The sequence below is a fragment of the Malania oleifera genome, chromosome 7, assembly GCF_029873635.1.
Source record: "Malania oleifera isolate guangnan ecotype guangnan chromosome 7, ASM2987363v1, whole genome shotgun sequence".
Classification (NCBI taxonomy): Eukaryota; Viridiplantae; Streptophyta; class Magnoliopsida; order Santalales; family Ximeniaceae; genus Malania; species Malania oleifera.
In genome coordinates, this window is record NC_080423.1 from 19,445,121 (window position 1) to 19,577,140 (window position 132,020).

The following is a 132,020-nucleotide window of genomic DNA, read 5'->3' on the forward strand; positions in this document are numbered from 1 at the left end:
TATTTTTTTTTTTTTGAAAATTTGTACATAAATCTACAACTCATTTGATTTAGCAAAATAATTATTTCCTTGGAGTTAGATATAATATAGCGTAATATTGAAAAATTAAGGGAATAATTTTTTCCTTATATATTTCTAATTATTTCATTCAATATATAATAAGAAAGTAATAGATATTTCTGTGATGAAATTTAGAAATAATTATTTTTTGCATAAAATCTAGTAATGACCCTTCACTTTTTAGAAAATGACATTCCATCTCCTGTGTTTTTTGATAAATATCGCAAACCCCCCCCCCCCTCCAGAGATTTAATTTTATAGATAAAATGAACCTTGCATTAGTTGACCGTTACTCAACCATTAAGTTAAGTGAAAAAAAAATTAAATTTTATCCTTAATAAAATGACATTTTTACCCTTTTAAATAATTTTGATAAGAAAAATTAAGAAAATGACGTTAATTTAATAAATTAAGTTGGAAAAGTTGATCAGATAATTACAACATATTTGAAAATTAAATTTATAAGTAAATTGAACACCTAACGACCAAACCAAATCAATCAGTCGACATAAGCATGATAATATAATTAAATTATTATTTAAAAATAAAAAATTATGAAAAATAAATTAGTAATTCAAATAGTACAACAAAAGTACTTAAATAATTATACTGTTATAAAATATTTGTTAAATGCATTTCATGAAAATTAAATGACCAAATATATCTTTAATAAATAAAATATAATTAAAAAATTAATTTCAATCAAATGGTTGGATGAATTGTGGCTTGATGTTTTGGGTTTAATTGAATACCAAATTTAATAACTTAATAACTTAAATAAAATCAAGAAAACTCACGCGAATTGTCTCGAACAATTGTCAACCAATTAATATAAATTTGAGTTTTATTTATCCATTTAGCATTCATATTTTCCACAAAGAAGAACTAACGTTTCATTTTATAATTTTAATTTATAAAAAATAAATTTTTAAAATTTTAATTTATCTTTTTCTAACACTATTTTTGATAAATATTTTAATTTAAAAATATTAAACTATATATATATTTTTCATGATGTGCTTAGCCATTAAATTTTTATGAAATTTACATCTAATAATTATTTTGTAGTATTATAACTACTTGGTATTTTTATGACTTATTGGTAATTTTTATTTTTCATATATTTTTTTAAAAAATAAAAAATATTATTTTTTGGTTATTTTGATGTCAATTGGTTGATTTAAAGTAATTGAACCAGATAAATCAATTAATTTGAGAATCAATTAGGTTTTTGAGTTATTTAGTTTTCAAAACATTATATGGGCCAATTTTTTCTATTTAATTTATTAAATATGTATCATTTTAAAAATATCATTTTATTATGACTAAAATTAATTTTTTTTTTAACATATAAATAACAATTGACTAATGGTCAACTAATGAAATGTTCATTCTATTCATAAAATTAATCTTGAGGGGGTTCTTTAGTAACTTTTGAAAACACAGGAGGCGGAGTATCATTTTCAGAAAACTTATGGGGTGTTGCTGGATTTTACCATTATTTTTTTATATATTCCTTTTTATGGACTCATAAAAAGTTCACATTGTTATTTGCTTTATAATAATACCTTAATTTTCTATATAAGTAATTATAACTAACCTATTATAATTAATCTCTATTCCTAAGAATAGACATTTCGTGAACCAAACATAACCTAATTAATATTATTTTAATATTTTGAGCCCAATAAGAGAAATTATGTTCCAATTGGTTTTGCATGTTTAATTCATAAAGTTTGTCATTATATGTTCTTTTCTTTATGTATGCACATTGCTATATTAGTCATTAGGTGTTAGAAAACTAATAATATAAAATGATACAAACTTAGATACAAATAAAAAATACGAATGTTTAACAAGGTTCATAAACAGGCTGAGAAACAGATATCTCATTCTCTTTAAAGAGATTCAAGCCCTCTGTCTAATTTTGCACAAACTGAGGAGTCCAAAACTCTACTAAAAACACATTTCTTTGCTTGCTAAACTCTCTTGACTCAAGATGAGAATGAAGAGAAGAAATTGGTGTATTGTGCTAAAACTTCAAGAGTCTATTTATAGGCACAAAATAACCCTTCTTTCTCCATGTCCTTAATAAATATTGTCACGCCCCGAACCCGGTAATGGGACCCAAGGGTGAATTAGTAACCTAACATATCCCTGTACCATTCCAAACATCAATGACACAACAATGAATAAGGGTCTGACCCCGTAGGATTCCCGTACACCTTATACACATTCACGTACATGACATATACACAGCGAAAAATGTTCTTTCTATACATAGTACCATACCAGAGTCTATACAAAAGGAGTCTAGCTCTATAATACAAAATATAAACTCGGGTGCCAGCCAAAACCTAAAATGCCTACTCGATATAGTCCTAGTACATACACAAGTACGTCACGTAGTACACCGACTACTACGTTCCCAACACAAGGACACTAGTTTCGGTTACTCGAAGGATCTGAAAAACATGTACGTATGATAGGGGTGAGACACCTCTCAATAAGGCAGATCCAGGTCATATCGGTGTGTGGCATATGAGTGTTATCATGACATAAAACATACACAGTTCAATACAATTCCAATATTTTCACAAAACAGTTCCAGTATAGTGCTCATCACACACACACACATGATCAAGTAACCTAGTGTCATCACACCCTTCAACTCGAAGCTGGCCCATATTACACGGCATCCCTGACACATGGCGTAGCCCCAGGCTCCCATGGGATCGTACCGGTATAACTGGTGGATCCATACCCTTTGGTGATCAGCCGGTAAGGCTCACGCCTTCGAATATAAAGCCGGACACTCTTGCCACTGGCAGGAGGTATTTTAGACCCTCGAATATAGAGCCAGACATTCTTTCACAACCTGGAGCAATTTAGAACCCCGTTCCTATTTCTCATTTAAGAAAATTATAACTCATGCATGTTCATATAACAAAACAACCCACACCCATTTGGTAATCTAAAAATCATGATTTTCCCAAAAATACAGTTTAAACAAGTCAAGACACGACCATCCCCATAACATAATATATATCACAGTATATTCACGGTTTTCCAACGAAACCAGAGATGCAACCCAATGCCCCCTTTTTCCCAAAACTCTAACATAAAAACCCCGTAATTTCCACCTGTTAGATTTCCCTAAATGAGTAGTCAAAACACACACAAGACCGTGAACCACAGTTCTACCGAATCCGATTTAGTAAATAACCGATATAAACAGAATCCCCTTACCTTTCCCCAAAAATCCAAACCTGAACTCTACAGCTCCTAACAACGAACCAAGTTCCCAAAACCTATAAACCACAGTACAAAACATACTTACAATTTCATTCTCTACAGAACTACCATAACAAAATTGAAAATCGAGCCTTACCTCGATTTTGAGTTAAAACCCAAAAACGCTCAAAATGAAGATCCGTTCCACAAATTTTGAAGAGAATCCTTCCCTGATCCTCGTAGTAACGTTGGATTGTCGATTCTAGCAATGTACGATGAAGAAATCTAGAGAGAGAGAGAGAGAGAGAGAGAGGATTTTGATTACTTAGCTAAGAAGCAATGGAAAAAGATATTTATGGCACATTTGACTCAGCCAACCTCGTCGACGAGGTGGTGTCTTCGTCGATGAGTCAACGAAGGGAGTTCGTCGATGAAGCGGTGGCCTCGTTGACGGGCCTGAGATTTTCGGATTTCTCGAAACCCCTCGGCTTCTCCTCGTTGATGAACACCTACATTTTGTCATTGAACAACATAAGAGACCTTGTCGACAAATTCCAACTTCGTCGATGAAGCTTGCTTAATTACCATTTTACCCTTCTTTTATTTATTTATTCCATATATCACGGTTCAGGTTCTTACAACCTCCCCTCCTTACAAAAATTTCATCCTCGAAATTTGTAATCTCTCATTCACAAACTCATTCACACAACCAAACACACACTCGACTCTAAAAAGAACCGACGACCATTTACATCGAAGCCCCATCACAATACATACACACCCTCACTTATGGCGGAGGAATATCGTGGTTACATACATAAACCATCTTAGGAGTTCACATAATACACACTCCCAACGACTAACCACCTATCCCAGTACAAAAGTAGGGTAATACATACATACTCACCGATTCTACTGTCAAAACCACAACTCAAAACAATTGTGGATACTTCCGACATATCTGCGCTTCCAATTCCCAAGAAGCTTCCTCAATCTCATGATTCCGGCACAATACCTTTACTAATGGTATATCCTTGGTACGTAGCTTTTGAACTTTACGGTCCAGAATCTTAATAGGTACTTCCTCGTAGGATAAAGTATCCTCAATTCCTAAGTTCTCATAACTAATAACATGCGAAAGATCCGACACGTACCTTCTCAACATGGATATGTGAAACAAACCATGGATCCTTTAGAGCGCTGGGGGTAGTGCAATCGTGTAGGCTACCGAACCCACTCGTTCTAGAACCTCGAATGGTCCGATATATCTTGGGCTCAACCTGCCTTTTTTTCTGAATCTCATCACCTCTTTCATCGGAGCGATCCTTAGAAATACCTTACCCCCTACCTCGAATTCCAACTCACGGCGGTGAACATCCGTGTAACTCTTCTGTTCACTTTGAGCCGATTTAATCCTATCCCGGATCAAACCCACCTTCTCAGACGCCTGCTGCACGAGTTCAGGTCCTAAAACCCGACATTCACGAACCTCATCCCAATACAGAGGAGACCGACACCTACGACCATACATAGCCCCGAATGGTGCAATCCCGATACTAGGTTGGAAGCTATTATTATAGGCAAACTCTACAAGTGGCATAAACTGCATCTAACCACCATTGAAGTCTAACACGCAAGCCCGTAACATGTCCTCCAAGATCTATATTGTTTTCTCTGACTGTCCATTAGTCTGGGGGTGGAACACTGTACTGAAAGTAAGCTTCGTCCCTAGTGCTTCCTGCAAGCTCTTCTAGAAATGAGAGGTAAACCTCGGGTCTTGATCTGACACAATGGACACCGGTACCCCGTGCATTCTAACTATTTCATGCACGTACAAGTTTGCTAGCCTACTCAAAGGGTAGCTAGCCTTCATCGATAAAAAGTGAGCAGATTTTGTCAACCTGTCCATGATCACTCAAATGGCATTCTGCCCGTGAAACGTTGGCGACAATCCGATCACAAAGTCCATGGAGATATGCTCCCATTTCCACTCCGGAATAGCTAAGGGCTGTAACGGCCTTGCCGGCCTCTGATGTTTAGCTTTCACTTGCTGACACGTCATACATTACTCCACGAACTGAGCAATCTCCTTTTTCATACCACTCCACCAGAAGGTCTCGCGCAAATCCCGATACATCTTCGTGCTACCTGGATGTACCGTATATAACAAACGATGCGCTTCCTCCAGAATCATCCTTCTGATCTTGTTGTCGTTTGGAACACACAGCCTGGTTCCAAACCTCAACACCCCTCCTTTAGAGATGTTATAATCTGCAACCAATCCCTGCTGCACTTTCTCCATAATCTCAGTCAACTTCACATCACTAGCCTGCACTGCTTTAATATGCTTAAACAAAGTTGGCTGGATCACCAAACTAGCAATGACAGCCTGATGATCACTGGACACCAACTCTATACCAAGGCTTTTCAGATCCCGTCTGATATGATGCTGAGCTACCACTGTTGATACTGCCACATGCTCCGACTTCCGACTCAACGCATCAGCTACCACGTTAGCTTTCCTCGGATGATAACTAATGGTGCAATAATAGTCTTTGATCAGTTCAAGCCACCTCTGCTGCCTCATGTTCAACTCCTTCTATGTGAAAAAGTACCTGAGATTTTTGTGATCAGTGAAAATCTCGCATTGAACACTGTTAGCTTTACCGTGATTCCAAAAGGGGGGGTGAATTGGTATTTTTAAAATCTATCCCCTAGGTATTCCTCCTAATAGCAGTATGTTCACAATCTTATGGTCAATCTAGTGCAAGTAATATCAGAAATTAAATAAAGCAGTTTAATCAATTACACGAGCACCAGAAAGCAGTAAAGATAAGGATGACACACAGATATGTTATCGAGGTTCGGCCAACTGCCTACGTCCCCGCCTTGGCTAACCAGCACAAGGATCATCACAATAACTTGCTCACTTAAACGGGTGGAGTGGCACCTATACAAACCAGGTCAAATTATCACAGGGCTGACCTCAACCTTTACACCAATCCTTATCGGGCTGGATTACCACCCCCTCAGGCCACGCCTGGAATCTCTCAAATATACTAACAAAAGGTACAGTATAAAGGTGCTTTCACGTAAAGTAGATTTGTACCACAAATGTGCACAATCACAAACACCACAGATGATTTAATAATGTAAGTTCAGTGTGGTCTAAGTAGTTCAACTCTTAAATATATTTTCTATCAGAGTTATATGTATGTGAGAGTGTCAACCAGCAATCTTTGTATTTCTAGATGTTCTCAATCAAGAAGCTCAAACAAAGATATCATGCAATGTTCAAATATCTCAAATAGCAGGATATGTCAATCACGTGAATAGTGTATACGCTTGGATTGCAAGATATATGTAATCTTTGTATTTCAGCAAATGATGTAGACTTGAATGGATATTGCCACAAAGATTAATATAACACACAAAAATATCTTTTCACAAATATATCGATATGAATACCACAAGATATTTGAGTACATTTGAAAATATTTTTGCAAGTCAAAAAACAAATACAAACTTCCTAAGATATTGCAATGAGAATGCAACACTTAGAAGTTCAGCAAAGTGTTCTTAGGATAGGCTTATGAGAAAAGCCCCCTAAGAATACTTAGGTAATGCTCTCAAGAAAATCGATTCAAGCAATCAAGGAATGAGAGAGCAAAACCTCAAACCAATAATACTCAAATACACTTACAAATGATACTGAGATGAAGTAGGTAAGTTTGAGTGAATTTGGAGATAGTATGAGCAATATGAAGTATTTAGCTTGAGAGAGAAATTTGATTTTTGGTTTTTGCTAATGAATACTTAATTCTCCCAAATGAAGGAGTATATGTAGACATACTGAAAATTTTGACCGTTGGGGACCTATTAGGGATTGTTGAAAAAGTTTAATGACATTTTAACCAATTTAACCCTGTTTAAAAAAATATTAACTACGATAAAAAATCAGGGCAACCCAAGAAATCCAGTGGACTAGAAATGTTTTAGTCGACCAAGTTTCATATGGTTTGATCGACCAGGGGAGTTTTGAACTAAAGGCTCGGTCGACCAGGAGAGGGTGATTTTCCAATTTTTCGAGGTTCGATCGACTATGCCATTTTGAACTGGCTGGTTCGGTCGACCAGACCGCTGGGAATTCTCCCGAGGACCCTCCGGTCGACCAGGTAGTTGGAGAACAAAAGTGTTCGGTCGACCAAATGGTCAAATGTTGACCAAGGAGGGTTTCGGTCGACCAGGTCTCTTTGAACAATCTGGTTCGATCGACCAAGTGGTCAAACTTTTGACCTAGGGAGGTTTCGATCGACCAGGGCTTTTTGAACTACCTAGTTTAGTCGACCAGATGGTCAAACTTTGACCCAGGGAAGTTTCGGTCGACCAAGCCAAAATGAACTTACTTGGCTGGTCGACCGAAAGTGCACCATGTGTGCATTTCGGTCCCGTTTCGAAACATACAAGCCCTATTCAAGTGCCTAACAAACATATGTGTAAATATGTGTGTCTTAGGGTCACTTGAGGTCCAATTTGAAGACACCGAAAAAGTCCGATGTCGGTCGACCGAAGGGAATACCCTAAGGTCTTTCTATGGTTATTTTTGGTTTGTATTTGGTTTGATCTTACAAAAACCATGCATGTGATGTGTGTGCTTATTACAAACCGAATACCCTAATTACTATTACAGACAAATTTTATTACAAAAATATTACAATCAAGAGCATGAATTTGTCTTCAAACTTTGAGCTTTCACGTGCCATTAATGATATGCTAATATGAACCTGCACATGAACTAGATATTTATTAAATACAGGAGTATTTGTCATTATCAAAACCGGGCATGACCTATAAGGTCAACAAACACCATACAAGTAGTGTCGCCATATCTTTAGTGCATAAACTACGACAACCAATTCCAGATCATGCATAGGGTAATTCTTCTCGTATTCCTTGAGTTGCCAAGAAGCATAAGCTATTACCTTACCCTATTGCATAAGCATACATCCCAAACCCTTCAGAGATACGTCGCTATAGATAACAAAATCGCCATCTCCCGAAGGAATGGCCAAAACCGGAGCAGTAACCAATCTCCGTTTCAGCTCCTGGAAACACTGCTCACAATCCTCGGTCTAATTAAACTTCACTCCTTTCCTAGTCAATCATGTCAAAGGTCCAGAAAATTTAGAGAATCCTTCCACGAACCGACGATAATACCCCTCCAGTCCTAGAAAACTCCAAACCTCCTACACACTCTTCGATCTCACACAGTCGACCACAACTTCGATTTTGCTAGGATCAACTGAGATACCACCTTTAGACACCACATGGCCAAAAAATGTGACCTGATTCAACCAGAACTCACACTTCTTCAACTTGGCATATAACTCCCTCTCCCGTAGAATCTGTAGCACCAACCTTCGATGGTTTTCATGCTATTCCAAACTCCTCGAGTATACTAGAATGTCATCGATAAATACCACTACAAATTGATCCATGTACTAATGGAAAACCCTGTTCATCAGATCCATGAACATTGCTGCAACATTCGTCAACCCAAAAGGCATGACTAAAAACTCATAGTGGTCGTATCTGGTTCGGAAAGTAGTCTTCGCAACATCCTCAGATCAAACCCTTACCTGATGATACCTTGACCATAGGTTAATCTTCGAAAAGACCTGAGTCCCCTAAAGCTAATAAAAGAGATCATCGATACGAGGCAACGGGTAACGATTCTTCACAGTCACCTTGTTGATCTCACGATAATCAATGCACATACGCATCGACCCATCCTCCTTCTTCACAAACAAAACTGGAGCTCCTTAGGGCAAAACACTCGGTCAGATAAAGCCCTTGTATAGTAATTCCTGCAACTGCTCCTTCAATTCCTGAAGTTCTGCTGGAGCCATTCGGTATGGAGCTTTAGAGATCGGTGTTTTGCCAGGCAGCAACTCTATCACAAACTCCACCTCATGATCCAGAGGTAAACTGGGTAAATCTTCGAGAAACACATCCGAGAACTCGTTAACCACTTGAAGATCCTCAACCTTCAACTCATCCTGCGGTGGTTCCCTCACGCAAGCTAGGTACCCCTGACATCCATCCAAGAGTAACCTCCGATAGGACCTGAGGCATCGAACGCACACACGATCCTACAAACTCGTACTCCTATTCCCCAGGAGGTCTGAACACCACCACCTTTCCACGACAGTCGATCACAGCATAATTGGAGGATAACCAATCCATCGCTAGTACCTAGACATGTCGTATACCACAAGATTCGCGATTGTAGTCTTCCCTGAATTACCACTGGGAAGTCTTCTAACATCCTCCTGCAGAACAATACACACCCAGATGGTGTACCTACAGACATATCTTGATTCATGACTTGAGTCTCAACCCCACACAGTTTTACAAAATTAGCAAATATAAAGGAATGGGTCGCACCTGAATCAAATAAAACCACAGCTCTATTTAAAAACAACATCATAGTACCTGTCACCACATTCCCCGTATGCTCAGCATTCGTTGGAGTAAGCGAGTATACCCTTGTCGGAGTTGTGTTTGTCTGATAAGTTCCCCGGAATACATGATTACTTCCCCAATTCTGACTCGAAGCAAGCGTACCCCTCTTTGGTGCGTGACAATCCCGAGCCATGTGACTTGACTGGCCACAGTTGTGTAACAGTTACCCCCAAACGACTGGCATTCACCGCTATGCCATCGGTGGCACTTGATATAATGGTCACTCGAATGATTCACTTGAGAACTCTGACACTCAGTATTTTGACGGTAACCCGAGCTCTTGTTCTTCTTCTTCCCTGACCCCTGGTGAGATCCAGACTGAGAACTAAAAGATACTACCCTCTTCCTCAGTTCCTGATCCACCTCATCCTCTTGGATGCCGGTCTCGATCATAGTGGCCTTAACCACCAAAATCGAAAACTTACAGATTTAAAGTTTACCCACTAATCTGGGGATGTCCTTCCTTAATCCCTTCTCGAACCTCCGAGTCTTCTCATACTCGTTTGAGATCAAACACGACGTGAAACGGGATAGCTCTATATACCGAGCAGCATACCCCCGTACCGTCATATCTCCTTGTGTCAGAGCAGAAAACTCATCCGCTTTTGCATCACGTGTGTAGGTTGGGAAGTATCTCCCAAAGAAAACTTCCTTGAAATGATTCCATGTCATCTCTGTAGGACCAGCTCTCTACTTCTCCAGCAGACTTACCGCAGTCCACCTTCGCCCCGCCTCCCTAGACAGTTAAAAGGTAGCGTAAAGGACTCTTTGCTTATTTGTGCAGTGTAAAACCTCTAGAATCCTCTTGGTCTTCTCAACCCAGTCCTCCGCTATCATCGGATCAGGTCCTCCTGAGAACGTCAGAGGGTGCATACGTGTGAACCTCTCGATGGTACACCCCGCAGTAGTAGGAGAGCGTTCGCGTCTCCTAACACTCAGCCCAATCTCCCATATAACCTGCCTCGTCAACCCTCGAGGCACAGAAGGAGACTCATCACTCGCAGTCTCCTCGGAGCCACTTTCCAAGTTGTTATCCTTGGGCTCCATTCTGAAAATACATTAGGAATCTATTAACATTCCTATGTCACGCACAGTTGGTCTAGCTATGTTCTATCATACCGACATGAAAATCATCAATGGTTTACCGTGATTTTACTGAAATCGCCATTCTAGGAAAAATACAGGACACTGGCAACGAGTTCCTGTCTAGCAACACAACAACCCTCGACCTACTCTACCCATTTCCTACATCTGATACTCTCGTATGCACACATAACTATACCTAACTAAGTCTACAAGACCTAACAACTTGGTTAGCTTTGATACCAAGCTGTTACACCCTGAACCCGGTAATGGGACCCAGAGGTGAATTAGTAACCTAACCTGTCCCTGTACCATGCCAAACATCAATGATACAACAATGAATGAGGGTCCGACCCCGTAGGGTTCCCGTACACCCTATACACATTCACGTACATGACATATACACAATGGAAAATGTTCTTTCTACACATAAATAGTACCATACCAAAGTCCATAAAAAAGGAGTCTAGCTCCATAATACAAAACAAAAACGTGGGTGCCAGCCAAAACCCAAGATGATAGCCCGATATAGTCCTAGTACTTACACAAGTACTTCACGCAGTACACCGACCATTACGCTCCCAACACAAGGACGCTAGTTTTAGTTACTCGAAGGACTTGAAAAACATGTACGTATGATAGGGGTGAAACACCTCTCAGTAAGGCTGATCCATGTTATATCGGTGTGTAGCATATGAGTGTTATCATGACACAAAACATACACAGTTCAATACAATTCCGGTATTTTCACAAAACAGTTCCAATATAGTGCTCATCACACACAAACACATGATCAAGTAATCCGGTGTCGTCACACCCTTAAGCCCGAAGCCGACCCGCATTACACGGCGTCCCTAGAACATGGCGTAGCCTCAGGCTCCTATGGCATCGTATTGGTGCAACTGGTGGATCCACACCCTTTAGTGATCAACCGGTAAGGCTCACGCCCTTGGATATAGAGCCAGACACTCTTGCCACTGGTAGGTGGTATTTCACACTCTCGGATATAGAGTCGGACACTCTTTCACAACCTGAAACAATTCGGAACCCCGTTCCTATTTCTCATCTCAGAAAATCATAACTTATACATGTTCATATAACAAAACAATTCACACCCATTTGGTAATCTAAAAATCATGATTTTCCCTAAAATACAATTTAAACAAGTCAAGGCACGACCATCCCTATAACATAATATATATCACAATATATTCACGGTTTTCCAACGAAACTAGAGATGCAACCCAATGCCCCCTTTTTCCCAAAATTGTAACATGAAAACCCCGTAATTTCCACCTGTTAGATTCCCCCAAATGAGTATTCAAAACACACACAGGATCGTGAACCACAGTTATACCGAATCCGATTTAGAAAATAATTGATATAAACAGAATCTTCTTACCTTTCCCCAAAAATCCAAACCCAAACTCTACGGGTCCTAACAACGAACCGAGTTCCCAAAACCTATAAACCACAGTACAAAACATACTTACAATTCCATTCTCTACAGAACTACCAAAACAAAATTGAAAACCGAGCCTTACCTCGATTTTGAGTCAAAACTCAAAAACGCTCAAAACGAAGATCCGTTCGACAAATCTCAGACAGAATCCTTCCCTGATCCTCGTAGTAACTTCGGATCATCGATTCTAGTAACGTACGATGAAGAAATCTAGAGAGAGAGAAAGAGGAGTTCGAGTTCTTAGAGAGAGAGAGAGAGAGAGAATTTTGATTACTTAGCTAAGAAGCAATGGAAAAAGATATTTATAACACCTTTGACTCGGCCAACCTCGTCGACGAGGCGGCGTCTTCGTCAACGAGTCAACAAAGGCAGTTCGTTGACGAAGCGGTGGCCTCGTAGACGAGCCTGAGATTTTCAGATTTCCCGAAACCCCTCGACTTCTCCTCGTTGACGAACACCTGCATTTCATTGCCGAACAACAGAAGAGACCTCGTCGACGAATTCCAGCTTCGTCGACGAAGCCTACTCAATTACCGTTTTACCCTTCTTTTATTTATTTATTCCATATATCACGGTTTGAGTTCTTACAAATATAATATGTATATATTAAGTAAATACATACTTAGATCCAAAGTAAATTCATAAAATTAATTATGCATTTATCAAATACATGAATGAATGACTATAATTAAATGTTGACGTATCACCCAATCCAAGGTACATGATTCTTTTCTAAGATAACAATAAAATAATATAATAATATTAACATACACCAACAATTCCCCCTCATTTTAATATTATGTATGTACCATGCATGTAGAGAGGTTAACAATCAAAGATGAACAATTATGCATAATGTAGGAGTTATGTTGTGCAATACTCAGCCCAAGGGCTAGATCGTCTTCTAAGGGAATGCGTTTTAATTTCAAATTTTACGTTCTTCCAATCGAAAATAAAAAGTTACTGAACTCAGTTCAGATTTGGGGTTTCCAAGATTGTGGAGACTTATTTTGACAATTTAAATAAACACACGAATTAAAACCCTAAACCTAGCATGCACTGAATTAAAGAACAAAAATGGAAACCCTACGTCTAATAAGGTAGGAATCGGAACACGCAAATTAAAGATGGTAACTTTGAACATGGAATTAAAACACGCAATGGCAAAACCCATTTAATGCAAACAATAAAGATCAACCCTTTTAACACGAATCAAGAACTCGAACCAAAATTTAGTGCTTTAAAAAAACTAAACAATACCCAAGCACTATAAAAATACGAACTTTAACAAAAAGGAACCTAACTAAATCAAGCTTCAATTAAAAATTAAATTTTAAAAGAGGAAGACAACTAATTTAATAAAAATAATTTTTTTCTTTTTGTATTTATTCTTTTTCTTTACTTTTTTTAGAACTACCAGACTTATGGAAGTAAATCAATCTACCAATAAATTATGTGAAAAAAAATAAATAAATAAATAACTACTGCAATAATAATAAAACATTAAAATTCAAAATTTTCAACTACATTAATAAATAAAAAAACAATAATATCCATCTTACTAATAAAAGAAAGGAAAGAAAAGAAGAAAGAAAAGAGAGAGAGAGAGAGAGAAAACAGAGGAGCTCATGCTGCTGGTGTTATGTAGGGTGGCCGGAGGCTGAGTTGGTGTTGTGTCTGCAATAAAGGTGGAGGCTTTAGGTGGAGCAACCAACAGGCAACCGCTGGTCTGGTGGCTGAGGGCTGCTGGTGTGGTTGCAGCAAGGAGGAGAAGGTCGTGCTCTGTTCTAGTTTGTGGGAGCTGGGTGCCTGTGCTGTGCTGTGGAGGGCTGTGTGCAACTGGGATGGAGGCCGCTGGAGAAGGTGAGAGAATGGAAGAGAGAGAGAGCAGAGGGGCAAGGGAAGGAAGAGAAAAAATAGAAGGAGATTGAGAGAGTTGAGGGAAGAGATTAGGGAGGAGGAGAAGGAAGGTGAGAGAGTGAGGCTAAGGAAGAAGAGAGGGAGAGGGGAGAGTGAGGGAAGGAGGAGAAAGTGGTGCGGGGGCACACTTAAATAGGGGACGAAAAAGGGATTAAATAGAGAGAGGGGGGGGGGTTGCTGCCCTATGTAAGACCCGTGACCCAGCAGCTGGAGGACCCGGATGCACGAGCCGATCCGGCCTGCATGGCTGGGTCACATCAAAGTACTTCATTTTATTATTTTTTATTTTTTTTTGAAATCATTTTTCTCTCTGCGAACACGGCCCGTTTTGGCTCTCCTAGAGCCCATTTTTCTCGAAACTTAAAATACGGAAGTTGTAGATAATCTTCTCATCTTTCTTAGAAATTTGAATCGTATCGATTGGAGTTCGAACGGGAAAGTTATGCATAATTTATGAACTGATGCCGGTTTTGGTTCTCGGGAATTTTCTTGCGATAAAAATTGCCAAAAATTCATAAATTGTTCAATAAAATTCAGAAATTATAAATAGGACACTTTGTTAAAATATTGAGAGTAATTAGGTATATACTTAAAAATATAAACCCTAAGACCGGATTAAGATGCCTAATTATGCAGTTTAAACGCGTAATCACACCTCTCAACTAATGTTTTGCTAATCTCTAACAAATAACGTGAATGAATTTCAGGGTGGTGCCCACAACTACGAACTCCAGTGAACATAAAATTAATGCACATACGACACAACCATACCGTTTCACATATAAGAGCATAACTAAATTTCACACTAACTCATTCATATTCAATGCACACAACTCCAAAGCATGTCACTCATGCAAGTTTCATCGTTTATATAGCAATTAAAAATAGTATACTCACATGAAGTTAATCAGCGGCACAATTCAGAGTTAATGCAGTCATAGAAGTTTGAGTATAAACAGGTAAAGTCTCGAGGTGTGTGTAATGTGTGTGACTCAGTACACCTAGGGTACCAATGGACACCTACAAAATGGGCACTTTGACTCGGCCTAACTGGTATACCCTCAAGAACACTAAAAAGGAATGGGTTCACTCATCATATGTGGGGAGGAGTGTTGCGATCAAACATCTCACATATTAAAAGGAACAAATGCTAAGTATATGGAGTGGACTAGTCAGAGAAGGGTCTAGCATATCTAGAGGTGTCGGGTCCTTCACGCTAGCATCTTCTCACCTACTCGCCATATCCAACCGAAACCACCCTAGATCAACTTATTCACAAATTTGTTGTGAATACATTTGAGACATTAAACGGTTGAAGAATCTTCGTACGTGGAGAACATGTGTCGTGTCCTTGAATTTTTGTGGTACTTCTGTGGAGCAGGCATTAGTATTTCATTTCATGCGCATTTCTACTTCTTATTTTTTTTCTTCTGCTCATTCTTCATTTTCTGTCTTTTCTTGATCAATTGGGACAATCATTACACTTCTTTTGTTATCTTCATACCATCATTGGGAATTGAGCCCGAATAGTGGTCCATGAACTAAATCTATCTCTAGGGGTAGCTTAGCCTTCACATCTTGAGCAGGCTACAAGACCTAGGTTTCTATCTCCCCACTAGATGTCACCTTTAGGCTAGCAAATAAAAAACAGAGACTAGTGTACAAAGAATTATTCAGAAAAAAGGGAATTGAGTTCCATGAACTCTGATTTGATGTTAATATTCAAAAGGACAATAAATAGCTCGAGGGTATTTCACAAGGTGTTATAATCACCACGGGTGTTCTCTCAGTGCTCACAAGAAACCCTGAGTGCAATAAATCACGTGAATGTGTTTATTCAGTCTCGTGAGATACCGTGTAAATAAAAGAAATTATATAGCCAGATTAACACGAGTGTACTACCAATCAATTCTTCATGGAGTTACAAAATCTTATCAAGAGAGACTACGCATAAATGACTAAAGTGTGTAATTCTTAAGTTATACGCAAGTATGTGAAGGGTATAAGTCAGTGTTAATCATGACATAATTAAGTGCAATTCTTCAGTGCTCTTTCTTTCTTTATCTCTTTCTTTTTGACTTTTTTTTTTTGATTTTTTTATAATATAAAACTCAGTACGTATACATGCACAGTGTCACATGCGAATGCTCACCCTCCTAACTAAAGTGGAACATTGTCTTCAATGTGAAAGCATAGGGGAAATAGAAAAACTGTGCTCGGAAAAAGTAGGGCGTACTTGGGTGGTGAAGTAATGGAAAAGAAAAACTGAACTATAAGAAAATGTACCTGAAAATTAACTAAAAATAAAATAAGGTAAAATAAAAGGAAAAGAAGGGAAAGAAAAATATCACAGTTGCCTAGCGGAGGCTCTAGAGGAATTTCGTTTGGTGGGTGCAGGTTTATAAATTGCACTAGTGGGTCTCTAAATTTGAGCTGTCACAATGGATCAGTCTTCATATCTGCATGAAAATCAGCCTCAAATAAATTAATACGCATCAGAATACCAGACAATACGTGTGTAGATCGACCTTCTTGTTTTAACAAGAACGGGTCTTTATTTATCATATTTTTTGAGAAATTTACTTGTTTACGAACTAACGTTTGAGGAAAAGCTATTGGAACAATTACCTTTAGTTCTTCAGAAGCATTAACATTACAAGTTTTACCTGGTTCCTTGAAAGTTAGACTCTCACCAGTTTGCTTACCCTCTTTAACAGGTGTACCAATTATTTTACCATTGCAGGGATTTGCTTTAGCATTGTGCTCTTTGATATTTAATTCAGTTGGGAGTGACGGTTCAACGGTTGCCAAGCTCTAAGGATGATATACCACAGGTTGGTACTCCTTATTAGTATTAGCTTCCTCATTAACTGATTGCTTCACTTCTAGTCCCATTTCCTTTGATTTTTCTTTGATTTCATCTATTTCAGTTGCAACTTTCGATTCCGGGAGTACTAGCTGTCCGGCGATGAGTATCTCAGGTTGGGGAACTTCTTTCTCGCTTTTGGAAGTAATGACGGTCTCTTCTATCTCAAGAGAAATATCGTGTATTTGTTGTTGTGGCTACTGGTATTCTTAAGGACTAGGCTGAGGTTCTACGGGCAATTCCTCTTTTTCTAAAATGTCCAACTGCGTGCTCATCACATTAATGGTGTCCCGCAATTCATTTAAGTCCTGAGTATGCTGAGTATATTGATTGATCTGAATTTGCATGAACTGCTGGAGCATATTTGCCATCTGTGTCATGCTATCATCAAGAAGTCCTGACGGCGCACAGCTCTGAGGTATCTGTTGTGGCTGATACTGAGGCGGAAGATTGTCTGGGTAGTATGTTGGTTCATATGCCTCTCCACCACTGAATGTGCTGACAGGGTGTACAATCATGGGTTCCTGATCGTATCGTGTATTCCACTATGAGACACATTCAGTTAGGTAATCAAAGAAAGATAGTACCTGATCTGGATCCTCGCTGAAGGGCTCTCCATTACACATGGTCTGGACAAAGTACTTGCAATTAGAAGTAAGAGCAGTATAAAAGCAATCAGCTAACCTCCATGAGTCAAACCCGTGATGTGGACAAGTATTTAGCAGATCCTTGAATCGCTCCTAGCAAGCTTGAAATGTCTTGTCACCTTACTGCACAAACTGAACAATATGTTCCTGCAAAAATTGAGTTTTCTGTAAAGGAAAAAATGTATGCAAAAATTCGTGCTTCATATCAGTCCAATTAGTAATAGAGTGAGGTCTCAAAGAATGAAACTGTAATGACCCGACCCTTTATATGGACCCAGGTGTCACTCACTCATATATAATACCTGTACCTGTTCCAGATATATAGACAACCCGACTTGAACAGGGACGTACGAGTGTAACTCATACATAATAGTAATGTAAACGTTGCGGAAAAACATAAACATTCATTGGGATTTCTACTAGACTTATACCAGAGCTTACTAATACATCTACAAATACATAAATCCTGTTATTACAATCCTCCTGAAAGAACCTTTATCTTAGTTTAATACATGATTTGAATGCTTACGTAAGCTAAACCAAAAGTCCGATCTCCCCAGTCCCTTTAGTTACTAGGATCGACGTACTGTTGGACCTAAAAACAAAGGTTGTATGATAGGGTGAGACACCTCTCAGTAAGGAAGAAAGTGTTACAACAGTGTGTGACTGCATATATACACATTTTCATACAAATTCATACATTTGAAACATTTTTTTATAATACTGTATCATATAACATTTATCCGTACATCAAGTATTTAAATCATGCATATGATTATTAGAACACCCCCAACTTGATATGACAATTTTCCTGTTTACCCCATGGCACGGGTTGTGCACTGATTGCCTCTGACAGTGTCCTGTTTGCAGACAAAGCCGAGCATCTTTATAGTTCGACCGCCCCTTAGTTTATTTTTACCAGCAGCTTACTAACTCCTTGCAGATCGACCATCTAATGTACCCATACTGATTTTCTCATGTATGGTTGCACTGCCAGCATCGGTACCCAGCCCTAGGAGTTTATTTCAACCCCCGAACTAGAGTATCTTTCAAACCCTTTTACTAAAGTTTCTTTCAACTTCTTTTGGTCACAAGCTGTGGTTCAAACTAGTGCCTTTCCACTCAGTTTACCACTTTTTGTTTACTGAATTAGCTCGATGTATCACTGGCCTCCGTTTTCCACATTCTTAGTATAACAAATTGAAACTCCGTTCCCATAATTTATATCAGTAGTATAGAAAATTCATACTTTTCCATTTCAACATACTAAAGATAACAAATTGGAACTCCGTTCCCATAATCTATATCAATAGTATAGAAAATTCATACATTTCCATCATAACATATATCACACAAGTTTAATCCAAAAATCCGTTAAATGATATAAATCTAGTAAACATCATTTAAATGGTTAAGTAAAGGATTCAAGCATCTCCTACTACAGTATAAATGCAAATAACTGATTTTCGTAAAATTTGGAGATCATACGCCAAAATCCTCGTTTTTACCAAAAATCGTAAAATCATAAAACCGACATTTCTACTCAGTAGAATTTAGCAAATAAGCAGTTAAATCATACATATAAATATAAACTAACTTTTTAGCGGTTTAGTTTTCCAAAAATGCTGTTGTAATCAAATTTTCCTTACCTTAAATTCGAAACGAAACTTCGTACGAAAACGATCCAAATTGACAACTCGAGATCTTGGAAACCTAAAACCACAGAACATAACCTTATTATATTTTCGACTACTATCCAAATATCCAATAAAAATTGAAATTAGATCCTTACCTACGAAACTATGATCCGATCCGCTAAAATTGTAGTGTTTCCTCTTCCGATTCACACAGTATCCTCCATTTTTGGAAACGGACGACGAACAACGAAGAATCTTAGAGAGAGATAGAAAGAGAGAGATTTCGTTGGTAGAGAGAGAGAGAGAGAGAGAGAGAGAGAGAGAGAGAGAGAGAGAGAGAGTTGGGAAGTAAACTTAGCTCCTAAGCAACTAGAATGAATATTTATAGGGCCTTTGACCAAGTCCAACTCATCGACGAGGTGGTGTCTTCGTCGACGAGTCCGCCACACAGCTCGTCGACGAGGCCATACCTTCGTCGCCGAGCCTAGTCCGGATATTTTTACTGACCCGCTCGGTATTTCCTCGTTGACAAGGCTCTAAATTTTGCCGACGAGGATCTGAAGGAATTCGTCGACGAACGTGACTCTTTGTCGACGAACCCAGCTTATTACAATTTGGGTCTCTACAGAAACCACATCTATGCCCTATCCTACAAAGAAGCAATAAATAAATGCAGTCTAGTAGATTCATCAGTTCTAGTATGAGAGAAAAACATATTGCAGGTAAACTTGAACTCTGATAAGTGCTAATAAGGGCACTCAGATTCCGTCCCGTAGAACTGGGGTAGCAATGATGTCCTCACACACTGCATCATGAAATTAAACTCTTCATTAGGCAAAATAGTGGAAGAGGATGCAGTGGCCGTATTCAAGCTGCAAAGAGTCCATTATTGTGCGCGGTGTAGGTGCAGCCATATTTATGTGTTTATTTTTTTTCAAAACTCTTTTTTTTTTCTTTCTTTTTTCTTTTTCTTTTTTCATAAGACTAATTAAGATGACGGGAAAAACGCTAATTTGAGACTAAGACCAACATTCCCCCGCAATGACACCAAAAACTTGACTCACTCGAAAAAATAAGCAACTCGGAAGCTATCCCAAGTATAGGAGTTATGTCGTGTAATAATCAGCCGAAGGGCTAGATCGTCTCTTCAGGGAATGGGTTTTAATCTCAAGTTTTACGTTCTTCCAATCGAAAATAAAAAGTTACTGAACTCAGTTCAGATTCGAGGTTTTCAAGATTGTGGAGACTTATTTTGACAATTTAATTGAACACACGAATTAAAACCCTAAACCTAGCATACACTGAATTAAAGAACGAAAATGAAAACCCTACGTCTAATCAGGCAGAAATCGGAACACGTGAATTAAAGACGGTAACTTTGAACATGGAATTAAAATACGCAATGGAAAAACTCATTCAAACACATACACAAACAATAAAGATCGAACCTTTTAACATGAATCAAAAACTCGAACCAAAATTTAGTGCTTTAAAAAAACTAAACAATACCCACGCTCTATAAAAATATGAACTTTAACAAAAAGGAACCTAACTAAATCAAGCTTCAATTAAAAATTAAATTTTAGAAGAGGAAGACAACTAATTTAATAAAAATAATTTTTTTATTTTTCTATTTTATTTTTTTTATTTTCTTTTAGAACTACCGAACTTATGGAAGTAAATCAATCTACCACTAAATTATGTGAAAAAAAAAATTAAATTACTACTGCAATAATAATAAAACATTAAAATTCAAAATTTTCAACTACATTAATAAATAAATAAAACAATAATATTCATCTTACTAATAAAAAGAAAGGAAAGAAAAGAAGAAAGAAGAGAGAGAGAGAGAGAGAGAGAGAGAGAGAGAGAGAGAGAGAGAGAGAGAGAATAGAGGAGCTTCTGCTGCTGGTGTTGTGCAGGGTGGCCGAAGGTTGAGCTGGTGCTGTGTCTACAATAAAGGTGGAGGCTTCGGGTAGAGCTACCAGCAGGCAGCCGCTAGTCTGGTGGCTGAGGGCTGCTGGTGTGGTTGCAGCAAGGAGGAGAAGGTCGTGCTTTGTTTTAGTCTGTGGGAGCTGGCTGCTTGTGCTGTGCTGCGGAAAGCTGTGTGCAGCTGGGATGGAGGCCGTTGGAGAAGGTGAGAGAATGAAAGAGAGAGAGAGAGAGAGCAGAGGGGCAAGGGAAGGAAGAGAAAAAACAGAGGGAGACCAAGAGAGTTGAGAGAAGAGAGGAGGGAGGAGGAGAGGGAAAGGAGAGGGAAGCTGAGAGAGTGAGGCTAGGGAAGAAGAGAGGGAGAGGGGAGAGTCAGGGAAGGAGGAGAGAGTGGTGCGGGGGCACACCTAAACAAGGGAAGAAAAAGGGATTAAATAGAGAAGGGGGGGGGGTTGCTGCCCTATGTGAGACCCGTGACCCAGCAGCTAGAGGACCCGGATGCACGACCCGACCCTGCTTGCATGGCCGGGTCACATTAAAGTACTTCATTTTATTTTATTTTTATTTTTTTAAAAATCATTTTTCTCTTCGTGAACACGACCCATTTTGGCTCTACTGGAGCCCGTTTTTCTCAAAACTCAAAACATGGAAGTTGTAGATAATCTTCTCTTATTTCTATAGAAACTTGAATCGTCTCAATCAGAGCTCGGACGAGAAAGTTATGCACATTTTACTAATTGATGCTGATTTTGGTTCCTAGGAATTTTCCTGCGATAAAAATTGCCAAAAATTCATAAATTGTTCAATAAAACTCAAAAATTATAAATAGGGCAGGTATTTAATTAAAAATATAAGCCCTAATAACCAAATTAAGATGCCCAATTACATATTTTAAGCGCGTAATCACATTTCTTACAACCACCACATGATTCGTTCTTCTCATTGAACCCAATTACAGGATCTCTGGTCCTTGGGGTTGGGTATCCTCATACGTGGTTCATGATTTTATGGGCTTTAATCCCATCCCCCTCGATGTATTCCAGACCATTTCTCTTGCTAAGGCCTTAGTTAATGGATTCGTAAGATTTTCAGAAGATTTTATATAACTCATATTAATTATACCACTACTCAAATATGATCTCACAGTATTGTGTTTTCTTCTTATGGGTCTAGATTTTCCGTTATAATAACGTTCACTCTACCAATTGTAGCAGTACTATCACAATTAATTAGGATAGGTGGTATTGGTTTTTTCCCAAAATGGGATTTCATACAACATATCTTTTAACCAACTTGCTTCTTCACTATCTGATGCTAAAGCAATAAGCTCAACTTCCATAGTTGAGTTAGCAATTATTGTTTGTTCTTTAGATTTCTAGCAAATAGCACCACCACCTAAAGTAAAACTATAACCTGTGGTAGAGAGAGAATCACCTGACAAAGTATTCCAATCAGCATCACAAAAACCTTCAAGTACAGCAGGATACTTAGTAAAAAATAAACCATAATTTTTTGTATCAACTAAATATTTCATTACATGTTCAAGAGCATTCCAATGTTTTTTACCCGACTTGCTCGAAAATCTACTAAGTATACCTACTGCATATGCAATGGCAGGTCTAGTTAAATCAATTACATATCTCAGGCTACCAATAATGCTATTATATTTCTCTTGATTAACCACTTCATTTCCATTCTTAACAGGAAATAAGTGATTACTTGAATCAAAAGGAGTAGTAATATGCTTGCAATTATTATAGCCATATTTATTCAAATTTTTTTAATGTAATGCAACTGATCAAGAAATATACCATCAGATGATCTTGTAATTTTCATTCTTAATATAATATTCGCCTCATTTAAATATCTTGTCTCAAAATGTTTTTTGAGCATTGTTTTTGTTTTATTTATGACATGCAAATTTGAACCAAAAATGAGCAAGTCATCCACATAGAGGCTAATAATAACATGTGAATCTTCCCAAGATTTATAGTAGATACACTTGTCCGACTCATTTGATTTATATCCATTCTCAATCATGCAGGAATCAAATTTTTCATGCCACTGTTTTGGTGCTTGTTTTAAGCCATAAAGTGACTTAACTAACTTGCATACTTTGTTTTCTTGGCTAGGCTCTATAAAGCCTTCGAGTTGATCCATATAAATTTCTTCATCTAGGTCCCCATGTAAAAAAGCAGTTTTCACATCCATTTGACGAATTTATAGATTATAAATTTCTGCAATCGCAATTAACAATCTAATGGACGTACTTTTAGAAACCGGAGAAAAAGTATCAAAAACATCAAGATATTTTTTTTGTTTATAGCCTTTGGCTACAAGACGAGCCTTATACTTGTCTATCGACCCATACGATTTGAGTTTCTTTTTAAGGACCCATTTGCACCCAATGGTTTTACAACCCAATGGTAATTCTACTAATTTCCAAGTTTTATTGGAAATTAGAGATTTCATCTCATCATTCACAACCTCTCTCCAAAAAACCACATCGGGCGATGTCAATGCATCATGTAAGGTAATTTGATTTTCCTCTAAAATATTGACATAATAATCAGGACCAAAATCCTTCTTGACTCTAGATCTTTTACTCCTTCTTGGTTCAAACTCAGAATTTGTTTTATTCTTTAAGTTAGGAGTAGATGAGCTAGACTCTGAAACAACATTATTACTAACACTTCTACTCCCACTATCTCTAGTTTTAAGTGGAAACTTTTCTTCATGAAAGATTGCATCCCCTGATTCAAAGATAACATTATTCTCAATGTCTAAAAATCTATAGGTTGTACTATGAATAGAATATCCAAGAAAAACACAAGTAGAAGCTTTAACACCTAATTTAGGTCTTTTAGGGTCTATAAGCCTTACAAAAGCTAAACAACCCCAAACTCTGAGATAACTTAAAATAGGCTTATGCCCTTTCCAAAGTTCAAACGGAGTAACTTTGGTCTTTTTATGTGGCACTTTATTGAATACATGACAAGCAGTTAAAACTGCTTCTTCCTAAAGATTAGGAGGTGCAACTGATTCTATTAGCATGACATTAGTCAAACCTATTAAAGTTCTATTCTTTCTCTGAGCTATGCCATTTGATTCAGGTGAATAAGGTGGAGTAACTTCATGGATAATTCCCAAGGATTCTACAAATGAGTTGAATTCAAAAGATTCATACTCACAACCTCTATCACTTCTAATTCTCTTAATTTTCCTATCAAACTGATTTTCAACTTCGAGGAGGAAATTCTCAAATTTTACAAAAGCATCACTTTTTTTAAACAAATACACAAATTTTACAAAAGCGTCACTTTTTTTAAACAAATACACATGCGCAAACTTTGAAAAGTCATCAATAAAAGTAATAAAATATCTATTTCCTCCATGAGTTAAAATTCCTTCCAATTCACACAAATATGTGTGAATTAAGTCTAATAATTTGGTATTTATTTCAACGCTTTTGTGAAGCCCTCTTATTATTTTAGCTTTACTATATGATTCACATTTATCAAAATACTTATCTACATTTGGAATTAATCCCAAACCACTCGTGATTCCTACATATCTACTATTAATATGAGATAAATGTGCATGCCAAAAACTTAACGAAGAGAGCATATAAATAGAACTTGACGATGCTATATTGTTATTTTCAATGCTGAATTTAAACATCCCATCACAAGCATAACCTTTGCCCACAAATATCCCATTTTTAGTAATTACATATTGGTCAGATTCCATGGTTTGTTTAAACCTAGCCTTGTTAAGGAGAAAACCTGACACCAAATTCTTTCTCATGGAAGGAGTAAAGTATACATATTTTAATACTAATACTCTTCCAAAAGTAGACTTCAATTCAACCTCACCACTTCCAAGTACTTGAATGGTATGTGAATCACCAAGTATAATAGTTTTGGGTTCCTTAAAAGGAGTATACACCTTAAACTAAGATTTATCATAATAGTCATGCTTATTAGCACCTGAGTCTGCCCACCACCCCTCAATACTATAGACTATATTTATATAAGTAAGCATTGCCACAAAAGGTTCATCAACTATATTAGATTGAGGAAAAAGCCCACGTTTTCGAAATTTGCAAATTCGAGCAATATGCCCACTTTTGTCACAAACATAACAAACATTGTTGTTTTGCTTGTAAGGGGATCCTTGGTTTAAATTCTTTTGATTATGGTTGCCCCTATTCATTTTTTGAGGTCTAATGTTATTTTTCATATTTCTTCTCTTAGGCTTTAATCGAGGGTTTTTAGGAAAAAGATCTTTGGGCAAAGTATTATGTTCGGAAGCAATTAAATTTACCTTTGTGGTATTACCGTTATTGGTATTACCACTTTCTTGCATAGTTGCATCTTGCCCTCTTGCCTCCTGCTCTATGCGAATTTGAGTGATCAAGGCTTCAAGAGACATATCTTTCTGTTTGTGGCGCATGCTCTTCTGGAATTCTCTCCAAGATGGGGTAACTTGTCAATAATTCCAGCCACAACAAGATTGTCTCCAATCTTGATCCCTTCCAATGTAACCTATGCCATTATCATTTGGAAGCCTTGTTCTTGCTCCACAACTAATTTTTCGTCCACCATTTGATAACGGAAAAATTGACTAGCTGCATATTTTTTTGCTCCTGCCTCCTCAGTATCATACGTATTCTGCAAAGCTTTCCAGATTTTTCTTTGTGAAAGAGTAAGTAGTATCATAATAATCATGAAAATGATCAGCTAAACAACTTAAAATGTAGTATCGATATTTATACTTATCTTTTTTCGTATTGTTCCAATTTCGTGTGGTGATCGACCAACTCATCTTCATTCATTTTTTTAGTGTTGATTTTTTTGGATCCTTCTCGGTGAGAACATAAGCAACTTTGAGGAGACTAATGTAGAGACCTGAAGAATTATAGTGATTAAATAATAAAAGAAAGGAGAGAAAAGGAAAATTTCAAGAAGGACTCAGCAGGGTCTTGTCGATGAGCGCAGAGTGTTCATCGACGAGCAGCCTTTTTGGGTTCGTCGACGTGGACACATGTCTCGTCGATGAGAACTTACCGAGGGGGGGTTATATCAGGGCTTGAAGTTTGTTGATGAGGGTTACGAGTTCATCAATGAACTCCCTTCTTGGACTCGTTGAGGATGTGACGTGTCTCATTGACGAGACTGCACTTTATAAATATACTAACCTCAGAATTTCAGCAAGAATTTTTCATGCAACCCCTCTCTCTCTTTAGAAATTCGTCTCCCCTTCTTTCTCTCTAGATTTCTGGCTTCGTTCTTCGCCGGTTCAACGATTGGAAGCCGCCACACTACTCTTGGGAAGATTCTCTACAAGTTTGCTGGAGCAGATTGTTGATTAGGTCAACTTGGGTACCATCCCAAAGTTTGGGTAAGTTGCTTATTTAAAATTTTATAAGGTATTTGGTATTTCTGGACTGAGCAAAATGTATTAGGTGAGATAATACTAGAGTTTTGTGGGGAAAATGTGAATTTTAGGGTGTTGAGTTAGGAACACCACAGGAGTAGGTTTGGTTAATTTTGTGGGCTTCTCAGTAAGTCAGGTAAGGGGATAAATTAAGTCAGCATTTTTCATGAAATTATTTATTGTTATATATCATTTATCTTCAAAAAAATGCGTATGTTATAGAACTATGTTTGGGAATACTACTATTGAACAGGAAAATGGTTTTAACACATTTTATAAGAAAATGTGATTTCAGAACAAATTATAAGTTTAGAAGGCTACTTACATTTTTGTGACATGAGTTAATATTTCCATGAAAATTATGTTATACTAAAATATTATGATGTTTCCAAGATAAGCATAATATAATGATTTTCAAGGAAACCATAAAAACAGTACAAGATCTTTGGTTTTAATAATATTATGTTTAACGGTACAAGAATTTCATGTTTAATATGTTATGATATGCCGGCGCCGGTGCCATGATTTATATGTTGTAATATGATGGCGCAAATGCCGTAATTATGCATGTTATGTCAATATTCAATAAAATATTATCATGTTATGTTTTATTCTGAAATATGAAACTGCTATGTTTTAATATCATGAAATGTATATATGTTATCAGAACCAGGATGACTTAGTTTAGTTCCACGAAGCACGGTACCTTAACTATATGTTCACAATTATGTTTATGTTAGTGCTACCACACATCTCAAATAAAGTGAGGGAGATGGCAATCGATGTGGTTTTATAGGAGTGTTGTAGTTCCCCTAGTAGCGGGAACAGGTGGAATAGGCCTATCGTACTTACACACCTATGTTTGACGTAGCATGGTCGGCCAGCCATTGCTAGGTCCCTCCTACGGGCCGCACAACCTTGTCATGGGGGGGAGGGGGGGTAAGGCATAACAACTAGCTATCTATCTTGGGTAATATTTCAATATATAGTTATAAAAGATGAATTTTTCTATACAGAAATGTAGTATGTTAAACTATGTTATGGCAAATCATGTTTTATTCAGATATAATACAAACCGTTTTTACCAGATATGAATTATGTACTGTTTAAATATATAACACGAAAATACTCATGTTGCCACACACTGATATTAGTTAATCTCCCTTACTGAGAGGTGTCTTACCCTAGCATTATAATATTTCAGGAAATCCAGGTAATAGGACGGATAGAGTCCTGCAGCAGTAGAGGTTGATTGAGTTGCCCTGTTAGAAGGGTAAGTTGTTGAGCTAGGGCCGAATGGGTTTTTGGGATTATAACCCTAGGATATTTTGGTCTTTTGTAAATGATTGTATATATATATGACAGATTCAGTAGAACTTTGGTATTGTGTTTTGTATGGTATGTATGTAATTTTATGTTTTTCGCTGCTTAGGTATCAGAGATGTATGACAATTATATCCCTAGTACCCATGGGTCCAGGTTGATCATGAATTTGAAAGTTTAGTAGGTTATTAAAATTATTATAAATGTTATTATGTGGGAAAAAAAATAAATAGCAAAAATAAGCAAGTCGTTACAACTAAGGTAAAAGAGTACCTTGCCTTTCCACCTCTTGAAGGGGGCTCCTTTAAATCGGAAAGGTTTGTTGAGATCTCCAACATTTTCACTTGGTTTCTCAACAGTAGGCTCCATATTGAATCTCCTTAAAATTGATAGAAAACTAATAATATAAAATGATACAAACTTAGATACAAATAAAAAATACGAATGTTTAACAAGATTCATAAATAGGTTGAGACACGGATATATCGTTCTCTTTAAGGAGATTTTAACCCTCTTCGGTTATTTGGTTTAGCCCACGAATCAGTGCAACAGAACTCCTCAAGACTTGTCTCCTCCAGGATACAACAACCCGATTTGAATCGTACGACTCACTCTAATTTTGTACAAATTGAGGAGTTCAAAACTCCACTAAAAACACATTTCTTTGCTTGCCAAACTCTCTAGACTCAAGATGAGAATTATATGATGAGAATGAAGAGAAGAAATTGGTGTATTGTGCTAATACTTCAAGGGTCTATTTATAGGCACAAAATGACCCTTTATTCTCCATGTACTTAATAAATATGATATGTATATATTAAATAAATACATACCTAGATCCAAGGTAAATTCTTAAAATTAATTATGCATTTATCAAATACATGAATGAATGACCATAATTAAATGTGGATGTATCACCCAATCCAAGGTACATGATTCTTTTCTAAGATAACAATAAAATAATATAATAATATTAAAATACACCAATATTAGGCACATGCGGTGCATGCATTGTTTGGACTCATTCAAAATTTATAGATTATGATTTATTTATATCTGTCCATTTTTGTTATACTTTAATTAAATTATTTTTCTATCTGTGACATTTACTCTATAAGCTATTATGATTAAATGTAAATTGCTAAATAAGTATATCCATAATAGTAATTTCCATAAAGTATGATTTTAAATAAAAAAACTTAATATTTTTTAAAAATAGTATAAAATACTGGATTCAAAGAAGATACATATCAAAATAAAATTAAAAAAAAAAAAGATTTAAAAGTAACACTATCATACTTTATTCCAAAAGAGAAGGTTAAAGAACACTATTATGTGTGTGATACCCTTTATTAACATTAATTGAGTTTAATATTTTTGATGAAAATATAAAAAAACTATTAGAAGGAATCCAATTTGCATGAAAATGCAAAATTAAATTAGAAGCTCAATGCATGAACAAGGGTTATATCAGTAATAACAGTATGCAAAAAATAAAAATAAAAATAGACACTACAATAGTGGAATTATCTGTTGTAACACGATATGCGTATGTAATATATCTTCATTTATTTTTTTAGCGAATGTATTTTAAAGTAAATTTTCCAATTAAAACTTAGAATCTATGCTCAATAATTTTCAAAAGACATAAAAAATAGTCATAAATGTTTATGGGTTAGTTATATGCAATTGTATGGTTTAATTATCAAGCCTCAAAATATTTTGATACTATTATTGTAGGAATCAGATAGGACAAAATGCTATAGAACATAAAAATGTTTCAAGACACGTTATAATGTCGTTTTCCTTAAAACGTTATTTGCCCCCACCAGATCGGTGTGTATTGAGTTAGCAAATACGTTTTCAAGATACAATGAAACCCAGAATATGATCTGATATAAGTTTGCGTTATATATGTTGACTTTTTGAATTCTATCTCGTTTTTTATAATGACAAATACAAAATATTTAATATTTACCGAGTTTGTGTGCAAGATCAAATTGGCAAAATAATATGGCGGCACACAGTGGCTTGAATAAAAAGAAGACTCAAAGTGTCAAATTTCTTTGTATTTTATATTCATTCATTCGGGGTCTGTAATATTAATTATCTATCGGTCTGTAATAATTAATGTATGTCATGCATTGTAGTGACCTAGAGAATTTATAATATTTAAATAATAAAAGGAAGGGAGAAAATAAATTAAAAAGGGGACAAGCAGGTCTTCGTCGACGAACACTTCGACGCAACATATTGGGCTCGTCAACGAAGGCGTGGTTCATCAACGAGAAAATACCGAGAGAGGATTTGGATGATTCTGAATTTCGTCAACGAGGAGAGAATTCGTCGACAAACTGTCTTCTTAACCTCATCGACGAGGTGATGTGGCTTGTCGACAAAGGCCACTGTATAAGTATGCTAAAATCAGATTTTTCAGCAAAATTTACGCGAGGAACTCCTTCTCTCTCTAGATTTTCATCCCTCCTTCCTTCTCTCTAAGATCTCGAGCCGGATTCTCGTCGGTTCGACGATCTGAAGCCACCACAACACTCCTGGGGAAGTTCTTTGCATATCTGCCAAAGTAGATCGTTGGTGGGGCTAGTTTGGAATCCATCCCAAATCTAAGGTAAGACTTTCTACTCAGTTTTTGACTTTACGACAGTTGTAAAAAGCGTAGTACGCATAGAAATATTGAAGTTTAGTTTTGGGAAATATTATTTTCAGGGTGTTGACCAAGGAACCCAGTGGGTGTTGAGTTGATTGTTTTAAAGGCTTTTTCAGGAATCAGGTAAGAGGACAAACTAAATTAGTTATTTTATAAAAATGTATGTATGTTATTACAGCATCTGATTTCAAGAAAATAAATATATTTATATATGTTTTATGTTTGGGAAATACTGTTGTAAAAGATGATATGTTTAAATATGTATAAAACCTATTTTGGGTGGCATGAGTAGAATTATAATGAAATACAATTTTCTGAGAATATGATAAAGATATGAATTTTTATAATGAAAAACTGGCGTACAGGTCGAGAATTTTGTATGATTTTCCGGCGTATGGGGCAAGCTATGGTAAAATATGAAATACCGACGTACGGGCCGATGATTTTCATAATATACGTATATATGCAAAATGATATGATGATATTGATTTGGTAATTAATGGTATGAAATATTCATGTATCACAGTTTCATTATATGCTATATGTTATCAGAACATGGTTGGCTTGGTTTAGGCTAGCACTTACACGGTACTGATGCTATGCGTTCGTGATCATCACGATATTGTGTTAACGCTGCTGTACGGAGTAGTGTGAGGTTGGATGGTCGATGTGGTTTTAAGAAGTGTGAGCGCCCCTGGTGTACGGATCAGGTCTTGTAGACCTATCAGACTTACTGCCTGTACTTTTGACTTGACAGTGGTCGGCCAACTATTGTCAGGTCCCGCCTTCGAGCCACACAACCCAGTCATGTGGGGGTAATACATGACAATAGCCAGCTAACCTACTAGAGTTGTTTTCGTATTATATTATATGAGATGAATTATGTTTATGAAAATCATGTATGTTCTACCATGATATGAGAATGTATGTTTTCCAGATATGATACAGACAGTTATACTGATATGTTTATGTATGATTTTATATAGAACACGAAAATACTCATGTTGTCACACACTAGTATTAGTTTATTTCCGTTACTGATAGGTGTCTCGCCTCGAATTATATGAACTTTTTAGGAGTACCCAATAGAAGAGCAGGTAAAGCTCCGCTGTGATAGTTACGGCTGATTTGCCTTTTCTAAAGGGTATGTATTTTGTGATAGGGTCAGTTGGATTTTGTGGGAATGACCCTAGGACTCTTTTGGGTGGTTTATATATGTATATACGATGGATGTAGTAATTTCAGTATTGAGATGGATGGTATTATGTGTATGATATTATGAGATGTTTATGATTTTATGTTTCCTGCTGCTTAGGCTTCCGTTTTGTGTGTCTGTTATATCCCTGTTATCCACGGGTTCAGGTTGATCATGATCTGCTGGATATGTTATATTGGATTTATTGTATTATAAAAAAAAATGTGGGAATTAAGCAGGTCGTTATATGCATGCTAGGAACTATAAGCTCAAGACCATAGATGGACCTTAGGGATCACTTGATTGATCAACGCCAGATTTTTGGGACTAATTAAAAAGTTCAAAGACCATAGACTGACTTTAGGTTCCAAATTACCACATGAAAAGTTCCCTATAACTTAGAAATAAAAATTATGTGAAAAAGGGTAACTTTAAATAGAAATATGAACTTAATTGCACAAGTTAGTGCGTTCGGTCGACTGAACCCTAACATATAGAACAAATTTGGTCGATTGAAACTCCCCAAGTCAACAGTTGAACATTTGGTCAACCCGAACCAAAACATACTAAGACCTTTGGTAAACCAAACCTCCCCAGTGTCAATGGATTGACCAGTTGGTCGACCGTCCTTAAAATGAGTGTCAACGCCCTGGTCGACCGAACTAGCACATGAGAAATCCCAACGTCCTAGTCGACCGAACTCCCAATTGTAAAATGGCCCAGTCGATCGAACGTTCAACTTTGGTCAACCAAAGTTAGCCCGGTCGACCGAACCTCGAAGGTTCCGAAATCGCCTCAAGTTTGGTCAACCAACACTTGAGTACAAAAACACCCTAGTCGACCAAATTGAGTAACCTGGTTGACCAAACCCTAAAAATGGTTGACCGAACCTCTTGGGTTGCTCAATATTTACCGAGGTTAAACTGAGTTATTTTTAATTAAACTCAATTAATCTTTTTCCAAAATACCTAGCGTATCCCCAACGACTATAATTTTTCTCATCTCTATATATAGGTCCTCATTTGCAAAAATTAAGACAAGATTAGGGATTTAATTAGAAAATATTTTCTCTGAATTTTTTAAGAGTCCTTCTTCATACTCCAAGACAAAATACTCCTCCTTTATTTATTCCTTTGTAAAATCTTGTTAAGTGAGATTATCTTGAGTGTACCTACAATCCCTTACACAAGTTATACTCTCTTTGTTTTGATTGAGTGTTGATTTTCTTGTGAGAGTAAGCTATAAATTTTTCCCATTGATTTTAATTCATAAATTCATTTGTGGGGAAAATTTTGAGAGCTTGTGAGTCTTTGCACTATTATTGCAAGACTCTTGAGCTTGTATTGTGTTCTTGTAGAAAATACTTTTGCAAAGCTTGGATTGCTAATATCTCTTGTGCTTATATTTTGAAAATATCATTTTGAGATATTTAATCACATTATTCAAAAACTTTGAAACCCTATCTTTGGTTGATATATATTGGTATATTGTTTCAAAGATATGTATACAATACACTCTTGCACTTGATTGCTTAGTGACATTATATTGAGTGGTATTGCACATATTTGCATTGAGCTTGTAGTTCTTATTTTATTGATGTGCGTTGATTATTGTTTGTGCGTATTGGTACATAATCTGCTTGTATTAGAAGCACATATCTTTGTACACAAAATTTGTATTGAATATCGGCTGTATTCCAGGCGTGGCCTGAGGGGGTGTTGATCTAACCCGTAAGGATCAGTAGGGCAATCTCCGCCCCGCAAGGAGAGTGTATAAAGGTTGAGGTCAGCCCTGTGAATTTGACCTGCTTGTAATCGGTGCCGCTCTACACGTTAAGTGAGTCGTAGTGGAATCCTCGGGCTTGCGAGCTAAAGGTGGGGACGTATGCAATATTGGCCGAACCTCGATAACATATCTAGTGTTAGATTTATCTTCCGCAATTTACTTTTTGCACATGTATGTTTATGTTTATTGTTTTAATATTTGATTGGGTTTGCGATTACATAAAAAGACCCCAGATTTGTGTAATACTGCTACTAGAATTCAGTTGAACCTAGGCATAAATTTTTAAATACCCAATTCACTCCCTCCTCTTGGAATTACACCAATTCCAACAATATACAAATGAAAACTGATCACAAACACCTTTAGAATAATCTGAACAAATTTTGTAGAATTCTATTCTTGCAGAAAACAGAACCCAGATTTGAAAATGATATAATTTGTGGAAACTTTATGTAAGAAGGAGGAGAGAATAATGAATTTTTGGTATATTTTGTGGAGTTAATTCTATCATTAAATATACAGAATTATGCATTTTCCGAAAAGTTGCATCTGTTCAAATCGCGAGCAGTTTCGACCTAGTCGCACCATGCGTCAACCTAGTTGCACCTTATGTCAACCTGGTCGCGCCCTGGTTGAGCCTTGGTCACGCCCTGGTCAAGCCTCTATGAAAACTCAATTATTCATTGATGTTTAGTCGATGGTACCTTGGTCACGATCTCGCAACGATGCAAGTGTGCAAAGTGTTAAGTGCTTATGCACCAACTAAATGCGCCCTAATGCGCGCGCGCGCATGTGACGCACCATCCTAAGGTGCACTAGAGTACAAACTACCACTATCTCTTAACCAACTTTAAGAGATTATTCCACCTTATCATTTATTAATGATCTCTCCTTTTTCACTTTTTCCAATGTGAACAAACCCACATAACATTAAATACTCATGAATGTTTTAGAAAATTCATAAATGAAAGAATTTGAAAACCCATAAAATCGTATATTTTAGAAAATATTTCAACATTCCCCCACCATTATCAAAATATAGATAAAAAATAATTTATTCATATAAAAGATAATTTATGCACAAATGAAGGTGTTTTTAGAACTTGAACCTTCGCTTAGTGAATACATATATAAATTAATCAAGATTATATAGTAGACGAACTTTGAACTAACAATCGTCTTTTGATTAATTGGATACATATCACACACAAATTATCATATTTTTGGGCGTTACCAAAAGTCGACGAATGGATTGGCCTTGCGTCTATGTCCCAGTTCGATAAGTGCTCTAGGGATAAATCCATTTCTCATAGGAAGCGGCAGCACTTCCAACACTCATATAGGTAGGTTTATCAAAAGTACGCCTGTAATTAAAGTACCTCACATAAGCTGTTATAATCCTATTAAAAGCTTAAGCTCAACCTTCTTTTTCACCTTACAAGTACAAAGTATTATTTTCCTTGGAATGAATTATGTCACACATATACATTTTAGTACTTCCAGTCACTACATATGATGTACTTTGCTCATTGAACTCAAGAGCTTGATAATTTCAAGTGTTGAGTCGAGTTTCCATCATTGGTGATTATGATTTATGGATTTAAGTCCCACCTCCTTTGATGTTTTTTAGATCATATCTCTTGCGAGTCCTTTTGTTAATGGATCAACCAAATTATAAGATTAATTTTAAGTCGAGTTTCCATCATTGGTGATTATGGTTTATGGATTTAAGTCTCATCCCCTTTGATATTTTCCGGACCATGTCTTTTGCAAGTCCTTTTGTTAATGGATTAGCCAAATTATAAGATTAAATTTCAAGTCGAGTTTCCATCATTGGTGACTATGGTTTATAGATTTAAGTATCATCCCCTTTGATGTTTTCCAGACCATCTCTCTTGCAAGTCCTTTTGTGAATGGATCAGTCAAATTATAAGATTAATTTTTAAGTCATTCGATCATGATCAAAGGTCACGATCTCGCAACGATGCAAGCATGCTAAGTGTGCTAACAAAATGCGCCATTAGCGCCCTACAGCCCACATGCGAGTGGGTTTGCGTGTGCGGATGGTGCGAAACACCGTCCTAAGATGCACTAGAGTACACACTAGCAACTATCTCTTAACTAACTTTAAGAGACTGTCTTTACATTTAGTATACAAAAAAGGAATGGATTAAATTTTTCACTTCATTTTTTCATCACCATTCCATTCTGCAAAATGAAGGCGAACTACATGCCATGTCAAAATTTAAAGGAGTTAAATCCTTCCAAGTTCATGAGAAAGTTGCATATTCATTCACATGATCATCGTTATGCTCACCCATTTTGTCAGCTAGGTCACCGCCAGTTTCTGATTTCTTTATTGCGCTCACCAATCTCTTGCTTTTGTAGCGAACACCTGCCAAAGGCATGGATCTTTTCTACATCATCCAAAAGGCCTTTATATGCAAACACTTGCCTCCTGAACCTCTTCAATTCACAGCTTCCAGAGTTCAGTGCAAGTAGTTCATTTTTATTTTTTGAATGTTGAACCACAAATTGATGATGAGTACTCCGGCTGTCATTTTTGTGACGTTGGTTGCCCTTTTGGCGCTGGCACATTCAAGCTCATTGGAGCACAAAAATGGCAAAAATTATGTCCGGGAAGCATGCAGCGTCACTCGATACCGAGACATCTGCATCCACTCATTGTCATCATATTCGAGCACAGCTAGGAGAAACTCTAGCAGGTGGGCACGTGCTGGGGTTTCAGTGACGTTGCGTGAGGCTAATAGCATAGCTCAGTACTTGATGACATCGAGGCAGCATAGGTCCATGAGAGGAAGGAGCCAAGTTGCCCTTCAGGACTGCATTGAGTGCTTCCAGGACGCAATAGACAATCTTCACAAGTCACTGGGCATACTAAGAAGCCTAAACAGAAGGGCATTTGAAAGGGAAATAGATGACCTGAAAACATGGACAAGTGCTGCACTGACTGATGTGGACACTTGCTTGGATGGCTTTGCTGGCCAAAACAGAAATCAAGTCAAACTGCTTCGAAACCGGGTTTTACGAGCCACTTACATTACCAGCAATGCACTTGCTCTTATTGCCCGACTTGCAGCCACGGGATGATATGTAGCAAGGTGTGATCGAGATGCCCATCTGGGCCTCCACGAACGTTGCAGCTTGCTTCTGCCTTATTTAAAATGGTTTTGAATAAACTTGGCTTCACCGTTAAGCAGCCAGTAAGGGGATCTTTTTTCTTTTGATTGTAACCAAGTGCTGTTATCTCTATGAGTTGGCGTCCCAATAACATTTCCCTCTCTGGGTGTGTTGACATCAACAATGCTCTTCCCAGGGACTAAGAACATATATGGCGAATTTGAGCAATTCCACCTATATATCTAAATTCTACTTTTAAGAGATAGCAATTTGATTGATAAGTAATAAAATTATAAATAGACCCAAAAAAAAAAAAAAAGCTATAGTTCATAGATTAGTTTTATTGTAACCATGACGCAATGTGTCCTGATTAAAGCGCTAGGGTGCTTCTGAAGTGCTGGATTAACCATGTACACAAAGACCCACACACTGCAAAACAAAAGAGAAAAACATTCTGCCAATGCCTAGCTCTTCACAGAAGATGCAAAGATTAAGTCCTCATCCCCCTCAAATATATGTGTGAGGGCGCGTGTTCTCAATTTCATCTAATTTCTCATTTCCAATCAACAAGTAAATAATGTCATTTGCTCGGCCAGGATGTGTACAACAAACATGACATCTTCATTGAGGCCATAGGGAAAACCACTAGAATAGATTTGATTGGCCATTGCTGCAAATAATGACATATTAAATATAAATTAACCAGATCATCGGGATGCAAAGAAATATAAGTGTTGCTGCACAAATCCATTGAGTTTGACTATAACCTTGATTTCTTAAAAAAAAAAAAAAAGGGCAAAAAGAACTTAGAGAATCCGGAGTATACTCCAAAGGATCTTTCCAATGCTTACGTTAGGAATTGAAGGAGTAAAGAGAGTGTAACAATAGTACAAAGATTGTAATTGTGGGATATTTTACCTCCTCCCTAAAGTCCATTTTGTAGAATCTTTTTGGTATTAAATACTAGACACCCTTAGTGTAAATGGAGTTACAAGAGCGACACTCCTTTATTCTCACCCTTTACTCATGGATTTCGAACCCTTTACTGTCCTCATTCTTATCATCTCAAGGATCTTCTTGGATCTTCTCATTGTAGATATTTTATGCACAATCAATTGCCGCCCACTTCAAAGACCGAAGACCATCTTTTAGGCTTAAATAGTATATGAGAAACAAGCATTACAATCACAATAACCAGAAATGGCTGCGTAGACCAAGATCTGGCTAAGCCTACCAAGATCCAGCCGAGCTGACCTCTTGCCATTGCAACACCAAGCCAAGTAGTCTCTCTCTCTCTCTCTCTCTCTATATATATATATATATATATATATTGCCAAATAAAAATGCTTTTTATCTTTAACTGAGCCAAGCATATCTCCTTTGACATGAATTTTCCCTTCTAAAAGAAAAACTGGGCAGAACTGCTTCATTGCCTCAAGCCCTCCTTTGACTGAGCAGAATGGGCCTTTTGCCAAGCCGAGCAAGCCTCCTTCAGAGAAGAAGGGATGGAAGGGCAAGCAAAGTTCAGCTTTAAAAAAGTCTTCGAGGCATGTTTTTCTTCCATCCTACGCTAGGGAACATGCCCTTCAGCTTTGGGTAAGTGAAGATTAATGGAAGGGGGGCTGTGGAAGGTGAAGTGAAGGTAATCTAGGTTCTCTTGAGTACGGGAGTGCACCTTATCAACTAAACTGGCTAAGGAGGATGTTTGGGACTCTAAGGGGTCCTTAAGTGTTAAAAGTGGTGAAACAACTTGAACATCAAAAGCAGATCAATGAGTGAAGGTTGTACATAAAGATGTGAAGAGTTTGAAGAATGTTTCAAAACACTTGAATTTTCAAAGAACATTCGCAAGTTAATCGAGTATTCAAAGAGCATTCATCTAAATAATCAAGAATTATTCAAAGGAATTCAAGAAAATTTGCAAGTATTCAAAAGAAATTCAAGAACAAACATACAGTACAATAAAAGGAAGAGAGAAAGGGAGAACATACCTTCAGATGGCTTGCTGTCACTTGGAGGTAAAGTGGGGAGAATGAGGCTTTGAGGACATTTTATTGAAGGGTAAACCCTTGGAAAGGAAACTTTGATTTGAAATGAAGATCCTCGTTGACTCTAAATGAGTTTTGGAAAGAGGAGTCCTTTAAAATAATGGGGAGAAAGACTATCTATCTTGGGAAGGTAAGGAATCTAGCTTGTCTTGGAATGTAGAGTTGTGAGCTCCAAGAGAGTTCGATAGATAACTTCCACTCACAAGTCATACTTTTGACAGATGAGCTCTGCTCATACTTTTGATAGATGAGTTCTACTCATGATTTAGACAAATCGCCTCAACTCATATTTGACAGATGACCTCTTCTCATGACCTTAATAGATGAGCTATACTCATGACTTTGACAGATGAGCTCTTCTCATACACTTCTACTCATAACAAATGACCTCTGCTCATATTCATCACACATGACTCTTGTTCATATTATAAATGTAGGAACTCCGCTCATGCTCTTGTAACATGGATTACTGGTGGTATGAAAAAAAAAAACTTGGGTTGATTTGGCAAATTGCTAGTTCAATTCAGTCAAAAGAGGAACTTGAGGCAACAAGACAGACAATACAGCTAGTTTAAAAAAAAAACAAATGGAAAGGAAAATTTCTAATTGGAGTAGATCTGCTTGGTTTGATTAAAGCTAAAGAGCATTTTTTCCTAAGGAAAAAAAAAGGAAAAAAAAAAAGGAAAAAAGGAAAAGAGACATGAAGAACCTACTCAGCTCTGTGTTGCAATGGCAAAAGGTTGGCTTGACTAGATCTTGGTTGGCTTGGCTGGATCCTAGTCTGCTCTGTTGGGTCCTTAGTTGCCTCGGCCAGGTCCTGGTCAGCTCAGCTTGACCATTTCTCGTCAGTTGCCTTTGATTAGTGTGATTGGCATGCACATTTCTCATATACTCCTAAGCATAAAAAATGATCTTCAGGCTTTGGAGTAGAAGACAATTGATGGTACATAAAGTGTCTATATAAGAGGACACGGGGGTTTCTTGAGGTGTAACTTAAGATGATTAAGGATAAGGGCAACAAAGGATTTGTAGCCCTTGAGTAAAGAGGAAGAATAAAGGAGGTAAGACATCTCATAACAACACACTCTTTGTACCATTGTCATTTTCTCTTTACTCCTTTAGTTCCTAACTTAAACATTGGAGAGATCTCCTAGAGTACACCCTAGGTCTTTCTCAAGAAATTAAGGTTATGATAAAGTTCAATAAATTTTGCAGCAACAAGAAGATTTAAACAAGGTCTTAAATTTCGATTTTGACTAAAATTTCAAAGCTTCAATAGAAATTTCTATTTCAGTATTAATTTCGATTCAATTTTAAAAAATGGTGAAATTTTGTAGTAAATCATGGAATTCTTTTGTGAAACTTCGGAAATGGTTATTAGATATAATAATACAAGTTTTAGAACTAATATATTATAAATTAAATATATCAATGACATGTATGTTGTATATAAGGACCAATAAGGTGCAGCAGCTATATCATAATATTCGTATTAAGCATACTCAGATAATATAATTAAAGTTCATAAATAGTTCACATATAACATATTATAGTTTATTATATAAACAAAGATAATTTAGACATAAATGACTACATAAAATGTTGTTGCTAATATCAAAATTTAATTTTTCATATAACCTCAAAGCTCTTGTAATAAACCTTTGATTTCAAATTTTTTTTTAAAAGATTTCAGACAAAGATTTCGCTTTTAAGTTCTAGGAAAATTTCATTCTAGAGTTAAAACATTTTTACAAATTTTACCAAAATTTTGAGATATTGATAAATTTTGGATGATTAGTTGAAATTTTAATGGAAATTTTTTTAAGACAAAAGTTGACAACCATTTCGATTTTGAGGCAGAAATTTTAAATGAAATTTTGACAATTTCGTGAATATTTACAACCATGATAGTAAATACCAGTACAATAAATCCACAACCTAGCAGCAGAAAAAACAGCAGGTCATATATGCTTCATAACCACAAAACAAACTCATATGTGTGTAACAATATCTTTAGATATGCGTGCGCAATACCAATTTCAGAATTTCAGGCAATCCATCTATGCATTTAACACCCCCCCTTTTTTTTCTTTTTCTGGTGTGTGGGCACTAGGCAATCTAAGTTTCTAACCTTGACCAATGCCTAAAATTAGCTCATCACACCCAGTCAATTTGTCATTTTATCTTGCAATAACATTTTTACCGACACCAGTTTTTCCCATGGGATGGATTCATTTGAACAGAAGGGATCTAACACCATATATATAACTCAACCTATCATTGAAACATGAACTGAATTCAATGTGTAACAGAGAGCTCCTGAATAAAATTTGACGGGAACTAGAAAAGAAGTGTAGCAAAGCCGTGGATGAGTTGATTCTCCATCAAAACCAAGTTAGCACCCCAAGCATTCTCCATCTCCTATTTTGCAGTAGGGGCACACCATCTCCAATTTAGTAACTAATTTGACAAATGAACCTGAGTGTCTGAAAGGCTTATTCAAACCTAGCATCTTAAAACCATCTTCCCTTTTCTATTAAAACAAATTTCATTATCCTTCAAACACGCATTAGTGATTAGAATTGTCATCTAAAATTGATGTAATTATTGATTTCAGTTCTGTTACCACAGATTCTACAATTACTGAAAGCGCAAGACAACCAGAAGACACTAGTAACTGGTTGAAAAAATAATAATAAAAAAATGGCATGAAACAAACGGAAGTGAGCTGCACAAACCCAGAAGATCAAATAAGCAAGAGCAAAACAAAAATCCAGCTACAAATGCAAGGGCAAACCAGAAATCTAGTCACAAATGTAAATATGCAAACAACAATCAGATCAAGAATTTGAAAGCGTCAATCAGAGTAGACTGAGCATAGGTGGTGATATATTCCAATTTATTTACGCCCAACGGCCCCCCCAGCCCCCCCCAAAAAAAAAATTCAAAATTTCTACATTTTCTTTTATGATGAACCATCTGGCTGGTCTCGGAAGTAAATATCAGACCTCTGAACTATGTCTTGCATGTTTTGGGAATTGTCTGGATTTGAAAGTATCGCATCATATCATAAAAATAGAACAGCATAAAAAAAATATTTGAATATGAAGGAGAAAAAAAAAAGGAAAAAGGTAAAGAAATAGTCCCAATCAAGGTCACTGGGTTCCCCTCCTTTCTTTACCAGCCAACTCTCAATCATAAAACCAATCCTAATGGAAAGAACTTGCAAAACATGCCAATTTGAATATGCATTCCAACATAGCAAGACTGAGGCAAGAGTCAAAAAAGAAAAAGGCGGGCAGAAAAAAATAAAAAACTTATGATTGTATGAACAACTACCACCAGTCGGTAGCAGCCAGCAGCCTGTATAAATTATAAACCTATCCACGCTACTCAAAACACAAAGTAACCTATTTAAGAACATTATAAAAAAAATTCTACTAATTTAGAAAATAGAAACTGAGAAACAATGCTTCAAACTTTCAACAGTGGAGCCATGGAGCTGCACTTTTCTGAAAAAATATAGATCATTCCTGAATTCAAACTCAGTTTAGTAGATCTGTCTATTTTGATTTTATGGGTACCCTACAGCTCCCTAAAAGTACACATCAATCATAACCTATGATGCTATTGCCCAGGCTTGGAATTCAGATCACCATGCCTGTTTACAGCTAACAAATTAAGAATCACAATGTCTTGTCTAAAGGAAAAGCATTTTCTTCAGCATATGCAAGAGAGCTCAAGGAAATATTATGTTCTGGGATGCTGCACTACGTCCACCAGTAGTTAAATTGTTACATGAGAACATGGTAGTGTATTTCACAGAAATATAACATTTGCTTATTAGTCTATTCTATTGTCCATTCTACAAATAATTAACTCACTAACTAATACAACAACCAGTGCACACAGCTTTCATGCCATATTACAGACCTAGAGGAAGGCATGATTTTTACAACCTTAACTCAGCAATTGGGATATTGTTTCCAGAAGAACCATAACTTGAACCCGTGACCTAATTTGAGTATAATACCCTAGCTTGTGTCAAGGCTCATCCTAAATAATAATAATAATAATAATAATAATAATAATAATAATAATAATAATAAATTACTTGCCAGCAACAGTCGGAAAGATTGAATTCTTCAACTGAATGTCGTAATAAATTTTATCTCGACATGAGAATAGTTGGATTGAAACCTTAAAAAATCCTATGAATACAGTTACATACCTATCCATGACAGGATACGGTGGGGAGAAGAATTGTGTGTATGTGTAGGGTCAAGTCAAAAAAGTTTAATTACTGTTCTCAAGTCTTCCAAACTCGAATGGAACCATCAACTGAGGCAGTAATCATACAGTTGTCCTTTGGGTGATAACTCACACTGGTTACCTGCCAAGGATATCCAAAAGTTATTGCGCTATTCTTCTTTTTTAAAAATAATAATAATAATAATGAAAAATAATGCAAAAATAAAATGATAGAACAAGCGGCCAAATGGCATTATCAACACAACATTATAGAGAATCAAAAAGGCATTATTAAAAACTAAAATATAGCCACATAAGGATTATCACATCACAGAAAAATGAGGATTATTGTTAATTCCACATTTAATATCGTTCTTATAGAATTAATTTTCAAGTTATAGACTGAGTAAGGTTCAAATTAGTAAACGTTTTCAACACCTGAACTTTCTTTGCACTTATTTGGTAATTACATTATTTGACATCTGAATAAATGTAATTTTTCATTTAACCCTGCTAACAATAAGTAAATAGCTACCATCTTAAAACCATGGTTGTCCTTGCCATGGACTCAACCCATTCCATCACCACCACCACCATAGCACCATGGTTCTATCACTGTTCCAAAACTCCCTTACAGCAATGAGTTTCACCAGACAAAATTAAATAAAATAAAATAAAGCAAAACAAAACAATGTAGCCCCTTCCATGGCAAAATCACTGAATGCTTAAATTGAAGACACAAAATAAGTCCAATATAAACACCCAAATAATTACAAAATCACAAAACCCCAATTAATATTTATTTGAACAGAGAAGCCAGACAAGGAAAGGTGTTGATGGAAAGTTCTGAGATAGGGAAGAAATAAGAATCAATGAAAAGAGAGAGCTTAAATAAAGGAGATTCCTTAACATAATCCACAAGCTGGAAAGCACTAAACAATTGTACCAATTGCCGAGCATTTATGGAGAATGAACTTTTTTTTTTGTCATTGATGACTGTCCCTGAGGTCATTCTCTACTGACCATCTCTAAGATCAGTATCAGACGAATGACTAACAGTCTGCTAGATGGATAAGAGGGGCACGTCTAACTGAATAAAGCATAGTTCAATATTATTCAATGGCAAGTACTTATTTTGAAAAAGTACTAAAATTTTCCAGTGCTGATAATAAGTACTAGATAAATACTGAAAGTGAAGTACTCTTTGGCTGTGTCAAAAAATTACTGATTTTAAGTACTGCAAAATAAAAAGTGTTTGGCTACTCATAACTATAATAAATACTAATTCTAAAAACACATGCAATAAATAAATCAAAATGGAACTAGCAACACTGAGCAGATAACAAAAAAAAGAAAAAAAAAAAAAAAGCTCACTCTGAACGGAGAATATTAGCTCAAATACGACATTAGAAGACTAACCAAGAAATCAACCACAAGCTGGGGGCCTGTTTAGCTGGGAAAAGTTTTTTTCATTTTTTTTAGAAGAATGAAGTGATACCATATCTTCTAGCTTCAAACATATATATGAAGTCTGAAAACAATACAAAGATGCTTTCCATTGTAAAAAATGTTGACATTTTTATATTCTTTGTTAAACTGAAAATGAAAAATAAAAAATGGTTTTGAGAGCTAAACAGGCCCTAAATATCAAATTATATATGAAAAGATTAGGTAACCTAAATATTTTTCAAAAGAAAATGGCAAGACAGGTATATTAGGGGGATTTGGGTGAGAAAGTTAGTTTAGCTAGTTTCAGCTAACCAGCACCGATCTTCAGTCTTGATTGGTTTTGTCAGTAGACATACTGCTTGTTGATTGTTCTTAAATCCTTACGAGTAATTAGAAGACTAGAACTGAATTCTTCATTGAACTGTGATATTCCCATATGCCCCAAACCTACTTTGGAAGCTAAGGCTCCATTTGGCACAACTTGTTGATAAGTACTGAATCAAACAAATATATTTGACAAGAGCAGCCAAATATTCTTTTAACAATAAGTTCTTTGAGATAAATGTGGTGCTTGGTAATGTTAAAAAAATAAGTATTGATTTGACAAATAATATTATCAAAACAACAACAATAATAATAAAAAATACCCTTCAATAATTAAATATATGATATTAAAAAATAAGTATTGAATTGATGAATAATATTATCAAAACAACAACAATAATAATAAAAAATACCCTTCAATAATAAAATATATGATATTAGTATGAAAGTTTTTTAAGATTAGTATATATTAATCTATATGTACATAATAGTAATAATGCATTTTTATATTATTATTTTTTGAAAGAAAAAAGAAGATATATTCATAAAAGAGGAAAGAATAAACAAATGGGAGAGATCCTCCTATAGAAAGAAGAAACCAAATAGACTAGAAAACAATCAAAATTAAACCGCCTTTCAATCTCCTTGAAGATCCAAGAGAGGCACACCATTAAAACCACCATCTGCAAAAGAGACCAAAGAGAAGCCAAGTACTGAATCCTATCCAAAGAAAAATACCAAAATGAATCCAATCCCAAAGTAAAGTACCCAAATTCCTCTTTCAAGAAAAGATACAAGCATCCCTTTCCATCCAAATTCCCCATAGAACTACAAAGACATCCACAAGACTAAACCATCACTGCTAGTGTCACGAGCTAAGCTCATTCAGGGCATTATGCTTGCCTATGACCACTTATCTCGTGTGCTTGGGATGGGTTTCCATCATGTAAATACTAGTGTAGGGTTATTTTCTGCTAGTAGAGTCTTTGTAAGCCAAATAAGACAGTACGACTCCTCGGTCACTTTGATGTTTCCTAGTATTAGGATGATAATTACATAAAAACCTCTTTAGGGCAGGGTGAGTGTTCATCAGTCATTGTAAAACTCACTAGCAATTGTCAACGTGCTTAGCCTACTTGCCTCCCTCGCGCTAAGTACAACATGTCAACGGAGGATTTGTTAATGAATTACGTTTGCTTCAATGTTTACTGCTTGCTTGCCACGGCTTTCATGAATTGATTACTATTTCCGCTGCTATTTGAATGAATGTTAATGAAAGTGCTTCGTGGATGAATGTTGGTAAATGATAGGCTGGCTAGTTAAGCAATAGTGCTTTAGCTAGCGCCGCACGGCCCTTCACAACGGTGTGAAAATAGTCGGACTGTGACACTTGGTATCAAAGCCAAGTTGGTGACACTTGGTGAGAGCCTAAGGTTGAGTTGCTATGTGAATTCGATTGCCTTCGTTGTTGGATTTGGAAAAGCTTTGGTAAGTGACCATGGCACCAAACACTACTGAGAGGATCAGCGTGCTAGAAGCACAGGTTGAGACAACAACCAACACTATGGCCGTAGAGGTGGCCCAGATGAGAGAACTTGTTGATGAGGTGATGGGATCACAAAAACATAAAGCAAGTTTGATAGGCGACATGTCAGAGGACTTTCGCCACACAATTGAAACTTTGCAGTCGCGGATGGCTGATCTGGATGCAAAGGTGAATCTAATGGTTCTTGCTATGGGGAACTCCAACACTCCGGGAGTTAGCAAGACCAAAGTACCAGAACCCAGGATGTATGGGGGTGCCCAAGATGCCAAGGAGTTAGAGAACTTCTTGTTTGATGTGGAGTAGTACTTTCGCGCTGTGAGGATGGCCTCAGAACAGGCAAATGTTGATACTACGACCATGTACTTGGTTGGTGATGCCAAACTATGATGGCGTACCAAGTACCAAGAGATTGATACTGGACGCTGTGTAATCGATAATTGGGCAAATTTGAAGAGAGAGCTCAAGACCCAATTCTTTCCTGAAAATGTTGAGTATAATGCAAGGAGAAAACTGAGAGATCTCAAGCATACGGGGTCAATCAGGGAATATGTGAAACAATTTTCTGCTTTGATATTGGATATTCGGGATATGTTGGAGAAGGACAAGTTGTTCTATTTTCTTGAGGGGATGAAACCAAGGGCAAGAACTGAACTTCATAGGCAAAGGGTTCAGGACTTGTCAACTGCACAAGCGGTTGCAGAACGCTTGACTGACTACGTTGGTGATGATACCGCTTCGTCCAAACGGTTTGACGGAGAGGGAAACAGTGGAAAGTCTTTCAAGAATGGCAAACCCAAGAGTGGGGGAGCTGACTCTAAATCATCAACCTTAAAGGAAGCTTCGTCGTCTCAAGGGTTCAACACACCCAATGGAAAGGGGGAGAGTAAAATTTCATGCTACTTGTGTGGTGGATCTCACAAAATGAGTGAGTGTCAACACAAGAGATTACTCAATGCCTTACAAGCTTCTACTTCGGGAAAAGGGGTGGAAAGCGAGGAGGAAGAGGATGATGCCCCGAGGGTGGGCTCAATGCGGCTGGTGAGTGCATTGGAAAAGCAAAAAAAACCACCAAAAGTTACACGAGCAAAAAGGTTAATGTTTGTGGACTTGAGGATAAATGGGAAGAGTACTCGCGCTATGGTGGATACGGGGGCTACTCACAATTTTGTTTCGCAGTTGGAAGCATGTAGACTTAACTTATCCTTAGAGAAGGATACAGGACGCATGAAAGCAGTTAACTCTGTAGCCCAGCCTACTATGGGAGTAGCCAAGCAAGTTACTGTGAAGCTTGGACAGTGGGAAGGTCATGCGAATTTCACAGCGGTGCCATTGGATGACTTTCCAGTCATTTTAGGAATGGAGTTCTTAAGGGGGACGAGGGCAGTGCTGATGCCTTCGGCTGGTTCCCTGTGTCTGATGGGAGATCACTCGTGCATGGTGCAAGTCGTTGCAACGAAAGGAGATGATGGGAAGTCCCTTTCAGCCATACAACTCAATGAGGGATTGGGTCAGGGTGAGCAGACACGTCTAGCCACAGTGGTGGTAGACAAAGAAGTAGGCCAAGAGCTGAAGCCTACGACCATCTAAGCGGTGTTGGATGAGTATAAGGAGGTGTTGCCGGATAAGCTGCCTCACAATTTGCCTTCACGGCGGACTGTGGAGGATGAGATCGAGTTGTTATCAGGAGTGAAACCACCTGCTAAAGGGCCATGTCGGATTGCGCCTCGAGAGATAGTAGAGTTGGGGAAGCAACTTGATGAAATGGAAGCGGGATGTGTTCGCCCTTCCAAAACACTGTTGGGAGCATCGGTGTTGTTTCAAAGGAAACATGAAGAGCATCTACGGAAGGTGTTCAACAGGCTGAGAGGAAACAATCTGGATGTAAAGAAGGAGAATTTCTCTTTCGCTCGACGGAGCAACAAATTCCTTGATCAAGTGGTTGAACAAAGTCGTATTCGGAGGGGTATGGAGAAGGTAAGGATGATTCAAGAACAAAACATCCCCACGACAATGAAGGAGTTGCGTTCCTTTCTTGGCCTTACTAAATACTGCAGGATGTTCGTTGAGGGGTATTCGCGGAGAATGACTCCAATGACAGGACTACTGGGAAGGTATTATTGGCCGCACACGCGGGATGATGTGGTTGATTATACCAAAACTTGTCTAACTTGCCAACAAGACGAGGGAGAGCGAAAGAAGTATGGTACTTTCATGGCCGCACCAAAGTACTGTTCGGCAGAGGAGATGACACAATTGTTCCTTGTGACTATTGTGAAACATTGGGGTGTTCCCCAAGTTATTATTTGTGACCAAGACTTAATGTTCACTGACAACTTTTTGACAGAATTTTTTAGGATATTCAAGTCACATATTGACATCTCTTCGAGTTCTCACCTACAGACAGACGAACAAATGAAGAGATTCAGAGAACTACTAGATGAGTACTTGTGTCATTATGTCAACAACAACAAAAAGAATGGCGTGCAACTACTTGATGTGGCTCGATTCTGTGGCAACGCCCAAAAGCGCTCAACAACCAACAAGATTCCTTTTGAGCTTGTTATAGGCCAGCTGCCGCTGTTACCTCACACAGTGGGCGAGCCATATAGACAAAAGAGTCCCAGGGTGTGCATCTTCACCAGAGAATGGAGACAGAATGCAGAGTTTGCCCGAGCCTATCTGGAGAAAGCTTCTAAGCAGATGAAGAAGTAGGCATATCAGGGGAGAAGACCGCAGTTTCATGTCAACTGCCTCAAGCCGTTCAACACCAACACCAATGACTTGAGCAGAAGTTAGTTCAACAGAGCAGAGTTGAAGATAGTGCAACCTGACAGACATGACGTTGAAGATATCCTTGTAGACAGAAAGTTCATATCCTCAAGAAAGAAGTGGCAAAAGTTCCTAGTGAAGTGGAAATGCCTTGATGACAAAGAAATCAGCTGGATTTCTGCGGAAGATATTCAATTGTTCGTGGACAAATTTGAAGTGTACCTACCGCCAAAAGTCTACGAGGACGTCGACCACATAAGTGGGGGAGAATGTCACGAGCTAAGCTCGTTCAAGGCATAATGCTTGCCTGTGACAGCTTATCTCGTGTGCTTGGGATGGGTTTCCATCATGTAAATACTAGTGTAGGGTTATTTTCTGCTAGTAGAGTCTTTGTAAGCCAAATAAGGCAGTATGACTCCTCGGTCACTTTGATGTTTCCTAGTGCCAGGATGATAATTACATAAAAACCTCTTTAGGAGAGGGTGAGTGTTCATCAGTCATTGTAAAACTCACTAGCAATTGTCAACGTGCTTAACCTACTTGCCTCCCTCACTAAGTACAACATGTCAACGGAGGATCTGTTAATGAATTACATTTGCTTCAATGTTTACTGCTTGCTTGCCACGGCTTTCATGAATTGATTATTATTTCCGCTGCTATCTGAATGAATGTTAATGAAAGTACTTCGTGGATGAATGTTGGTAAACGATAGGCTGGCTAGTTAAGCAAGAGTGCTTTAGCTAGCGCCGCACGGCCCTTCACAACGGTGTGAAAATAGTCGGATCATGACATGTAGGGGCAGCATCAATGATCTGCAGCCATCAGAGACAGAAGAGAGAAAAGGGGAAGAAGGAAGAGGAAAGAGAGGGGATACAAGGGGGGGATCAGACGTTCACTAGAAGTTCAAATTCAGCCACCACATTCTACATGGCTTTCACAAACTATTTATAAGAAAGCCTCTAACACATGAAATCACACATATACCCCTAAAAACTACATTTTAGTTACAAACGCATCTCTAAATACACAAATATTATGAACAAGCCCCCAAAATACACATAATCCTATACTAATTAATACAAAAAACACATAATAAAGCTAATTAATTAAATGCATCAATCCTTGTCATATTTTTCTCCATTAAACCCATGGTTTGGCTTCTTCTCCTACATCAAACCTCCCCCAATTAGAAAAAAGTTAGCCTCAGAATTTTGAAATGTTGGAGGATCAAAAGTAATTAAATGCATCAATCCTTGTCATATTTTTCTCCATTAAACCCATGGTTAGGCTTCTTGTCCTACATCAAACCTCCCCCAGTAAGAAAAAAGTTAGCCTCAGAATTTTGAAATGTTGGAGGATCAAAAGTAAGAAGAAAACTTGGATTCTTCAACAGCCCACGCTTGAGTGATACAAGAAACCATGGTCCTTTGGCAGCATCATAGACTTGAATTAAGAGCTGGCATTATAAACACATTGAGAATAACAAACTCATGCTTGTAGAGTCTTCGAGTTGAGTACTCTATTATTTGTTGTGTTGGTTGGTAGTGTGCACTTCAAGATGATTTTCTTACCATTATAGTGGAAGAAGTATGTGTTCTCATGTCCTTGAGTCATACGCAAATCATTCCAACCTAGAAGAACAAAGGAGTACATGGTCAATATTCATAGGAATGATATTGCACCAAACAAGAATGAAGCAGCATATATGTTTTGAACCTGGAAGGGGTATGGATGTCTTTCGCTAAGCAGTTTGGGAGGTCCAGCGGGAAAGTATGAGGATCTTGCACTATGGCTCTGAAACTGGGAGGAATCTCGAGTTCCAAAAACACCTCTCTTTTTTTCTTGTTCAGTTTTGTATAAAGGGACCTACTCATTGAAACAAAACACAGTTTTTGTTGCAGGAGTGTTGCGGATGTGTGGGCGCTGTATCATGACACGTCCAGGAGTGTCCAAGGTGTGTCTGAGGATAAGAAGTTTAAAATCTATTTCTGACATGTATCAGGCCACGTTGAGTGCGTGTCCATGTCCGATATGTGTCGGATATTGACACTTTGGCCTCTTAAGAGCATCCGTGTTTCCCAGACCACAACATATTTCATTTAAGGTGTAATAGAAGGATAAGGACTTTCCATAGAACATCTTAAACCCCAATAGTGCCCCACCCGTTAGAATGTAAGGCTTATTTACTTTTTATAACTTTATGCAAAGAGAATTCTCCGCTAAAGGAAAATGCCATAGCCATTTGCCTGATAAGGAAGTGTCTTCAAACACCAAATTTCCAAGACCAAATAACCATCCATCTTAGATCCACACACGTCCTCCCAATTAACCAAATGATCTATCTTTCTCCCCTACCCTTGATCAAAGGAAATCACTCATTACTTTCTCAATTTCCTTGCTACCCCAACTGGAATTTTAAAAATGGACAAATAATAAAAAGGGATACTAGAGAGACAAACCTAGATAAGAGCGATACAACCACCTAGAAAAATAAAGCACCTTTCCACCCATCCGAATGCTTAGACCCCCTGTCACTGCCAGATCCCAACCCAACCTAGGATTACCTCCAAAAGGAACTCCTAAATAAAACAAGGGCCACTAAAAAATGTCACACTCAAATAAGAAAACTAATTCCAAAGACCTGGCACTGCTAAGATTAATAGTAGCAATCGCACTCTTACCCAAATTTATTTTTTAAAGCCAAAACCTTCTGAAAAAATCCATAGAATTGTGAGAACATTCAAAGAAGGCTCTTCAATCATCTAAGAGAAAAAAAAAAAATAGTATCATCTGCAAACTCAAGATGAAACACAACGAGCCCCTCTCTACCCAACCCAACCCCCATCACATTACCTCTATCAACAGCCCTATCAATCAACCCACTCAAATTATCAACAACTAGAGAGAAAAAGGAATAAAGAAAAAAGGGCAGCCCAGTGCACAAAGTTCCTGCGTATGCAGGGTCCGAGGAAGGATCCCTTGCCTAAGCCCTCTCAAAGCTTTAAACCAGTCCTTAGGCTCCCCATTGATAATAACTGAGTAGAAAGCATAATACAAAACACCCCATATCCAACCCTACCACCTCTACGAAAACCACTTCTCAACTAAGATTTTATCCATGAAATTCCAAATGACCCTATCATAAGCCTTTTCAAAATCCAACGTAAATATAACCCCCTTCTTATTCCTCCTATGAATATCCTCCACTACTTCATCAGCCATCGAAATAGAATCCATAATCTGTCCTCCCCCAAGAGAAGCACTTGGGCTTTAGAAATAATATCTCCTATCACTTTGGCCAACCTATGGTAGCACTTTTGTGACAATTTTGAAAGCCTTTGCGACTAGAAAGATAGGTTGAAAAACAGCAACTTTTGAAGCCTGATGCCTTTTCAGGCATTGAAGTAATGAAAGTATGATTAATACTTTTGCGTAAGATTACATTAAAATAGAATTCATTAAAGACCTCAACTGATCAGCCTTGACTACATCCCAACAATCTTGAAAGAAGGCCATAGTAAAGCCATCTGGCCCAGAGTCTCATCCCTATCCATTCCAAACACTACATTCCTCATTTCCATATCCTCCAAAGGCCTTTCCAACCATGTCATATGATCGTTAGAAATAGGACTCCACTCCAACTCCTCAATCATTGGTCTACACTCAACCTTCTCCATATATAAATAGGGAAAAAGTTTTCAGTCATCTCATTTGCAATCGATCTAGAATCAGAAGAGACTGCTTCTTCTTTCAACTCCAATCCCCTTACTAAATTTTTCCTCATCTTACCGTCTGCCAATCTATGGGAACTAAATATTACAGTCACCCTCTCTTTAACACATTTAAATTTAGTCTTTTACCTCCAATTCCTCATCTCCCTAAAAATCACCCCCTCCAGCTCATTTTTCAATGAAACCCAACTTGCCTCCTCCATCTCCGTTAAAATTCCATAATCCTCTTTTCTATCCACAAAATCAATCTCAGCAAAACAGTTAGATTTCCTAACCCTATTATCTCCAAAAACTTGCACATAGCACTTCTTCAAAATCATTTTAAATGTTGTGTTTTTTCATAATCTTAAAACCCTCCCAACCTCTAATAGACACCTCATTCCAAGAACTTTTAATCAAAAAAGAATGAAAAAACTTATGATCGAACTACATATTTCAAACCTAAAGTGAGTAAGATCCCCAACATACCTTGCTACAGTCTAACAAAATGAGGAAGTAGTGTCACTGGTCTAGATAAAGAGGTTTGGGAAAGATTAGGAAAATCAACCCCACACCCACTACTAAACAAGAATCTATCTAGATGACTAGCCACTGATCTACCTCCACCCATAGACCAAGAGAAAACAGCATTTATTACATATTATAATAATATAATTATATAAAAACATATTTATTTAATATTACAGAAATACGATATAATGATATTGCACTATAATATTATAAAATACTATATTATTATAATTATTAAAACATATTTTAATGATATTAGGTCAATTATATTATAATGCAAACATTTTTTAATATTATCATAATATAACATTTCCATAATATTATTATAATCATGTTCTTTTATATTATTATTTATTTTGATATTTTAATACTATGCTAGTATGCTATTATGTAGTCTTATATATAATAATATGTTAACATTATGGCATATAACATTATTATATATATTTTAATATTCTAATTGTCGTAATAGCACGTGACAGAGACAAAAATACCATACAACACTGCACTGCACTGGACCATACTTATGTATTATATCAGTGTATAACAGTATAATATATCACTCAGCAGCTTCACCCTGTTATAAGTCACCATAAGCACCTCCCAACTATTTCTAAGTTTTCTTGTTATTTAAGAAATTTGTTAAGCACTTAATGTTAAAATACTTTTCTTATAACAAACCACACACTCCTTATTTTCTACAAGTACTTTAAACCATTCAGAGCTAAGCCTCCATTAGGAGGAGGCTAACATAATGCGCCTTACTCTTTTACTCAGACAAGCCTTCTTTTTAACTGTTTTTGTGTTATTCATTAATTACTTTGCCATGTCCCTGTTCCAATTGTCTATGGGCAACCATAATAATAATCATATTTCAACATTTAACTCAGAAAACATAGGTGTTATTCATTTTGTGGGAATAGACTGCCCCAAACATCTTGTTACAAATCTCATACAATGCAAATCAAATATCTCGATTTAGGAACAATAATGCTTCAATCAATGGCACCAAGTTTCAAAGACGTGCACAGATCATGAAGATAAAATACATCAATTGAGAGAAGACGTGATCATCCTCCCACTAGTTTTTTTTTCTCCCACAAAAAGTCAACATCTCCATTAAAGATGAAAGAAAGATTATACTTCCGGGTTACTATGCTGTCTAAAATTTAACTTAAAAAAAAAAGGCAGAATTTGCAGGAATATTGAGATATGTTCTCATAACAAATATGTTGAAATTTTCAAAATTTTCACAAATAATTTGAAACTGTTGTGATGCCTGTGAAAAATGATAGTTATTTACATCCAATGTTATTTTTTTTTTTAATTTTTTTATACATAGAGAAAGAAGAGATTTCATTGATAAGAGGAGAATTTACAAAAAAGAAGACAAAGACTTCTCCCATCAAAATTCTAGAAAAATCCAGAAAAAATAAATTAATAAGACAAAAACTGGAAAAATACACTCCAACGTTATGTCAGATATCACCATGAAGACAAGTATTTAATAATTTTTTTCACAAGTGACAAATACTTTATACGACTGCCCATTCTTGAATTAGACTATTTTAATTCTGAAACTTGTGAAAATTTTGATTTGTTTATTAGGGAGTGCAGTTTGAGAGACCTCCCATTGGGGAACGCTTCTTTTACCTGGTTTTGGGTGGGGGGAGGTTCGCTGAAGGCTGTGGCTAGCAGGCTGAATAGATTCTTGTTCTGTAGTGAGTGGGAGGATGAAATCTAATCTCTCCCAGAATGTTCTTCCGAAGACTGCTTCTGATCATTTCCTTATTCTGCAGGAACCAAGTAGGGTACCTTGGGGTCCTACCCCTTCTAGGGTTGAGAATACGTGCTTGGATCATGTGACTTTTAGGCCCTTGGAAAGGGGTTAGGAAGGGTTTAGATTTACAAGGAAATTGAAGCGTCTGAAGGAGAAACTGAAAGTTTAGAATAAAAAGGTGTTTGGCAACGTCAGAATTAGAAAGTCTAGCCTCTTAGGTCAGGTGAGTTGGCCTCCTTGGATAGAAAGGAAGGGGAGATAAACCTATTAGAAAGCGAGGAGGCAAAAAGAATCTATTTAAAGAATGTACTGGAAGAGGTGAATTTTAAAGAAATATGGGGATGGAGGTGAAAGACCAAATTTTAATGGGTCAAAGATAGTGACTGTAACTCTTCTTTCTTTCATAGGCTAGTTAATGGGAAAATGAGAAAGAATTTAACTAGGGGGCTCGATGTGGGGGGTGAAAGAGTTATCATTAACCCTAGTCGAATTGCTTCTATGATTACTAATTTCTATGATAACTTGTTTCCTGAGGTGGACGATGATTGAGGGATTAAAGTGGAGTCCCATTTCCAAAGACCAGATGCGGTGGTTAGAGGCCTTTTGATGAGGAGGAAGTGAGGGGGTAGTTTTGAGATGGAAAGGATAAGGTTAATATTGCTGTCTTCCAAGATTTTTGGGGTGTCACTAAGGGTGATTTGTTGGGTCTGGATGGATTTAATATTGCTGTCTTCCAAGATTTTTGGGGTGTCACTAAGGGTGATTTGTTTAAAGTCTTTATCAAGTTTTATGGGAATGGGATTTTGATCAAGAGTATTAATTCCTCCTTCATAGCTTTGGTGCAAAACAAGTATAGATCTATAAGGTAGAGGATCAAACCTATTAGTCTTGACTCTAGTGTTTATAAGATCATCACTATAGCATTAGCTAATAGGCTGAGAGTGGTACTTGATAATACTATCTCTAGAGCTCAAAGTGCATTTGTGAGGGGAGGCAAATAGTGGATGCTATTTTGGTGGCTAATGAGGTGGTGGAGGCTGTTTGTAGGAATAAAAAGACGAGGTTCATTTCCAAATTGGATTTTGAGTAAGCATATGATAGAGTTAGCTAGAGTTTCTTGGATAAACTCTTTGTGAGAAAGGATTTTGGTGAGTGATGGAGCTGGTGGATTAGGGATTGTTTTTTGAATGGTTGGTTCTCCGTGGTTGTAAATGGTGAATCCAAGTCCGGGTTCAGTGCCTCAAGAGGTATTCAACAAGGAGACCCTTCGTCCCCCTTTTCGTTTGTCCTAGTAGCTAATGTTTTAAGTAGGATAGTGGATAGGGGTATGGAGAGGGGGTTGATGAGGAGGCTAGCAGTGAGGAGAGAGGGAGTGGTGGGTTTTCATCTTTAGTGTGCTGCCATTTTCTTCTTTTAGGAGAATTTCGGGTATTATTCGAGTTTTTGAGGGGGTGTATGGGCTTTAAAATTAATATGGGGAAGAGTAGTTTAGCAGCTATTAATGTGCCCATTGAGTGTGCATAGTGAGTGGGCATCAGATGCGGGGTGTGGTTTACTGGATTGGCCTCTATGACTTATTTCGGGGTCTCTTTGGGGATTAATCCTAGATCTGTGGATTTTTGGAATTCAATAGTGGAAAGGGTGACAAAACTTTTAGTTGGTCGGAAGGGGGCTCTTTTCTCTCTTGGGGGTAGAATCACTCTTACTCAGGCAGGTTTGTCTAATATTTCATTGTATTCTTGCCTGTTTTTAAGATTCTTGTCGAGATCGCTAGCAAGCTTGAGAGAAGTATAAGAGATTCTTTTGGTCTGGCGTAAGGGGTCATAGGGACCACTTATTGAGCTGGGAAGAGGTCTGCAGGTCTAAAAAGGAAGAGGGGGGGTGGAGGGAGGGTCTAGGCAGTGGTAAGTTGATGTCTAAAAATACCGCTTTTTTAGCTAAATGGCCATGGTGTTTTTCGCTATAAGATTCTCTTTCATTTGGCATAGAGTTATTAGAAGTAAGTTTGGGTTGAGTGAGAATGATTGGGATACCAATGCTAGTTTAAGAGGTTCTTTGGAGAGTCTATAAACGTCTCTATCTTAGATATATCCCTTTTATTCACTCCTCACACTAAATTTGAGGTGAGGCGGGGTTCTTGATTCATTTTGGGAAAGACCCATAGTTGGTGAACGAAGTCCTATCCACTTCTTTCCCTCATCTCTTCCAGTTAAGCTCAAGGCAGAATATTGTTATTTCTTTCTTTGTTGCCGATTTGAGTAGTTCTTTGGCTTCTTTTCAAGAGATTTCTTAATGACATTGGTGGAGCTGTCTTCCTTGTTCTCCTTATTGAATAATTGCCATCTTTTTTCGAGGAGGGATGATTGTTCTTGGTCTTTGGATCATTCGGGATTGTATTCTTGTAATCATTCTTTGAATTCCCCTCTCCATTCTATTATCTGGATTCTGGAAGGCCAAAGCACTCGCAAAATTTGAGGCTTTTATTCGGTTGGTTGTGCTTAATAAAAGTCAATGTCAATAACTTGTTGCATATTAGGAGACCTTTGACGGCTCTTTCTCCAGACATTTGAATGCTTCATTATAAGAACTTCAAGACAGCTTCCCATCTTTTTTTTCTTATTGAGATTTTTGGAACAAATTATTTGGTGTTTCGGGTGAGAGTTGGATTTGTCCAATTTCGGTGGAGGAATTGTTAGCAACTTCATTTGCAGGTTTTAGAAGGAGGAAGGATCAGGCAACATTGTCAAAATGTGGTATCTTTGCAGTTTTGTGGGGGTTATGTTTGGAGCATAATGCATAAATCTTTTTGGGGAAGAAGTTGAATTGGCTGCTGGTTTGAGAAAAGATTCATTACATGGCCCGTTTGCGGTATGTTGGTTATGGATTTTTAGAGGAGTTAGCTTTCATTTCCAGCAGGGTTGGAGGAATGTGCTAGCTTGATGTTCATCTTTTCCTTTGTTGTTTTTAGCTTCCCCCTGGTTTGTTCCAGAACTTTCTTGGGAGATGCCTTATTCTCCTTTTTTCAAAATTTTTTTCCTACTAATGAATTCGTTTTCCATCAAAAAAATAAATAAATAAAATAAAACTCAAGAGTTACGTATCAGCGCCATAAACATGTCAAAGATGCATACAAATTCCAAATGATCTCAACTGGATTATTAGATTATCCCCAAATAAAACACGAAGAAGCTATGGGCATCAAATCAGATTTGAAATATATTAATCAGGATGGGACATGTTACGACCATTCAGCACCATGTTAATAAATGCAGTAGGGCTGTAAAAAATAACTTTACCACTGCAGCATGAGCTTGGAAGCTAGACAGCACCGATGCATCTACCAAATCCCAGAAGTAAATTAAGCCATCCTCAGATCCACCAATAATGTAGGCATCATTGTTGGTAAGGCAGCAATCCATTTTGTAATTCTGACACATATAGTAAACCCAATAGAAAAACATGAAAATATAAATTCCAAAGTTCATTGCACAATCAATATAACCGTGGCCCAAGGCACACATGCAGATTTATCTCCATGTATAAAAAGAAAAAATGAAAAAGGAAAATGAATGATGAATATGGTTTTTTTTTTTTTAACAAAAGAAGATAAAAATTCAATAGATAAGAAAGAATATATAAAAAGGAGTAAAAGAAATCATCCTAAAAAAATAATAATAAAATAAAATAAAAATATGAAACTGCGATCAGACGAACAAAAGGTAGCCATATCCCATTGGATATCAGAAAACCTCACTCCTTTAAAGCAATCAGCAGCAGCATAACAAAGCGAGCTAAATAATGAATCTTCTACAATAACAAAGTGGAATTCGTATTTTTCCCTGTAAATATACGAGCATTATATTCCACGCATAAACCCCCACAGAACTGTGAAAACCGCACAACTCCACAAAGCACGAGTGTCCTTCTACCAAACCAGAAAAAGAAATAACCAACAAATCCTCCACCGACTATGCGCCCAGCTTTCTCCCAAAAGACCAAAACACTTATTCCAAATATTCCAAGCAAAACTACAATGCAAAAACAGATGAGAAGTTATTTCTGAACTATCAAAACGTAAATAACACAGATCAGGAGAAAACGCCTTTGAAGAGCTCCTACTCTGCAGCAGACTATTCATATAAACTCTATTTAGAACATCCAACCAAATAAAGCCTTGATTTACTAAGGAACTTTGGCCTTTCAAATAATTTTGTGGAGCCAAAAGGATATATTAGCACAAGTCCAAAAATAAAAGAAGGATTTGCAAGAATAGACCCCCAAATAACCTAAATACTGAACGACTATCCACCCTAAAAGAAGGAGAACAATTCCCCAACAACATCAACAAGGAAGACAGCTCCTCCACCTCCCTATCATTTAGAGAACTATGGAAGTGGAAGTCTCAAGAAGGCAAATGGCTATTAGAAATCAAGGAGGATAAAAAAACCTCATTATACCTGATGTCAAAGAGAAAATAATTGGGCAAATCAGTATTATCCACCCGGATATCTTCCCAAAAATGAATAGGAGGACCATTACCCAAAACTAAATTAGTGTGAGGAATGATGAAGGGGTGAAACTAAGAAATACACCTCCACAAGCTTTCTGAAGAACACCTAATTCCTAAATTAGCATCCTTCCCCATCCACATGCGAGCCAAATTTACTTTTAATGATGACGCCAAAGAGAGAGGACTGCTAAGGTAAACCACCATAACTATTTAGCCATAAGAGTGGTGTTTTTAGACACCAACTTACCAAAACCCAACCCCCACCAAACTTAGACCAACATAAAATATCCTAGTTAACTAAATGATCCCTCTTATCCACAAACCCAGACCAAAGGAAAGTTCTCGAGCTTACTAGCTATCCCCAACGGAACCCTAAAAAATAGACAAGTAATAAAAAGGAATGCTAGCAAGACAAGCCTAAATAAGAGTAATGGCACCCATAGGGAAAATAATGCATTTTTTACTTATCGAAACATTTAGACACTCTCCACCACTAGATCCCGAAAACCCACTTGACCTAGGACTACCACCCAATAGGACTACTAAATAAGACAAGGGCCAATCCAGAAAACCACAACCTTTTATAGGAGTCAACTCCCTAGACCTACTGGAACTTAGATTAATAGTTGCAACACCATTCTTTCCCAAGTTAATTTTAAGCCCAAAACCATCTCAAACCTTCAAAAGAAAATCTCAGTGTCATTGACAAACCAAAAAAACAAACTTCCAAAAAAGGAAAAAAAAAAAACAAGCAAAAGAAAGAATCTCAGTGTCATTGGCAAACAGGAAATGGGACACACAAACCCCATCTCTACCGACTTCCAGCCCTTTCACTAGAACCCAATCAACTGCCCTCTTTACCATTCTACTCAAAGCATCAACCACAAACACAAACAAGAAAGGAGACCATGGATCCCCTTGTCTAACACCCCTCTTCAATTCAAACCACCACTTCAGTTATCCATTCACGATAACCGAAAAGAAATCATTAGACGAGCAACCACTTGTCAAGGACCACCGCCTCTCCCCCCAACCCCTTCCTAGGAAAAAATTTATCCAAGAAATTCAAAGTAACCCCATCATAAGCCTTTTCAAAATCCAATTTAAAAATAACGCCCTTCTCGCTCCTTCTACAATTCTCCTCCACTACCTCATTAGCAATCAAAATAGTATCCACTATCTGCCTACCCCCACACATGCACTTTAAGCCTTAGAAATAGTCTCACTAACACCCCCACGCAATCTTTAGCTAGCACTTTAGCAAGATCCTATGCACACTAATCACTAAACAAATAGGTATAAAATCAGCAATCTTAAGACATCAATTTCTGTTGTGCACCAAAGACGGAATTAACACTCTTCCTCAGGATCCCATTCCATTAAAATTCATTAAAACTTTCAACAAACCCACCCTTACCACATCCCAACAATATTGATAAAAAGAAAAAGCCCCATTAAAACCATCCGAACCCATAGCCTTATCCCTCTCCATCCCAACCATAGTTGCCTTCATTTCCTCCTCCTCTAAATGTCTTTTCAACCAACTCACCTGATTTCTAGAAATGAGATTCCAACTTAAGCCCCCAATCATAGGCCTACAAACATCCTCCTCCATGTAAAGAATTGAAAAAAAAAATGCAGTGATCTCACTCACAATCAAAAGAGGATTAGAAATAACCTCTCCCCCTCCCAACAACTCTAGATCTCTGTTTTAGAAGAACTCCCTCAGCCATCATAAGTCCCTTATATTTTTTGAGAGCTTGGTTCACCATTGAGACACTTCGTCTATTTGAATTGTGCATAATGTCAGTATGAACTTTGTCCAATTCGGATTTGGCCAACTTAATCCTCTCATCTATCTTTGAGAAATGGACTTTAGGAAAATCGCGAAGCATTGTTTTAATAGCTTTAAGCGTTTGGCACAAGACAAACATAGGGAGCCCACAAAAAAGCAGGAATTCCAAGTGTTTTTTTATAGATTCCATGAAAGCAGGGTGAGTGGTCCAACGGTTAAGAAATTTGAATGGAAAATTATTGCCTTGGTTAGAACTTTGAGCATCAAACCTTATGATAGCAGGGCAGTAATCTGATATATCAGGAGAGATAGAATCAACCATAAGATTTGGAAGGACTTGATTCAGGGCTGAATATGTGAGAACCCTGTTTGGTTTTCTAGAGATGAGCCCTTCTTGTTATTTGACCAGGTAAAATCAGAACCACTAAATGTAAAGTCATCTAATCCTGCTTGGAGAAGAAAATGTTTTAGATCCTCTGAACCACTTAAATCAATAGCTGAAATAGGGCCATTACTTTCAGAAACATCTTTCACAGAATTAAAATCACCCAGAACAATCCATGGGAAATTCTCATGATCATTTGCAAATCTAATCAGGTCATTCCATAAAAGTTTCCTTTCTTGCACACAATTTGGTGCATAGACAAAAGTGATCCAACAACAGATATTATCAGATTTAATCTTCACACTAACAAATTGAAGCTTTGTTATGACTTCCAGAATATTAATTCTTTGAGGATCATTTCCCAACCAAAATCTGCCAAAGGAGGAACCAGCACCGCAATTGTGCAAAAAAACCCAGTTCTTCCTAATCTTAGAGGTAACAGTAGCAAAATTCTGAGGCTTTATTTTAGTTTCACATAAGCCAGTCATACTTAGGGCCTCAGTCATTTACTTCTTTTTGTTTTAGAGCGTCATTCAACCCTCTTACATTTTCCAATGTTAATTGTATTCATGATGTACCATTTGGATTTTTACTGTCCCCAGTCTTTGGATGAACTTGAGAGGCCTGCCTTTTCTCTTTGCTTTTTTATCTCCAGAAGCATGAGAATTCTGCTCCCAACAATAGCAATAATATCACCTTCAGCAACAGGAGTATCAGAGCTTTTTTCAATTGCAATATTGCTTTGTCTTCATAGCAGAATTAGCAGCAACATGTTTACTGGAGGTGCTTACTTTAGAAACTGGTAATGTTCCAGAGTTAGTAGAGAAAGGCTTTTCTAAAATGACAATATCTTTTCTTTTTGATAGGAATTTCAGATTCAACAGGATTGGTATCAATACTGTGAATTGCTCCAGAAGAAGAAGAGGTTATATTAGTCTCCAAGCCCTATGAACTGGGGAGATCAACATTCATATCAGAAGATGAAAGACTGCGATTTTAATTTAATCATCTGACAATTCAGGTCCTGCTCACCATCACTTACATTCATCTCATCATTTTCCACTCTGCCAGTGCAGTAAAAGAGTTTGAGATAGTAAAATCAGACAATTCTTCTTTTCCACCTTAATTTCCACGCCTTTTACATTGATTTCCGTTGTGGCCAAACATAGAGCATTTAGTGCATTTTACTGGCTTCCACGTTTTCTCTAGAACCTACAGTATCACCTTTTGATGTTAACAACTCAGTAGAGCCAGGAAGCTGCTACTTAATATCAATTTCAATACAGACTCTGGCACAAGAAAAATTTCTCATTTGCTTAGTAACGAGTTCAGGTATAGAGGCACACCAACAGAACTGGCTACATGGCTTAGCCCTATGGCAGTCAAATATACTGATGGAATATTGTAGAATTTAACCCAAACAGCCACCCTGTCTTTGAATAATTGTTCTTTTTTGACCAGAGGATACCATTTTCCAAGAAGATTGCTGTATTACCAATAAACCAAGGTTTATTGTCAAGAATCCATTCCTTATCCTTACTGTTCTTGATTTTGAACAGAAAAGCTTCACTTACGAGTGAGTTAATTTCAACTTCTAGCTCTTTATCAGATTTTTTTTCCTCCAATATTCTTAATATACGCATAAACTGGTGATTTCCAGTCCCCATTCTGAAAATTTTGTTTTGATGGACAAACATAAATCCTACCATCAGATTTAATAGTTTGAATGTATTGAAGTTCAGACGCACTCTGAGGAAGTTGATGAATTAGGATCCACAATCTTGTGGTGCCTTCCTTGCAAGTTCTGCACTTCACGAGGTTGCATCCTAGAGACTTTTTGACCACTTCTAGTTCCTGGCCAAAGATTTGGTCCATCACCAAGGAAAAACAGCACCATCAAAGGTTAAGTGATCAGAAGAATCAAATAAAACAAGAAACCACCAAGAATCAAAGATCGATTCAGAATTGAAATGAGATGGATCAGGAGTTGGCACAGGTTATCCTATGAAAGGTTAATGTGTGGTTATAAATCATTGATTTGTACAACATAGTTGCATATGACATTTGATCGTATGTTCTATTTTATCTTGAGTGAGCTATTGAAAATAACTTATTGAACAATTGATGTAATATAATTTCAATGTTGTATGAAATTTTTTTAAGATTTGCACCATTTATTAAATATTTTTCCTTTTGGTAGAATTCCTTGATGCCTATTGACTGTAGTTGATTCTGAGAATTGGAATAATGATTGTGCTTATTTTTTATTGTCTGAAATATTTAGCATAGATTTATGCATTTATGTGGTATAATCTTTTGGGGAAAAAGAAGACATTTTCATTAATACCCAAAAAGCAGGGTACATGATTTGGAGGACGAGTCATCCACCCCAGATATCCAGAGAACAGAAAAAAAAGAAAAAAAAATACACAAAAAGCTTAACAACAAGAGAATTTAATTACAAACGGGCAAAGGGTGGGCCTTGGATCAATGATGAGGTTGTTCCCTTGTGATTGGTTGTCTGTGGGTTCAACTCCAAGTAAACAGCCTCTCTGCATAAAAGCAGGGGTAAGGCTGCACATACTGTAATGACCCTTCACCTTATTAATATCCAAAAAGCAGGGTACACGAGTTGGAGGACGAGAAGTCCAGCCCGGAGATCCAGAGAACAGAAAAAAGAAAAAAAATACACAAAAAGCTAATAACAAGAAGAGAATTTTATTACAAAAGGGCAAAGGGTGGGCCTTGGATCAATGATGAGGTTGTTCCTTTGTGATTGGTTGTCTGTGGGTTCAAGTCGAAGGAGACAGCCTCTCTGCATAAAAGCAGGGGTAGGGCAGCACACACTGTAATGATCCTCCCCCTACCCTTGCAAAGTGAGGAGCCTTGTGGCCCACAGAAGCCCTTTTTAAAAAAAAAAAATTTATAAAAGTGCTACCTTCCAATATCTTTTGTGGTCAGACAGCAATGATCCCCAAAAAGTACCAAGAGAGTGCACCCAAAAGGAGACGAGGAATACCATTCTATTCCATAATAGCCGTGAGCAGGTTGAGCGACCTCTAAAAATCCTGACTCCAATGTTCCTCTCAATCCACGAGATCCAAACAATGGTGAAAACTGCTGCACTCTAGTGCTTTACTATTTCTATTTTTACTAAACCCCCTGAATTTTACCAATATCAGCTCTACCACCTTTCTTGAGCTACCCACTCCTCCCTCGCATTAGATAAGAGGGTGTTCCAAAGCTGCGATGCCACCCCGTAATGCACAAAGAGATGAGCATTTGTCTCATTGCATTCACAACACACAATTCACATGTTAGGATTGAAAGCCTTGTAAGGCCTTATTCTCCAAAGCAGATCATGCATGTTAATTCTTTCCAGAATCAAGGTTCAGAAAAAGGTCCGCATCTTCTCAAGCACCTTAGTCCTCCAAAAAGTGTGGTTTGAAGGGAAGAGGTTAGGGATGAGGATTTCAAAACGTGTGAGGTAAAGGATTTAGAAGCGAACATGCCCAATAAATCCCCCTCCCACACTCTCTCATCCTTTGACGGAAGGAAGGAATATTTTGGTCCAACAAAGAAAGTAGGATAGTGAGCACTGACCAATCCTTCGTTGAGATACCTAAAAAATAAGTACCCCACGAAAAAGAATCTCCCTCAAAAGAAAAGGAAAAAAAAATGGAGGAGCTGATGGGAGCATCATGTAACAATGAAAACTTAAATAGATGTGGAACCTTTAGCTCCAATGAGGACTCTCTGTCCACCTTTCCTCCCAGAACCAAACTTTCAACCATTACCCACTTTCAACTAGATGTGAGGAAATGCTAGCTTATTGGGGCACAATTTTCAAGGGGTATCCATGAATAATGATACCATTGTATCTCACTTGTTCTGTTGGATCCCAAACTCACTCTTCCTGTGCTATAATTTGTTACCAGGATTTGGAGAACGGTTGGGAAGTGTTTAGGATCATGAGGAAGCTTAAGCATGTTAATGAGATTGAAGAATTTGAACAGGGAGGCTTTTGAGGATATTAGACTCAAGAAGACTAGCACTTTGGGTGAATTGGATTAGATTGAAAAGAGGAAGGTGATAGTCTTTCGGAGGGTGAGGAGACCGAACAGGCATCAATTAAAAAAATGAGAGGATTTGATTCTTAAGGAGACAAGTAATTGGGCAAAAGATTAAATTTAAATGGGTGGAGGAGGGCGATTGTAATTCAAAATGTTTTGACAGGTTGGCTAATGGAAAAATAAATCTTGGTGATCAAAATAATTTTTTTTTTTCTCTAAATTTGTTAATGCAAGAACTACTCATTCCCAGGTTAGATTGTTGATTGGCAATAATTAGCAGATAAAACTGACTCTTTTGATAGTGTTAAGGAGAAACTGTTGTCTTTCTATTCAAACCTACTGGGAACAAATAGGTCTTGGAGGATATACTTGGTTTTAAATGGTCTGAAGAACAAATGAGTTCTTGGAAGCCAGTTTACAATGATGAAATTAAGAGACCTGTATTCTCCTTCTCAGATGACAAGGCACCTGGACCTGATGGCTTTAATGCAAAATTTTACAAGTCCTGCTGGATTGTTATTGAAAGGACCTCACAGTTGCCATACGCTTCTTCGGTGATTCCATGTAAACTTCTCCATAAATTCATTTCCAAATTCTGGCAAATAGACTCCAAAGTAGTCTGCTTTGTTTTGTCAGTAACAATCTAGTTGCTTTTTCATTAAAGGTAGATCTATTCAGGATAATATCCTCCTTCCCCAGGATCTCCTCTATAACTATCATTTAAATTCTGATGCTCCCAAATTGGCTTTCGAGGAGGATCTCAAAAAAAATTTTGACTCAATTGATTGGGACGTTATCTCCATGATTCTATAAGCAATTGGTGCACCTGCAAATTTTGTAACTTGGATCAGGGAATGTATCTCCACTAATAGTTTTCTCTTTGCATTGATGGTTCCATTGAGGGGCTTTTGAAAGGCAAGAAAGGGATCAGATGAGGAGACCCTATATCTTCTTATCTGTTTGTCATGGCAAATGGAAGAACAAGAATTCTTCAAAAGGCTGCTTCTAAGGGTGAGTTTAACACCACAGAAAATGCCAAAGGGCCAATCTCACAAATCTATGCTTTGCGGATGACAATAATTTTCTCTCATGGTAATGCCAAATCTGCAACTAGCATAAAGATTAAAGAATGCTCTTATCCTTTTTCACTCTCTTTCTCGTCTACAAACAAATCATTCAAAATCTGAGTTGATTCACTTCAGCCATCAAAAATTTGGAAAAGAAGGAAATTCATCAAATCCTGGAAATTCAAGAAGGTAATTTTCTTGTCAAATACCATTCCTTCCTTTGGTAACCAAAAGGGTGAATAAACTTGACTGCATGGTCTGTCTTGAAAAAATCTCTACCAAAATAAACAGTTGGATATGCAAATACTTGTCACATGCAAGACGATTACAGCTCATTAAATTAGTTTACTAAGTACCAGGCTTATTGGGGTTCTGTCTTTTGTTTTCCTTAACCTGTCATTAAGGAACTAAACCAAAAGTTAAAGGCCTTTCTTTGGCAAAGGAATGATTGGAGAACTACTGGTTGTAAGGTTCAATTGTCAAATCTCTACAAGCCTTATTCAGAAGGGGCCTTAAATGTATGTTCTATTTCAGAATGGAGTGATGCAAATGCTCTGAAGCTGCTGCAGTCAATCTTAACCAGGAAAAAGTCATTACGGGTCTCATGGATTTTTGCCTATAAGCTGCAAAACATATGCATTTGTGCTATTAAACCGCCACCAATGTGCCCTTCAACTTGAAAATCAGTCTTGACGGTTAAAGATGCAATTTATCCTTGTGTCAAGCATTAAATAGGGAATGGGTAATAACTTATCGCCTCTCTGACCATTGGCATGAAAAGAGCCCACTGATTCAGAACTATGGACTTCACCTATCTTCTGACCTTGGTCTCACCTCCAATACAGCAGTTAGCGATATTATTAGAAATGGGAGCCGGAAATGGCTGAGGAGAACTTCAAGCAGAGTGGAGAGTTTCAAGAACTTAATTGCCCTCCCCCCACCCCCAAAACTTGATAGGGGAGATGCGATGAATGCATACTTCTACAGGAAGGTTTTCTCTAAAGTCTACATGGAATTATGTAAGAGAGAAGAATCCTAAAGCAAGCTAGTTTAACACATCTGGTTCAGTTCAAACATTCCCAAACATCTTTTATAAGCTGGCTTGCAACTCTCAATAGGCGTAACACCTTGGAAAGCTTCAATCTTGGGGTAAAGTTCAATCTGCTGCTTGCCCACTTTGTAAAAATTTTCTGGAAGATAGAAATTATTTGTTTTCCAGCTGTGAGATATCCGAAGCAATCTACTTGAAAGTTTTTTTCTTCATGAATATGCCTGAAAGTTTTACAAATTGAATTGAAGAATTAGCTTTTATTTCCTCATTAAGTGCAAAGAGTAAGGACATCAAGCTTCAATGGATGCTGTCATCTATAACATTTGGAAGGCTTGAAATGCTCGTCTTTGAAAATACTACCATCAGTATAAACATATATGCAAATTCTATCCTTGTGGATGTAAACTGCAAACTCCATAGAAACTATTTCCCATAGAGTTTAATTGAGTTTTCCCTTGCATTGTTGTTCTTTTCTTTTCTCTATATTCACACCTTGTATACCCTTTCTTGTGCTATTATATATGCTTACCTTTTTCAGAAAAAAAAAAAAATCAACAACAAAAACAATGACTTATATGTTCAATCAAATAATTACCAAATAATGGAACAACAAAAACTCTTAACTTTTAATATAGAACCTTAGATTCTTTTTTAAATAGATTAATTTCATAAAATTTTCTCATTTTGAAATGAATGAATATCATAAAACTGTGAAATTCATTTACAGGTAACAATTTTTCTTTGTTTGGAAGCATGCAAACCAAGGAATTGAAATGTTAACTAACAAATCAAAAAATTGAGTCCTCTTATTACAAAACCAAGCAAAATTGATACAAAGGAATTTTTGTTGAAATCATGTTTCAAATGTCAGAATTGATTTGAATCCACAATTTAACAAATAATACCCCGAACATGAATTCATCAAATGAATTCACTTAATGGTTCATTTACGAATGAAGTGGATCCTATTTTCATTTGCATTCCCAACATAGTTATAATCAATTAAACTTCACAAGTATTTCTTAAACACTTGTTGCATCCATTAGTATTTGTTTTGGGTAATTTTTTTATGCATCAAAAAGCAATGAAAAGTCTAAGGATGAATGTTTTGTTAGACAACAACAACAACAACCAAGGCATAAGTCCCACAAGAAAGAAATAAAAATAAAATAACATATTTCTTAAGCATAGTGGTTTAAAAAATGCAGAAGAGAGAAAAGAATTAGTTGAAATTTAAAGTGTGACCGTGCGGATGTGCATCAATGTTCAAACAATAGTACATAATCACACTCACATGTTCGGACAAATAAACACTTTAATTTCATATAGAAAGATAGCTGTACTAGAAAGGTGAAAGAATAGGAAGCATCATAAACAGTCAAACTTTTTTTTCCTGAGATTATAAATTGTCAAACTTGGCAAATGCATAATGCATACTAACCTTGCAACTGTGGCCTTTATATTCTTGCAACAACTCTCCAGTAGATCTATCATAAGAAAGAAACAGCAAATGATGAAGGAAAGACCAGCTAAACTTCATCAATGATGAAGGAAATACCAGCTAAACTTCATCTATACAAATTCACCAATGTATAAGAAAGTAACCTGTCAAGAAGACGAAGGGTAGAATCAAGACAACTGGCTAATATGCAGTTTCCATCATTTGACATTGAAATACAGTTGACTGGTTCCCCCAAGATATCAGATGTTTCTCTATGTAATTCAGCACAAGACATCAGATAAAGTGTCACCATTGGTTGAAGACAATTTCTCTGAAGTAAGAAGCGTAATTTTTGTAACTGGTCTCTAAAAAACAAGAACATTGATGCTAGACATCAACGAGTTCATACCTTCCAATGCGAATGTCAAATGTTCGAACAGTTCCATCAACACTTCCAGCAATAATTTCACTTTTTGTTAGACAAACAGACATTACACTATCTGAAAATGTGTTAATTATCTGCACATTAATGAGAACAATAGGGATATACGGCATCATAAGTCACAATACATTGGAATGCTTCAAGTGAAAAAGAAATTTCAACCTGAATTGGCTCAGTACTGTGAGATCTACAGTCCCAAGCTCGCAATGAACGGTCATATCCTGCCGATACTACCACTGATGCATAGTCATTAAACTTCACTGCATTTACCTGCAAAAAATGACTTGAAATTTGTTAATAACAAACATATAATAAGTAGACGAACTTACTACTTGAAATAAATTTTACAATAAATATGACTTGAAGTTTGAACTTTTCCGAAAGAGGCCATGTAGAAGTAGTCATTTGAAAGAATATTTAAAATTATAAACAATTAACAAAAATGATACAAAACAATGGTAGCTTTCAACTCTAAAGTGCTTTGCTGGTTTCTACAAATATAAAGGTAAAAATGAGCAATTTCTAAAACTTTCACATGACTTTTCATGAGTTGCTGGTCCTCATGGAAGCATGTATAACATATAGGTGGAAATTAATCTATCTGAACTAAAATGGGGGCCTCTATACTAAAATGGGGGCAACAAGGTTGTTGATTGCCAACAACATCAATATCATAGAGAATAACTTCAACAACTAAGCTGTAGCCAACTATTAGGGGGTTGTCACCATGAATCCCTTATGTCCATGTCAACATCCTAGATCCTATGCAGTTACTAAACTCCAAACCTTGATAAAACCGTTTGACAAACTTCTGATAATTAATTCACCCTTATCAGAGCAACCAACCTCACTATCGTGGCCTCGGAATTTTCGAATTACAATACCGCGTAAGACATCCCAGTAAAAGATCTGTCGGTCACCACCACAAGAACATATCTTGGAATTGTCCCTAAAATACAGTAATCAATATTGATCTCTCAGTAGGAATAGGACTTAGAAAACACTCCCAAAAAAATAGAAGCTAAAAAAATCTTATGATTTTTCCTACAAACTTGAAGAATTTGAATGGCGTGATGCTCATGCCTTCAGTTTTAGGGATTATCAGAAACTTTCATCAAATTTGTCAGCCAAATAATTGATTTTTGTACATAAAGACACGGAAACGGAGAGAGAGAGGTACGGAGCAGAGTCGACGTCGCGGACTTCGCGACCATGGGACTTGTAGGTTTTGACGTGCTTGGCTGTGTGGGGATTCCAGAGTTGGACGGTGCGGTCTTTGCCGGCGCTGAGGCAGTAATTACCGTCGCGGTTGAACCGAGCGGCGAGCACAGGACCCTGGTGCTTGCGTAGAACGCTCGTCTCCTTCCGAGGAATATCTGCTACACCCATCTCTTCCTATCTCCCTCTTTTCCTGACCCTGTGTTTGTCCTGGTTCAGGCTCCGTCCAGTTCAAAGGGTCGCATTCCCGCTCGTTGGTCTCCGTCGCCGGCAAACCTCAACTCTGGTACAGAAACAGCCACCACGCATATACAAATCAAACAAGCAAACCCAAACGCAAAAACATTCCATGGCTAATAAAAGTATATAATTGGCTTAAAAAGAGCTACAAATGCACCACCTGATTTGGAGACTTCACAAAAGAAATATAATTTGAATAGTTGATAGCTAAACTACTACTTGCTTGTCAAGAACAGAACTTTCAACACAGAAGAAATCAAATCGATCAATGAAACAAACAAGCAGAGACCCTAAAATCAAAATTTACTAACCTTCAGAACGCTAGAAAACGAACATCAGCTGGTGTCTGTCCGTGAGAGAGAGAGAGAGAGAGAGAGAGAGGTGACACTGGCCAAAGTCACAGAGCCGTCGAATGAACAGTAGAGAGGGACTGGGACCCTGGGAGCTGGGGACATGAGAACAAGTGAGCGTAGCCAGGGTGGAGTCCAGCCGGTTCAATTCGAAGATGGGTTAATTAGAAGAATACATAGCTCTTCCTATAGAAGAAAGGCTCGTAGTCATCTCTCTTTATTCAACTACCCTACAAATTAGAGCGTTTAAAAATATAAATTTCACAAAAGCCTGTCAACTATGCTCTCATATGGAACTCAAACCCCATTTCCACAAAAAGAGGCTAAAGAGATAAATCGCCAAAGACTTGATTCATTTCTAAACTTGTCACCTAAATTTGATTTAGTTAATCAAGTCATTTAAATTCTAGAATAGTACAATTTCCTCTAAAATTCAACATCCATTAAGGATATTAGATGAAATGTAACGTTGTCATCTCTATCAGCAACCCACTCAATTTCAGAGAGAGAGAGAGAGACCCAAAATAATGTAGAAGATTAGTGACAATGGTAGGAAATATCAATCTGCTAGCTAAAAACGTCTAAAAGGCAATTGAGAAGATGATGGTGATAACATAGGGAACACCAAGGTAGTGCATGTGTCTACCTACCTGCATGTCCACCAAAGAGATCATGCATGCTATGCACAATTCGTGGCAAAAAAATGGGAGTATTGTTCTATGATGACAGCTAAGAACGAAATGAATGAAAGAGATACTGACGGGTACCCTAGGGGGGAACATATAGAGATGGGAGACCTTAAGAAGCATATATTCTTTGTAGTGACTCCAGACATGGGTATATTAGTATAGACGTCGAGGGAGACAAGGTTAAGCAATTTTTTCTATAGGAAATAACACACTAGTTTGGACGGTGGTGAATTTTTAGCAACACTATGCTTATTTTAGAAAAATAAAGAGAAGGAGAAGTTGAAGATGGTGCATCGTTAGGGTTCGGGGAGGTTGGCAAGAAAGAGAATTTCCAAATCTAAAGAAGAGGTTGAAGCATCAGAATCCGCTGAAACAAAGGTTGAGAAAACCAATAGTAGGCTATTTATGACACATCACGCTTTTCAAGGACTGATCAAAAGCCGTTTGTTTTTCGTTAAGAGACTTTTTTCTCTGATTCAAACTAAAATCTTGGAGCAAGGGCTTAATTCTATGGGTAAGGTAAAGTTGCTAAGCTACTTAATTAAGTTAGGGAGGAACCTAGCAATAAGGAGAAAGAAGAGTGGGCAAGAGGGCTTCTTTCACTCACTCACTTTAGTTTTGGAGAGAGCATTGTGGAGTAGCAAAAGGCATAAGGAGAGTTGGAATGGAATAAATAAAGTAGTCTCTCCCGCCTTTGTCCGATTTGATAAAGGGTATGGGGCACGAACAGTATAAAAAAAATAAAATAAAATAAAATAAAAAAAGGCAGGCTTAGTTCGACGTGGTCAATAGTCCTATCTTCTAGAAGGATTGCTTTTGCTTTTGTTGAACTCATGGGCAGTTGTGAAAAAGAAAGAGGTAGCCATAATTGCCTGGTCTCTCTCTTTCCTTAACATATATATAGCAACGAAAGGAGCATGTGTAGCCAAAAGGCATGACTTTTGCTAGAATCTTTTATTTTGGTTTGTTTATGCCTATGACCAAAAAAAAAATGTTATTCGATCATGATGACGTCGAATACGACTACTTCTTGGTCCCTGTAAAAGAAGGCAACAATTTATTTATGATTGCATTACCTCTCTTTCCTTCAATTTTTTTACCCATCCCACCCATACACACACCAGACATTAGATGTATCTTTCTCAGCCTTTTTTCTTTCCTTTTTTTTCCACTTTGGTTCCATCTTATTTTCAATAAAAGAAGAAATTGTATCAAGCAATGACTTGGCTATTGGTGACTTATCTCTGCATGCGTAGGTATATTTTTTTTATAGTGTTTGATAATAAATCAAGCACCTTTTAAGGATTGTGTGGATTTAGATATGTAGATTATGGATTGGTTGTGAATGAACTCATTATGTCAACCCTAATCAAAAGTGTGCAAATAGTAATCGTAAAAGAAGAATCACAAAAATTGTAGGAGAGAGAAAAAGGGTGATGAAAAGACTTAGATTAGAAGAGGTAAGGAGAGATAGAGAGAGAAGAAACTAAGGGAAGAAGAAAGAAAGAAAGAAAGAGATAAAGAGATAAGAAGGATCAAAGGCACTGGGGGCTATTTAATGTTTGGCTATTGCATGATGTCTATTAAGTTGAGTTGGGCATCCCTTAATAATAATCATTACATATACTTTTACCCTTATCGGGTCAAACCTAGATTAATTCTATGGTTATAAGCATAAATTTAAAACAATAAATCCTAAAAAAGGAGTAATTTATAAAACATTTAAAATATAATCATAAATTAGGCTTGTTTAATAACATTAAAGGTCCAATGTATTATAATTGACATGCTTGCCCAATGCTTATTCGCTATGTCGTCTAATGATGGGTGACCTTTGCCTGATGACTTAAGCAACCATCGTCACCAAAGATAATGGGTGAACTTCACCTAGTGACTTATGTGACCATCATCATCTAATGACTTATGTTATCATCGTTGTTTGATGATTGTGTGTTTTCTGTTGCTCAAGTGACTATTTACAACTTCTGTGTCACTTAAGTGATGAGCAGTTCCATCTGTAATGACCCCAAAAATTATATGCATGGAAGTGTTAAAAAAAATTAATTAAATTAAATTAAATTAATAATTAATTAATTAATAAGAATTATTAATTTAATAATATAATATATTAATATATAATATAATATATATATATATATAACCTCTTGAAGCTTCGATTTCAAATTGAAATCCAGAGACCCCCCACGGAATGCTCTCTCTCTCTCTCTCTCTCTCTCTCTCTCCAATTTCTCTTCGTCTGTAAGTCAAATCAAAAAACAAACATCATATCTGGGTCCTAACTCCGCTCCTCAACACTTTAATCGGAGTGGATTCGTCGTTTGGACGTCGTAGGCACCACTCTAGGGTTAAAGAAAGGGGAATAGATTATGTCAAGTTTATTTTAAAAATATTCCCAATTAAATTTGAGTATGTGAATTTAATTAAACTTACTTTAATTAAAATATGCCCAATTTAAATTGAATATGTGAAATTAATTATATCTATGTTCAGATTTTATTCTAAAAATATGTCTGAGTTAAATTAAATTGCAGGGATTTGATTATATCATATTTTTGGGGGATATTTTGGAATTAAATTAACCTGCGGGGATTTGATTATATCAAATTATTGGGAATAATTTGGAATTAAATTAAATGGTAGGGATTAGAGTATATCAGGTTTTCTTGGAATATAATGAAATTAAATTAAATAGGTGAAATTAATCATACCCTTGTTTTTAGAAAAATATATTTTTCCTGGACTGTTAGTATATTATGATTTATTAGTTAAATCACGAGGCATGAGAATAATTATTATTGTATGATTAAATATGATGGTTTTCATATATTAATGAAATGACAGTTCAGACGACTTTATGCCGAGTTCAGACGGCTTATGCCGAGTTATGAAATGACAATTTTATACAGAGATATGATATGACAAATTTTATATAAAATTGTGAACATGTCAGATTTTATACAGACTTATGAAAATGAGATCATGTTACAGTTTTATTATATGAATTGTATTATATGGTAGCAGACCCCTCATGGACTAGTTATGATTCAAAGTATGGTACCGTAACTAGTATTACATGCAATGCAACCACACTATCAGGAAAGTGTAGGCGGATGGCAGTTGATTAGCCCTTGAAGTGATGAATTGCAGGAGCAGATTACCCACTGGGTTCGGACCAAGTTGGGTGTGTAATCGTACTATAGACATAACAATTTTGACTTAGCCTGGTAGGCCAGCCATGGCTATATCCAGCCTTCGGGCCGCACAATTCGATCACGGGGGATTATACATGATGTTATATGATAGTTCCATCAGGGAAATTCTTTTATGTATATATCTATGTAGATTTATGAAAACATGGTTATTTATTAAGTTAAAGTATGTTTGAGTAGAAAATATGTATTTAAAATTATATAAGTATGAGGTATGGTATATAAATGCCTTTTCCAGTTAAAGTTAAATAAATTGTTTTGTTTTGCTTATGTAAAAACTCATCTGTCACACACTGATAAAAATCTATTCCGCCTTACTGAGAAGTGTCTCACCCCAATAATTTAAACATTTCAAGAAGTACCAGGAACCAAGCCCAAAGAGCTCAGGGGCGGGATTAGTTAGTGTTGTGTAGGTAAGTTCTAGTGAGACACTGATATGTGTATGTAGATATGCCTTTGACTATTTGGGATATAAATAATTAGGATTTTGGAGGTATATGTATAATAATGGTGGTATTAGAACTCTGGCATAGTTATTGTGGTATTTATGTTTTCCGCTGCATGTTTGATAAGGAGTTGTGGACAAGTATACCTGGTACCCCACTTCGAGTTTGGGTCATTATATATATATGATATCAAAAACATATGTAATGAGGAATAGCACTCTTGGTCCCACCGGGTTCGGGGCGTTATAGTTGTGGTATCAGAGCAGTAGAATTTTGGGTCTTTACAGTTGTGGTATCAGAGCCTAAGTTGCTAGGTTTTGTAGACTTTAGTGGATAACAATACCAGATTATAGGAATAAATTTTGATGAGGGTAGGAAATGTGTAATGACTCGAAGAATAATGGTATTTAAATAATAAAAGAGAGGAAAATGGAAATATATATATATAAAAGCGGCAGCAGGCTTCGTTGATGACGTTGCACTATGGGCTCGTCGACGAAGGTGTGCCTCGTCGACGAGAAAATACCAAGAGGATGTTTTGGGCGACTCTGAATTTCATCGACGAAGAGGAGAGTTCGTCGACAAATTGTCTCTTGACCTCATCGACGAGGTGACGTGGCTTGTCAACAAATCCCATAGTATAAATAGCCTAAAACCCAGATTTTTACGTAGAATAATCAGAAAATCTTCACTCTCTCTCCTCCCTACGGTTTCTCCCTCCTCTCTCTTCGATTTCGATTTCGTCGTTCGCCGGATCGACGATTTGAAGCCACCACGATGCTCCTAGGAAAGTTCTCTCCAAGTTTGCCAGAGCAGATCGTTGGTGGGGCTGAGTTAGAATTCATCCATGGTTTAAGGTCAGACTTTTTATGTAAAATTTGGTCTTTCCGTATTTATAGGAAATGTTATTCATGGAAAAATACCGAAGTTTAGTTTTGGGAATTGTTGGATTCAGGGTGTTGAATGGGGAACCTTGCGGGTGTGGGACGAGTAGATTTTTAGGAGGTTTCTTCTCAGTGGTAGGTAAGGGAATAAACTAAAATAGTTATTTTTCATGCAAACTATATTATTATTATTATTATTATTATTATTATTATTATTATTATTATTATTATTTATCAACAAATTTATTTTCAGGAAGCATGTATAATATATATGAAGAGATTGGTAATAATGCATGTTTGGGAAAATACTGTTATTATGTTGAAATATATATATATATATATATATATATATTAGTATGATATGCCTGGAAATATGATTTTAAGAATGGAATGTATGATTTTTTCAGCATTGTGTGGCATGAATATTATTCTACCTAAAAAGTATGTTATATAAATTTTATGAATAAAGCATGTTTTTACAGATTATGAGATAGTGCAGTACATTATAGTTTCAAATACATGATAAATGAATTATTTATTCAGAACGATATTTATGAAATGTTCAGTGCAAGGCCGTGATGTAATAACCCGAATAATAATAATGTAATATAAATAAAGAGAAAGAGAAATGGAAATAATAACAAAAGGAGGAAGTCGGCTTCATCGACGACATTGCACTTTCGAAGGAATAACCGATAGGGCCTCGTCGACGAACACAGGAGATTCGTCGACGAGGGTATAAGAGGGCCTCGTCGACGAAGCCAAGTTTCGTTTACGAGGAAATACCGAGAGAGGTTTTGGGTAGTCTGAATTTCATCGACGAGGAGTGGGTTTCGTCGACGAAATTATTAAAGGACTCGTCGACGAGATGACGTGGCTCGTCAACGAATCCAGCCCTATAAATAGTGAAAAACTCGGATTTTTGATGAAATTCAGCGCAGAAACTCCCTCTCTCTCTCCTCCATTCGGATCCTTCTCTCTTCGATTTCAGGCTGAATTTCTGCTGATTCGACGATCCGAAGTCACTACGATGCTCCTGGAGAAGTTCTCTCCATATCTGCCGGAGCGGATCGTTAGTGAAGCTGAGTTGAAATTCGTCCCTAAGTTGAGGTAAGACTTTTTATGCTAAATTTAGTCTTACCATAGTTGTAGGAAATAATATTTACAAAGAAATACTGATTTTTAATTCTGGGGGTTGTCATTTTTTTGGCATTGATCAGGAAACCCTACGGGTGTTAGACCGAGATTTTTAGGGGCTTTCTCAGTAGCCAGGTAAGGGAATAAACTAAAGCAATTATTTTTAACACAAATTACTATTATTTATGAGCAAATTGATTTTCTGAAAAATATGTACAATATTTGAATATTATGGAATAAATGCATATTTGGGAAAATACTGTTATTGTACGGGAATTATGATTTTAGAATGAAATGTATGATTTACCCAACTTTGTGTGGCATGAATGTTATTTTTCATGAAAAGTATTATAATATGGAAGATTTTATGAGTAAAGCATGTTTTCAAGAATTATTAAATAATGCAGTACATTATAGTTTTGAAAATATATGATAATTGATTTATTTTCAAAATGATATGTATGAGCTATTCGGCACGAGGCCATATTTATGAAATGTTCGGCGCGAGGCCATATTTATGAAATGTTCAGCACGAGACCGTATTTATGAAATGTTCGACGCGAGGCCGTATTTATGAAATGATTTTGGCGTGAGGCCATATTTATAAAATTACGAAAGATGCTATATTATTGTGTATTATATATTATCAGAATCAGGATGTTAGTTTAGTTTAGTTTAGGAGCTCGGTACCGTAGCATTTAGATCAGATATCTATGATCAGATTGGTGCTAACCACCCCACGAGGGGGTGGGAGATGGATAGTCGATGTGGCTTTCAATAGAGTGTGGATGTCCACCTGGCAGTTTGGACCATGGTGTGGCGGGTCCATCGTACTTACAGACATTTTTGACTCGGCAGTGGTCGGCCAGCCATTGTCGGGTCCAGCCTTCGGGCTGCACAATCCGTCATGGGGGGTAATACATGACATCAGTAAACTATTCATCCTGGGTATGTTTTCAATATTATCAGATATAACAGACAATTTATGAATGATATGAGTTACTAGAAAAATATGAAAGTATATGATGCTTTAGTATGTTATGACGAATGTTTATAGATATATGAAATGTATTGTATATGTATAACTGCATTATATATATTCATGTTGCCATACAATTGTATTTAGTTTATTTTCCCTTACTGAGATGTGTATCACCCCCGAACTTAATTAATTTTTCAGGAGACCCTGAGAGACCGACAGGTCGTGGCTGCCATTGAGTGAGTTGAGCTTCCCTACTAGAAGGGTAAGCTTTGATCTACGATCAGGAGATTTTTGTTGTAAGATCCTAGGTCTAGTTTGATATTTTGGAGATTGTATTCAAATACTGTAATTTTGGAATGTAGTAGACTCTAGTATTATGTAATTAATGGTTTGATGGATATAATTTTTTTTTAACTACTGCTTAGGTTTCTGCTATGGTTGACAGGTGTCCCCGTTACCCACGGGTTCGGGTTGACTTTTCTATTTATTATGTTTCATTTTATATTAAGATTTTTGAGGTCGTTACAGTTTGGTATCAGAGCTTAGGATACTAGGTTCTGTAGACTCTAGAGTGCAGCAGTAATAATACCAGAGTATAGGATAAGGAGATTTGTGGTCTGATTTTGTAGTCTAGATGCAGGACTTCCGTGACGGTTTGTGTGATTTTCCTAGTGTGACGATTTCAGGAAAGTCATGGTAAAGTATCGTCAGGTTGGGTATCTAGGTTGCAGGATTGAACCATGAATTAAGATCAGGAGAGATGAATTAACTAGGAGAATATATTATATGAGGTGGATGATAAGTATAGAGAAGAGGTTTCTGAGTTAAGTTACTTGTTTTTCAGGATGGACCGTGGTGGCAATAGTGCCCACGCTAGTGGGAGTAAGGGTGCTGAACCCTCAGGCGCCACAGGTAGTGATTCAGACACCATCTTATGCAGCGTGACACAGCAGGTTATGGTAGAAATTACCAGGAGTTCGAAGGAATAGGGTGGTCCATCAGCAGGCCACCGTAGCTCGATAGAGAAATTTATAAAGATGAATCCCTCGGCCTTCTCAGGAGGAATAGATCCTGCAGTCGTTGAAAATTGGGTGTAGGAGATAAAGAAAATAATTGCAGTGTTCGGAGGAGCAGAGGGTACTATTTGCCACATATAAACTGACTAGAGAGGCCGAGAGATGGTGGTCGGCGGTGAGAATATTAGAGCAGTAGAGGAATGTACCTGTGGAGATGATGTGGGAGCGGTTTAAAGAAATATTCTTCGACAGGTATTTTCTAGTCTTGTCCAGGGAGGCTAAGATTGAGGTGTTCTTGAATCTGAAGCAAGGATAGCTGTCAGTGCAGCAGTACGTGGCGAGGTTCATCAAGCTATCTCGCTTCACCCCTTACATCATTCTAGATGAGGTGAAGAAGGTACGACAGTTTGAAAGAGTCCTGAGGAGAGATATATGCAAGTAGGTATCAATACTGAAGTTGTAGGACTTCACCGAGCTGGTTGACCGAGCCACTATAGCAGAAATTGGTGATTGGTTAGAGGCTGAGGAGCAGAGGCAGAAGAAGAGATCCACACCTTTCAATTCCCAACAAGGAGTCAGCCGTGATTCGTGGAAGAGAGGTGTCTATTATAGAGATCGGAGATAGAAGACTGGGAATCGCGGTTTCCAAGATATGCAACCATCTCCAACTTGCCCATCTTGTGGGAAGAGACACCTGGGGGAGTGTCGTGCTAGGCGAGGTGTTTGTTATAGGTGTGGGGAGCCAGCACATATGATGAGAGAGTGTCTAACACAGATTGGTGTTGTTCCTGCTCCTAGACCTGCTTGAAGAGGCTACCAGGTGCCACATGGAGGCCAACAGAGGAATATGGCCCCAGCTAGGGTTTTTTCTTTGACACCAGGTGATGCTGAGGCGACTAGCGACGTGGTGACAGGTACGGTTAATATGTTTTCATTTAAAGTTATTGCTTTTTTTGATTCTGGTGCCACATACTTGTTTGTGTCCTTGGGATGTGCTAAATTGTGTGGGGTTGAAATGCAATCACTAGATGTCAGGTTATTAGTGGTTACACTGACCGGGTCAGTGGTGAGATGTAGTAGGGTACTCTGTGGTTGTCCAGTTGATGTTCAGGGGAAGATTCTATCTGTTGATTTGGTGGTACTAAATATGCACATGTTTGATATCATCTTCAGCATGGATTGGCTAGCAACTAATTCTGCTATTATAGATTGTTCTGCTAGAGAAGTGATATTCAGACCTCTAGGGAAACCAGAATTCAGATTTACAGGGTCACGAGTGCAATCTTTACCTCAGATGGTCTCAGCTATTCAGGCGAGGCGACTACTCTTGAGTGGTTGTCAGGGGTTCGTGGCCTTCGTAAAGGAAGCAACAGGGAATAAAGTGAAGCTCACTAGTATGCCAGTGGTAAAGGAGTTTGTAGATGTGTTTCCAGATGAATTACCAGGTTTGCCACCTGATCGAGAGGTAGATTTTCCCATTGATCTACTTTCAGGTACAGCGTCGATCTCTAAAGCACTGTACCGAATGGCGCCAGCAGAGTTGGTAGAACTGAAAGATCAGTTGCAGGATTTGCTTGATAAGGGCTTCATATGACCTAGTTTATCTCCGTGGGGAGCTCCAGTACTGTTCGTGGAAAAGAAGAACGAGCCTATGAGGATGTGCATAGACTACAGGGAGATTAATAAAGTGACTATCAAGAACAAGTATCTTTTACCCCGTATCAATGACTTATTCGATTAGCTCTAGGGTACACGGGTATATTCTAAAATTGGCCTCAGATCAGGTTACCATCGGGTAAAGGTGAGAGCAGAGGATGTATCGAAGACAACTTTCAGTACTAGATATGAGCATTTTGAGTTTCTTGTTATGCCATTTGGTCTGACGAGTGCTCTTGTGATATTTATGGATTTGATGAATAGGATTTTTCATCTAAATTTAGATCAGTTTGTGGTTGTTTTTATTGATGATGTACTGGTCTATTCGAGGAGCTATGAGGAGCATGAGATACATTTGAGGCAAGTTTTGTAGATGCTTAGGGAGAAGAACCTGTATACAAAATTCAGTAAATATGAATTCTGACTCGAGAAAGTTGTGTTTTTGGGCCATGTTATCTCAGGAGATGGAATTTCTATAGATCCCAGTAAGATTGAGGCGGTAGTGAATTGGGCTAGATCGAGGAATGTCCAGGAGATCAGGAGTTTCTTGGAGTTAGCTGGTTATTACCGTCATTTCATAGAGGGGTTCTCAGCATTATCAGGGCCTCTAACACGACTGACTAGGAAGAATGCCATATTTGAATGGGACGACAGCTGTGAGTAGAGTTTTCAGGAACTGAAGTAGAGGTTAGTCACAGCGCCTGTATTGATCATCCCATCTGGGGGTGAGGGTTATACTATTTACAATGATGCGTCCTTGAAGGGACTTGGCTGTGTACTGATGCAGCATGGTAGGGTGGTGGCATATGCGTCCAGACAGTTGAAAGACTATGAAAAGAACTACTCTACCCATGATCTTGAGTTGGTTGTAGTGGTACACGCATTGAAAATTTGGAAGCATTATCTGTACGGTGAGCAGTGCGAGATTTTCTCCGTCCATAAGAGTTTAAAGTATTTCTTTACCCAGAAGGAGTTGAACATGAGGCAAAGAAGGTAGTTAGAATTGATTAAGGATTTTGACTATACTATCAGTTACCACCCAAGGAAAGCAAATGCAGTAGCTGATGCACTGAGCAGGAAATCTGGGGAATCAGTGTTGGCAGCTATGGAGATCTAGCATCCGATCATGATGGATTAGGAGAGACTCAGCATCGAGTTGGTTGAGAGTGACCCACAGGTATATATTGCTAGTCTAGTGGTACAGCCTACTCTGTAGGAAAGAATTAAAGTCACTCAGAAAGAAGACCCATAATTAGTTGAGGTGATGGACAGAGTGCAGAGTGGTTAGGGGGAGGAATTCTACATTTCAGATGACGGAGCTTTGTGGTTCCGTTCCAGATTATGTGTTCCTGCAGATGCTGACATCAGGAAGACCATTTTAGATGAGGCTCACAGATCTTTGTATATGGTTCATCCAGGCAGTACGAAAATGTATAGGGATCTGCGAGAGTTTTACTGGTGGAGTGGTATGAAGAAAGAGATTGTTGAGTATGTAGCTTAGTGCTTGATGTGTTAGAAGGTAAAAGCCGAGCATCAAAGGCCGGTGGGTCAATTACAATCGTTATTTATCCCAGAGTGGAAGTGGGATCATATATCCATGGACTTCATTTTAGGGCTGCCATCGACATTGCATGGCCAGAATGCGATTTGGGTGATAGTAGACCGGTTGACTAAGTCCGCCCATTTCCTCCCTATCAAGATCAGCTATCCCCTCAACTGATTGGCAGAGATTTACATCCATGAGATAGTTCGTTCTCATGGGGTGCCAGTATCCATGGATAGTTCGTTCTCATGGGGTGCCAGTATCCATAGTGTCAGATCGAGACCCGCGTTTCACGTCACGGTTCTGGAGAAGCCTGTAGGAAGCTTTAGGGTCTCAGCTATCTTTCAGAACGACATTCCATCCTTAGTCAAACGGGCAGACTAAGAAGATGATACAGATACTATAAAATATGCTCCGAGCGTGTGTATTAGACTTTAGGGGTAGTTGGACTCAGTTCATGCCGTTGGTAGAGTTCGCGTATAATAACAGTTACCAGTCCAGTATTGGCATGACACCGTTTGAGACTTTGTACTATAGGAGATGTCGATCTCCTTTATATTGGGATAAGATGGGTGAGCAGCGAGTTGTGGGCCCAGAGCTGGTACAACAGGCATATGATAAAGTTCAGCTTATCAGGGAGAGAATCTGTGCAGCTCAGAGCCGAAAGAAGAGTTATGCCGACAATCGCTGCAGGAATTTGGAGTTCGATGTGGGTGACCACATAATTTTAAAGATAGCTCTATTAAAAGGAGTTATGAGGTTTGGTAGGAAGGGTAAACTTAGCCCTAGGTTTATTGGTCCGTTTGAGAATTTAGAGAAAGTGGGGTCGGTGGCCTACAGGCTAGCTTTGCCACCTACACTATCCAGGATGCACGACGTATTTCACGTATCTATGTTGAGAAAATAGGTTTCAGATCCTTCTCATATTATCAGCTATGGGGAGTTAGAACTTAGTGATTCACTAGTCTATGAGGAGATACCAGTGCAAATTCTAGATAGAAAGGAACAGGAACTACGTAATAAGAAGATTCCTCTGATAAAAGTTCTATGGAGGAATCACATAGTAGAAGAGGCTTCTTGGGAACTCGAGGAACAGATCAGATAGAAGTATCCACAATTATTCCAAGAAGTCCATATGTAATTAAGAAATGTGAGTAAATATGTAATGTTTCTTTTGCAGGTATATGTAATGTTTTAGGTAGTATGTGGTAGTTTAGTTTTGGGGAAAATTTTCTTTTGGTATATGTAATCTCCCAAGACTTGAAATGTAACCACGGTATTCCTCCTACATAAGTGAGAGTAAGTAATAATATAAGTAGACCATTTTGCGTTTATGGGATGATAGAAGAAATACAGATAGTAAATTTTGAGGATGAAATTTTATAAGGAAGGGAGAATGTAATAACGTGAATAATAATAATTTAATTTAAATAAAGAGGAAGGGAAATGGAAATAGTAACAGAAGGAGGAAGTTGACTTCGTCGACGAACGCTTCGCATTCGTCAACGACATTGCACTTTGGAAGGAATAACCGAGAGAAATTTTCAAGGCCTCATTGACAAACACAGGGGATTTGTCGACGTGGGTATAAGAGGGCCTCGTCAACGAAGCCAAGTTTCGTTGATGAGGAAATACCAAGAGAGATTTTGGGCAATCTCAATTTCATTGACGAGGAGTGGGTTTCGTCGATGAAATTATTAAAGGACTCATCGAAGAGATGATGTGGCTCGTCGACGAATCCAACCCTATAAATAGTGAAAAACTCAGATTTTTGATGAAATTCAGTGCAGAAACTCCATCTCTCTCTCTCTCTCTCTCTCTCTCTCTCTCTCTCTCTCTCTCTCTCTCTCTCTCTCTCTCCTCCCTTTGGCTCCCTCTCCTTCTTTCTTTGATTTCAGGCCAAATTTTAGCCGGTTCAACGATCTGAAGTCACTACGACGCTCTTAGAGAACTTCTTTCCATATCTGCCAGAGCGAATCGTTAGTGGAGCTGAGTTAAAATTCATCCCTAAGTTGAGGTAAGACTTTTTATGCTAAATTTGGTCTTACCATAGATGTAGGAAATGATATTTACGAAGAAATACTGATGTTTAATTCTGGGGGTTGTCGTTTTTAGGGCATTGTTCAGGAAACCCTACAGGTGTTAGACCGAGATTTTTGGGGGCTTTCTCAGTAGTCAGGTAAGGGAATAAACTAAAGCAGTTATTTTTCACACAAATTACTATTATTTATGAGCAAATTAAGTTTCTGAAAAATATGTACGATATTTGAATATTATGGAATAAATGCATATTTGGGAAAATACTGCTGTTGTACATGATTTTAGAATGAAATGTATGATTTACCCAGCTTTGTGTTGCAAGAATGTTACTTTTCAATAAAAGTATTATGATATGGAATATTTTAGGAGTAAAACATGTTTTCAGGAATTATGAAATAATGCAGCAGCACATTATAGTTTTGAAAATACATGATAATTGATTTATTTTCAAAATGATATGTATGAGCTATTCGGCACGAGGCCGTATTTATGAAATGTTCGGCGCAAGGCCATATTTATGAAATGTTTGGTGCGAGACCTTATTTATGAAATGTTTGGCGCGAGGCCGTATTTATGAAATGTTCAGTGCGATGCCGTATTTATGAAATGTTCGGCGCGAGGCCATATTTATGAAATGATTTTGGCGTGAGGCCGTATTTATGAAATTACGAAAGATGCTATATTATCATGTATTATATATTATCAGAACCAAGATGTTAGTTTAGTTTAGTTCAGGAGCTCGGTACTGTAGCATTTAGATCAGATATCTATGATCAGATTGGTGCTAACCACCCCACGAGGGGATGGGAGATGGATAGTCGATGTGGCTTTTAGTAGAGTGTGGGCGTCCACCTAGAATTTCGGGCCAGGGTGTGGCGGGCCCATCGTACTTACAGACATTTTTGACCCAGCAGTGGTCGGCCAGCCATTGTCGGGTCCCGCCTTCGGCCTGCACAACTCGTCATGGGGGGTAATACATGACATCAGTTAGCTATTCATCATGGGTATGTTTTCAGTATTATCAGATATAACAGACAATTTATGAATGATATGAGTTAAAAGAAAAATATGAAAGTATATGATGCTTTAGTATGTTATGACGAATGTTTATAGATATATGAAATGTATTGTATATGTATAACTGCATTATATATATTCATGTTGTCACATAACTGTATTTAATTTATTTTCCCTTACTGAGATGTATCTCACCCCCAAACTTAATTAATTTTTTAGGAGACCCTAAGAGACCAACAGGTCATGGCCGCTGTTGAGTGAGTTGAGCTTCCCTGCTAGAAGGGTAAGTTTTGATCTAGGATCAGGATATTTTTGTTGTAAGATCCTAGGTCTATTTTGATATTTTGGAGATTGTATTCAAATACTGTATTTTGGGAATGTAGTAGACTCTGGTATTATGTAATTAATGGTTTGATGGATGTAAATTATTATTATTATTTTTTACTGCTGCTTAGGTTTCCGCTGTGATTGACAGGTGTCTTCGTTACCCATAGGTTCAGGTTGACTTTTCTATTTATTATGTTTTATTTTATATTAAGATTTTTGAGGTCATTACACGTGATTGATAGTTGGCGCAAGGCCGTGTATGATATATGAATTCGGCGCAAGGTCGTATGTATGATTTTGGCGCAAGACCACAGATATGAAAGTAAACAGCGCAAGGCCATATGTTTTTATGTTATTACAGAACATGCTATTAATCTATTTACGTTAAAATGTATATTATCATGTATTATGTATTATCAGAACCCAGATGATAGTTCAATTCAGTTACAGGGGCACGGTATCATTGCTATACAGATCAGATACTATGTTCAAACTTGTGCTAACCGCCCCACAAGGGGGGTGGGAGATGGATAGTCGATGTGGCTTTCAATGTAGAGTTATAGACGTCCACCTAGAAGTCCGGACCAGGGTGTGGCAGGCCCATAGCCATTGTCGAGTCCCGCCTTCGGGCTGCACAACCCGTCATAGGGGGTAATACATGACATCAACTAGCTATACATCCTTGGTGAATTTTCAATATTATCAGTTATATCAGACCTTCCATGATCAGTATGAATTATTAGAAATTATGAAAGTAAAAGATTATTCCAATATGATATGATGAATGTTTTCCAGCATACGAAATGTACTGTACATGTATTATAGCATTAAATATTTATGTTGTCACACAACTGTATTTAGTTTATTTTCCCGTACTGAGAAGTGTCTCACCCCTAAACTTAATTAATTTTTAAGAAACCCAGAAAGACCGGCGGATCATGGCTGCCGTTGAGTCGGCTGTACTACCCCACTAGGAGGGTAAGTTTGAACTAGGATTAGGAGATTGTGATACTAGAGTTATTTTTGTATTTTTGGGAGATTGTATATAAACACAATGTTTTGGGATTATAGTTGACTCTGGTATTGTCTATTGTGTATTGTGTGGTTGAAAATGTGATTTATATTTACTATTACTTAGGTTTCCGCTATGAATGTCAAATGAGTCCCCGTTACCCATGGGTTCAAGTTAACCTTATTATTAAATATGTTTTATTATATGTTTAGATTAGCAGGTCGTTACAAAATAGGTAAATTAGGAATCTAGTAAGTCATTATTGGATGTTAAAGTTGAATTTTGGGTTCGTCTTGCAACCTAGAGGCAGAAATTTAGTGACGGTCTTCTGTGATTTTCCTGAGACGAGAGTTTCAGGAAAGCCATGGCAAATTATCGACGATTTTTGTTTTTGAGCAGTGAGATTGAGACTTGAAATGGGAAATTTGAATGCTAAGTTGATTGTTTGTATAAGTTAGGAAGTTCCTAGGATAGCCCGAGTATTTTAATATGAGGATAGAGTGTATTTTATAGTATCTTAGTTAAACGATTGTACTGGTTGTGTTATGATATAGGATTCTAAGATTATTTTCTATCCTATTTTCAGGATGGACACTGGGATTAACAGCATAAATGTTGGAAGTAGTGGCAACGTCGGGGCTTCCAGCATGGGTGGCAGTGATTCTGATCAAGTACTGCGTAGTGTAGCTCAGTAGGTCATAGCGGAGATTGCACGAAACTCTAGGGAATAGGATTGCCCACCAGCTAATGAGGGTTGCACCATAGAGTAGTTTTACCTGGATGAATCCCCCAGCTTTCTCAATAGGATCCGACCAAGCTATTGCAAAGAATTGGATACAGGAGATTGAGAAGATACTGGCAGTGCTGTGCTACATTGTTGAGCACAAAGTCCTTTATTCCACATTTAAGATGATGGGAGAGGTTGAGCGGTGGTGGTTAGTTGTGAAGCTACTTGAGGAGCAGAGGCCAGTACCTGCAGCACTGACTTGGAACTGCTTCAAAGAGATATTATTTGATTGGTACTTCCCCGCCTCCACTAGGGATGCTAAGGTGGAGAAGTTTCTAAACCTAACCCAGGGCACTTGATTGTGCAGTAGTATGCAACCAAGTTCATTGAAATGTCTCGCTTCGCCCCATATATGATTCTAGATGAGTCCAAAAAGGTGCAGAGGTTCAAGAAGGGCATGAGACATAAGATTTATGAGCAGGTGGCGGTTTTATAGGTGTAGGATTTCTCAGAGCTGGTGGATAAAGTCACCGTAGTATAGACGAGTCGGCAGAGAAGCGTAGGGTTATAGAGCCAAGGGAAGAGGCCCATGCCTCTTGGTTCTCACGTAGGTGCAAGTCAGGGGCCTTGGAGAAGGCATGGTAGCAATGGAGGCTAGAGATGGGAGATGGGAAATTAGGAATTTCAAGGTAACCCATCATACCCTATTTGCCCTAGATGTAACAAAAGGCATCCGGGGGAATGTAAGAGTGGATCAAGTACTTGTTTTCAGTGTGGTAGACTTGGCCACATTTTACGAGACTGTCGCGTACCATTGAACAATGCACCCCTACTTAATCAATACCGGGGAGGTAATCAAGCGCCCTGAGGCTACTACCAGAGGAACATTGCCCAAGCTTGGGTCTATAGTCTTACATCGAGGGACATAGAGAATACAGGTGACGGGATGACAGGTATTGTTTCCATGTTTTCAAATAAAGTTGTTGTGTTATTTGATTCAAAAGCAACACATTATTTCATATCCTTGGGGAATATTAAATTGTGTGGGGTAGAAACTCGGCTATTAGATGTCGAATTATTTGTGGCCACACCGACAAAAATAGTAGTGGTATATAGAAAAGTGCTTAAAGACTATCCAATCAAGGGAAAATGCTACTCGCCAATCTAGTAGTATTTGACATGCATGAGTTTGATGTGATTTTGGGAATGGACTGGCTAGCTTCCAATCACGCCAATATTGACTGTTATAAGAAAGAGGTAGTGTTCAGACCTCCTAGGGAGTAGTTGCAGGAATTACTAAACAATGGATTCATCAGACCTAGTGTATCACCCTGGGAAGCACCAGTGCTTTTAGTGAAAAAGAAAGATGGGTCAATGAGGATGTGTATTGACTACTGAAAAATAAATAAAGTGACGATTAAGAATAAATACCCACTACCTCGAATTAATGATCTGTTTGACCAACTCTAGGGAACACATGTCTATTCTAAGATCGATCTTCGATCCGGGTATTATCAGGTGAAAGTCAAATTAGAGGATGTTCCGAAGACAGCTTTCCAAACTAGGTATGGTACTGACAAATGCTCCTACTACATCTATGGACCTGATGAACAGGGTCTTCCATGAATATTTAGATTAGTTTTTGGTGGTATTTATCGATGATATTTTGATCTATTCAAGGAGTCCCGAGGAGCATGAGACTCATTTGAGGTTGGTACTCCAGGTGCTACGGGAAAAGAAATTTTATGCTAAATTCAGAAAATGTGAATTTTAGCTGGAGAAAGTTGCATTCCTTGGACATGTGATATCCGGGGATGGTGTTTCTGTAGACCCAAGTAAGATAGAGGTGATAGAGGAGTGGGCGAGATCGAAGATTGCTCAAGAGGTTAGGAGTTTCTTGGGTTTGGTAGGGTACTATCGCTGGTTCGTGGAAGGATTTTCTAAACTATCAGGTCCTATGAAACTGTTGATGAGGACAAATGTAAAGTATGAGTGGAATGATAATTGTGAGTAGAGTTTTCAAGAATTGAAGCAACGACTCGTCACTACTCCGGTTTTAACTATCCCATTAGGAGATGATGTGTTTGTGATTTACAATGATGTGTCTCAAAAAGGGCATGGGTGTGTTTTGGTGCAACATGGGAAGGATGTGGCATACGTATGACAACCTGCTTAATTTCCACATTTTTTTTAATAAAATCAATATCACAAATCCCAGATCAGCAGATCATAATCCACCTAGACTTGTGGGTACCAGGGATACATCAGAACACATAACGGAAGCCTAAGCAGCAGGAAACATATTATCACAATTACCTCATTATACCATACATCACAATACCAGAGTAACTACAATCATTGTACACATATATACACAACACTCAACCCAAAAAGATGTCTTAGGGCCATTTCAACAAAATATATCCGACCCTATCAAAATACTTACCCTTCAAAAAGGGCAGACAACAGCTCTAGATCAGTGGAGCTTTTCCCGCTCTCTCCTATCTGGGGCTCCTGAAAAGTTTATAAAATTTTGGGGTGAGACACCTCTCAGTAAGGGAAATAAACTAATACCAGTGTGTGGCAACATGAGTATTCTGTGTTATACATATACCATACAGAACATATTTAGTAACTGTTTTATCAAATCTGGGAAAACATATATATATATATATATATATCATCAAAACATGGCAGAACATACTGCATTTTCATAAACATATTTCATCTTATATAATAATAATACAAAAACATTCCTGATAGGTTAGCTGGCTGTTGTCATGTATTACCCCCATATGACTGGGTTGTGTGGCCCGAAGGCGGGACCTAGCAATGGTTGGCCGACCATTGTCAAGTCAAAAGTATAGTCTGTAAGTTTGATGGGTCTGCCAGACCTAGTCCGTACACCAGGGGCGCTCACACACTTCTTAAAAACCACATCGACCATCCAATCTCACACCACTCCGTACAGCGGCGTTAACACAAATATCATGATCACGAAGACCATGGACACATAGCAATGGTACCGTGCAAGTGCTAGCCTAGACCAAGCCAATTAGGTTCTGATATCATATAACATATACTGAAACTGTGATACATGGATATTTCATATCATTAATTATCAATTCAATCATATCATTTTGCATATATATGTATATCATGAAAATCATCGGTCCGTACGCTGGCATTACACATTTTACCATAGCTCGGCCCGTACGCTGGCAAGTCATAGCATAGCCCGTACGTTGGCAAATCATTCACATAGCTCAGCCCGTATGCTGGAAACCATATCCATAACTCAGCCTGTACGTTGGCAAATCATACACATAGCTCGGCCCGTACGCCGACAAATCATACACATAGCTTGCCTTATACGCCGAAAAATATATCAAAATCTCGGCCCGTACGCTGGTTTTTCATTATAAAAATCCGTATCATAATCACATTTCCAGATAACAGTATTTTATAACAATTTCTACTCATGCCACACTGAACAAGTTTTTCGTATATTCAACATACCATCATTTTCAACAGTGTTTTCTTAAATATAAATCATATATATGAAAATATTTACTTTTCCGAAATCAAATGCTATATAAATACATACATTTTCTAAAAAAGAACTAACTTAGTTTATCTCTTTACCTGATTCTTCAAATGCCCCTACGGAAATCTGTCCCGCACTTGCAGGGTTCCCCGTTCAACACCCAAAAAATGAAAACTCCCAGTACTAAACTTTAGTATTTCTACGCATATATCACTTTCTACAACTGTCAAAAATCCAAATATTGAGTAGAAAGCCTTACCCTGGATTTGGGATGGTTTCCAACTTAGTCCCACTGACGATTCGCTCGGGTAGACTTATAGAGAACTTTCCCAGGAGCATCGTGGTGGCTTCTGATTGTCAAACCGGTGGAAATTCGGCCCGGAATCGAAGAGAAAAGGAGGAGGAACTGTAGGGAGAGAGAAAGGAAAGTTCTGTGCAAGAAAAATGACTGAAAATTACGTTTAATTACTATTTATACTGCAGGATTCGTCGACGAGCGACGTCACCTCATTGACGAGTCCTGTATAAAATTCATCGACGAAACCCACTCCTCGTCAACGAAATTCAAACTGCCCAAAACCTCTCTCGGTATCTTCTCGTCGACGAAATCCTAGCCTTGTCGACGAGCTCCTGTTGTACCCTCGTCGACGAGAAGCTGAAAAATTCTTGGGATTATCCTTTCCAAATTGCAATGTCGTCGACTGCCTCATTTTGTTTCCGGTTTCCATTTCCCTTTCTTTTATTATTTAAATACCATTATTCTTCGGGTCGTTACAATACACTTCTGGGCAACTCAAGGTGTAGGGACCTGAAAATTATATTAATTAAATAATAGAGAGAAAAGAAAATTTTAAAAGGGCAAAGCTGGGTTTGTCGATGAACGCCCTGGCTTCGTCGACGAACTCCCTTATACAATTTATCGACGAGTCTCAGTGTCTCATCGATGAAGAGATACCAAGATGGGGTAATTCAGACCTATTGGTTTGTCGATGAGCTCTTCACCTTCATCGACAAACTCCCTTCTTCGGTTCATCGATGAGGCCACGTATCTTGTCGACAAGGCCACGTGGCTAACCACCTATAAATATGCAAAAATCACATTTCCAGTGAGAAATTTCATCTCTTTTTGTTTCTCTCTCTAGAAAACGACTGCTCTGCCTTCTCTCTAAGATTTCGACTCTATTTCTCACCGTTTCGACGACCAGAAGCTATCACATTGATCTTAGGGAGAGTCTCTACAACTTAGCTAGAGCAGAATTTTGGTTTGAGAAGTTTGGGCACCATCCTAAAACTAGGGTAAGTGGGTTATTTATGGTTTATTTGGTTAGTAGGCTTTTTTGAGCCTAGATTTTGTATTAAATATTGATATACTAGTGTTTGGGATGATTAAACTAGGGTATTATGATTTCAAGGTTTGGGCTTCCAAACACCGCAGGCATGGGTTAAGGATCCCAGCGAGTGTTATCTCAAGAACCCAGGTATGATTTTGGAATTATGAACGCTGTGGGTGTGAGTTAGAAATTAGCAGACGAGCTTAGTTTGCTAGATAAGGGAAATATGTTATGCTAGTAATTTTAGAAGTTGTTAACAGTAAAGTTTATTTATTTTGGAATATGGTTTACAAATTTTTAAAGGTAATAAATTATATGTTTTCCAGATCAATATACCGTTCATAAATTATTTTATTACAAGAAAATACAGATTTCAGAATATGGGATATTTATTTATTTAGTTGTGTGGCATGAGTTAATATCAGATCAGTACAAATTTAAAACAGCTCTCAATATAACATGATTTACAGTATATGCTTAGAAATATATTTTATAGCATTTATAGAATACCGTGATATACAGATTTCAAAACCATAACATTCAGATACTCAGTTATTTAGATATTCAACCATTCAAATATTTAGTTATTCAATTATTTAGACCAGTTTGTAAAATGTTGTGGTTATTACAGAATCATGGTAAAACAGTAAGATACATATATAGGATAGTATTATATAGTATCAGGCCCTGATGGATCAAATTAGTCAGTAAAGTACGGTACTGTAACTATTTTAGATTAGAGTGCAACCATATATCTCAGATAGCGTGTGGATTTCAATCAACCGTGCCTTGGAGGGATTGCAGGCTCCCCAGAAGTTTGGGTTGAGGTGGCCAGTATGACGATGGAGATGTCAATTACTGTGCCTTAGGAGGGATTGCAGGCTCCCCAGTATTCTGGGTTGAGGCGGCCGGTTTAATGATGATAGAGTTTCAGTTGACTTATCCTAGTAGGCCAACCAGTGTTAAGTCCCGCCTATGGGCTGTACAACCTTGTCATGAGGGGTTAAATCATAACATATAACCATCTAGGGAAGTTTTCATCGTTTTATATATATAGATTTATAGAAATTAGCAGACTTACATACAGATTAGAAAAGTATTATTAAATAGTGAGTTCAGAAACAGTTATATTTTAAATCACCTAGGTGTGAGTTACACAATATTTTATTTTACATGTTATCTCAGTTCAATTATTTATCAGTATATTATTCATGCAAACTCAGTTACCACACACTAGTAACAACATATTTCGTCTTACTGAGAGTTGTCTCATCCTAGTGATTTAAATATTTCAGGTGATCTAGGTAGATGAGCATATCAGACTCAGAGGTAGAGAGGTTGTTTGCACTGCCCTGTCTGCAGGGTAAGTGTTTTCAGGGAATGTTTTTTTTAAGTAGATTCCAGGATTTTATGGTAAATGTTGCTGGGGAGATGTAAAATTTATGTGTATATGTTTTAGGGAAAATACTAAATTCTAGTATTGTAATTTATAATTGTACAATTTTATATTTTTCGCTGCATAGGTGTTTTCCAGTAGGTATTATCAAGAGTATCAGAGCAGAATATTTCATAGTATATAATATATATATATATATATATATATATAAAATGGTATGAATTTTTGGGTCATTATAGTTTGGTATTAGAGTGTAGGTTGCTAGGTTTCCGTAGACTCTAGAATACAGTGAAAAACAATATCATAATATAGGAATGGATTTTTGAGAAAGAAAGAAATTTGGATAGAAAAGAATTTCAGTGAGTTAATATTAGGAATTGAAAACTAAGATGTAGTCCCAAGAGGGGGGGTGAATTGAATTTGAAAATTTCTTTTACTTCTTTTTAATGTATTCTTCACTTTTTGTTGATTTACCAAATACACAATCAATACTTAAAATAATATCCAATCTACAACCATATACCAATAAAGTATTTAAACAATCAATCAACCAAACCAAACAATTTTTCCAATCAACCACAATATCTAATCAAGATGGTTATTTTGTTTGCAACCCTATGTATATGAATTTTTAATTCCTGTAGAGAATGTAATTTGTTTCTCAATTTAATATTCAACAAAACATTCACACTCTTCCCAAAATTCAGAATCAAAATAAACTCTCAGTAATTTTATCTTTGGGATGTTAACCAAGTAACGTACTCTCGTATGGTTTCTGCAAAGTATGGTTTAACCACCGTACTCCCTTTCAGTTTCCGCAACCTAAATCAAAATTAGACTTTAAGTTTACTTGATTTCCAAATATACGTAGTATATATGATTGAGAAATTAAATCATCCACGCAATTTAAATGTGCCGAAAATAAAGAGTAAGGGAAAGAGAGAGTGAGACTGGGATTTTTTATGAGGTTCGGCTTATACCCAGCCTACGTCCTCGCCTTTGGTAAACCACCAAAGGATTCACTAAAACCAGTTCCTTTGCCGGGAGGAACAACACCGTTTATACATTCCTTCAGTAGGCTAGAGGCCGCCTCTCCAAACGATGTACCCTCATTCAATCACTCCTTCAATTAGGATAGAGCCTACCTCTCTAAGCGATATCCCCTCACTTAACCAACGATCCAAACAATCCTTGGAATTGTCAATCTACAAGATACAAATCAAATAAATGTACAAAGAATTGCTCCTCAAATAGCTGATTAGTACAATTCAAAACTATATACTTCAATGTAATTCACAATATGAAATTCAGATTGAAACTCTAGAAGTATTTCACCGTATGATTCTTTCAATAGATGAAAGAATTAGTAGTTGTAGCACAATATTAGTAAGAGAATTAGCAAGACTTCAGTAAACTTCGTGCAAGTTCAGAGTAAGAGAGAGCTTTGAGAATTTTAGAACACTTCAGAGAGATTTTGAATGCTGAATTGAATTCTTGTGTATTGAATCAATACAACTTGGGTGTATTTATAGGTGTAGAAAAGTATCTAACTTGTTCCCCAAGTTTACTTAGAGTAAGGTCTAAGATTTAAATAAGTTTGAGCCCCAAGCAATTATAAATTTCAAAATATGTCCATTATGTTTTTTAAATTTTACCGCGGGTCAGTTGACTGTGAGAACTCTGGCAGTCGACTGTTTATGTATTACATGTATAAAATGCACAACACAGTAAGGTGGCAGTCATTTGTCAACATGGAGTCAGGCCCCTATCACTGAACAACTGGGTTTTTTATATGACCAGAAGGGTGACAGACAACTGGTAAAACACAAGTAGTCGTCTCAATTTACACTGACAGTCGTCTGTCAAGCACTAGACAGTTGACTGTCATGCTTCTGTCTGCTTTTTTAAGGTCCTTTAACATGGCAGTTGATTGCCCATGTGCAGTCAGTCGCCTATCAAACAATTGTTTCTTATATTAAAACATTTTTTTTATCTCTCTCTTCTTTGCTTATTTAATCTTGGAATATCAATTTGTTTTTCTTTGAAAAACAAGTTCCAAGACTTAAAACTAAGGTCTCTAAGTCTCGTTTGCCTAATGAGTTTCAAAATGAAAAGTCATACTTGAATCATACTTGAAGCACTTACAAAGCTTGTTCTTAAAACTGATTTAACTCTTCTTTGCTTTGAGTTCTCTTTATCGCTGGTCTTTGATCTTTCAAAATTCTTTGAACTTTCATTATGGATCATTTATTTGATATAGGGCCTTCCATGTTCCTTGATCCTTGTGAGCTTTCAAGATATGTCATTTTGAGGTCTAAGCTTTAATTGATCTAAATTTTGACATGAGCTTTCGGAATTGTCCCTTTTATCATTCGAAATCCACTTTGCCTTTATTAACTGAAATATCACCACTTTGAAGCAAATTAGATAGCCTTACTTTGTTATCATCAAAATCAAGAGTCGTAAGCCTAACTAGGCCAACAGGAATTAGGATGAGAATTTAGGGTTCTATTCTGCAGTTTGGAAGCAATAATTTCAGGGTGATTTCTATGTTTTTCCTGGGGTGATGATTTTAGGAAAACCATAGTAAACTATCGTCGGTTTCTATTTCTATATGGTGGGACTAGACCTTAAATTAGTAATAGGAGGTATGAAGGTATTTTTGTTAGATTAATGTAAGAATAGTATTATGAGGTTTGGAATCTCAGAATGGTTTGGTGTTATTATAGGATGAACCTAGGAGGTAGTAGTGCTCGCGCTAGCGGCAATGATAGAGCAGGACCCTCTAGCATGGGCAGCGGGGACTCTGATGCTATTTTGCACAGCGTATCTCAACAAGTCATGGCTGAGATTGCACGGAGCTCCAAAGAGTAGGGAGGGCCAACTACAACCTAGGGGTGTACGATAGAAAAGTTCACAAAGATGAACCCTCCAACGCTTTCAAAAGCTACTGATTATGCAGTTGCTGAGAACTAGATGCAGGAGATGGAGAAAGTAGTGACAATGCTTCTCTGCACTGATGAGTAGAGGGTCCTTTATGCCATGTACAAGTTGTCATGTGAGGTCAAGAGATGGTGGATGACCATGAAGTTATTGGAGGAGTAGAGACCCATACTAGAGCCTATGACCTGGAGCCGATTCAGAGAGATATTCTTTGACAAATATTTTCCCACCACTATCAGAGAGGCTAAAGTGTAAGAGTTTCTGAGTTTGACTCAGGGGTCGTTGATAGTTCAACAATATGCGGTAGAGGAAGTTTGAAAGAGGCCAAGGCAAGAAATATATAAACAGGTGGTGGTTCTAAAAGTGCAGGACTTCTCTGAACTAGTTGACAGAGCTACATTAGTAGAGGAGAGTGAATAGAAAGATGTATGAGAACCGAGCTAGAGGAAGAGGTCCATGCCTTTGGGATTTCAGGCGAGTTCCAGCCGAGGCCAATGGAGAGGAGACCAGTACGGAGGAGGCCAGAGGCAAATGATGGGGCATGGTGATTCTCAGGGCTACATGTGGCCGGAGACATTTAGGTGAATGTAGAATGGGAGAAAACGTTTGCTATTAGTGTGGGGGACCTAGTCATAGGGCTTGGTCATGTCAGGGATCGTCGGCTCACACACCAGCTTACAGACCGTTTCGGGGTGGTTACTAGGCACCTCGTGGAGGTTAGCAGAGGAACACAGCACCGACGAGGGTTTATGCATTGACGCTGGGAGATGCTGAGGGTGCTAGAGACATCATGACAGGTATCCTTACTATTTTACCATATAAATTTATTATTTTAGTTGACATAGATGCCACCCATTCTTTCGTATCATCATGATATACTAAATTAGTTGGGGTTGAGGCACAACTGTTAGATGTTGAATATTTAGTAGCCACACCAACTAGATTAATAATGAGGTGTAGGAGGATACTTAAAAATTTTTCGGTAGGTATTCAGGAGAAAGTACTACCAGTCGATCTTGTGGTATTAGATATGTAGGGGTTCAATTGGATATTATGTATGGATCGGCTGTCAGCTAAGTACGCCAGCATAGATTGACATCGATAGGAAATGATTTTTAGACCCCCCAGGTGAGCAAGAATTTAGATTAGTGGGTTCACTTGTGTGCGCCTCGCCACAGTTAGTGTCAGCTACTCAGGCGAGGAGACTGCTTCAGGGTGGTTGCCAGTGGTATTTAGCCTACATAAAAGAGCTGCCAAAGGAAAAATTGAAACAAGTTGATATTACAGTGGTCAGAGAATTTTCAAATATTTTTCCAAAGGAATTACCTGGCTTACCACCAGACCGAGAGATTGAATTTACCGTAGATCTACTACCAGGGTTGGCACCAATATCTAAAGCATCGTACAGTATGACTCCAGCTGAACTAAAAGAATTGAAAGACCAATTGCAGGAATTGATGGATAAAGGGTTTATCAGGCCTAGTGTGTTGCCATGGGGAGCCCCAGTCTTGTTCGTAAAGAAGAAATATGGGACTATGAAGATGTGCATTGATTATAGAGAAATAAACAAATTGATAGTCAAGAATAAATATCATCTTCCCAGAATTGATGATTTATTTGATCAGCTCTAGGGGACCTAGGTCTACTCTAAGATTGATCTTCGATCGGGATATCACCAAGTGAAAGTTAAAGCAGGGGACATTTTGAAGACAACTTTATGAACCAGGTATGGGCACTATGAGTTTTTGGTAATGCTGTTCAGATTGACTAATGCACCGACAGTGTTTATGGATTTAATGAATTGGGTGTTCCATCAGTATTTGGACTAGTTTATTGTGGTATTTATTAATGATATATTGGTCTGCTCGAAAAGTTTTAAGAAACATGAGGATCATCTAAGGCTGGTCTTGCAGGTGTTAGGGGAGAGGAAGTTATGCGCTAAATTCAAGAAATGTGAGTTTTGGTTGAGGCAGGTTATTTTCCTCGAACATATGATCTCTCGAGACGGCATATCGGTTGATCCGAGTAAAATAGAAGTAGTGGTGAGTTGGGTGAGACTAGTGAATGTTCAGGAGGTCAGAAGTTTCCTAGATATGGCAGGATACTACTGGCATTTTGTGGATGGCTTCTCTAGATTTTCAGGTCCACTGACACGACTTACGAGAAAAAAAATATGAGATTTGAATGGATTCACGATTGTAAGCAGAGCTTTCGAAAGTTAAAGCAATAGATGGTCACTGCATTAGTACTATTTATTCCATCGGGAGAGGATGGTTTTGTGATATACCATGATGCGTCCTAGAAAGGCCACTAGTGCGTGTTGATGCAGTACATGAAAATTATTTCCTACGCTTAAAGAATATGAAAAGAAAAACCTAGTACATGATTTAGAGTTAGCTACAGTGGTGTATGCTTTAAAGATCTGGAGGCACTACCTTTATTGGGGGAGATGTGAAATCTTCACCAATCATAAGAGTTTAAAATATTTCTTCACCCAAAAAGAATTGAATATGAGACAAAGAAGATGGCTAGAGTTCATTAAGGATTATGATTGCATTATTAGCTACCACCCAGGAAAAGCAAACGTGGTTGCTGATGCACTGAGGTGGAAAGTAGCAGGAGCAGCGATGTCAGCAGTGGAGATTCAGCATTCAATTCAAATGGACTTGGAGAGGTTCGGGGTAGAGCTAGTAGAGGATGGTCACCAAACATTTATTGCCAACCTGGTGCTACAGCCTACCTTGCAAGAAAGAATTAAAGCTGGCCAAAGGAATAACACAGAGTTGACGCAGAGTTGGTAGAATTGATAGAGAAGGTGCAGGATGGACAAGAAAAGAAGTTCAGTATATCTGATGATGGAGCTCTCAAATTCCGTACCAGATTGTGTGTACCTGCATATGTGAAGATTAGGAGGGTTATCTTAGAAGAGGCGCACATATCTCTTTATACAGTGCATCGTGGCAGTACTAAGATGTATCGGAACCTTTGAGAGTCATTCTGGTGGAGCAGCATGAAGAGGGAGATAGCTGAATTTGTGAAGCAGTATTTGACGTGCCAGCAGGTTAAGGTTGAGCGCTAGAGGCTGGCAAGACAGTTGCAGCCACTCCACATCCTTGAGTGGAAGTGGGATCATATATCCATGGACTTTGTTACGGGGTTACCGTCAGTGTTGCATGGGCATTAATTACATGTTTGTTAGAGTTAGTAATTGTGGATACCACCTTGAAATTCATTCACGTTATTTTCTAGAGACTAGCAAAACATTAGAGCCTATATTTTTAATTAACTACCTAATTATTATCAATATTTTAACAAGGTGTCCTATTTATAATCTCTGGGTTTTATTGAGTAATTTATGAATTTTTGGCATTTTTTGATGGTAGAAAAATTATCCAGAGCTAAAACCAGCTTTAGTTCATAATTCATACATAACTTTTTCCTCCAAGCTCCGATTAAGACAATTCAAAATTTTGAAGAAATATGAGAAGATTTTCTATAACTTCCGTGTTTTGAGTTTTGAGAGAAACGGGCTTCAGAAGGGTCAAAATCACCCTTATTTTCCAAGAAACAAAAAAAGAAGGAAAAGAAAAAAAAAATAAAATTATTTGATGTGACCCAGCCATGCATCCGGGTCGAGTCTTTTGATCCAGGTGCTCTTGGGTTCGCTGGGTAGGTCAAGCACCCTCCCCCCTATAAATTTATTCTCTTCCCTTCTTCTTCTTCAAGCCCCAGTGCACCTCTTTTCCTCCTTGCTTTCTCCTCAGCTCTTTCTTCTCCCTTTCTTTACTCTCTCATCCTCCCTTATTCTTTCTTTCTTCTCTTTCTTTCCCTTCTTTTACCTTCTCTTCTAGCTCTCTCTTGGCTCTCCCCTCCTCCCTTAGTCTCTTTCTCCCTTAGTCTCTTACTCTTCCGTGAGCCCTCCTTCTGCACCACCTCAAGAAGCTCCTTCTCTCCCAGCCACCTGAGTACTCCACTACTGCAAGTGCACTCCCCTGCTGCTCGCAAAGCCTCCTGCAACACCTAACCAAAAGCTACCGTCGTGAAGGTCCTCATGCCCAGCCACCTCAAACTCCCTACTGGTGAAGGCCCGAAGGTCCAGCCACACCCACTGTAGCCACACTCGTGAACCACGAGCAGCCCTTCTCCTACTGTTTTCTCCAACTGCTCCAGACTTCTGCACAACTTGCCACTGCTAGCCCTACTCTCTCTCTCTCTCTCTCTCTCTCTCTCTCTCTCTCTCTCTCTCTCTCATATTTTCTTTTTATTATTACTTAGTTGAATATTGTTTAGGATTTTTATTATTTTTGAAGTTTATTTATTTATTTGCTTTCTCTCAATTAACTTTAGCGTTAAATTTTAATTAATGCTTAGAGTTATTTAATTAGTTTAGTAAGGTCCAGTTTGGTTCTAAAAAAAAAAATAATAAAATACAAAAAGAAAAAAAATTGTTTTTGTTTTTAGAAATTAAATTAGTTGTCTTTTTTAAAATTTAATTTCTGTTGAAGCTCGATTTAGTTTAGGGTTAGCCTTATTAAAGTTTTCATTTTTATCGTGTTCAGTTATCGTTTAGGTTGTTAAAGCGTTAAATTTTTGTTGAGTTTGTGTTTGCATTTAAGTTTGGACTTGATTCAAGTTCTTAATTTTGTTAAAGATTCGGTTTTTATTGCACATGTTTGTGTTTAATTGAGCTTTATTATTGCGTGTTTTAATTACATGTTAAAGTTACTGTCTTTTTTATTCTGAAGTTTAATGCGTGTTTCGATGTCTGCCTGATTAGACGTAGGGTTTCCGTTCTTGTTATTTAATTCAGTGCATGCTAGGATTAGGGTTTAATTTGCATGTTCATTTAATTTGTCAAAAGAAATCTCAAACAATCCTAAAAACCTTGAATTTGAACTAAGCTTAGTAACTTTTTAATTTCGATTGGAAAAACGTAAAATTTGAGATTAAACCACATTCCCTGATGAGACGATCTAACCTTTAGGCTGAATATTACGCGATAGAACTCATATACTTGGGATAGCTTCTGAGCTGCTCATTTTTCGAGTGAGTCACTCTCCTCACTAGAAACATACGTGTAGGCTGGACATCCAAACACTCTCAAACTAGAGTAGTCTATTGCGCTGCTTGTCCACACCTCTTCTTCTACTTACCTATTTAGTGTTGCACTAGATGACTTGTTAATCAAGAAACATGCCATATTCACTACTTCTTCCTAGAAGTTCTTTGCAAGCCTTACTTTCAACTTGAGGCACCGAGCTTTTTCAGCAATTGTGTCTGGCTATATTGAACTGCACCCTGATTTGTTTCCCAAGAACACAATACTTGCAGAAATTAAGCTTACATGTTTTGAGACCTTTCAATACATTTATCTTATGAAGCTTTATCACCCCATGCTCACCCATATGACCTAACCATATATGCCACAAGACTGTACTATGTGACTCAAACTCTACAACAGCAACTCCACCTACAACTGTGGTACCTAGCAATGTATAAATATTTCTTGCTAGTTTCAGCCCCTTCATCACTATTAAGACAATTTTACTCACCTTCATTACTTCACTTGAAGATTTGTAATTAAACCCATTACAATCTAAAGTGTCCAATGAAATCAGATTCTTCCTTAAATGTGGTATATGTCTAACATCACACAACATTCTAACAACATCATCAAACATTTTAATTTTGATATTTCCTATTCCAACAACTTTGTATGATGCATCATTAACCATCAAAACAGAACAATAATTTACTAACCTATAGGTGTCAAACCAATCTTTATTGGGTGTCATGTGATAGGAGCATGCTGAATCTAGAATCCAAGAATCTGTGAGAAAACTTGTACTGGATGAAACATAAAGCATATCCCCATCACCGCTCTCTAAGTCTTCTTCTTCCACTACATTCGTAGACTTTGATGGACCTTATTTATTCTATGTATTCCCCTTCCTTTTCTCTGGACAATCTTGTTTTATGTGCTATTTTTTCCCAAATTTATAATGCTGTATGTCCGTCCTCTTCCTAGATTTAGACCAAGATTTATTGTTACTTGATCCACTCCGGGACTTGTTTCTCCCACGTTCCTAGTTACTGTTGACCTGATAAGTCACACCCAGTTTTGATCATGATAAATACTCTTGGTACTGATTGTTGTACTAAGGCTTGCATGCAGGTTCACCTTGCACGCATACTCAAACTGAAAGATATATCATGATGGCGTGCGGTGATCAAGTAGAAGAATGAAGAAATATGTGTTGTAATTTGTTTTTTCTATTCATCTTCTTCATTTTGGGATGCAAATTTAATTATGGACTGTACACCTATTGCTTGTAATAATTTGCATCATGCATGATAGGTAGGTATGCTCAGAAATGCCGTAGATTGACCATAGGGACCGAATGACCTTAGGGCACCCTTCAATCGACCGATGCCAGGTTTTTGGACGAACTTGAAAAGACCTTATGTCCCAACACATATGCACTAATAAGTTCCCATTATCATTCACTATATCAGGGGAATTAAAATAGGACAAAATTGAACTTAAATTGAAAATGTTGAGAGTGCTCGGGCGATCGAACCCTGGACAAGTCAACTTATTGACTTTTGTTTGGGCACCCGAACCTTTTTGAACGTATCTTCCTCAGGCACTCGAACCAGTGTCAGAATACTTTTCAACTATTCGGGCACCCGAACCTTCACGTTCATTATGGCCTCGAACGACCGAATTGGTCAGTTCGGTTAACTGAACTTAACTTCGGGCACCCAAACCTCGGACAGAATGTTATTGACTTTGGTTAAGCCAATTAACCCTAATTTAAGGCATCCAAACCTTTAAAAAGTGAATTTTTGAGTGAGTCTATTTAGGTACCCGAACCTCAGACCGGGCACCCGAATCTCGCTGGGTAAATTAATTTTTACTAAAAATTAAAAAGGGTAAATTGGGTTAATTTTTCTAAACCTATTTTAAACTTTTCTAATTATCCCCATTGAATCCCCAATGGTAAAAAATTCCTCCTTGCCTATATATACATGTTCATTTGTAATAATTAGCAAGGATTAGCAAAATTGATTAGGACCAAACTCTCTCAAAATAAAAAAATCCTACTTTAGCTTATATTACTCCAAAACACCCATACACTTCATTTTCTTAGATCTTTCAAGTGTTGTGAGAATTTCTAAAGTGTTTGTGTCCAATCTAGCTTGCTTATACTCTCATTAGATTATATTGTTTGGTTGATTTTATTGAGAGTAGAAGCATCAAGTTCTTCCACTGATTTAACTTGATAAATCTTGTGTGGGAAGACTTGGAAGGTTGTGGTTCTTACATTGTTATTGCAAGACACCTAAGCTTATAATTTTTTGTGTGCAAAATCATTTTCAAAACTTGCATTCAAACACTCCTTGTGCTTAGTACATTGAGAATATCTTGTTGAATTTGTTTGAATCAACTAGCTAGCATATTTGAAAGCTTGATCTGACTTTGTGATATTCACATATTGTGTTTCAAATCTTGCTTAGATATACACTCTTGATCTAGATTGATTATCTACACTTATTTCAGTGTTTAGCACACATTAGAGCACTGAACATATTTACATATCATACGTCCTTGCAATATTGCTTGAGTTATATTGGTGTACATATCTGCTTGTGAAGAAGCATATTTCCATGTACAAAAATTTCATATCATTTGTTGTATTCCAGGTGTGGGCCTGAAGAGGGAGACTAGACCTGTGGAATAGTCCCGAACTAACTTAGACCTAGTTAGGAAAGTTAGGTGCACCACCCTGGTAAGGCATGTTGTATTAGGTGCCACTCCACCCATTTAAGTGGGCCGTAGTGGAATCATTGTGCTAGTGTAGCCAAGGTGGGGACATAGGCAATTTGGCCGAACCTCGATAACATATTGCGTGTATTGTTTACTTTTTCGCACTTTATTTTTATTGCACGTGTATGTTTATTTATTGATTGTATAGACTGACCCTAGGTTGTGTAATATTGCTGATAAATTGATCAACTTAGGTGATAATTTTTAAATTTTCAATTTAGCCCCCCTCTTGGGGTTGCACCTAAGCTAACAGTTGACACTCACCACAAGCCCTTTACCTTGTACATTCTCATCACTAGCTTTCTTCCTTTGAAAAAAACCTAATAAAGCACTTGTGATCTCCTCCAATTCGAGAGTTTCTTTCCCCCACATTAGAGTTGTAACCAAATTTTTGTATGTAGGAGAAGTAGATAAGGAATTTAGTAACATCAATGCTTTGTCTTCGTCTTCGAACTTCACATCAACTTGCTTCAAATCACTGATGATCTAATTGAATATGTTGATATGCTGGTCTAGATATGAGCCCTTTGACATCTTAAAACCATACAATTTTTGCTTAAGATAAAGCTTGTTTGTCAATGATTTGGACATATACTGACTTTCCAGTTTCAACCAAACTGCCGTCGATAATTCCTCATCCATAACGTGATACATCACGTCATTAGCCAGACAAAGTCTAATAGTTGCCACAACCTTTGCTTCCAATTCCTTCCAATTTATTTCATCCATGCTTTCTGACTGCTTTCCATATAACACTTTCACCATGCCTTGCTACACTAACAAATCCTTGACCCTCCTCTGCCATAATCCAAAATTTCCAAATTTGTCGAACTTGACCATGTCGAACTTTGCAGAAGAAATCCTAGATATCATGATCTGTGCTCTCATACCAATTTTTGTGAAACGTGTGACAATTATGATGAATAGTACAAAAAACAAAGAGATAGATAAAGTAACAAAAACACATAAATTTAATGTGGTTTGACAGCATGCCTACATCCATAGAAGTGAGCGGTAACTGAATTTCACTCTATCAAAGTAGGATTACATCATATGTATATATTTATACTAACCCTAGTCATACAGAGGTATTAGAAAAATTCCTCAAATACCCTTGTACCGTATTGCGGGGGTTGCCCCCACACCCCTAACCTATTAATCGTCCCAACCATAAAATAATAAATTACAAGCCCAAAAGGTTGATGCGGTCGTTCTGCTCGGTATACTACACTCCACTCTGCTTCATTTTTGGCATCAGCTTACTTTTTCTGTACATGTGTTCCACTCAATATGAGTCATATACTACAACATTTTATTTCTTTTTTCATTACTTTTTTAAGGCACTACCTACATAATTGTGGTAAATCATTTGTGAATGAGTGTTGTGGGGGGGGGGGGGGGTTTCTAATACCTTTCCCTCACACAAATATACTCCCAAACTCATTTTATGATTTCGCAGATTTTTTGCAAGGTTTTTCTTTATTTTCCCTATATTTTTTTAAAAAATGAGGCAGCGATTCCTTTTTTTAACTATTTGACCAATTTTTCATTAAAACCTCTATTTTTTTTTTTTGTGTCTAGGGACTACTGTTGACTCTATGAGTGTGATCCTGTTTTGATTATGATAAAACCAATATTTCTCACCTATGCACTAAGCCTCTTGAACAAGTCTATCCTTAGCATGCATCATTGGTAGGAACTCAAGCTAGCCATATGGACTATGAAGATCAAGCTTCATTTATGGCATCTGAAGAATCGAAAGAATGAAGACCTATTCTCTATTGTACTTGCATTCCTTTTTAATTGGTCTATAATAGTTTATATGTTCTATGATAATGCATCTGCATGCATGATAGGATTTAATGCTCAACAAGACCATAAGGACCAAATGACCTTAGGGTACCATTCGATTGACCGATGCTAGGTTTTTGGGCGTACTTGAAAAGACCTTAGGTCCCAGCACATATGCACTAATAAGCCCCCATTATCATTTACAATCAGGGGATCAAAATTGAGATAAAATGGACTTAAATTAAAAAGGTTGAGAGGGTTTAGGCGACCGAACCCAAGCCGTGTAAAACGGCTTGGGCAACTAAACAAGTCAACATGTTGACTTCATGTTTTGGGCACCCGAACCTATATTGGGCGTATCTTCCTCGGGAACCTAAACCTGTGCCAAGTTCCTTTCAACTACTCGGGCGCCCGAACGATTACATTCAAAATGGGCTCAAGTGACTGAATTGGCTGGTTCGGTTAACTGAACTTGGAACTAGCCACCCGAACCCATGAACAAAATGCTACTGACTTTGGTTCAGCCAACTGGTTATCAATTCGGGCAATAATGGTTTTGTGACTAAGTCTGTTTGGGCACCCAAACCTCAGGCCGGGCACCCAAATCTTTGGGTAAAATTAATTTTTATTGAAAATTAAAGGGGTTAAATAGGGTTAAAATATTAAACTCATTTAAATCTTTTAAATAATGCCCATTGAGTCCCCAACGGTCATAATTTTGCCCTTGCCTATATATATCTTCTCATTTGCAAAACAAGGAGTGATTAGCAAGATCATTGAGGAAAACTCTCTCAAATTTTCAAATCCCATTTAGCTCATACTAGTTCCATCCACTCTCTATTTTGCTATTCCCTTGATAGATCAAGTTCCCAAGAGTGTTATTGAGTGTTTTACATTACTAAAACTCTCATTACTTATTAATTGATTATTTTCATTGAGAGTTCTTAGTTAGGGTCTTCCCCCAATTTAAACAAATCTGTGAGCTGGAATACCCTTATAGCTAGTGAGTCTTTGCATCTTGATTGCAAGACTCATCAAGCTTGTGGATTTTAATTTCAAAAATATTATTTTACACACGCTTGCATATTATCTCTGATATTATTTTTTCCAGCTTCAATCCGAAATATCTATTGTATTATATATTTAGTATATCCTTTAGGTATATGGTTTGGATTGTGTTAAACTTCCTTTGATTATTTGTGTGTTGAATATCTTATCTTGAATCAAAGGTTGAACTCTCACATATACATACACTCACACATTTTAAAGAGTTTACATACTGGATCTCACCTGAGCATTAAATTCATATCATCTGTGAGTGTATATTTGTTAGTGCTATATTTTGGTACATATCTACTTGATTGAGAAGTATAATCACTGTACCGGTTATATTGTGAAAATACTATTGTATTCTAGGCATGGCTTGAGGGGGTGATAATCCAGTTTGGTAAGGATTGTTTGTAAAGGTTGAGGTCAGCCCTGCGCTAATTGATTTGGTTGTTTAGGTGCTGCTCCACTCGTTAAGTGAGCCTTAGTGTAATCCTTGTGCGAGTGTGTCAAGGCGAGGACGTAGGCAGAATTGGCCGAATCCCGATATCATATTCGGTGTCACTTTTACATTTCCTGCATTATATTTTGCTGTGTGCTTGATTTAATTTCCTTACTAAATATACTGCGTATCTAATAGACACAGAATTGCATTGAGTTGAGAAATACTGAAATTGCGTTGTATGCTTTAAATATTGGTAAATATTTCATATCTATAATTACATATATACTTAGACTGCCCCTAGGTTGTGTAATACTGTTGCTAGACTAATTGACCTAGAAAAAAATTTTTAAATACCAATTCACCACCCCTCTTGGGATTACACAAAAGCTAACAACTGCCATTCCCTCTTTGTCAGCACCTCGAGCTGAATCCAATGTCGACATTGCTAATATAAAATTAAATACAAATATGAAAACGTTGAGATTCAATTTGAAATTTGGTTTGCTACCGTTGTCAATGGTTGTTTTCATCTCTTTTACTTCGATCTCTCACATGTTGATGGAGAGATTTATCTATTAAAACATATTAAACATGACTCATCTCGGTTTGTTTAAATATTCGAATACTTGTGATGGGTGATGACTAACACATGTATGGGAAATTATATAGAGAATTTCTCCCTCCATGTATCCGTGTGTCTGTATTTTAGATTTTAGATATATGACAAATTGATCATATATTCATTACTATTAGACATGTAAAGAGGGAAGCCCATTTTCAATATGTGTATAATTTAGGAATAGACACACGGACATGTGGAGGGGGAAATCCCTCGTATGATTTCTCCATATCTACAATGCTTCAAATCAAATTGCAAAGGGGTCGATTCTTGGTTCAAAAGGTTGGATTTGGTAGGTTTGATACAATTTTATTTGGAAACACTAAAAGAGATAGATTATTCATTTAAAATAATTGTTATATGTGGATTACATGAGCATAAAATGTAAAGAAAAATAAGAATATCTCAAGGTAATTAAATGGGCCAATTCGTGTCCAACCGAGGATGGTCATAACTAAGTCAAGCTACTTTATATAAATAGATCATGAAGAAATAAATTGATGATTAGTCACTTGACCTATTTTAACATGTCTATTCTTATTTAGGTCATGACAGTGATAAATATTTTGAAATTGAAAATATATATTTGCATGAAATAGAGACACTATATAAATTTTATAATGCAACAAATGTGACATGCTAACATTTTACATGCATTAATTGGTGCCCTACATAATTACATTTACATTTTATATAAGTGGATTTAAAAGTGTGTCAGAAAAAAGTAAACGCGATAGATCGAGTGAGATCAATTAGTGCATTATAAACCTTATATAGTATTACTTGTGGTAAATTTATTAAAGCTGCTGCAATCCTCCCAAACGATATTTTTACAAAGCAGATATTTAAAATAAACTTAAATAAATTTTTGATGCCCACAAATAAGGAATGCAAAAAATTAATTAAACACTTTAGTGCCATAAAAAAATTTAAAGAGAAATTAAGGACTTTCATGTGAAAAGCTAGCATTGACCCACTTACATACATCAAATATATTAATTTTGCAACTCCTACATGATGCACATAATTAACCTGACTTCAAGCCCTGATTCCTACTTTCTGGTCTCCCCCATTGAATGCCAAGCTTCAAAATTTTAACCTATTACCAAAAATATAGAATGAACAATGCATAATACACACGATGAATAACACTAATAATTAAATATAGCGTTGATTATTTGCATATTAATTAATCAATTTCTTCACCGGAAAAACTCATCTATAAATCCATGCAAGCCACTGTCACCCTTCTTTATCGGCTCCCCATCAATCCCTCTGATCTTTAATCGTCATTGACTCATTGATTGAAATTACATTTGAAAGCCAAAATGGGTCTCTGCAAAAACTTACTTCTCTGCTTGGCAGTATGTTGCTGTGTGGTCGCCGCCGGCGAGGCCAGGGAATTTCCCCCGACGTCTGACTTTGTTCCGGACCTGTATGTAGGGACCTGCCGGCAGTCAATTGGGGAGGTCCGCCTACGCTGCTCTACTGAGATTGTTAATTCTTTCCGTAGTGAGGGACAGGGTCTCAGCCCTTGGTGCTGCGAAGCCATCGACGCTGTCTCCCCGGAGTGCTGGCAGGCGATGCTCCCCGTCCTTGGATTTTCGCCGGACAATGACGCCGCGGTCGAAGGTTTATGCAAGATTCCATCCGTTCGAGCTCCGGTGGTGTCTCCTGCCGGTGGCTATTAGACCCGACTATGCATTTACCATGCATTGTTTTGATTCCAAAGGAATCGACTATATAATTATGCTCTAAGCCTTTAAAACCTCTAGAGTCGACTTTATAAGTATGCTGGACGCCTTTAAAGTCGATTATATAATTGCTTTTGTGTTTCTGTTCCAGTTCGATGTATGAGTAAAGTTTAATTTGTTATTATCGTGATCTTTGAATTGATGTTTTTTCGGTACAAATTCAAATGTGATAGTGTATTCATAAATTTATGTTATATATATATATATATATATATATGATAAATGGTGTAAATTGTTTTCCAGTCAAAATATTATTCTTAATTTGGTAGAGGAGAAGGGAATGGATAATAGTACTCTTCATAATTTTACATATTTTTTTTTAATATAATTTTTAATTTTAGTATATTTTCAATTTAATCAATTTTTCTTACCAAATATCGGATTCGTGTTTGGGAGCATGCGTTTCATAATTTTAATTTTAATTTATGTGAATTTGAATTATAATACAAATTTTTTTTTTTTCCAAATCCCTTTTGAAGTTATGGATTTTATTGTTCCAAACACTACCTTAAGTTTATTGTAAATGATTAATTTTTTAAAAAATAAGTGTAGTCTTTATAACTAATAAAAGTAATTAATTCATCATATATGTTTTTAATTTTATTTTATAAAAAAATTGCATCAATAAGTATTTGTATGTATTAATATTAATTTTTTACTTATAATAAATTTTGTTGATTTTTTTTTATGTTAATATATTATATTTATCTTGTAAGAAGTAAACAAAATAAATCAATACTTGTCTAATTATCATTCAACCAAGGAGAAAAAAAATGTAACTCAATGTTGAAAAGAAGCAAAAGTAATTTAAATCTTAAATAGTTTTTTATACGTTTCTCGTATTCATATAATTCTACATATAATCATTTAAAATCCATTAAAATAATTAATTTTTTATGTTATTAATGTTGATATTAATTTCTATTAGATTTAAATAAAATGTAATCATATTAAAATGTGTCTAAATTTAAGATTCAAAATCGATGCTCCTAAATACAGTTAAGGTTGTCTTGACGCATTCCAAATAATTTGCTTATGATAAAAATATAGGTTTTCAAAAATATTATATATCAAAATAATTATTATATTTGCATAAGCCAATCTTGAAGCTAGTGGGGGGTTATTTTAGGCCTATAATTTTTTTAATGTTTAAATTTAAATTTAATTACTTAAAAATAAATAAATTTGACTAATTATATTGGTCAACCCAATTAATTGAAAATTATATTTGGCCTTGTTAATGAAAAGAGATTGGGCAGCAGTGACTCTGGCAGCTATCTATTGGGTAATCTAGAGGGAATGGAATGAGAGAATTTTCAGGGAGAATTATTCCACGGCCCCAGTTGGGTACGAAATATGTTTATCTAATATGTTTCATTGGTCCAGGTCTAATTCCCTTCTGTCTAACCTAGACTGGGAGGAGTTCTCTTATATTTTCTTTGAGCTGGGAGGGTGATTTCTTCACCTTTTTGTATTCTTCACCTTTTTGTATTCTTCTTTTGGAAGTTTCAAGCTACTTTATGGTCTCTTCTCTATTAATGAATTTACTTAAAAAAAAAACTAACAATAAAATGCATGTTTAACTATCTTTTTAAAAGAGATTTTATTACAAAGATAGTAAAGATATACAAGGAAATCAAGCAAGCTATTTATTTATTTGTTGATGGGTGGAGGGGATTCACTTAATCACTGGTTGTGATTGAAATTCAGTGAGGAATTGCATTCAATTGTAAAACAATTAATTTCAATCTGAAAAAAAAAAATACAGAGATGAATTCAAGATACAAATTTCTCTCTTCTCACTAGTTATTCACCCTCACTACACCACACTTTACATTACACACACACACACACACACACACACACACACACACACACATATCTATTTATAACAGAAGATGGACGATAGGTAGAATTAAATTCAAACAAGTAGGCCAAAGTTGGCGAAGAGTTGGTGGCCGACTCTCCACTGCAATTCAACAACAGTGGGCTGGTTGGTGCGGCTGCCAACGAAGCCAGTCAAGTTTAATTTTCAACATCCCCCCTTAAACTTGACTCTCCTGGTTTTGTCATTCCGAGCATTGTCTTCAGTCTTGCAAAAATATCATGCCTGAGTGGCTTTATGAAAATGTCAGCAATCTAATCATACGTTTTGCAAGATATCAACTCCACTTCTTTCTTCTTGACATGCTCCCTGATAAAATGATATCGAGTATCAATATGTTTGCTTCTTTCATGGAATACTAGATTCTTCGCAAGTGCAATCGCTAATCGGTTGTCGATGTAGACTTTTGTGGAATTATCTTGAAGAAATCCAAATACTTCAGTACATTCCTTATCTATATACCATGACAAACAGCTGAACTGGCAGCAACATACTCAGCTTCACATGATGACAACATTACAATGGGTTGCTTTTTCGATGATCATGTAAACGTTGTATCTCCCATGAAGAATGTGAATCCAGTCATTTTTTTTTTTTCATCAAGATCTCTTCCCCAATTGCTATTTGAATAGTCGATAAGTTTGTAATCGCCTCTTGATGAATAGAACATACCATTAGTGATGGTACCCTTGACATAGCGGAGTATCCTTTTTGCTGCATTCATGTGGGACTGGTCAGGAGTCTTCATGTACCTGCTGACAAGTCCAACTCCATAGAGTATGTCTAGTCTAGTGCACATCAAATACCTCAAACTTCTAACCAGACTCTTGAAATATGTGGGGTCAACATCTCCTTGCTCATTCTTTCTCAATTCTAATCTCATTTCAATTGGAGTTGTCACAGGGTTGCATTTGTCCATCCCAAACTTCTTCAGTACTTCTTTTGCATAGTGGTTCTAGGAGATGAAGATTCCCTTCTCCCTTTGCACGATTTATATGCCAAGGAAATGAGCCATTTAGCCAATATCCGTCATTTCGAATTCTTTGACCATGCTCATTTTGAAAGCGATAAACATCTCTCGATTGTTGTCAGTGAAAATTAGATCATCAACATATAGGCAGACAATTAGCTTGCTTTCGTCTGTCTCCATCTTCATGTATAGCGCATGCTTGTAGGGACACTTCTCAAATCCATTCTTCTAGAAGTAGTCATCAATTCTCATGTCTCACGCACAAGGTGCTTGCTTCAAACCATATAGTGCTTTCTTCAGCATGTACACTCTATCTTATTTTCCTTTCTTCACATATCCAAGTGGTTGATCGATATAGATCTTTTCTTCCAGAAAATCGTTCAGAAATGTTGATTTCATGTCTAGCTGGTAAATCTTCCATCCATTTTGTGCTGATAGTGAAATTAGTAATCGGATGGTTTCAAGCCTAGCGAACGGGGCAAAGATTTATCCATAATCAATCATTTCTTTTTGCTTGTAGCCCTTGGCGACAAGTCTTGCTTTGTATCTCTGAACTTCTGTTTGTGCATTCTTCTTGGTCTTGTAGACCTATTTCACACCAATAGTTTTGTGGCCCTTCGGGAGATTTGTCAACTCCCAAGTTTTGTTCTTCTCGATGAATTGAATTTCCTCATCCATCGCTTTTCTCTATTTATCTTCTTCGTTAACCTCCTCAAAGCTAATCGAGTCGCTGGTTAATAATAGACAATATAGTGCAACATACTCTTTTATTAGTTCTGCAGTTTCATATAGATCAGCTAGATTACGAGCTCTTCTAGGCCTTATGTCTGAGATTTCACTCTCAATTGGTGATGAAGCTTCATTCCTCTGTGGTGAGCCATATAGAGGTGTCAGCATCCTGGGAACTTGTGACTCGATAGCCACTTCTCTTGTTTGTGTGGGTTCTTCTCCTTCAAGCGTCAATTTCGCATCTTGGGAAGATTCATCTTGATCCCATTTCTAGGATTCATTTTCTTCAAAAATAACATCCCTACTGTGAATAGATTTCTTGTTGATGGGATTGTATAGTCGATATCCCATGGTGGTGTCACCATATCCAACAAGGATATATTTCTTTCCTTTATCTTCCAATTTTATCCTTCTTGTCTCTGGGATGTTAGCGTAGGCAATGGAACCAAATACTTTAAGATGACTCACATTGGGCTTGTAAGTACTCCAGGCTTCATGTGGTGTCTTTGTATCAAAACTCTTCATAGGACACCAGTTGAGTAGATAGATTGCACATGATACTGCTTCTGCCAAAAAACTCTTGGGCACATTCTTATCCTTTAACGTGCTCCTAACCATGTTAAGGATCGTGCGGTTCTTCCTCTCAGCTACACCGTTCAACTAGGGAGTGTAGGTCTATGTGAACTATTTTTGAATCCCTTGTTGCCTAAGGAATTCCAGGAAAGCTTCATCCTTGAACTCTCCTCCTTAGTCCAATCGGAGTGACTTGTTGCAATAGCCACTCCGTTTCTCCACAAGAGTTTTGAACTCTTTGAACTTGTTGAACACCTCTGACTTCCTTTTCAAGAAGTAGACCCAAGTCTTCCTACTATAATCCTTAATGAAGGTGAGGAAATATCAGTTCTGTCCATTTGAAAATGACCTCAATGGATCACACACGTCTGTGTGAACTAGCTGGAGCGACATGGTGGATCTCCAGTCGGCTTGCTTTCCAAAGCTATATCTATGTTGCTTGCTCAGAATATAGCTTTCACATATCACATTTGGGTAATGGATGTTGGGTAAGCCTTTCACCATCTTCTTGTTTCCCAACTATTTCAAACTTTCAAAATTTAGATATCCTTAATGATAAAGTTCAAACACCTTGGCGTATCATGTTGAATGGTGAGCGGAAACATTCGATTCTTTGTCATTTATACTCGAGTAACAAGCTTACCTCGAGTGTCTGTTATCACCATATGCTTATCTTTAAGGCTAATTCGATAGTCTTTCTCCACAAGCTGTCCGAAACTAAGTATATTAGTCTTTATGGCTGGCATATAATACATGTTGGAGATAAAAACATGGTCTCCATCCTTCCTCTTGATTAGGACATTTTTTCTTCCTCGAATTGGGACTTTTAAGAGATCACCAAATGATATTTCTCCCTGAACTTTCTCATAAAGTTCATTAAATAGGTGCTTTCTACCAGTCATGTGATTGCTGGCTCTTGAGTCAGGGTACCAAACATTTTTGTCCTGGTGAGTTTTGTGTGCCATCAGCATCAACGATTCTCCTTCGATTTTCTCCTTTTCTGCAAAGTTAGCATTTTCATTTACTTCATGATTTTGGGGATTACCTCTGTACTCATTGCTGTAGTGTCCGTACTTGTGGTAGTTGTAGCACTGAACGTTTCTCTTGTCTATGTTCGGAAGGTTATTATATCCCCTTCTTCTTCCTTGTCCTTTGCCTCGTGGAACATGGTTCTGTTGATTGCGTCCTTATTTAGTGGGACCTCTTCCGCCTCTGCCACCTTCTTTGGAGTCAAAATTTCCATAATTTCTTCCACGAGATCCTCGGCGTCGTCCTCTTCCTTGCTGTGACATCCTCCCTTTGTCGTATCCATCTGTAGTGAGTGACAACTTTGTTTGGAGAGCTTGCTCCAGTGCTTTATCATCACTCCTTCTGTTGACTTTCTGTTCATGGGCTTAGAGTGAGCTCACAAGTTCTTCTACGGACATTGTTTCCAAATTTTTGTTTCTTCTATGGTCACAACTATATAATCATATTTTGAATCCAAAGATCACAAAATTTTCTCACAAATTCTCTCTTCGTTGAGAGTCTCTCCATTTTTTCTTAATTGATTTGATACAACCATAACTCGTGTATATTAATCAGTAATAAATTCAGTAGATTTCATTCTTAAGGATTCGAAATCACCTCGTAATGTTTGAAGACGAATCTTCTTCACTTTGTCTGCACCTTTGTATGTTTGATGGAGAGAGTCCCAAACATCTTTGGATGTCTTAGCGAAGGTGAAGATTTTGAACATGGCCTTATCAAGGCCTTGGTAGATTATGGACTTTGCCTTACAATCCTTCTTTCAATCGGCTCCCAAGATTGTTCTTTGAGCGTTAGACATAGTTGTTTTGGCTTATTTTTATGGGCTTTCTCTGTACCCATCTTCAATGATGTCCATGACATCTTGAGAACCTAGAAGGGCTCTCATTTGAATAGACCAGCTGTCGTAATTTTCCCACGTCAACTTTGGAATGCCGCTTGGGTAGCACCACTCGCCATCGGGTTTAATATATAAAAAAAACAGAGTAATAGAGACTGATTTTGGCAAATCTGATGCCACCAATGTGTTCAGAAGGATGAAAAACCTTACGAACCAGTTTTGGGTTGCAAAGAATTGGTTTAAAAATCACTGAACCGGCTAAAAAAAGTTTTGGACCGTTTTTTTAAAAATGTTTTGACTTAATGGAGTTTAACGACGTTAATATCTACAGTTATGCTATGTGGCGGCTTTTGTGTGTGTAGCATGTCGACGACTGGACGCGGATTGATCAGCCCGGTCGGGTCATGTTCGCGGATCACTAGTTCAAGTTGTTGGTTGTAACGGCTGGGTTGCAGATCGGGTCTCCAGGTCGGATCTCACTAGCCAAGCGAGGAAGACGCGTGCGGGCGCATGGAGTGCTTGACATCGGCGGTTAGTGTCCTCACTGGCGCGTGCGGCACATGTGGAGGGCGCTGTTTCATCTGTCGACGTGTGAGAGTGTGTGTGGGGTTTTTCGGACTCCATTTGAAGCACAATTTTCACCTTTGGAATCGTCTCAATGTGAATTTCACAATTGTATACTCAATTTTGAATTTTGAGCCACTTCAAATCTTGGAAAAAAAATTGAATTTCCCTCTGTTCGCCTTTGTTTGGCGAATTTCAGCGAACCTGGACATACTGATACCATTAATGGGTGGAGGGGATTCATTCAATCACTGGTTATGATTGAAACTCAGTGAGGAATTTTTAGCTTTGGTGTATTCCTAAGAGGGGTGGGGGTGAATTGGGTATTTAAAAATTTGTTCTTAGGTCAATCGGTTTAACAGCAGTATTACTCAACCTAGGGTCTGTCTATGTAATTGTAGCCCAATCATTTATAATAGTAAAATATAAATATTCATGTGCTGAAATTTAAAATGCGGAAATGAAAAGCATGCACAATAAATGTTATCAGGGTTTGGTCAATTGTGCCTACATCTTCGCCTCCAGTTTGCAAGCTTGAGGATTCCACTAAAGCTCACTTAACGGGTGGAGTGGCACCGATTACAACCAGGTCAATTAGCACAGGACTGACCTCAACCTTTACAAATTCTACTTACGGGGCGGAGAAGGCCCTAACAATCCTTATGGGTTGGATTACCGCCCCCTCAGGCCACGCTTGGAATGCAATAATATTTTTCACAACATAACTGGTATAGTGATTATGCTTCTCAAGTAAAGCAGATATGTACCCAATATAATCTATCACATACACATCAACACTATAGGTAATGTAAGCCCAGTGATGTGAATATATGTGCAAATAACACTCAACAAGATATGATTACAATAATGTTCAAAAGTGTTCTAAACAAACCGTATCTTTGAAACAAGTTAATATCAAATCTCAATGTGCAATCAGAGTTTCAAAGATGCTTAATCAAATATTCAAACTAACTCAAAATATTTTCCTTCAATGTAATGAGCTCAAAAGTAGTTTGAAAAATATTATAGTTTGTGGAAAATATTGTTGCATAACAAAATCAAAGTTAAGGGAGTCTTGTAATGACAATGCAAAGATCCATAAACTTGTTAGTTTATCCCAACACAAGATTTATAATATTGAAATCTGTGGGAAAAACTTAACTAAACTCCCCAAAAAATGAATCACACAATCAAACAAGAATAGTGATAGTATTAGTAGTATCTAATAAACACAAGAACAATCAATAAACTCTCACTATATCAAGATGTATAAAGGGAATGAATATTTGAGAGAATTTTGGGTAAAATGAGATTTTGAGATAGAGAGGATTTTTGCTAATGATTTTGGCTAATCTTCTCTTAATCTTCACAAATGAACCCATATTTATAGACAAAGTCAAAAATATAATCGTTTGGGACCTATTGGGTATTCTTAGAAAAGTCTAAAAACACTTAAGAGTCATTTATCCATTTTAACCCATATTAACCTCAGGTAAAATAAATTTAACCCGAGAAGGTTCGGGTGGTTAACCGAGGTTCGGTCGCTAGAACATACTCATTTTAAAAATCACTTTAAAATAGTTCGACAGCCCGAATATTAGCTCGATAGCCCGAACCAAGGTCAGTAGCATTTGTTCGTTGGTTTGGGTGCCCGGTTCCAAGTTTGGTTAACCGAACCAGCTAATTCGGTTGTCTGAGCCCATAATGAATGTGGAGGTTTGGATGCCCAAACAAAAGTCAACAAGTTGACTTGTCCAGGGTTCGGTCACCTGAAGTGTTTTAAACGCAGTGGGTTCGATTGCCCGAACACTCTCAACATTTTCAATTAAGTCCATTTTAGTCAAATTTAATTCCCCTAATATGAAGAATGATGTTGGGGACAATTTTACATATAAGTGCTGAGACCTAGGGTCTTTCTAAGGTCTTTGAGGATACCCTATGGTCAGTCTATGGTCATGTTGAACTTACAAAAACTATATGCATGACATGCAGAGATTATTATAGACCGATATAAATTATTATAGACCCAAATGATATAAATTAAAACAAGAAATAATCTTTAGGGTCTTCAGGCTTTACTTCGTGTGCCATCAATTGATTTACTAATATAATTCTGCATACAAACTTGAAAGCTATCAAATACTAGAGTATTTGTTATTATCAAAACCAGGTGTGACCTATAAGGTCAACAAGAATTGCACTCAATTGCAAAACAATTAATTTCAATTTGAAAAAAAAAAAAATACAAAAACAAATTCAAGATACAAATTTCTCTCTTCTCACTGGTTATTCACCCTCATTACACCACACATTACATTACACATATACATCTATTTATAACAGAAGATGGATGATAGGTAGAATTAAATTCAAACAAGTAGGTTGAAGTTGGTGGCTGACTCTCCACTACAATTCAATAACAGTGGGTTGCTTGGTGCGATTGCCGACGAAGCTAATCAAGTTTAATTTTCAACATTTGTGATTCACCCAGTTAATTGGAAATTATATTGGACCTAAATGAGGAAATAGGTTGAGGACTTAACAGCAAAATACACTTATACTTAACTATTTTTTCAATGGTAAAGGGATTTTATTGTGAAGAGAACAAAGAAATACAAGAATCAAATTAAAGCCAGAAGAAAAAGCTGGCTACAATCGGAGAGAGGAGCAAGCTGTTCATTCCAATTACATTGACTAAAGGTAAGAAAAGTTTTGCTCCAAAGGAAAGCTGGTGAAAATTCTTTAAAAAAAAAAAGAAAAAAAAAAATCACATAGGCATCTACAATAATGTCCCATGAACAAATAAAAAAAGTCACATACTTTAACTATTCAGATATGGTTAGTATCCTTTGAACAAATGTCCTTCACGCATGGACACTATATGTCAAGATATAGGGATGAATCTTAAGGTTTCATCTAATCCTACTCTGATGTATAAAAGCTATTGACTTCTCAAAAAAAAAAAAAAAAGATTCGAGTTAGATAATAAAAATCAAAACTTAGACAGAAGTCAAACATGCATTAACACGTCAATAAAATGACCCAATCTCTTTCAACTAGAACTACTTATATACTGTATACAATTTAATTTATCGAAGAAACATAAACTTTTTGATCATTTTTGTGTGATCCAATTTCTGCTTGAACATTCATATTTCATGATTAAACTCGCATTAACAAAGATTACATATAAATCATTTTCTAATAGATCATCAATTTTGTTCTAAAGAATACATCATTCTTATTCATGAGCATGCTTTTCTAGCACTTAAATTATAAAATCATTTTCATGGAGATTGGATCAAAGGAATTTTGGTTTTTATTGTAAGAAACATATTGAAATTGTGTCTATTCTTTTATTTAGTACAGAGTCAAATGTTTGTTTCAACTTTTCTTAATCTTAATTTTAATATATTCAATTTGCAATTACACTTCTAGCTGCTTGAAGAGAGAGTTGGAGCATCTTTCTAAAGGTTCATCACTCCTTTTCTCCTTTCTTTCTATCCCTCTCTTACCATTCTTCTCTTAAAATATTTTTTAATTCTTTTCTATTCATCTTCTATATTTTCTTATATTTTGCAAAGGTTGCAATAGCTTGCCAAAATCCATCCTTTTTCTTAGAAGATTGTCAAGAGTTAGAATTTTATTTGAGGTGGCCAGCCATAATATAAAGGATATTGTGGAGGCTTTGACACAAGGAGTTTTGAAATGATGGTCTTTTGGTTCACTACTTGAGTTTCAATGGTTGTTGTAGGTAGATACCTTATTTTTTCCAAACATTATATACCAAAATATTATGTCATTAAATTTTAAATTTTAAAATATTTAAAGGAGTCTTTCAAAAATTCACCAAAGTAGTTAATAAAATGACCTTGTTTTAATTGTTTAGTTGAAGAATAAGTTTTAAGTTTTATTGGGGTACCATCTAAGGTCTATACCTACCTCTATAGCTCTCAATTGACGCTTTAATTTACTCATCCTCTCACGCTGTTGGAGAAATATGCATGATCACCCTTTAATATACAGTGTCCTTGGGTACCCTTCCGCTTCAATTTACAAAAACACATACAAAGTTCATTCAAATTACACCAAAATAAGAGGCTTTCTTCAAATCTCCATCCTCAAAGACCTTGGAGTTGAGACACCCTATCTTGCTTCCACACCTACATCCATAAAGCACAAGTGCAGTTTAAGCTAGTTTATGAGTGTTTAGATCCTAGGCTTTTTTTTTTTTTTTTTTTAATATTTCAATTTAAAGCCCATTTGGATCTTTAACCCAAATCAAAATTCTAGTTGGTCGTTTATAGTCCAAGTCATGTGTTGGGCTCAGCCCACAACCTTGGCCCAATCAAGTAAAGACCAACCCTTATGCAACCATAAATTGCAGTGCATGCACAAAACATCCACAAAAGACTTTAGAGCTGAGCCACTCTTTGTTGCATCCACACTTGTGTCCACAGAACACAAGTGCAATTTAAGTTAGTTTGTGAGTGTTTAAAGGCTAATTTTTTTGTTGTTGTAATATTTCAATTTGAGGCCCATTTTGATCTTTAATCCAACTCAAATTCTAGATGGGTTTGTTATCCAAAGCCCTGTGTTGGGATCAACCCACTACCTTGGCTCAATCAAGTCAAGCCCAACCCTTAAGCAAGCCTAAATTGGAGTGCATCACTTAAAGCTCATATGGTCTTTCTCTACAAGCCTAAGCCCAAATCCAACAAGTAGTCTTCCTAACACAACCCATATCAAATCCACACTTAAGGACTAAGTAATTAACCCAACCCCACTCTCCCCTCACGAGAAGATTTGGTTTATCTCAAAAAATGGCACATGCAAACAAGACCCCTTCATTTTGTTGAGCTGCAGTAGGTGGAGACGTCAGTAGCACCAACCCCAGCCACTTCCCTTGAATGTTGAGCTACAGTAAGTGGAGATTAGCAGCCACCTCTTCCAGTTCTGCCCACCATGTTTGAAATTAAGCCAATTACTCCACCCCCCCCCCCCAATCCATGCCTATATATAGATGTATATGTGCGTGTAATTGTGAGAAATAGAGAAAGAAATTGTGTGTGAGGGAGAAAGAGAGTTGAGTTGAGCGGCACCTCCTCCTCCTTGTAATTCTTCTCCCAGTTTATAGTGAGATTGGTGTGCTCTAAGGACATAGGTTAGATTGGACTGAACCAAATTAAATTTAGTGTTCCATTTTTTCTTGTTTATATTTTTCTTCTATGTGATTGTTGTTCCTAGATCCCCTAACAATTAGTATTAGAGCTAGATTGGAGCAAAATCACCAGATTAAAGCAAAATCGCCAGTTCAGAACCTCTGCAGAGCATCTCAAAACTGAGTTTTGAATCCACCATCGTGTTCTTCTCGACGAGACGAAGCCAATGGTGCAAACTGGAGATCGAACGGAGGTACCACGAGCCCGCACGCACTTACATGTGCCTCCAGTAAACCGCTTTCATTGTCACGTGCCCCCACGCATCGGTGAGCTCACAACGAAGCTGAAGCTTGAAGAAGAGCTAATGTCAACGTGACATCAACATCCATTTCAACATGCCACATTAGCACCACGTAAGCATCCGAGTCAGCTACCAAGTTAGCAACACTGGGACCCACTACCACGTCAGTAACCGAGACCAACTACCACGTTAGGTGCCACATCAGCACTAGGCCCACTGCCACGTTAGCACTGAGACCCACATTTGCCATGTCAGCTTCCACGTCATCAAGTGGATCCCATACTACCATGTCAGCAAACAACGTCAATTATTAGCGTCAGTAACTGTGTTAACTAATGGCGTTAGGCATTTTCCGTTAAAGGGAGAATATTTCGTTAAGTTTAACGGAGTTTGACCAGAAAGTTTGATTAGGTTTTTGGGGCTATTTTAGGTCTATTTTTCAAACGAATTGAACCATTCCTAAGGTTTTTGGCCATTTCGAATCCAACCCTACCATCCATTTGAGCTGATTTTATCTTTAAATAGGCAAATCGAGATGTCAAACAAGAAGAGCTCAAATATCAAGATGTTTGATGACACCAATTTCGGTTTTTAGATGATGCAGATCAAGAACTACTTGTTTAGTAAGATGTCGCACTTACCATTTAAGGGAAAGTTAGAAACCATGAAAGAGGGAAAGTGGGAGTTGCTTGATGGAAAAGCTCTCGGAGCTATCAGGATGACGCTAGCAAAATTTTTTGCCTTCAATATCAAGCACATGACAACCACCAAGTCTTTTATGGATGCGTTCTCCAACATGTACAAGCAGCCATTAGCTGCAAATAAGGTACACTTAATGAAAAGGTTATTTACCATGAACATGTTCACAGGTGAAAGTTTCAGTAGACATTTGAATAATTTCAACGAGTTGTTAGATCAACTCGCCTCAGTTGGAATTATGTTTGACAATGAAATCCGTGCGTTACTGATTCTTAGTTAGTTGCTTGAGAGTTAGATAGGTATTGTTACTACGATCAGAAGCTCTGTAGGAAAATCAAAACTGAAGTATGACGAGGTCATTAGCATGATTTTGATGGAAGAGATGAGGATGCAGTCAAACAATGCTCCACTTCAGGTTCAGCCTTGAACGTGGAAAGTTGAGGCAAAAGAAGTAGGCATGGGTGATCAAACAATTGTAGCAGATTTAGGACCAGAAGGTCCAAATCAAGAGCTCTAGGAAATTCCAACAACGCTCAGAGCAAAAGGCAGATTAAGTGTTGGAATTGTGGCAAGATTGACCACTACAAAAATCAATGTCGATTTGAGAAGAAGGAGTTAGAAAATAAGAGCGAAGCGAATCTCGCCTCTTCTTTAGGAGAAGAAGATGCACTGATATGCTCTTTGGAGAGTAAGCAAGAGTCTTGGGTATTAGAATCCAGAGCCTCATTTTGTGCCACTTGTAGCAGAAATTGCCTAAAGGAGTATACACCAAGTAATTTTAGTAAGGTGTACCTTGGCAATGATCAACCTTGCGACATAACTAGTAAGGGAATTGTGAAGATCAAGATGAATGGGTCTGTACGGAAGCTGAAGGATGTCAGATATATTCCAGACCCGAGGAAGAAATTGATCTCAGTTGGATAGATGAGGGATATATCACAACATTCATTGGCGATAAATGGAAGATTTCAAAGGGTGCACTGATGATTGCATGAGGTAAGAAAACTGGAACACTTTATTTGACCTTCAATGCCTGCATGTCTATTTCAGTTGTATAGGAAATGACAATAGCAACATTTGGCATCAATGATTCGGTCACATAAGCGAGAAGGGACTCAGGGTAATGCATTGAAAGGAAAAATTGAGTGATCTACGGTCAATAAAGATTGCATGTGCGAGGATTGCATACACGTGAAACAAAAGAGGGTTAGTTTCTAGACATACACCCGTACCCCAAATAAGGAGAGATTAGAACTAGTCAACTCAGATTTATAGGGACCGACGACCGTCTCATCCATAGGTGAAAGGAATTACTTCATGAGATTTATTGACGATCATTCTCGGAAGGTATGGGTTTACTCTTTGAAACATAAGTCAGATGTCTTTGATGCTTTAAATATATGGAAAACCATGGTTGAAAATGAAACTTTTTTAAAAATCAAGAAGCTGAGAACCGAAAACGATGGTGAGTATGAAGACACTAGGTTCAAGAAATTCTACTATGAGCATGGTATCAGGATGGAAAGAACTATGCCAAGTACGCCCTGGCACAATGACATAGCCAAGCGGATGAACCGATCGTTGCCTGAAAGAACTAGAAGCATGCGTATATAATCAGAATTACCAAAGCAGTTCTGGGCAGAAACAGTCAATACAACAACATACTTGATTAACAAGAGTCCATCAGTACCATTGGACCATAGTCTACCAGAAGAAGTGTGGAGTGTAAAAGTGGTGAGACTTTCATATTTGAAAATTTTTGGTTGTGTTGCATATGTACAAATCAATGATCATGTCATGAAATAGCTTGATCCAAAGTCCCAAAAATGCACCTTCGTCAGTTACGATGAAGATGAGTATAGGTATCGCATTTGGAATTATGAAAACAAGAAGGCGATCAAAAGCAGAGATGTGATCTTCAACAAAAATGTGATGTACAAAGACATACACACAACATAACCCACCAAACTAGTTCAGAATGAAACAACCTATGTGCACATGGATGATATCCTAGAAGGTGTTAAGACACAACATCAAAATGCTGAGAATACTCAGGCAGAGGAACCTATGGTGCAGATTATCTCATCACTGCCTCCTACTCCTGCTATGAAGTTTAGGAGATCTTCTCGATCCCATGTACCAAATAAAAGGAATAAGGATTATTTACTTCTAACAAATGGAGGAGAGATCAAATGCTATAACGAAGCATGTCAGGTGGGAGATTCGAGCAAGTGGGAGATTGCGATGAAGGACGAGATGAAGTCCTTCACCTCTAACAAAACATGGGAACTTGCTAATTAAGTTGTCTAAAGTTAATAAGGCTCTTTACAACAAGTGGGTGTATAGAATCAAAGAGGAACATGATGGCTCTAGGAGGTACAAGACCCGGTTGGTAGTCAAAGCCTTCGAGCAGAAGAAAGGAATCGACTACATTGACATCTTTGCACCAGTTGTGAAGCTAACAACCATTAGATTAATCTTGAGCATTGTTGCCTCAGAGGGTCTACATCTTGAGTAGTTGGATGTGAAGACGACATTACTTCATGGTGATCTAGATAAGGAGATTTACATGCACCAGTTAGAAGGATTCTCAGTGAAAGGTAAAGAGAATCTTGTGGGTAGGTTGAAGAAGAGCTTGTATGGTCTCAAACAAGCTCCCAAGCAATGATACCAAAAATTTGAAGGCTTTACGCATAGGAAAGATTTTTAAAAGTGCAACGCCGACCATTATTACTAGTTCAAGATGTATCGGTCTAGCTATATCATTCTATTGCTTTATGTTGATGATATGCTAATCGTAGGACCAGATATAGAAGTGATCAAAAAATTGAAGCAGCAATTGTCAAAGGAGTTTGACATGAAGAATTTGGGTTCAACAAAGCAAATGCTTGGAATGCGTATCTCTAGAGATAAGCAACAGGGAATGTTACGGTTATTTTAGTTGGAGTGCATTAGCCGTGTTTTACAGAGATTTAATATGAGCAGTGCCAAGGCGAGAAATACAAAATTGGTGGGACCAAGGGTTAGGTTCCCTAGATAGATGAAGAGAAGGACTTCATGGCTAAGGAATTTTACGCTTCATGTAATGCCCCGACCCCCTAAGTGGGCTCAAAGTACTACTAATAAATTCATTTACATAATAATCCACATTCTAATATCATTTATGCAGTGGAACACATAACTAAAATCTTTCAACAAATACAACACCAGAGTTTTCTACATCCATCTACATTCTAACATACATCATACATCCATTTGTATTCACATAAATACATATCTCTAAAACATAACCTACACCTCCAGTACTCATAAATACCAGTATGTTTCACAACCATCCATTATTTAGAAAACTTAAAACATAAAACATAAAACATAAGATATCTACATCCCAAAATATTATCAAAATTATACCCTTTTTCTTCCAAAAGTACTATAAAGACTCGAGCTCTCTAAGCTCGATCTCGAGGAGGTCCTGAAAAAATATACATTTATATTCAAGTGAGACACATCTTGGTAAGGGAGTAAACAATATATTAAAATAGTGTGTGGCCAACATGAGTTTATATATGATATATTATTTAACATTTGAAAATCGTTAACATAATTTCTGAAATCATTCCCTGAACCTAATCAAACATATGCAAATGTTTAACCCACGAGATTACCCGAGGATAGGGGTGATTACCAGCCCATACAAGTAGCACCCCTCTTCTCTGATATTTAGGCAACTTAAAGGTCGCAGTTAAAGCATACCAAGGCACTCACCTTACTCAGTAAGTCCTCAAGTGATAAATTGATCTCGTACTCATACAATTCATACAAAAGTTTATCGGAAAAAGCCCTAAGGATAGGAAAATCTACCCGCCCATACAAGTAGGTTCCCTCTACCCTAGTATGTTATGTGGCTACTACCACATCTGTAGCTACTAGTGCACTCGCCTTACTCAGCAAGCCCTCAGGCGAAAGGTACGCCTCGCTCAATCATAACATGTTCTATGCACATACATACTTCTAATATCATAATACATCATTCTTTCTATCATTATTCAATAACACATCTGTTCATATTCATGGCTTAACATTGCATTGCATTGCATTTTACTTTAAGTGACTCTTTCTTATTTTACATTGTTCACATTTCAGTTGTTTTACCCAGCATCTTTCAGCTATTTTACCTAGCATCTTTCAGCTGTTTTACCCAATATTTTTCAGCTGTCATACATTTACGTAGCATCTTTCAGCTGTTTTACCCAACATTTTAGCTGTCATACATTTACCCAACATCTTTTAACTGTTTTACCTAACATATTTCAGCTGTCATATATTTATCCAGCATATTTCAGCTGTTTACATAGTTGTATTAACACACACAAGCAGCACAGTTCATATTATATTTCATTCACAATGCATTACTTACTTAACCTGCATCTCATACATTTAACATATATTTGCACCGAATCTTATGCCACACAATTAAACAATAAAATTCATACACTGCCTGTAAAATAAGCCAACCAACATTTAATGTTTATATAACGAAAATACCTTTCATTCTTTACCTAATTACCCTAAAAATATTTTTCCACTTTCATCAGTTTATTTTCGCATATACATATCTAATAAACATCCCTAAACTCAGAAAAAAATATAATTTAAATGGTTGACATTTTAAACCCATACCGAAACATATACACGTATATATAACACAATTTATTTTTTATTAAATTCATAAAAATTCTGATTTAATATATATTTTTCTCCTTACTTAATTTCTTGTATTACGCCAACAGGGACCCTAAAAAGATGCCTACGACGCTCACCCGGACCCTGAAATTAAATTCATTGTTCCAATAAATTATTCCTGAATAAAACATTATTTAAATATTTCCTAAGACCATAATTCCTAAATAAATAATAATACCCGCAAATATTCCTAAATTATCAAATTTCCTAAATCCCACTCTCGCTTTGGAGTAGGGCCTAGAAAACCCCAATTGGAAGTTTACCTATACCAAAATGACGACAACCATGATTAGGACCACGTGGTGGTACCCGATTGTCGATTTAACCGCATATTAATAGCGAAATTAAGAAAATCGGAAAAAATTACCTTTCCTCAGGAGTAGTGCCTAAGCCGTTCCCATGAAAAATCTGCTCCAATAGAAATGTAGGCAGCAGAATCAGGAATCCAACGGCACTTTCCGTTTCCTGATTCGCCGCAAACTCATCGAGAAATTGAGAGAAGGAGAGAGACGGAGATAGAGGTGGCTGGCGCAGGAAAGAAATATTCAAGGGGGGGGGGCATGAATGCTCTGATGAAGAAATTTAATTGATCCTGAAGCTTCCAGCTTCAGGATCCTTACATATATATTCATATATATATATATATATATATATATATATATATATATATTATAATAATCTATTATATTATATCAATATATTATATTATATAATTTAATTAATAATAATCATTATTTAATTAATTATTTTTTATTTAATTAATTAAATTAATTAAATTTTAACTTTAAATTTTATTTATTTATTATTATTTATATATATATATATATATATATATTTTATTTTTGGATCACTACACTTCAGCTATTGGAGGTCTCATGTACTCCATCATTTGTACCAAACCAGACATTGGTCAAGCAGTGGGAGCTGTCAGCAGGTTCATGTCAAATCTAGGAAAGACTCACTGGGAAGTAGTGAAGTAGATCTTGAGGTACCTAAGTGGCACTATTGATAAGTGTTTATATTTCGACAAAGGAGACTTGAAAATTAAAGGGTATATATGTAGATGCTGATTTTTCTGGTGAAGTAGCATGAGCAAAAAATGGTTGAAGAGTCTACTATTAGAAAGAGAGTAAAACGATTAGATTGGGGACGTCGCAATAGCTTGGTATCTTTGCTGGGGATAGGTTGAGAGTTGAGCCAGTAATTTATTGAGAATTATCCCAATTTCAAATATAATAAGTCTTTTTGGTTACTCCACCATATTTTGTACATAATATTTGGTTACATTGATTGTTTCCATGGTTATTTGAATAAGCATATGATTAATACTTTGTTAAGCATATGATCGATTGTGAATACTTTATATTAGCATGCTACTTTGTTGCCTTTGTTGTTTTATTAAGCACGAGATTACTTGTGAATATTTTTTTTTGAATACACATGAGATTACTTGTTAATGTTTTGATAACATATGAATGAATGTGAGTTAGAGGGTATAGGCTAAAATGGATGGACTCACACACTTGTGCACACCCTATGCTCGGGTTTTCCTATTAGGACTAGATAGGGTGTAATAGCATTTGTCCCTTTGTAGCTAAAGCTTGGTGGGACCTACGAACCACCCTACTCAGTGTGAGTTTTGTTCGGACCTATGTGAGGGAGGATGATGTCTCAATCTAGGAACCTGTTGTCTATAGGAAATAGAGCCTAACCACACGTGATTGTCTGAAATTCCCCACCTAGGATAGAGCCTCGGAGAACCCTATATATATCTACGCTGGGTTTGGGATAGAAGCTTCATCCTTCTCTAAGTGGTCTCATGCCTGTACATATCTACTTTGAATTGCATGGTAGTATTACTAACATATTGCATCCACATAGGCATCCCATTCACTTTACCAAGGTTCTAGAAAAGATCAGAGTCATTCATGGAGGATTCAATGATTACCAAGAAACCGAGTCCGTAGTACATATTCTGAAAATCAGCAGAGGCGTGGGTAGATAACTTGAACGAAGAGTCAGTGGTGAAGCTACCAACGAAAGTCTGTGTATATACCTGGTCGAACCCCTTAGATGAACTAAAAACTATCTGGAAGGGGTGGACACCGTAGCACTGTTTGGAGTTCTCGCAATCATATAATCGTATCGATTTCTTGTTGCACATATTAGTGGACCTTCAGATAGTGAAGGCATTAGTTTATTTCTGGAATCCTCCGTACACATGCTTCACAGTAAATGGAGTAGAATGGTTCCCACAATAGAAGGGTACACATCACTCTTACATCTGATGAAACAGTGGTCACCTTACCGATCTATATGCTCGATTCTCGTGTTTCCTTGGCAAGAGAACTATATAATTTTGTTGGAATCAAAATTCATAGAATTGCAGGGGAAAACGAGAAAGTCACTTGGAAATGTTTGAAGGCACTGGTTGAAGAAGAGGAAGGTAATGAAACCCAGATGCACTTGTTAGCCCTAGCCATATACGATTTGGTTATATTTCCCAAAGAATTGGGAAACATTGATTAAGCCACTATTTCTTTCATGGCGCAAGTAAAGAATGAAGTTAACACGGTTCTCGACATTTTGGAAGAAACTTTTCGATCCCTCAACAATGCAGGAGTAGAGGTTAGGAACAATTAAAGTGTTGCATTCCCTTATACTACGTAAGTTGGTTATTTGGGATTGATTTGGAAAGCACTGTGGATGAGCCATTCCAGTATGATATACCGATGTTGAAACCTCCCATGGGTCCCATTACTAGGTCCATGGGGAGGAGCATACACTCCTTTGATGGCTAGAAGGCAGGTTGGGGCATCTCAATTTGTGCCGGCAACCCATGGGTTGGCGAAATCGGACTTTGCTTATGCAATAATGAATGCCCAATATCAGATCAGAAATTTACCTTGGCTTGGAAACATGTGCACTTGGTGGACCTCGGTGATAAAACCATCATAACTCAAGGAAGCTAGGAGGTATGGCGGGTATATCAGGTGAACCCCCAGTTTAGAGGGACTTCTGGAGCATCTGCCACTCATGTCAAATTGCCCAGAAAAGACTCGCTGCTAAGGTTGCAAGAGGATCCATGCTCAAAGGAGGAAGCGGTGATAGAAAATCAGCAGACGGAATAGAGAAAAAATGAGCTAGTCGCCTTCTACCACAGGGAAAACAATGGTAGAAGACTCTACTCATGCAATCAGAAAAAGTAGTGGCTCTAAGGAAG

At 37.3% G+C, this 132,020-nt stretch overlaps 3 protein-coding genes across 3 annotated transcripts; 2 read left to right on the plus strand and 1 right to left on the minus strand.

Moving 5' to 3' along the window:
• Positions 1-35,876: 35,876 nt before the first annotated feature.
• Positions 35,877-37,172, plus strand: LOC131160306 (pectinesterase inhibitor 6-like). The gene has a single exon (XM_058115840.1). It carries the CDS (start codon positions 36,294-36,296, stop codon positions 36,882-36,884), a length of 591 nt encoding a protein of 196 aa, XP_057971823.1. The 5' UTR covers positions 35,877-36,293; the 3' UTR covers positions 36,885-37,172.
• Positions 37,173-43,076: 5,904 nt separating this feature from the next.
• Positions 43,077-72,084, minus strand: LOC131160307 (uncharacterized). The gene is made up of 9 exons (XM_058115841.1): positions 71,856-72,084; positions 71,267-71,587; positions 70,933-71,035; positions 70,249-70,356; positions 70,054-70,163; positions 69,809-69,916; positions 69,645-69,690; positions 58,619-58,750; positions 43,077-43,355 (listed from the first exon to the last, which is right to left on the minus strand). The coding sequence occupies exons 2-9, from the start codon at positions 71,473-71,475 to the stop codon at positions 43,272-43,274; spliced, it is 900 nt and encodes a 299-aa protein (XP_057971824.1). The 5' UTR covers positions 71,476-71,587; positions 71,856-72,084; the 3' UTR covers positions 43,077-43,271.
• A 38,794-nt stretch (positions 72,085-110,878) lies between these two features.
• On the plus strand, positions 110,879-111,241 carry LOC131160768 (egg cell-secreted protein 1.4-like). The gene has a single exon (XM_058116651.1). The coding sequence runs from the start codon at positions 110,879-110,881 to the stop codon at positions 111,239-111,241; it is 363 nt and encodes a 120-aa protein (XP_057972634.1).
• The last annotated feature ends 20,779 nt before the right edge of the window (positions 111,242-132,020 follow it).

What these genes read in the sequence shown, in the direction of transcription:
- LOC131160307 (XM_058115841.1), bottom strand. Translation starts at nt 71,475, where the DNA reads ATGGGTGTAGCAGATATTCCTCGGAAGGAGACGAGCGTTCTACGCAAG. An exon ending in ACAGTACTGAGCCAATTCAG is followed by an intron (nt 70,164 to 70,248) that starts GTTGAAATTTCT and finishes ATTAATGTGCAG; the next exon opens with ATAATTAACACATTTTCAGA. An exon ending in ATAAAGGCCACAGTTGCAAG is followed by an intron (nt 58,751 to 69,644) that starts GTTAGTATGCAT and finishes TATATGTGTCAG; the next exon opens with AATTACAAAATGGATTGCTG.
- LOC131160768 (XM_058116651.1), top strand. Translation starts at nt 110,879, where the DNA reads ATGGGTCTCTGCAAAAACTTACTTCTCTGCTTGGCAGTATGTTGCTGT.
- LOC131160306 (XM_058115840.1), top strand. Translation starts at nt 36,294, where the DNA reads ATGTTGAACCACAAATTGATGATGAGTACTCCGGCTGTCATTTTTGTG.